At 40.5% G+C, this 144,179-nt stretch overlaps 1 protein-coding gene, 2 long non-coding RNA genes and 1 pseudogene across 4 annotated transcripts; 1 reads left to right on the top strand and 3 right to left on the bottom strand.

The window, feature by feature from the left end:
- Positions 1–18,639: 18,639 nt before the first annotated feature.
- Positions 18,640–20,299, bottom strand: LOC142160445 (uncharacterized). Its single transcript, XR_012693228.1, has 2 exons — positions 20,238–20,299; positions 18,640–19,455 (listed from the first exon to the last, which is right to left on the bottom strand). It is a non-coding gene; the product is annotated as an uncharacterized LOC142160445 (long non-coding RNA).
- Positions 20,300–56,455: 36,156 nt separating this feature from the next.
- MATN4 (matrilin 4) lies at positions 56,456–119,657 on the bottom strand. Its single transcript, XM_075176949.1, has 13 exons — positions 119,592–119,657; positions 89,469–89,571; positions 76,797–77,366; positions 75,738–75,860; positions 73,435–73,557; positions 72,059–72,181; positions 69,222–69,344; positions 67,885–68,007; positions 65,208–65,330; positions 63,575–63,979; positions 61,444–61,596; positions 60,210–60,312; positions 56,456–58,233 (listed from the first exon to the last, which is right to left on the bottom strand). Exons 2-13 carry the CDS (start codon positions 89,539–89,541, stop codon positions 58,173–58,175), a joined length of 2,103 nt encoding a protein of 700 aa, XP_075033050.1. The 5' UTR covers positions 89,542–89,571; positions 119,592–119,657; the 3' UTR covers positions 56,456–58,172.
- LOC142094619 (uncharacterized) lies at positions 61,615–64,639 on the top strand. Of its 2 annotated transcripts, none has more exons than XR_012677686.1 (3): positions 61,615–61,698; positions 61,903–62,043; positions 63,008–64,639. It is a non-coding gene; the product is annotated as an uncharacterized LOC142094619 (long non-coding RNA). The 2 variants fall into 2 exon arrangements; XR_012677685.1 differs by lacking the exon at positions 61,615–61,698 and adding an exon at positions 61,763–61,812.
- Positions 119,658–143,544: 23,887 nt separating the features above from the next.
- On the bottom strand, positions 143,545–143,663 carry LOC142095547 (5S ribosomal RNA; annotated as a pseudogene).
- Positions 143,664–144,179: the final 516 nt, after the last annotated feature.

The following is a 144,179-nucleotide window of genomic DNA, read 5'->3' as shown; positions in this document are numbered from 1 at the left end:
CCCATGACAGTTCTTCGGGTCCATAGCCCTTCCAATGGACCAAGTACTGGGAACGCCCACGCATGTTACAGGTATCCAAAATGTGACCGATTTCCTACTTGTTGCCAGAAGCAGTTAACAGAGGCTGTGGGGAAGTCTTGTGAGAGAACTTACTGAGGATCAGTGGTTTCAGCAGAGACACATGGAAGATATTGTGAATCTTCTGAGAGGGGGGAAGACGCAGCCTGTAGGCTACTGGGTTGATGACTTGTGTCACCGAATATGGCCCAATAAATCGTGAAGCCAGTTTCATCGATGGAACCCGGAGTCTAAGGTTCCATGTGGAGAGCCACACTTTATCACCTGGATGAAGAATGGGGATAAATCTGCGATGACGATCTGTAGCCTGTTTATACCGTTGAGACGCTTTTAACAGGTTTTCTTGAGGTCCAGATAAGAGCAAAATCTCGAACAAGAGAATGAGCGGCTGGAACAGTGGGTGCCAACACAGGAGAGAAATCAGGTAGGATGGGATGGGAGCCAGAGACCATAAAGAAAGGGAAGGATCCAGTAGAATCATGTATGTAATTATTACAGCGAATTCTGCCCAAGGGAGCAAGTTGCATTAGTTATCTTGATTACCAGAGGAAAACCAGCGGAGAAATAATTCAAGATCCTGGTTTACCCGGCCTTTGGTCTGAGGGTGATAGCCCGAGGAAAACTTTAGGTCAACTCCAAGATCCTTACAGAAGGCTCTCCAGAAATGAGATATAAATTGTACCCCATTGTCCGGTATAATCTCCTGTGGACAACCATAAAGCCGGAACACCTGTTTTATAAAAACTTGAACAAGTTTAGGAGCAGATGGAAGGCCCTTTAATGGTACGAAATGGGCCATTTTAGAAAACCTGTCAACAATCACCCAAATAGTATAGAAACCCTCACTGGGGGGCAAATCGGTGATGAAGTCCATGGAAAGGCTTGCCCAAGGATGCTCAGAAACTGGTAAAGGCAGGAGCAACCTAGAGGGAGGGAGCCTAGGAATCTTGTTTTGGGCACATATATCACAAGAATCTATGAACTGTTTAAGATCAATCCGGAGGGTGGGCCACCAATAGCGTCGGGATAAGAGAGAGAAGGATTTTTTTAACCCGGTGTGACCAGCAAAATAAGTAGCATGGGCCCAGCGGAGGGCTTTGAAGCGAAGGTGAGGTTCGAGATAGGAACATCCAACTGCAGGAGTCCTGGCACTGGTCAGAGCAACTATGCTGGAAGGTTCGAGAATGTGAGGAGGTTCAGCTGAGGGTGCCACATCAGATTCGTCAAATGGCCGAGAAAGAGCATCCGCTCGAGAATTCTGAGTACCAGAGCGTAAGGTAAGTTTCAGGTTGAAGCAAGCAAAGATAGAAGACCACCTAGCCTGACTGGAATTTAGGCGGCGAGCGTCCCGAAGATAAATTACATTTTTGTGGTCCGTAAAGATGGTAACCGGGTGCAGGGCTCCATCTTTCTTCTTCAAATCCAGTATTTTTATTGAAATTTTTTAAGATATAAACATACCAAACAACAAAAAGAAAAGAAAAACAATCGCATACATATCAGAATAAAATGACGGAATTTACAAGATTACAATAAAGCATAATAATAATAAATGTGCTATATTCATTCAGGATCATACATCGTAAATGCTTATACATAAGTATGTTACACATGCAGGGTTTATTACATGGACTCAGATACTTATTATAAGAACTGCGGTAGCCATACATTTAAGTAAATAGAGCATCTGTACTAGATGACTGTCACGCTGTAGGCCTATGAAGGCTGAAGAGAAATAGACACTAACCGGTATTAGCGCAACTGGTCCAAGAGGCGCGGAGTCTAACGTGCCCCTGGTGTTCACCAGGGACCCCCGCAAGGAGGTTTGGACTTCGAAGCAGAGAGCACGCAGGTCGCGGTCCTATTAGCCAGTTACCAGTGTAGCGTAGAGAGGTCAGACGGTTCTGGGTCACAGCTATCAGGGATATCAGGTACAAAAGGGAAATCCAGTAGAGTAGTCGCCAAGCCGAAGTCACGGTACAGAATGGGTCACACAGAGGAAGAGGATGGTCGCCAAGCCGGGGTCACAACAGTAAACAGGTAGCAGGATACTCAGGAACAACAAGGGAGTGTGGAAGCCAGGAACACTGGTGGTGAACCTGTTACTTTGGCACCCTAATGGCGCCAGAGACAGGCTAGGGTAAGCTGATTGGCGGGCAGGAGGCGGTATTCATAGGAGCAGCGCCGTCCAACGGAACGGGGAACAGGGCGCATGCGCCCGAAGAACCCGGAAGTGGAGTCCCGGACCGCCGACAGGAAGGTCAGACGTCCGTTCCCCGTCTGACAGGGGATCAGCGGGGATGGCGTCTGACAATGACACAGGATAGAATGGAGACTCTAACCATCTGTACCATATATTCTCAAATTTCTTCAGAGCCTTTCTGCTATTATAAACAAATCTCACGTGCCTTATGGTGGTATTAACCAGTGCCTTCCAATTTTTAACCGTGGGACTCGTCGGGGCCAACCACAGCCTCGCTATACAGACCTTAGCCAACATCAATAACTGTGAAATGTACATTTTTGTCAGTTTATTAACTTTCCCCTTCAATCGGAGCCCAAAGAGACAAGTGGCCGGTCAACTAAGAGACACCTCAATTCCAGTAACCTGAATACATCTCCTGATCCTTCGCCAGAAGATTTGTATACATGAACACTCCCATAGAAGGTGCCAAAAGTTAGCATTGATCGAATTGCATTTCGGACAGTTAGGGGTAACATCCGGGCGAAATTTTGCCAATCAAATAGGGGTAAAGTAGGCCCTGTGTAAGATAAACACCTGTATTTGTTGAAATTTTAAAGATGAAGTATAACCTTTAGTACTGTCTGTAACCATTCCCCACTCCATGTCTGATAAAGGGCCAATATCTATTTCCCACTGATTCCTCAAACCATCCAAATCATCTGCAGTGGATTCATACAGAAGACATGAATACATTTGAGAGATCAGACCTCTATAACCCAAGGCCTGTAATTGTTTCCTCAGTGGATCCACCCCAAACACCAATGTCTCCCCTTTAAATTGTGTGTTTAGGGCGTGTCGTAATTGAAGTTAAGAATAAAACATTGTTCTGGGTACAGAGAATTCCCCAACCAACTGTTCGAAGGATTTAAGTACATTTGTGTCATAAAGTTGACCTACCGACACCACACCCAACCGAGACCACTCCCTGGCCCTTTTCACTGTATTCAACTTCTCAAATTTCTTTGCCCCCCAGTTAGGAGTTCATGGATCAATGTCAGTTTGTTTCATTATTTTATTACAGATTGTCCAAATCTTAACTGCCTGAATCAGGAGCGGAGGAACCCGCATACCAAGCTGCCCCGCCAGCAGTGACTGTAAGGCAGTGTGATTAGAATTAAATTGGTGTACCAACACCCAATGTAGCTCATGGTAATCGGGGTCCGAAACCCATGCCCTAAGGTGGACCAACTAAGAGGCAAAATAATATAGTTTCAAGTTAGGAAGTGCAAATCCACCAGAAGATCTGGATCTATACAGCGAGCTGAGCTTGACCTCAGCCCTTCCCCCTCCCCAAACCAATGAAATCAAATAGCTATCAATGCATCGAAAAATGGAGGGTGGAATATATACAGGTGACTGCTGGAGTATATACAACAACTTTGGCTGCACCATCATCTTAATTACATTTATCCTACCGGAGACAGAAAGTGGGAGCTTCTTCCATACATGAGTTTTTTCTTTAATGTATTTGATCTGGGGCCGCAAACTAAGTTCTACATATTCAGTGGGGGTATTAGAGATCCATATTCCCAAGTATTTGAATTTCGATGCCCATTTTAACTGTAAGCCTTCTAGCAATGTCACGGGACACTCCCATCCCAGAGGGAACACGCTAGATTTATCCCAATTAATTTTTAGGCCGGAAAAAAACCCAAATCCATCAACCACCCGCAACAAATGTTTTAGGGAAGTGTCGTGATCTGAAAGGAACAGCAGCATATCATCTGCATATAATGCCACCTTATCCTTTCTGTGCTCTGATCTAAGTCCCACAATTTCTCTATCATGCCGGATCTTACAGGCCAGCGGCTCTATTGCTAATGCAAACAGGGCCGGAGACAACGGGCATCCCTGACTAGTACCCCGCTCTAATTGAAATTGTTGAGAAAGATGCCCATTGACACAGACCCGCGCCACTGGATGTGAATACAAAAGTTTAACCCATTTTATAAATTCCGGGCCCACTCCAAATCGGGACAGTACCTCCCACAGGTATGGCCACTCCACCGAGTCAAACGCCTCGGCTGTGTCCAAGGACACCACAACTTCGCTCTCAGAAGAGGGTGACCGCACCTGCAGGAGAGTATACAGCCTTCTAAGATTGATAGACGTGGACTTGCCCGACATAAATCCCATCTGATCCGGATGAATTAATTCCAGCACCACTCTACTTAACCTCAAAGCCAGTAATTTTGACAGAATCTAAACATCATTTGACAAAAGTGAAATCAGGCGGTAGGACTCAGGGTACAACAAATCTTTCCCTGACTTAGGCAGCACCACCACTATTGCCTCTGCCATTGAAGGGGAAAGAGCATCAGTCTCACCCAGCTCGCTGAATGTATCCAACAACCTAGACACAAAAAAGGGCCGGTGTTTTTTATATAATTCAATTGGGATTCCATCTACTCCAGGGGCTTTACCATTAGGGAATGACAAAATAGCTATATCAATCTCTTCAAGAGTAAATGGTGAGTCCAAAAACTCCCTACTATCATCGGAGAGGACAGGAAGGGACATACCATTCAAATACCGCTGTAACGTATCCATGTCATATCTGACCTGTGACTTATATGTATTAGTGTAATATTTATGAAATACCTCAACAATATCAGGCATCAGAAACCTCTTAACCCCACTGTCATCACAGATAACCGGTACTGCCGCATCCGTCCTCTCCGCCCTTGTCAGATAAGCCAGGACGCTATCATTTCTATCGCCCTCTGCATATTGTACATGCTTAGAAAACAGAAATTTACGTTTGGATTTCTCAAATACATACTCTACCCACTCTCTCTGGGCCAACTGCCATGTTCCCCTTGCAACCTCAGTTTTGTCCGCAACGTATTGTGCTTCTAAGGATTTACACTTTTTCTCTAATATCTGTTCTTTTTGTCTGGACGACTTTTTAATTTCAGCTATGCCAGCAATTAATGTCCCCCTTAGGAAAGCCTTAAAAGCGTCCCAAACTATAGGTGGCCTTGCTGTTACCAGATTAGCTACAAAGAAGCCTTCCCACTGTGTCACCAATGTCGCTCCTGTACCCATCAAGGAGAGCCAGAAGGGATTTAATTTCCAAAAGGACTGGCCTCTATCAATTGCAAAATCAATAGATAGGCAGAGGGGCGAGTGGTCAGAAATTCCCCTAGCCCTATATTCCACGCTCCTTACCAGCGGTACCAGAGAGTGTGACAGCAGAGCCAGATCAATTCTTGAAAATGCATTATGTGATGTAGAAAAGCAGGAGAATTGGACATCTTCTGAGTGCCTCAAACGCCATACATCTACTAACCCCATTTCCTCAACCAGAGCAGAAAAAGCCGACTTAGAGTTGCCAACTACAGCATTTTTCTCTCGCCATCTGTCCACCTCTACATTTATCACATTATTAAAATCCCCTATACAAATGGCTGGAACCTCTGGGAACAATGCCATGAATTCTCCACATTTCCTTAACACCTCACCATTATACGGTGGGGGTATATATACAGCTAACAGAATCACCGGAACCCAATTAATGACAGCCTTCATCAGTACAAACCTTCCCCCTGCATCCACTTGAATTTTTTCCAAGGAGAAGCAGAGACGTTTATGCACCAATATAGAGACCCTTTGAGAATTAGTCGTGTACGTAGAGTGGTATGCCGTACCTACCCATGCTTTTTTAAGGGCGAGTATTCTATCACCGTGTAAGTGAGTCTCCAATAGACAAATAATATCAGGATCATTTTTTCTAATTTGTCTTAGTACAAGAGAACGTTTCACAGCATTATTTAGGCCCCGCACATTCCAGGAGAGAATTTTCAGCTCCTTATCAGATGTACCAGAATACATATAATAGTAGTCCCTCTTATCCCACTACCCCGCATCCCACACCCCTGCAGAGCATACATTGATATACTTATAAGCACATATAATCCTTGTCTATATATTTGCGATAACATTAAAACTACCCACAACTTAAATAACTTTAATACTAAACCCACACCCCCACCCTGTATACTCCACCCAACTTAAGTATACCTTAAACCCTAACTAAAGTTACCTTAAGATATTCAGCAGGCCAGCACACTACCAAAAGAGGTCACCTGCCAACCCGCAAAATACCAGAAGATAGAGGAAGGAAAAGGAAGGAAGGAAAAGGGGCGAATTGAGACAAGAGAGGAAAAGAACGGCCTTAAAGCCATGGGCTCTCCAGCCCATTATTTTTTTATTTTTTTTTTTACAGTGGACCTTTCAACATTAGTTTGAAAATCACAGACCCCACCTGAGCGAAATACATTTTTTTTGTACCACAGAAGAGAAATTACATTAAGTATAGCAAATACCATGCATAATATCAATGACAAATCAGCAATGTCCAAAAGACTATGAGGAGAGACATAGAAAAGTACTCATCCAGCATCAGTGTCCAGCAGCAGCTAGGCGGTCCAACTAAATTGCAGCCTCTCGGGGAGTATCAAAAAAGGATGTATGGCCCTCCGAAACCACCCTCAACTGGGCAGGGAAGATCATGGCATATGGGATCTGTAAATCTCTCAATCTTCTCTTCACCGGAATGAATTGAGCCCTGTTCTTTTGTACATCCAGAGCGAAGTCAGGATACATTGCTACTCGCTGACCATTGTATTCCACTGAACCTTTCTGCCTAGCCAAGCGTAGAATGGTATCTCGGTCACGTGGGGGGGCTCCAGGAGGGGGTGCTTGAGTTGGAATACGGTGGGCCCGCTCCACCGCGAATTGGGCTGTAAATGAATCTGTACCAAACAGTTGGATTAACCACTTTTCCAGGAAGGATTCTGGGGAGACACCTTCTGCCTTCTCGGGCAATCCAACCAACCGAATGTTGCTGCGACGCAAACGCCCCTCCATATCCGTAAGCTTTTGTTTAAACAGGGAGGCTTACGACTCCAGACTCTCCAACCGGCCCGCAACTGGTGCAGAAGTGTCCTCCAATGTAGACACACGGGTCTCCACTTCACCCACTCTCTCCCTGATTTTTGCACGTCTTGCCGGAGAAAAGAGAGGTCCACCTGCACCTCTCCTATTTTATCCGTAACACGCTTTTCAGATGCCCCAATGGCCTGCAGGACCTGCTGTAATGTAACTTCAGGGTCCGCCAGTGGAGCCGACAAAGGGGGGGTAATGGGATGTGATGCATCTCCTGAACCAGAGGCCGCAGTGGAGGAGCGAGCAAAGCGGTTCAATTTTTCCGCTGCGGTGGACTGGTTATGTTTGCCCATAATTTCACAGGAAAGATGCTATGATATTTATCCTATAAGCTTGTATGCAACCCTGTAGCCTGTATAGCTTTAATTACATATAGGTGTACAGCTCAGATTGTATTGCTAGCAGTGCAGTGCAGCCAGTTATCTTCACAGAGAAAGGTATATCTCCTCCAACACTGATAATGATAATCAAATAAGTCCAGAGCCCAATTCAGTTACTCCTATAAGGATATAAATGTACCTGTATCAGATGGCTATCACAGGCTATGCTCACCTGTACACAGGCCAGTATGTGGTATTGCAGAGGCGCTATGTCCCAGCAGTCATCAACTGCCACAAACTGCCTGTAGTATTCCTCCACCCAGAGGCTCAGCACTTTCTCTCCCAGTCCTGGGTAAAATGGCGTCGGAGCAGATTGGCGGTAAAATGGAGACTATACCCCGCAGGAGACCATCGGGGAGAACAACAGCCACTAAAGGATCACCTCTGCACCAGCCAGACAGGAACCGAGAGCACCAGCTATTCACCTCTCCGCCGACACAGCCTCCCTCGGCTCTCACCTCCGCACCAGTCAGGCCCCGCCGATCACACGGAACTCCTCTCTCTCTCTCTGGAGGACAAGAGCACTATCAAAACAGGTACACTATGTACAGCAACTATTGGGATGCACAATTTTGGGTCCAAACGTTTCTTTATTCCACTATAACTGAGATCAACAGGATATCTTGGATGGAGAGCTTGCAACTGTGCTTGCTACTCCATGCTCGTCCAGGCCACGCCATCTTTCTTTTTAATGAAGAAAAATCCTGCTCTAGCAGGAGAAGAGGATTTTCTGATGAAACCACACTCTAAATTTTCAGTGATGTACTGAGACATAGCTTGATCCTCCAGAAGGGAAAGAGGATAGATCCTACCACTGGAAATGGGCTTACCAGGCTGCAAGTGAATTAGGCAGTCCTACAGACGATACAGGGGAAGAATCTCAGAGGCTGCTTTGGAGAAAACTTCTTGAAAGAAAGAATAGGGAGCAGGGAGCTCCAGGTGAGAGAAGAGCATTAAACAAGATGTGGGAGAAATGTTCTGTTTCTTGGGTTTAACTGTGAGCTGACATTTCTTGAAACATTGAGAACTCCAGGAGGTGACCTGTGCTGAACTCTAATCGAATTAGGGTGCATGTAGTCTGAGCCATGGAAGACCCAGGATGACAGAATTTATGGACTGAGGTAGGACCAAAAATTTGATCCATTCAGAGTGCAATACCCCTACCATCTGCCGAACTGGAGAGGTAACCTTGGAAATGGAACAGTTAACAACACAATTTCCATCCACGGCAGTAAGGAATAATGGCTGAGGTAAGTCTCAGATTGACATTTGGAGTTACCATGCCAAGGTGACAGAGATAACATTTACGGCAGCGCCGGAATCCACAGAGGTCACTAGGGGGCCACTAGGAGTGTCCAGCGAGATGGTCATCAAAAAGTCTGGTTTGGAAGTGGAATAGGGAGTGGAAAGTCTGACTCCTAGAAAGACCTCCCTGTCACTGACTAGGAGGGAGCGTTTCCAGGCCGTTTATGGCAGGAAAGAAACAGATGACCAGCCTCTCCACAGTAGAGACAGAGATTCCGCCTTAGTCTTCTTTCTCTCTCTTCAGGGGACAACTGGGAGCATCCTATCTGGAGGAGCTGGGTTCGGATTCTGAAACAGAGGAGCTAGGCGAGGAACAAAGCGTCTGGCAGAGGATCTCTCTTGAGCAAATTCCCAGAAGCGAAGATCTACCCTATTACATAGGCAAATAAGGAAGTCAAGATCTGCTGGAAGTTCAGGGGAAACCAATTCATCCTTGATGCGATCCAAAAGTCCCTGCCAGAATGTTGCCACAAGTGCCTCATCGTTCCACTTAAGCTTGGAAGCCAGGGTGCAAGAATTGAACCGCATATTGACCAACAGTCTGGGAATCTTAACGTAGAGAAAGGAGGCTTGAAGCTACAGTAGAAACCCTACCTGGTTCGTCAAATATTTTCCGAAATGCTGCTATAAAAGAAGAGACATTCAGAAGGAGGGGATCATCCCGTTCCCACAAAGGTGAGGCCCATGCCAGGGCTTGTCCAGAGAGAAGAGAAATAATGAATGCCACCTTGGAACATTCAGAAGAGAAGGCTCCGGAGTTACATTCGAAATAAAAATGATAATGAATGGAACATTGGTTCAGAAATCCCCGACATCTCTTAGGGTCCCCATCAAATTTCTCTGGTTTCGGCAGCCGCAAGAATTATTACAGACACCAGAGCAGAAATAGGAGGACTGACTCCAGACAAAGTGATGACAGCGGGTTGAGCTGCTGGTAAGGAGGCCTGAAGAGGATCCCGACGGGAGGCAATACCTTGAATACATTGAAGGAGCCTGGCCTGCTCGGCATCGAGTTGTTCAAACTTTTGAGCCAAGTGCAGCAAATCCCAGGTGGAGGGTTCACCTTGGCCTTCAGAGGTCATGGCCAGAGTATACTGTCATGAGCTGTGTTGCTCTGATGGCCTTATCTGCCGGTATTGGCGCTGCTATGTTGGGAGGCACGGAGTCTAAACACACCTCAGGCCTTCACCAGGGATCCCTGCAAACAAAATTGGGTTTAGCTGCAGAGACGTGCAGGTTCCAGCCCTCCGAGGTAGCTACCAGCGAGGTGTGGGTGAACTATCGGAGTCGTACAATTCAAGGTCAAAAATCGAGCGGACAAAAACAGATACCGAAGGATAAGGCAAAAGAATTTTCAGGAGGCCAAACGTCAAATAGTCAGGAGTGCAGGATTCAACAGTGCTGGAGCCTAGAAAACTAGATACTCTGGCACCCAGTGGTGCTAGAGTCTGGTTTAAATACCTACTGACAGGACGGGCACCTGGTGTGTGTGCGAGGACGGTGCCTGACACCAGACAAATTACAAGTTGTTCTAAATCAGGATAATCCAGTCTTAGTGTTTATCAATATGCTTCAACGCGTTTCGTCCCCTTAGAGACTTTATCAGGAGGAAATAAATGTCCCAACTATATTACCGAAACATATAGAATGATTATCTAAATATCAGGCGGAATCATACCATGTGATGCTACTACAGAACCTAGCGGCTGATTGTATTGTCCCCTATGTATTTAAACCCTTTTTTCTCCCACTTGGTTATTTAGTGTGACACAGTGTGTGTAATGGTTTATATTATTCCCTGGCTATAATAACATCCTGTCCATATTTCACAATCTCTCTTGTCGTCAGATGTGACTCCAGGCCCCACCATCTCATTGTATGTTTCTTTGCCACTCCTGGTGCCGGAAATTCATCCAATTACCAAAGACAAAAAATGAAAAGAAAAAAATCTAAGATACCCGCTGATGTAGACATGGGTGCCTAGAACTGCAAGATTCTAGCCAGTGTTTACTGGGCTATAAAGGACCCAGCAGTAAGTCCTGTTATAAGGGTCCACTGACATGTTAGCTGTGATATATTATACGTAACACATGCATTATATACTTTAAATACACACTGGAGCAGATTCAATTTGCGCATCATTGCCTTTACTAATCAGCGATGATATTACCGTAGTAACGGTAATAATGCGCAGCTGTTACTGTAGTAATGTTTATAGTGCGCGGCCCATGGTGCGGGGAATTGAATCTGCCCCACTGTCTACTATACTTTAGGTGATTTTGAAGTTTTTGTCATTTGTCGCATAGTTTTCAGTATCAAGCAAGTTTTTATTACCAATGAATCTACCAGTCAGCTCAATCTAACTCTGTACAATGCTAATAAATGTAAGGAAGCAGCACGTGCAGCTGTAGAAAATACATTGTTAAGACTGCGATTATTTGTAGTTATTCAATGTAGGACATTTATAAATACTATGACCAATAAAATGTTCAAAGACTTCACAGAAGGGGCAAAGTAGGTGAGAATGCACTTTCTTTCCTTTACATCTATTGCAGTCTGATGTAAACGGCCTGGGGTCTTATTTGGGAAATATTTCACTGCACTATTCAGATTTTGTTTAACAAAATAAAACAAGTGCACAAATAACTACTGCTAGTAGCAGAACAGGGAGGGATTTTTAAAGACAAGTATGACAGAATGAAATAAATGGTGAGACAAATTTATAAATGTTCAGCAGTGAGACTGGTCACTTCTGTATACACAGGTTTTGGCGTGTGCTGGATTTTATGAATGTCCCTGTTTATGTGCTATATTATTAATAACGGTTGATTTCAATTTTCCTATTAACCGCAAGCTGTGAAGGGCTGAGCACAGCTAACCTCAGTTTTCTTTCCTACCACCTGGAAATTGGAGGCCTGCAGGGAACTTACAGAAATAAGTCCAGAGATCCATCTAGAATATAAATCAGTGTCTTCTTCCCACCATTCACCCCACAATACAGGCACAGCATCTGGCCCCTTAGTACAGGCAAAGCATACACTAAGACGCCACAATAACATATATGTATTCCAGAACTAGGGACAACATGACCCATTTCTCTGCTATTCAGCTGAAGCCTAATAATGTTTACCTACTATTTACGACAACACACATGTGGATGTAAAAGGATAATCAAAACAAAACCACATGGTTTGCCTAAAAATCACACTAAAAATATATCTCACACTCTTCATTAAACACCCAGTTTTGCTACTACTAAGATCATACTTACCAACTTTAGAAAGTTGGTTTCCGGGAGCCTGCCGGGGCAGGTGGGCGTGATGGGGGCCGGGCTCCAAAATGCGCATCAATGACCCGTCCCCGTGATGTAATGACGCAAACACGTCATTTGAAAGCAGAGGGCGGGGCCAAACACTGCGATTCACCTGGAATCACTGCGTTTGGGACCTAATTCTGCCCACTTCACTAGGAAGAAAGGCACTTCCTAGTGAAGTGGGCAGATCCGGGAGATTGCCACACTCTCCCGGCAGTCCGTGAGACTCTCGCAAAATGCGGGAGTCTCCCGGACATTCCGGGAGAGTTGGCAAGTATGACTAAGATATAATTCAAGAGCGGACACTGGGCCTGATTCATTCAGGAACTTAGGCAAGAAATTGAGTAAGTTTTCTGGACAAAACCATGTTGCAATGCAAGGGGTGCAAATTAGTTTATTATTTTGCACATAAGTTAAATACTGACTGTTTTTTCATGAAGCACACAAATACTTGATAGCTTATTTGTACACTGAAATTTAGAGTTGATATTTGTATGTATGATATTTCTATTTGTCCAGAAAACCTAATTAAGAACGTACTTTCGTATTATGTAAGGCGCTGCGAAAACCCTGTGGCGCCCAACAAATAAATGATAATAATAATAATACTCAATTTCTTGCCTAAGTTTCTTGATGAATCAGGCCCTCTGTTAGGAAATCTTCTGTTACTCTCTAACAGATCCTAAACTGGAATCACAAAATGTAATTTAACAGTGTAACTGTAAACCAAAGAATTCCATCCATAAATATTATATAAAAAAGGCTTATCTAGCAAATGCTTTCTTTAAGAATAGAAAGACAGGTTGTTATTAAATGGAATTTAATATGACAAAAAATCACACTGCTTATTGAATAAAAATGGTGACAGACCAGGGGTCTGGGTGACACTTACAGGAGCCAATGTCCGGTGCTCTCCCTCTGTCCTCCTCCGTGCAGATCTCGGCTCCTTGTACCTGCCTCCTCGTCCTATCACTGCCCCGCTCTACTATAGCATGTGACTACCAACGCCACTAAGCCTACCTATATGAATTATACAGATTATTTAAACCCTGCTCTGTGCACTCTTCAGTATAAGAGATTTAGGCTCCTACCTGTACTCCAGAATTCCAGTGCATATAGTAGCTGTGATATCTGACCCCACACCCTTTCTAACCGTACTTCTGCCAGTTGTTTGGTACTGCTTATATTCCTGATTATTGCTGATCTGGCTTTTTCTAATGCTACTTCTTGTTATCCAGTTTTGACACTCCGCAGTTTGTCTGTGTACCAGTCCTGGCTACATTGACCAGTCCCTTCTTCTGTCCAATACCAGCTTGTTACAACTGGAGACAGGGCAGAGAAAGGATTTGGCATGGTGGGCCAGTATGCAAATCAGTTCTGGACTTTAGCACCTGAACTACAGTGGAATAATGAAGTACTGCATCAAAGGTGCTTTCAAATTTTCTAAATTAGATCAGAGAAGGACCTATAACCTTATTCGCATTAAAGTAGGGAGTGAATGGAAGAATGCTTTTAGCACCAGGGACAGTCACTATGATTACATTTTCATACCATTTGGGTTATGCCATGCACCAGTGGTCTTTCAAAACTTTGTCAATGTCATTTTCAGGGTTGTTTTATACCAGATTGTTGTAGTATACTTAGATGACATGTGAATCTTCTCTCATGACACACAGACACATAGAAGACATGTGTGCATGCGGTCCCCCTGCAATAATGACAAACCAGCTTCAGGATGGATCAGCATAGGGCTGAATTCCCTAGGGAGTTGTGGTCCTCCCAAAAAAAGTACACCCCCCTCCCTAAAAATAATAAAAACCTGATATACTCACCAAAATCTGTGTTCTTCATCTGCAAGTGATCCAATCTTGTAAAAGTTTAATCCAACAGGCTTGTGTCCATAATTAAACCCGAGACATTCCAGGTCATGTAGCTCTCCAAAAAAATTGCATCCAAGGTCCTGGAGTTGTCCATAAAAATTAACTCTCCCCCCCAAAAAAAAATATTCCACTGGTGAAGGAAAAATAAATCTTTTTTTCTTGAAGCTTGAAGAACCCCAAACAATCCACTGGAATCAGCCTGGCAAAAATACAAAAAAACCCCAGCACAGACGAAGAGAACTCAGTTCCTGTATACAGGAAAGCATGCCGCATAATGAAATATGAAAGAGGGCTGATTTGTCATTATGGCAGGGGGACCAAACCCTGTGGGTTCCCCTGCTATAATTGCCAACAGCCCCGGCCGGCTTGCCTAGTGCTGGTTGGAATAAAAGTCTTTTTGCTTTGACCAGCACTAGGCTGACAGCACAAGGGTTAATATTGTTTTTTTCAATTAGGTTATTTAATTTTACACTGTATTGAGCCAGGCTGCTGCAGGAGCTGACAGGCACGTACGTATCCTGCAGCGTCCTGTGTAGTAGAGCAGAGAGGCGTATCAAAATACACCCGTAGTCAGCAAGGAATGTATCTTGAGATTCACTATGCAAACTGGGATAAGTTTAACTCAGCATTAGGAACAGTGATTTCACAGGTTATCTAAAACAACTGATAATTTTAGGGAGGCATCATGACCACATTTCTATCATTGGATATAATCATGACACCTCCTAAGTAAGATTCCATAAGACTAATGTAAAATGTGCAGTAGAGATAACATTCTATTCTCAATGTCAAAGTATAGGATTGTAGGAACTTGTCATGTTTACATATTATTATTATTATATTAGCCAAATTTGTACAAAGCAAAAAGAAGGTGTCACCCATAGCAACCAATACGTTGATTGCTTTACTCTTAATACATTTTCTTACAATGTATATTTCATATTACCAATTCATTCTCCTTTCTATCTCACTCCAATGAAATCAGATATGATTTCCCTCTTCCACAGATGCAAAGCTATAAAGAAGATTTGAAATGAGATGAAATTAGTAATGGACATTAACAAGGGCAAAATGAACTACTGGAAGGTATTTTAAGGGATAGTATTCAGGATTACTTGGTACGCAATAAAATTATTAGTGGGAATCAACATGGATTTGTGAGGGATAGGTCATGTCAAACTAATCTAATTAGTTTTTACGAGGAAGTTAGTGGGAACTTAGACCAGGGCAGCACAGTAGATGTGGTCTACTTAGATTTTGCAAAGGCCTTTGATACAGTGCCACACAAAAAGTTGATTTACAAAATAAGGGAACTGGGTCTAGGAATCAACATTTGTACTTGGATCGAAAACTGGTTAGAGAATAGGGAACAGAGAGTTGTGATAAATGGAACATTTTCAAATTGGTCAAAAGTCTTAAGTGGAGTACCTCAAGGTTCCGTGCTGGGGCCACTCCTTTTTAATATATTTATTAATGACCTTGGTGATGGTTTAGAGAGTAAAGTTTCTATTTAAACTCTGTAAGGTAATAAAATCAGAGCAAGATGTAGCTTCTTTACAGAGGGACTTAAATAAACTGGAGGATTGGGCGGCCAAATGGAATATGAGGTTTAACATAGATATATGTAAGGTTATGCATTTAGGGATCAAAAACAAAAATGCAATCTATAAATTAAATGGAATTAATTTAGGAGAATCTATAATGGAAAAGGATGTGGGAGTGCTCGTAGACAGTAGACTTAGCAATAGTGCTCAATATCAAGCAGCAGCTGCAAGGGCAAACAAAGTAATGGCATGAATAAAAAGGGGCATAGATGCAAGGGAAGACAGTGTAATTTTGCCACCGTATAAATCGTTGGTAAGACCCCATCTTGAATATGCAGTACAGTTCTGGGCACCACTCTATAAAAAAGATAATTTGGAACTAGAAAGGGTCCAGAGAAGGACGACAAAATTGATAAAGGGTATGGAGTCATTAAGTTATAAGGAAAGGTTAGCCAGTTTAGGCATGTTTACTTTAGAAAAGAGGCATCTAAGAGGAGATATGATTACTATGTACAAATACATTAGGGGTCAATACAGAGAACTTTCATGGGAACTTTTTACCCCAAGGACTATACACAGGCAAGCGGTCACCCCCTAAGGTTAGAGGAGAGGAAATTTCACAACCAGCAAAGGAAGGGGTTCTTTACAGTAATAGCAGTCAAGATATGGAATTCATTGCCAGGGAAGGTTGTGATGGCAGATTCAATAGATATGTTTAAGAAAGGGTTAGACAAATTTTTAGCAGAAAAGTGTATCCAGGGATACGGCCGTTAATTAAAATGAAGGATAGTAGTGGATAAAGGGTAAAAATAGGACTGCAATATTGAGTCTGGGGGGATTTTCACAATTGAACCAGATTGGCAGTTGCTTACTCTGGATCAATTTCAAATATAAGTGCAGGATCGCAGGAGATCCACAATAGGTTGAACTTGATGGACTGGTGTCTTTTTTCAACCTCATCAACTATGTTATTATGTTACTAATATGTCCGTGAAGATGGAGTTGATGATATGATATTTATAGTGTCATCACCTTACATATTGTACCTGTTACTATTAATGTCTAACGGCACATTTTGTCTTATGTCTAATGAGACTAACAACATGGCAGCTCCCACTATCATTTATATAAGGTCCATCCTATACAGAAAATGTTTCCTCTTTCACCAGGATATACCTATATTTCATAACAAATACTGGACTTTAGAAAAATAATGAAGGAAGCAATAGATACAAATGTTGATGTTGCATTTTAAAGGCAATGTAACTGATTATAATATAAGAGATTATAATACTGGGTAATGTAAGATAATGAAATCTAACAATATAACTATATTATATCTTAATACTGCATATAATAAAATGTTATTTTGTGTGTAGGGAAATGGTCATTTTAACTTACAGCACGTACAATTTAGGCAGAGCGTAATTACACCCAGGTTTAAATTGAAACACATCTTGAGATGCGCTTGGATTTGAATACGGTTGTCTTCTGTGCTCTTTTTTAAACCGCAACTTGCTTTTCCACATGCACTTAGCGTGAACAAGATAACTATTTTGCCACAGACGGATAATTAAAAGCCGTAGACAGAAGCCATTTGTAAACACATCTAAGCTTAAAAAATAATATTTGTAGATACCTTCAGTGCTCCACTTATAATCTGCAGCCCAAGACTTTTTCTATTGCCTATAAACAAGTCTAATAAACATTCAATATGGATACATACAGTAGGGAAATGGTTGGGCGCTGATATATTACCTCACAAGTTAAAACATCTAATAAATATTCTATTACATCTAAACATATATTAAATGCATATAAAACAACGTTTTATATGCATATATTCTTGTGTATTATTTCACTAAAGAGCACAGATACCACAATACTTGGTAGAGAGGGTTAGAAAGACAGAAACAGAATATGATGGCAGAAAAGAACATACAATTCCATCTAGCCTTATATTGCACACGTATATACATAATATAAGGTCACATCAGAACGCATACAAAAAAAAATGTATATTATAAAATAAATGAACAACTCTGTAATAATTAATAAAAAATATGGTTGGTTAAAATATATATATGTATATATGTGTATATATATATATATATATATATATATATATATATATATATATATATATATATATATATATATATATATTTTACATTAAATAATACATAAATCAAGATGTTCTTAATGCTTATTGTACATACAAGTTTTATAGTTTATCTCACTTGCAAACCATGTTCTGTGCTATCAAGTGGCACGCATACATGTAGTTATCCAGACTATGCTGTGCCAGTCATCACTATCAGTAGGCACTTACACCTGCCCTGTAGCTGTTGCAAATGATACATCTAAAAAAAAAAAAAAAAAAGTAATTAAGAAAAACCATGGGCTTGAATTGGCCCCTTCTGCATCAGCACACCCTTACTGTACATTACCTACCTCCGTCTGTCCCTTTCCACCCTCGTTCTGCCCTTCAAGTCATAGGCAATAGTGTCATTTGCGTACAAACATGAATTGCATGCAATTACGTTCATTGGGGTCAGGTCCATTTCTGAGCATGAGCAGAGGTATTTCACGCCATGCAAATGGATGTGCGTCCAAACATGAATGTGCCTGTTTGATAACCTGGTTGCACAGCTGATCTGGGGCCCGATTCATTAAGGATCTTAAATTAAGAAGTTTCTTATTTCAGTCTCCTGGACAAAACCATGTTACAATGCAAGGGGTGCAAATTAGTTTTCTGTTTTGCACATAAGTTAAATACTGCCTGTTTTTTCATGTAGCACACAAATACTTGATAGTTTATTTGTACACTGAAATGTAAAGTTGATATTTGTGTGCTACATGTTTCCAATCACGTGACATAACGTTTCGAATTAATCTTTTTTTTACAGTCACTGTTAAAAAATAAATAACAATCTTAACAATATTACTAATTAAACATTAATTTAATATTGTGAAAGTTGTGAAATGTAGTCAGACATTTCTACAGGGCCAATCCAAAAAGGCTTGTTGTCATGCTGTAGGGGGGGGAGATTTAAAAATAAATCAAACATGAATCTTGTATATTACAAGGGGTACGAAGGTCCACCATATACAACAGGGATGCCTAGGCCATTCATGTTGTCGATAAGCAACACACTGGGTGGAAAAGACCACATCGGCAAGAGGGAGAAGAGGTTTGTCAGGCTGCAGCAGACATTGTCAGACTGCCAGATAAGGTGGGATGTTATATCCCATGTAAGTTATCATTTGGATTAATGTTTAATATGTGGATTTCCAACAAAACATGTTTAAGTTTTGTGTGAAATTAGCTTTTAAAAGACTATTTCCTGACCACATTTGCCCTCCCCATGCAGTTGAGACATCTTAAGGCAAGGGGTAGATGGGCAATAATTGGCATCCTTTATGGGATCCAGGCATTTTCATCTGTTAGAAGGACAGCAGCGCACAAAACTAATTGCTTATAAACTTCATTTAAAAAAAAGCACAAGGGTGATTATTCCAAGTCCTTAGATGCTGTACTGAATATCCTTGATCAGTACCAGTTAGTGCACGTGATCATAAATCTCATATCATCCACTTTCTTCCTCCCCATTTGTAGCTGTGGAGCACTGTCCTTCTGGTCAGTCTCAGGGGGAACTTGTGAAGCACCAATTTCTGTAGCTTCACCTTTTACTCTGTCATCAGCACATCTCATAATGCTTTCCCCTCTCTGGTTCTTATCCTGATCTTTCTCCATTGTCTGTGAATAAAAAAAAAGCACATCTACAAATTATTAAGGCATAACCACTAATAAAGATATTTCAGTACTTGATAATTATGCAGTCAACTCCGTCCACCTGACATTTCGGTTAGAAGGAACTGTCTATAACAAATACCAAAATACTTTTTCTCAGCTTTATGGTTTAGAACACTGAATTGTCAGATTTGTTTCTTACAGCCTGTCTTATATTAAATGCCGGCTGTATTAATAGAGAGTGGTGTCTCTTTCTTGGATTACGTGTGCTCTATTAACTTACTACCAAGATAAAGGGCAACATGCGGCCGTTTTGAAGGTTAGACAGCCCTTGAAGTGTACCAGGTTGCCCATGACTGCACTATGGAAGCTCAGTTACATAGTGCATGAAGATCCATATGTATCAAGAAGTATGAGAGACACCAGAACTGGATGCTGGTTATACTATTACTAGGCTTTACAGAAAAAATGTTTACAAACAAAGTTGGTATAACTGTATGGAAAGTTTTAGGTATGATACATAGAAGCACACATACTGTATTACTGGTATAGGGGTGTGGGCACATAATCATTTTGTCTTTTGCATTTTTATACTGAAATTTGTATTTTCTGCTGTTTTCCCCTCTGCCAGCTACAGGCTTGTGCAGTGCACTACAGACTTAATACAAGTTGTTGTTGGCGCATTCCTGTAACTTAGGTACAAAAAATGAAAAGAAGCTCTGGTGTGTCCGAGCCCTAAGCCAGAGAATGCCGCATCGTATCTGCGATCATGCCTCGCACTGCATCACCTGCTCTGTAGTGGCCGCTGACTAATGACCTGTTTGTAGTTCTCACCTATATCACGATTACACTTCCTTATCCCGGTGACGTCGCTGCGCCGCCTACATTTAAAGTCCAGGGGGCGTGTACTATGCTGTCATCACTGACACTCTTAAAGCAGTAGTACAAGTTAGGAACTGGGAGAAAAATCAGCTGTACTGCACCAGTCTTTCATCTGCATATCTACCAGTTGTCCCTAAATTCCAGGGGCAGTAGCAATTGTAAAGACTTTCTTCATGGAAATGTTCCTGTTTTTTAGTATTAACCAAGTGCACAATACATTTTTTTTTTTTAGAGTATATACAGTTCCTATCTCATCTTGTTATTCTGAGAAGTAAACCTTTATTGTCAGGGATTGGGGATGGGGATGGAGTAGGTACAAAGTGATTGGGCCTCCAATGGGGCCCTGGTGGCTACAGATTAAGGTGGGGGTGGATGGGAGCCCCTAGTGAGCCACATTAAACACTGAGTAAAGTGACTGCACGGACAGATAGTGTATCATTCTTCCTATTCTACGAGCACAGAATTGACAGCCTCGGGGAGGCCCGGAGAAGCAGCACTACCAACATAATCATTTATTTATATAGTGCCAGCAAATTCCATAGCACTTTACAATTGAGAATAAACACAGCAATAAAACAATAGTGGGTAATACAGACAGACATAAAGGTAAGAGGGCCCTGCCCACAAGTTTACAATCTATTCCATTGTCCATGACGACTCTATTTTATTGTACAGGGGTATCCAAAATTAAAGGAATAGTTATTTTATCATCTTGATATAAAAATCATTGTAAAAAAAAAAATCAAAAAGTATACTTCTATAAAAAGTACATGTTGGGAATTATAGTTCTCCAAGGTTTATTGTGACGGTATCAATTGTAACATTCTTACAAACATCGAATCAGCAGCGATGTGTCCCTGAAAATAAGGGTAAAATGTTGGTAACATTGTATCTACAGATCCTCATTATTATGCTAAGCACGTCCCCAGTGGTGTGATGCAAATTTAACATGAGTACCTAGCCTTGTAGAGTAGAGTTCATGGGTGAGCTGAGTCAAATTTGGAACTGCAAAAGGTCGATACAGACTGAGACAGAGAACCAGGGAGAGAGATAAAACAAGAAGGCAGGGACAGAGCCAACTATGAGTTAAGGATACTGCAGAGTACAGAGTAAATTGATTTGAGTGTGGGTTGGAACGCTGAGAGTGTGAGTGCACACTAAGAGATGTTGCAAGATTGTGACTACCTGCCGTTGATTACAGTTGAACACGGCTTACAAGAGAGTAGGGATCTGTGAGCGTGAGAGTACGCTAATGTGAAGATCATGTACCAGCAAGTAAGGAATCCATGCTGCCTACATCTTTACAATTAGCCAGATTTAGTTCTGGTAAGCATGGTAAGGGGGGAGCAAATATCAGCTATCCTAAAGTCACATTGCAGGAAGAAGTTGAGTATAGAGTGACAGTCCCACAACACATGAGTGTTATCCCTTGAGGCAGGTATTTTATTCTGCAAAAAAACATTACGAGCCAAATGATTTGTGTTGTAATGTGTACGAAAAGCAGACAAGAAAAAAGTGTCTAAAAAACTAGAGCGGGCAATTAATAAAAATAATCTGATACTTCCAACTAGGGAACCAATCATGGACCCTCTGAATAATTAGCTCAATGAAAAGTAGTCTTATATTTATTGGTGTAAATATACTGACAGTCTTTAGAAGAAAGTCAGTAGGTAATAAGAGTGGCCTGGTGTAAACAGATTATGGAACAAAGCCCAGTCACTCACTTAGCCAAGCAGTATTATATCCCAATGTACATAGATCTCATCACTCGTATGCAGATATTCAGTGACAATCAAATACTGAATAAATCCTTGAAATCATTGACATGTTTCTCTGATGGTTTCAACAGAATGACCACAACATACGTACCTAACTAACTGGGCAGTAGCACAAGATTTACAGTACAATATTAGTGCACAGGTCACCTGCCAACATAACCCCTTACAAAATGCATTGCTCCAGAACTTCCAACTTCATATTGTATTGCAAATATGTGGCCTGACTTAATTGATGAGAAAGATATTTTTACAAAATCTATTAAATAATCCAGTGTATAGATAATGTCTGCACACAAGCTCTGTGTAGAAAGTGCTCATGTGACTACTATGTTAGTTTACATGTGACATATACAGTCTTATGCACTAGGTTGTCAAGGTCTCATTCACACCTATCTGCTGTTAATGCACTATTAACTAACACCTGAAAAGTGTATTAATAATAAGATGAATTGTTTCTTAAAAAGGAATGACTAAAATACATATAAAGTTTGTGTTTTTATAGATTTTCCCTTTATTTCACAGAGCACATGTGTGCCTGAGCTCTGAAACACAACTGTTATTAAAGCACTGGCAAAGTCTTGCTCTTTGCCCTATCTTGCAATAATAATTCCAAACAAAAAATAATACAACATTAAGTATATACACTTGTGTGTAAACTTGAATTGGGAATGGGGAGGGGGATGGGAGAGCCCAGTGCTGCTGGATTAGGAAAGAATAGTATGCAAGTTAAACTCCCCTCCATATATACCACTGTTTCTCCCTGTTCAACAGCTCCCAACAACCACCAATAACTACTTTAACAGGCAGGTGTGCCCAAGACCCCTAAAGCTGCTCTTGAACATGGCTTCTACCCTAACAATAAAATGGGAGAAGGGGAAAATAACAAGCAATTTACCAAATTAATGATGCCAACTGGCAGTGTCGGACTGGGGCATGTAGGGCCTACCAGGGGACTGCAAAGATAGGGGCCCACCAGAGTGGTGTCACTTGCTGTCTGGACCCTGGAATGTTGAGGTCCTGTTTCGGAAAAAGGGATAGGTACATTAAATATGGAAAGCCTAGCAACGATGGCACTCTAGCCCCCTTCCCCAACCAGTCTCAATATTAAATCAAAAGCTCCCATGTTTAATAATTAGGCAAACAGCCCTGACATTAAATTAATAGTATTCACATTTACTAAATAAACATATCCCTTACCCAAAACATTAATAGTATTTACATTTAAGAAATACACATACTCCCCCAAAGCAGCCCAGATATTAAATAATTGGCATTTGCATGTAATAAATAAACCTATTATCCTCCTTAAAAAGCCCAAACACTTAATATTACGTATGCTCACTGAACAAACAGACTCCGCTGCAAATTATCCCATAGCACCACCATCAACCCACCAATAACTTAATATATCCTGCACACTATTTATTTAACAGCCCATGCCCCCACCTAAACTACATTGAAATCCACCCCCCTGCTCTCTCCACACTTACCTTCTTTCATTCCGGAGTTGCAGTGTCTTCGGTCTTCTTCTCATGCTGCTTGCACACGTGGGGCAAATCACATGTCCTGTGGTACATGCCTCATGTGTGATGAGGTCAGCAGGGGAGGAACAGATCATTATGATCTGTGGCCACAAGCAATAGGATGGCTGAATATATCATGATACATTTCCTAATTTTTATGGTGTGAACAATAGATGACTTCAGTTTTAACTTGCACGATGATGGGCTTTATAACTGCTTTGTAGCTCTTTACTGGTCATCTTTTCTCCATTATTTGTTCTCTCCAAAACAACCTCCCTCGCCTTTTCATAATTCCATCCCTGGTTCTCTAATTCAAGCCTATTCCCCTGTCCTCTTGATCTATTTATAGAACATACAAAATCTAAAGAAAAATAAAAAAATGGCACTTCTACTTCTCAATGCGTTACCTCCTGTTCATGACGCACAGTAATGGTCTCAAATAGTATTATGCCACACAGTAGTGTCCCCCAAATCGTATTATGCCACACAGTAGTGTGTCCCAAATCATATTATTCCACACAGTAGTACTCCTAAATCGTATTGTGCCACAGAATAGTGCCCCCAAATCGTATTATGCCACACAGTACAGCACCCAAATCGTATTATCATCATCATTTATTTATATAGTGCCAACATATTCCGTACCGCTTTACAATTGGGGACAAACATAGTAAACTAATAAACAAACTGGGTAAAACAGACAAAGAGGTGAGATGCCACATAAGTGCCCCCAAATTGTATTATGCCACACAGTAGTGCCCCCAAATCATATTATGCCACACAGTAGTGCTCTCAAATTGTATTATAGTACACACTAATGGCCCCAGTTCCTATTATGCCACAGAGTAATGCCCCCAAATCATATTATACAACACAATAGTGCCCCCAGCCTGTGACAATGAAAATCATGGGCCTCGTTTGTAAGGAAGAGGATATATAACAGTCAGTAAAGGTTCTAAAAATTGTCTGAAAGTCAAAACTTGCAAGAAAAACCCAAAACAATGCGGTAAACATTTTAAATGTACTTCCGGGTATTTTCACATTCTCAACATAACACTGGGTCTTACTAGCTAATGCTCATCCTCTACTAGAAAATATACAGAACAAAAAGGTAATAGTAATGCAACTGTTGCAAGGTCTCACCAGTAAAGTGTCCCTGCAAAAGCTTTTAAAATGTCACATATTTTTTAACATATAAATATTTATTTCTGTTTGTAAAATGGCAAGTTAGCGTTCTTTATTTCTGTACCCTTATTAAGGGTTATTTTTTAATAGTAATAACCATTTTTACACGGCAAAGGAAAAATGGTGAATGGAAATACCTATTAGGTGCATACATATTAGGTTCATATTTCAAGTGCAGAAAAACCACACTAAAAGATTGTAACCTCATGTTAGTAACCTGACAAGACAAGCATTAGGCTCTGTACTAAGCTGTAAAATGTATATAAGACTTTGTCACTGGGCAGACCGTCCAGTGGACTCTCTGTGGTAGCCTCAGGTGGGAGTCCTCAGGCAATCCCACTTAGTGCACACCGCCAGCAGTGAGGGAGAGAGGGGGAGGTGGGCAGGGCCAATGCAAGGTTGCTTGGCGCCAAAGGCAAAGTTTCATCCTACCGCCCCTCCTCCCCCCCAATACTCACTTCCCAGCCCCTAACACACTTGACATTTGTAAAATAATCATAACTCAACTCCTCCTGACTGGCTGGTAAGGCTGCAGTCCAGATGCTCTGATATCCAGATGTACTGATGTCTGATGCAGAATGCTGTCCAGACTTCACTGCTGCCCAGGAGCAAACGCAGGAGATCTAGAGGGGAGGCTCCAAAAATTAGATTTCAGAATAAAACAAAACAAAAGCTTGACATCACACACCTGTTACATACTGACATGCCCCACAGCCACCACTTTTCTCACACGTCTATCTGCCCACTAGCCATTCTCACATATGCCACCCCTTGCCCATCAGTTTTTGTTGCACATGCTACCCGCATAACACCAGCTCTACTTACATACACCCCTGTCCACCAGCTTATCTCTCACATGCACCCCTGTCCTAGGCACCCTAGCCAGCTTTGTTCATACAGGCCCTCTGCCCACCAGTTTTTTTCTTTAAAATGACCCCCGCCTACCTGGTTTCCAAACTGCTTTCCTCCATCATACCCCCTTGCCAACCAGCTTTTTTCTCACATACCCTTTTGCCCACAAGCTTTTAATAAATACACAGCTTAATGATTGAGCAACCAATTTATTTATTTTTTAGTATTTGCCCACTAGTTGGCTCTACTCTGTTGCTGTCTATTAGCATCATTAATTAATTTTACATCTACAGAATACAGTAACACATGAGAATAAATAAAGGTAATCTGAATGACATAGATAATCTAGATCTTTCTATATTTATTTGCATGTGTTAATGTATTCTGCAGATGTAAAATTAATTATACCAATAGACAGCAACAGACGAAAGCCGAACAACATAAATGGTTGCTTAATTTTGTAGTTCCTATAAATTAACAGGGGTCTGTTTGTTAAAGTGTGAGCAGCCATTAAAATGGAGATAACAGCAGTCTTCTCAGTAAAATAGCCATCGCACAATTTATGAGGGGATTTATGCCGGGAGAAATTAAAGATTTTCTCCATTTCTCCAGCCATATCAGTCCCCATTTTCTGTAGCCTCCTTTCTCACCCACCTCTCTTTTCTGTAGCCTCCTCATATGGCCCGTAATCTGGCCCTGCCTGGGGCCGGGCTAGATGCCAGGGCTCCCAACATTAGGCTTGGAGCCAATTATTGAACACTGCGGGGTTAAAATTATCACTGATCACTTCTAATCAGCAATTTTCACAGCCAAAAGTTGTATTGTAAACTACCGTTCTGGCAATCAGCAATGAGTGCAATAACAAGTCTAACCTGTTACATAAACAATGACACCTTAATTTTTTACCACTAACCCTCATAAATGTTACTATTCTATCTAGTAGCAGAGGCATATTTAAGGATTGAGACCCTCCCCTTCCAGTAAACTTATCAGAAATCATGCAGCCCCAAAGCAGTACAAGTCACACAAACTGCTACTAGACTGGTACCAACAACTGAAGCACTTATTACATGTCCTTTATTTAAAATGTATTCAAATATCATTATACTCTCAACTTTTAACAAGTTAGATGAAAATTAACTTCTACAGGAGAATGCTTGTTGTGTGCATTATCATACTTGACATGTAACAATGGAAGCATACAAGCCAGAATTTGCACTCTCCCAGTTTGCATCTTCTATCTGCATGCTATAACAATCTGGGAATTGCAGTTCAACAACTGCTAGACAATAAAGTGTGTCCAAGACTGTAAAGTTTAAATATAATTTTACATGTGTATTATTTGGTTCATAAAATTTTCTGTATCCTCTTCCCCCCATTTTCTGTGGATTCTTCACCTCCCCCCTTTGTTTTCTGTAGCTCCCCTCCCATTCTTTTCTGTGGCTTCCCCCCCCCCTTTGTTTTCTGTGGCTTCCCCCCCCTTTGTTTTCTGTAGCTTCTTCACTCCCACCCTCCGAGTTCTGTAGCTTCTTCAGCCCTCTCCCTGACTTCTTAGCTTCTTAAAGCCCCCAGAGTTCTGTAGCTTCTTCACCCCCCCCCCACAGTTTTCTCTAGCTTCTTCACTGTCACGGGCACTAGGAGTCTTTACCCAGGGATCACCAGGTGATAGGCTTACCAGAGCAGTATAGGTGGTAATATGGTACTCTGGTAGCAGGGTGATCACGGAACAGGAAATAGCAGATGATGAGATGCTCAGGAAAGTCTATGACTAGCAGCACTGGCAATATGGAGGTAGTAATACACGAGGAACTGTATGGACAAAGGACACGTGAAGGTAGTCAGTGGTCTGCGGTAGCAAGTTGTACCACTGCTATAGTGAGGAGGAATGTCCAACAGAAACGAGGAGGTGATGAGAGTCAGCGGTCTGCGGATAGCAAGTTGTACCGCTGTCTGAGTGAAGGAATGGAATCCAAGTGGAGGTATCCGGGGAGTCAGTGGTCTGCGTTAGCAAGTTGTACCACTGCTATGTGAGAGGATACTGGAACAGGTGAACTGTAAACAGGAGTCAGTGGTCTGCCACTAGCAAGTTGTACCACTGAATATATATGTGAGGAGGTGCACGGGGAGAGACTGCAACACAATATATACACGGGCACCTTGACTTTGATCCACAGTAATATGCACAATATAAATGTATAAATGACTGAACAACACTGCCAATATAGAAAGTCTCTTGAAGTAATCCGGCATGAGATAACACAGTCAATGATGGCAGTAGAGTCAGCAGATAGTACACTCCAGAGGAGAACCAACACAGTCAATGATGGCAATAGACTCAGCGGATAGTACACTCCAGAGGAGAACCAACACAGTCCAGCAAGGTATGCAATACACAGCACAGTCAATGGGAAGTATGCATACCGTGGTTCAGGAGAAGGCAGTCAGACAGGAGTGCAGAGATACCTGAAGGGCAGGAGGCCAGCAGGATACAAGTCCCTGGATGGGTGAAGCGGGGGTCTAGCAGGTGCAGCGCACAGGTAGGTAGACCAGCAGGGAACACAGGAAGGCGTGGAGAGCGGATCAGCAGTAGATGGATGAGTAGCGCTGAGAAGTAACAGCAGCGGGTCTCTGCGGGAACACGGAGGTAACCAATAGCAACCAGCAGGTGCAGTAACGATGGGACACCGGAGCAGAGTTGAACTGGAACAGATGATCACGGAGAGTAGCGGGTAGCAATAGTGGCAGCAGACTCAAGGAAACACGGTAGAGTTGACAAGGACTGAAGACTGAAGCGCACAGAGGCAGCGGATAGGAATCAGCTAAACAGTCACGATCATGAAACACAGACGAGTTGCAGGTTGAAGACTGTAGTGCACGGAGGCAGCGGATAGGAATCAGCCAAACAGTCACGATGATGAAACACAGACGAGTTGCAGGTTGAAGCCTGTAGTGCACGGAGGCAGCGGATAGGAATCAGCTGGCAGTCACAATCATGAACAGGTGAGTGGATGTGGTTGAAGCCTGTAGTGCACGGAGGCAGCGGATAGGCATCAGCTAACAGTCCCAATGATACATGGTAGAGTTGAAGTGATAGAAGACTGTAGTGCACGGAGGCAGCGGATAGGAATCAGCTCACAGTCACGATGATACAGTAGATGGTAGAAGTGGTATGGGAACCACAGTAGTAGAAGTGGTTTGGAAACCACAGAGGTAGAAGTGGTTTGGAAACCACAGGAATCAGCAGGGCTGAATAAACAAGGAAACACAGGAACACCTTCAGAGACTCATGGGAAATGAGACTCCAAGATCAGGCAACGTGGTGTTGACCACAGGTGCTTAATATAGGGAGGTTGCCTGATCTGCCAATTAAGTTAAAGGAACATACACTGGAGGTATAGAAAGGGCTGCGCATGCGCAGTCCCTCAGGATGGAGGACGGCCACGGTTCCTAAATGTCCGGGAAGAAGCACTCACAGTCCGGTGAGTGACAGTACCCCCCCTTTTAAAGGTGGGCACAGAACGCCTGGAACCGGGCTTGTCCGGATTTTGGAATAAAACTTCTTCAGAAGGGCAGGAGCATTAAGATCTTCAGCTTTGATCCATGAACGCTCTTCAGGACCGAAGCCCTTCCAATGAACGAGGAAACGGAGGACTCCTCGCGAAATTTTTGCATCCAATACCTCAGTAATCTCGAAATCCTCCTCCTGATGAACTTGAACTGGCTGCGGTGCTGAGGGAGGAGTCGAGAAACGGTTGATGATGAGAGGTTTGAGCAAGGACACATGGAAGGCATTGGAGATCCGAAGATTCTTAGGAAGAAGAAGTTTAACACATACTGGATTGATAACTTGAATGATCCTATATGGACCAATAAAACGAGGGGCGAATTTCATAGATGGAACCTTCAAACGAATATTTTTGGTGGATAACCAGACACGATCTCCAATTTTTAGTGGTGGAATAGCCCGCCTCTTCTTATCTGCGAAAGACTTATATTTGTTAGATGTCTTCTTTAAACAGGTTTTGACCTGAGACCAGATATTTTTGAAGGTCTGACAAGCAGTCTCCACAGCAGGAACTTGGGTGGGCGGGAGGGCAGGAAATTCCGGAAAAGACGGATGGTGACCGTAGACCACAAAGAATGGAGTTTTGGATGATGACTCATGGTACATGTTGTTATGGGCGAATTCAGCCCAAGGAAGCAATTCTACCCAGTTGTCTTGGTTGGCTGAAGAGAACATCCTAATAAAGGTCTCAAGATCTTGATTGACTCGTTCCGTTTGTCCGTTAGATTGCGGATGGTAAGAAGATGAGAGTGCTAATCGTATGCCCAAGGTTTTACAAAGGGCCCGCCAGAATCTGGAAACGAATTGTACTCCTCTATCCGACACAATCTCAGACGGACATCCATGGATACGGAAGATTTCTTTAATGAAATGTTCAGCCAGAGTAGACGAGGAAGGTAAACCGGACAGAGGGACGAAATGGGCCATCTTCGAAAATCTGTCTACCACTACCCAAATAGTATTGTGATTCTTACTTGGTGGCAAATCAGTAACGAAATCCATACTAATATGGGTCCAAGGCTTGGACGGAATGGGTAGTGGTCGCAGCAACCCTGCTGGAGTTCTGCGGGAGGATTTGAACTGAGAACATAAATCACAGGAAGCAATAAACTCTTTGACGTCTCTCCTCATTGAAGGCCACCAGTAACTACGAGAGAGAATCTCAAAGGTCTTGTGTTCACCGGCGTGTCCAGAAAAACGAGAGGCATGGAACCACGAAAGGATTTTCCTCCTCAGAGTAGGAGGCACAAGGGTCTTCCCAAATGGTAGCATTTTGGTGGATGAAGCAGCCAGAGAAATACATTTGGGGTCTAGAATAGCATGGTTGGGAACCTCTTCTACATCAGAGGACGTCACAAAAGCTCGAGATAGAGCGTCAGCTTTCTTGTTCTTAGCGGCTGGTTTGAAGGTTATAATTAATTCAAAACGGGAAAAGAAAAGAGACCATCTTGCTTGACGAGGGTTCAAGCATTGAGCAGATTGCAAATATGACAAGTTCTTATGATCCGTGAAGATCGTCACCGGATGGCGAGCTCCTTCCAACAAGTATCTCCATTCCTCTAATGCAGCTTTGATGGCCAGCAACTCCTTGTCCCCGATAGTATAGTTTTTCTCTGCGGGCAGAAGACCCCGAGAGTAGAAGGCACAAGGATGTAATTTTTGTTGCTCCGAGCGTTGGGAGAGAATAGCTCCTAAGCCCACATTAGAGGCATCTACTTCTAGGAAGAAGGGGAGTGTCACATCAGGTTGTCGCAGAATGGGAGCAGACGAGAAGGACTCTTTGAGGATTTGAAAGGCTTGGAGAGCCTCAGATGACCATTGCTTAGTATTAGCCCCTTTCCGAGTTAAGGCCACAATGGGAGATGCAATGGATGAAAAGTCTTGAATGAAGCGTCTATAGTAATTGGCAAAACCTAAAAAACGCTGGATGGCACGAAGAGTAGTTGGCTGAGGCCAATGTAGTACAGCATTTACTTTGTCTGGATCCATCTTCAGGCCAACTCCGGAAACTATATACCCCAAGAATGGAATCTGGGGTAACTCGAATGAACATTTTTCCAATTTACAGAACAACGAGTTTTTCCGTAGTCTGGAGAGGACCTCTGCCACATGTTGGTGATGAGAAGGCAGGTCCTGTGAGAAGATCAATATGTCGTCCAGGTAGACAACGACACATACATATAATAAGTCCCGAAAGATCTCATTGATGAAACCCTGGAAAACCGCGGGGGCATTACACAGCCCGAAGGGCATTACTAAATATTCGTAATGCCCATCTCTGGTGTTAAACGCGGTCTTCCATTCGTCACCGGAACGGATTCTAATTAAATTGTAGGCACCACGAAGATCCAACTTAGTAAATATCCGAGCTCCCTTGATGCGATCAAATAGCTCAGTGATCAGCGGAATGGGATACCGATTCTTGATAGTAATGGCGTTGAGTCCACGAAAATCTATACAAGGGCGTAATGATCCATCCTTCTTTTTGACGAAGAAGAACCCAGCTCCAGCGGGAGAGGTGGAAGGTCGAATGAACCCACGCTGGAGGTTCTCCTGTATGTACTCAGATGTGGCTTGAGTTTCAGGTAACGAGAGAGGATAGACCCGACCCCTGGGAGGAGTCTTGCCAGGTAGAAGGTCGATCGGACAATCCCAAGAACGATGAGGAGGAAGACGTTCAGACTGAGCTTTATCAAACACATCGGCAAATGAAGCATACTGAGGAGGGAGTCCCGGGGAGGAAGATGAGATGGAAGATTGCTGTACTTTAAGAGGAATAACTTGAGAGAGACAACGATGGTGACATTCAGACCCCCAAGACGTAACTTGAGGGGTGCGCCAGTCAATCTGGGGAGAGTGACATTGAAGCCATGGAAGGCCTAAGACAATCGGACTTGTCGTAACTGGAAGAATTAAAAACGAAATTTCTTCATGGTGTAGTACACCAATCTGAAGGGTTACTGGAGACGTACTCTGGGTGATGAGACCATTGATGAGACGTGATCCATCTATAGCCGTCACAGTAATGGGTGTTTTTAAAGTGATCACTGGTAGGGACCATTGATTCACTAGTGATTTAGAAATGAAATTTCCTGCTGCTCCGGAATCAATCAATGCCTGTGACTCAAAGGATTTGGTAGCAAAGGAAATCGTAACATCGAAAGCGCAGACTTTAGATTTCATAGACAATGGAGAGGACTCCAGGGACCCTAACTTCACCTCTCCAGAACTAGTTAGGGCCTGGCATTTCCCGATTTCTTAGGGCAAGAACTGAGCATATGTGTGGAATCAGCACAATAGATACAGAGTCTATTCTTTACTCTTCGTTTCCTCTCTTCTAAAGATAATTTGGAACGTCCTATCTCCATGGGAATCACAGAAGGTGAAACTGGACGAAATTGAGGGTTTAAACGAAGAGGTGCTTTAGCAGAAGTTGTTTTCTCAGATTCTCTTTCACGAAATCTCATGTCTACACGATGGCAAAGAGAGATCAAATCTTCTAGTGACGAAGGAAGCTCTTGGGTAGTCAGTGCATCTTTAATTTTATCGGAGAGCCCCTGCCAGAAGGCGGCAACTAATGCTTCAGTGTTCCACTGAAGTTCAGAGGCTAAGATCCTAAATTGAATGACATACTGTCCTACTGTATGGGAGCCTTGTCGCAAACGAAGAATGCTGGAAGCAGCGGAGGTCACACGACCTGGTTCATCGAACACACTTCGGAACGTGGAAATGAATTTGGCGCTATCTTGTAGAATTGGATCGTTTCTTTCCCACAGAGGGGAGGCCCAAGCCAGGGCTTGTCCAGAAAACAATGAGATAAGATAGGCCACTCTGGAACGATGGGTAGAAAAATTTTGAGGTTGGAGTTCAAAATGGACTGAACATTGGTTAAGGAAACCTCTACAAGTTTTGGGGTCCCCGTCATATTTTGACGGAGTAGGCAGGTGAAGCGTAGGAGCTGTAGACACCTGGGATGGCACTGGGGAAACGGAGGAAAGCACAGGAGCTTCAATATTAGCTGTAACAGTCTGTCCAGATGTTCCTTGGGAGGTTAACGATTGGTAACATTGAAGTAACAGCTGTTGGCGAGCATCCTGTTGCTCCACACGGCTGACCAGATGCTGCAGCATCTCTTTAGCAGTAGGTTCCGTATCTGGGTCTGTCATGGCCTGATCTTACTGTCACGGGCACTAGGAGTCTTTACCCAGGGATCACCAGGTGATAGGCTTACCAGAGCAGTATAGGTGGTAATATGGTACTCTGGTAGCAGGGTGATCACGGAACAGGAAATAGCAGATGATGAGATGCTCAGGAAAGTCTATGACTAGCAGCACTGGCAATATGGAGGTAGTAATACACGAGGAACTGTATGGACAAAGGACACGTGAAGGTAGTCAGTGGTCTGCGGTAGCAAGTTGTACCACTGCTATAGTGAGGAGGAATGTCCAACAGAAACGAGGAGGTGATGAGAGTCAGCGGTCTGCGGATAGCAAGTTGTACCGCTGTCTGAGTGAAGGAATGGAATCCAAGTGGAGGTATCCGGGGAGTCAGTGGTCTGCGTTAGCAAGTTGTACCACTGCTATGTGAGAGGATACTGGAACAGGTGAACTGTAAACAGGAGTCAGTGGTCTGCCACTAGCAAGTTGTACCACTGAATATATATGTGAGGAGGTGCACGGGGAGAGACTGCAACACAATATATACACGGGCACCTTGACTTTGATCCACAGTAATATGCACAATATAAATGTATAAATGACTGAACAACACTGCCAATATAGAAAGTCTCTTGAAGTAATCCGGCATGAGATAACACAGTCAATGATGGCAGTAGAGTCAGCAGATAGTACACTCCAGAGGAGAACCAACACAGTCAATGATGGCAATAGACTCAGCGGATAGTACACTCCAGAGGAGAACCAACACAGTCCAGCAAGGTATGCAATACACAGCACAGTCAATGGGAAGTATGCATACCGTGGTTCAGGAGAAGGCAGTCAGACAGGAGTGCAGAGATACCTGAAGGGCAGGAGGCCAGCAGGATACAAGTCCCTGGATGGGTGAAGCGGGGGTCTAGCAGGTGCAGCGCACAGGTAGGTAGACCAGCAGGGAACACAGGAAGGCGTGGAGAGCGGATCAGCAGTAGATGGATGAGTAGCGCTGAGAAGTAACAGCAGCGGGTCTCTGCGGGAACACGGAGGTAACCAATAGCAACCAGCAGGTGCAGTAACGATGGGACACCGGAGCAGAGTTGAACTGGAACAGATGATCACGGAGAGTAGCGGGTAGCAATAGTGGCAGCAGACTCAAGGAAACACGGTAGAGTTGACAAGGACTGAAGACTGAAGCGCACAGAGGCAGCGGATAGGAATCAGCTAAACAGTCACGATCATGAAACACAGACGAGTTGCAGGTTGAAGACTGTAGTGCACGGAGGCAGCGGATAGGAATCAGCCAAACAGTCACGATGATGAAACACAGACGAGTTGCAGGTTGAAGCCTGTAGTGCACGGAGGCAGCGGATAGGAATCAGCTGGCAGTCACAATCATGAACAGGTGAGTGGATGTGGTTGAAGCCTGTAGTGCACGGAGGCAGCGGATAGGCATCAGCTAACAGTCCCAATGATACATGGTAGAGTTGAAGTGATAGAAGACTGTAGTGCACGGAGGCAGCGGATAGGAATCAGCTCACAGTCACGATGATACAGTAGATGGTAGAAGTGGTATGGGAACCACAGTAGTAGAAGTGGTTTGGAAACCACAGAGGTAGAAGTGGTTTGGAAACCACAGGAATCAGCAGGGCTGAATAAACAAGGAAACACAGGAACACCTTCAGAGACTCATGGGAAATGAGACTCCAAGATCAGGCAACGTGGTGTTGACCACAGGTGCTTAATATAGGGAGGTTGCCTGATCTGCCAATTAAGTTAAAGGAACATACACTGGAGGTATAGAAAGGGCTGCGCATGCGCAGTCCCTCAGGATGGAGGACGGCCACGGTTCCTAAATGTCCGGGAAGAAGCACTCACAGTCCGGTGAGTGACATTCACCCTCCCCCCTGAGTTTACTTTAGCTTTTTTACCCCCCTTTGTTTTCTGTAGCCTCTTTACACCCCCTTTGTTTTCTGTAGCTGCATCTTCACCCCCTTTGTTTTCTTTAACTTCCTCACCCCCCTTTGTTTTCTGTAGCCGCTTCAACCCCCGCCCCCCTCCCGAGTTCCTTCAGCCCCATTTTCTATGTATTAATGTACTTACCTTTTCTTCTTTTTCTCTTCTTGTCCACTTCTCTGTTTCTTTCTTCTAACTTCTTTGGCTTCTTTGCCTGGCTACTCTCATTGACTTCATCGTGAGAGCACTGCCAGGAGCCATGAGCCGATCACATGACACATGTTAAAATGTGGTTCTGCCCAGTAGCAGCACCGCAATGCAAACCAGCGGGTCTGCAGGATAGCTAACTAGATAGCGGGCGGACGCTGCACCCTGCGCGATTGCTCCGCCCACATTGAGTTTTCTAAGAAATTATTCATTTTTACTCTGCCAAAGGTGGGGATTAGAGGAGGAGGGACGGGGCTGTTCCACTCCGCCGCACATGTACAAGGGTGGCTGGTTCCTGGGAAGGATACAGTCACCAGGAAGTGTCCATTCCGCACCGTGGCCCCCATTTTCTTTATGCACCCCGGTAGTTCCTGAGTCGGGCGAGTCCTGTCGATTAGTATTCTGCTTTACCTGCAAAATAAACCCTATAGTTTGCTACATTTAGAAATCTTGTCCAAAAAGGGTAGACAATACTTTAAGAGTTAAAAGTTCAGTCCCCTATAAAATTGAGATGCATTTAACAAAAATCATTCTGATTACCTTTTAGGAGACACATCATTTTGTTTTTTTTCAAGCTGCTATTAATAGTTTACAGTTTTCTGTCAGGTGATTAACATAGAAACCAACATCACACAACATTTTCTTCATGCACCCCGGTAGTTCCTGAGTCGGGTGAGTCCTGTGGATAAAACTCTCTGGGCCAGCAGGGCTCCTCCTACAAATAAAAGGGGGTGAGGTCCTAAGGCACCGGGGCCCACCGGAGATTCTTCCGGTATCCCGGTGGCCCAGTCCGACGCTGCCAACTGGAGAACTTCATTTTGACGATATTCATCAAGGACTTCAATAGGGTGTTGGACCTTAAAAAGGATAGATTGCAGCCAAGTCCTTGGGGTAAAAGTATCAAGCTGCAAGTTTCCAGTGGGTTTGAAAAGTGGAGATGGTACCTATAGCAACCAATCAGATTCTAGATTCTATTTATTTAGTACATTCTACAAAATGATAGCTAGAATCTGATTGGTTGCTATAGACAGCATCTCCACATTTCAAATCTGCTGGAAACTCACAGCTTGATACATTTACCCCCTGGTGATACTTTGGCTCTTTGTGAGTGTGCTCAAACTTTCTCCATCGAATCAGAGGAGAGGAAATTTCACAACCAGCAAAGGAAGGGGTTCTTTACAGTAAGGGCAGTCAAGATATGGAATTCATTGCCAGGGAAGGTTGTGATGGCAGATTCAATAAATATGTTTAAGAAAGGGTTAGACAAATTTTTAGCGGAAAGGTGTATCCAGGGATACGACCGTTAATTTAAAATGAAGGATTGTAGTGGATATAGGGTAAAAATAGGACTGCAATATTGGGTCTGGGGGGATATTCACAATTGAAACAGATTGGCGGTTGCTTACTCTGGATAACTTTCAAATATAAGTGCAGGATCGCAGGAGTTCCAAAATAGATTGAACTTGATGGACTGGTGTCTTTTTTCAACCTCATCAACTATGAATGGAAGCACCCTTAGTAATGTAACTTTTCTTGTCATCCAAAATCACATGTAAAGCTGTCAAGAACTGATCTCATATTCACAAATTGTGAATCTTGATCAACCTGTGGCTGAGGAAGAGGAGCACTTGGGCAATGGCCATAGACAAAAGACAAATTGTTCCTCCATAATAATGCCAAAAGGAGCTGCTGTATGAACAGAAGTAGTATACATATATATATATATATATATATATATATATATATATATATATATATATATACATATATATATATATATATATATATATATATACTGGCCACATGCTAGCTGTGCTTTCAAAAAACTTTCTAGTGTATATTGCAGCTTTCCCACATAAAGGACATTCCAGAGAGTTTTTCTCAACCCCTGCCATGATTAATGATGTTTTTTACTTTTTTGGGTCTCTTTACACTTCAGGGTCCAAAATGCCACAAGTAATTTGTGTTAGTGGATACGTTTCAGAGACTACCTGTCTCTGCCCTGAAAAAGGATGAAGGGCGGAAAAGAATATTTCAGCATCCACTTACATTATTTAAGGGACACATCTGATTTTAATTTTCTTATTCAGTTGAGCTATCTAAACATATAGGAATATATCACTTAATTTAAGTATTAATTGCTCCAATGCTAATGAATGAAACATAAAAACAATACCACATATTTTGTCTTTTTGATTACACTGGTGTATTGTACAGGTAAAAGATAAAAAATTGGAAACACCAGAATAAATGAGAGACACTAAGTATATTGAAAACAAGAGCCTCCATTCATATGTGGCGCACGCTTTAATTTAGCAAATAACATCTGACTGCCCTGTTTGCCTGTAATAATGGCCAGCATGTCTGGAGATGAGACCTCATTGACTTTGAAAGGGAGGTCATTGTTGGGGAATGTTTGGTAGTAGTTTTTGTGAACAAGACAGCTCAACTTGCTAATATTTTATCAGCACCAGTGTTTAAGGCAATGTAAGCAGGAACTCTGTGGTGAAAAAATATCAGCAATGGACAACAGTAGGTGAAGGGTGTACTCAAGGATCATGGTTTCCATGAATTAAATTGAAGTGAAAGGCAAAGCAGGTGAGTTTAATAAAAAAAACAAAACCTGCATGTCCGATGAGAAGTCCACAGAGCAGGACATGGGATTGGGCTTGTAATGCACAAACTGCTCTACACCTGCCAATGTTGTTAGTTCAGTAGTGCAAAGAGCATAGGCAGTAGACTACTGAGCACTGGAGGAAGGTGATATGGTCAGATGACAAGCGCATGTGTGACAACAACCTAAATAACTACAGCCGCTCAGTCCAAAAATAAAGGATTCTGATGGATCCCTAATGTTGTGGGGCACATTTTCCTGGTACAGGCTGGGTGCAGTCACTTTCATAGAAGGCAAGTTGAATACTAATTGATACTTAATGGTACTGAATGTTCTTCACCCTATGTTAAAGCTTTATTCCCTGACAGGAGTGATGTCTTCCAGGAAATTAATTTGATTTAAATGTGATTTAGATTTATCCTCTGGTCAGTCACTTTGCATTTTATTAATTGACAAAAATAAAGTATTAACATTTCTATTTTGAAAGCATTCTTACTTTGCAACATTTTTTCCACACCTGCCTAAAACTTTTGCACAGGATTGTGTATGTGTATATATATATATATATATAGACAAAGTCACCAGATTAATGCTAAATAACAAAGGTATTTGTCCCAGGTCCCCTGCCTTGTATGTGCTGGCAGCAGGAAGATTGTTTAGCTCTGTGGGGAAAAGCTTCCAAGAGTATGTTTCACAGCAGACTAATTGAGAGTTGTAAAATCACAAGTGGATGAAAAGATGACGCTATAACATTATGTCCTTATATATCAATGGATACGTTTGTTTATATCATTTATTTTCTCACTGGTTTATAGTGAAGTATTCTTCATAAAGGTTCTTTTTCTTACTGGAAGTGAGAATCCTCATTGTGTAGTTCAACATGTCATATATGAAATAATAGTAAAACAAATTTTTAGCACTCCCAAGTGCTTTTGGGGTGTCCCCCATTCTTTTGCATTAATATTTCTGACTGTCACAAGTCCTGTTTGTCAGCAGTCTGAAAAATAATTTTTAGCACTCTCAAGTGCTTTTGGGGTGTCCCCCATTCTTTTGCATTAATATTTCTGGCTGTCAAAAGTCATATTTGTCAGCAGTATCTAAAACAGTTTGTAGCACTACAAGTGCTTTGGGCTCATAATGGATTCAAACAGTCCACATATGACCATAATCAGCAACCAGGTTCTGTCACCAGTCCTGATGGTGGTGTTCCCAGTAGGTCATCTCGGAAAGGCGATGTCAAAATACACAGTCTTTTGAAATCAGTCAAAAAAACACACACCCCAAAAAATGTTACTGTGTTGAAGCGAAAAAGAAGTGTAACTGAGGAAAAGTTAAGTGCCGAAAAAAAATAAAATTGCCAACATGCCATTCTACACACGCTGTGGCAAAGAGAGAATGAGGCCTTCACCTTTGTCTATTAGTGGCAGATCAAAAAATGTTACAGAGCCTACAAGTGGTGCACAACTACTGTTACGCGTCAAAGCCGAGCTGCAAGATAACAGTAAGGCATTAGAGGATAATGTTTGCTCTGAATCACAAATGACCAATCCCTGTGGAGAGTCCATCCAACAGTGGGATGTCTAATCGTGAGCATTCTGTTAGTGTACCCATAAAGAGGGACCCTTTCAGCAGTTCTGCTGATGTGTGCCTGAACAGCCCGAGTGTAGCCGGTGATACACAAATTGAGGATGCCACTTTGGAAATAGAAGAGGATAAGGGGGGGATTTGTGGAGGTGATGAGGGCGCTAATGAGGATGTTGATGAGGATGAGGTTGTTTGTGTCAGTCCTGCACCAGTGGCAGCAGTTCTGGCATGTGACAAGAAAAAGGCCATTGTCATGCCAGGCCATAAAACCAAAAAATCCACTTCTTATCTGTGGAATTATTTCTACCCCAATCCAGACAACAACTGTATAGCCATTTGTAGTGTATGTCAAGCCACAGTCAGTCGAGGGAGGGACCTTAACCATCTTAGAACCTCATCTATGTTACGCCATTTGATGAGAGTTCATGGCAAAGTGTTGGGAAAAGCTGAAAATTCTTCCCAAAAAATTACAAGCACTCCATCATCAGCTGGGACCCTCGGCTCACCGACATCCCGACGGCTACAAAATGCACCCACCACACCATCCTCATCAATATCCTCAGTAGCGCTCGGAGTTATCCCTGCATCCCACTTATTAAGGCTGGATGACACCTGCACTATTATTAGAGATGGGCGGGTCCGGTTCTCCGAGAACCGAACCCACCCGAACTTTGGGTATCCGAGTACCGAGCTGAGCAGCTCGGTACTCTCCCGCCCATTCCGAATCCAAATCGAGGCCGAACGTCATTGTGACGTCGTCGGATCTCGGGGCTCGGTTCTCGCGATACTTCAACTTTATAAATACACGCCTCCACAGCAATCCTTTTGCCATTTGACAAAGGGAGAGAGCAGGGTGTAGTCATAGGCTAATTAGAGCAGGGACAGAGAATACAATATTGTTCTTGCAATTGCTCTAACCAAAATCGCTAGTGCAGAGAGGAGGATAGAGGTTTATTATTTTTTCTTCATATTTGGCACTCCCCAGCGCTTTTGGGGTGTCCCCCATAATTGTGCATTAATATTTCTGGCTGTCAAAAGTCATATCTGTCAGCAGTATCTACTAAATAATTTTTAGCACTCCTCAGTGCTTTTGGGGTGTCCTCCCTAATTGTGCATTAATATTTCTGGCTGTCAAAAGTCATATCTGTCAGCAGTATCTACTAAATAATTTTTAGCACTCCTCAGTGCTTTTGGGGTGTCCTCCCTAATTGTGCATTAATATTTCTGGCTGTCAAAAGTCATATCTGTCAGCAGTATCTACTAAATAATTTTTAGCACTCCTCAGTGCTTTTGGGGTGTCCTCCCTAATTGTGCATTAATATTTCTGGCTGTCAAAAGTCATATCTGTCAGCAGTATGTACTAAATAATTTTTAGCACTCCTCAGTGCTTTTGGGGTGTCCTCCCTAATTGTGCATTAATATTTCTGGCTGTCAAAAGTCATATCTGTCAGCAGTATCTACTAAATAATTTTTAGCACTCCTCAGTGCTTTTGGGGTGTCCTCCCTAATTGTGCATTAATATTTCTGGCTGTCAAAAGTCATATCTGTCAGCAGTATCTACCAAATAATTTTTAGCACTCCTCAGTGCTTTTGGGATGTCCTCCCTAATTGTGCATTAATATTTCTGGCTGTCAAAAGTCATATCTGTCAGCAGTATCTACTAAATAATTTTTAGCACTCCTCAGTGCTTTTGGGGTGTCCTCCCTAATTGTGCATTAATATTTCTGGCTGTCAAAAGTCATATCTGTCAGCAGTATCTACCAAATAATTTTTAGCACTCCTCAGTGCTTTTGGGGTGTCCTCCCTAATTGTGCATTAATATTTCTGGCTGTCAAAAGTCATATCTGTCAGCAGTATCTACTAAATAATTTTTAGCACTCCTCAGTGCTTTTGGGGTGTCCTCCCTAATTGTGCATTAATATTTCTGGCTGTCAAAAGTCATATCTGTCAGCAGTATCTACCAAATAATTTTTAGCACTCCTCAGTGCTTTTGGGGTGTCCTCCCTAATTGTGCATTAATATTTCTGGCTGTCAAAAGTCATATCTGTCAGCAGTATCTACCAAATAATTTTTAGCACTCCTCGGTGCTTTTGGGGTGTCCTCCCTAATTGTGCATTAATATTTCTGGCTGTCAAAAGTCATATCTGTCAGCAGTATCTACTAAATAATTTTTAGCACTCCTCAGTGCTTTTGGGGTGTCCTCCCTAATTGTGCATTAATATTTCTGGCTGTCAAAAGTCATATCTGTCAGCAGTATCTACTAAATAATTTTTAGCACTCCTCAGTGCTTTTGGGGTGTCCTCCCTAATTGTGCATTAATATTTCTGGCTGTCAAAAGTCATATCTGTCAGCAGTATCTACTAAATAATTTTTAGCACTCCTCAGTGCTTTTGGGGTGTCCTCCCTAATTGTGCATTAATATTTCTGGCTGTCAAAAGTCATAACTGTCAGCAGTATCTACTAAATAATTTTTAGCACTCCCCAGTGGTTTGCGCTCAGAATGGATTCAAAGCAGTCCACATATGATCTGAATGAGCAACCAGGTTCTGTCACCAGTCCTGATGTTAGTGTTCCCAGTACGTCATCTGGCCAAGGCGATGTCAAACAACAGAGTGTTTTCAAATTAGTGCAAAAAACAAAAACCCAAAAAAATTTTACTGTATTGAAGCGAAAAAGAAGTGTAACTGAGCAAAAGTTAAGTGACGATAAAAAAAAAATTGCAAGAATGCCATTCTACACACGCAGTGGCAAAGAGAGAATGAGGCCTTCACCTTTGGCTATTAGTGGCAGATCCAAAAAAGTTACCCAGCCTACAATTGGTGCACAACTACTGTTACGCGTCAAAGCCGAGCTGCAAGATAACAGTGAGGCATTACAGGAGAATATTTGCTCTGATTCACAAATGACAACAATCCCTGTGGAGAGTCCATCCAACAGTGGGATGTCTAATCGTGAGCATTCTGCTGATGTGTGCCTTAATAGCCCGAGTGTAGCCGGTGATACCCAAATTGAGGATGCCACTTTGGAATTAGAAGAGGATGAGGGGGAGATTTGTGTAGGCGACGAGGGCGCTAATGAGGATGTTGATGAGGATGAGGTTGTTTGTGTAAGTCCTGCACCAGTGGCAGCAGTTCTGGCACGTGACAAGAAAAAGGCCATTGTCATGCCTGGGCATAAAACAAAAAAATCCACTTCTTATGTGTGGAATTATTTCTACCCCAATCCAGACAACAATTGTATAGCCATTTGTAGTGTATGTGAAGCCACAGTCAGTCGAGGGAGGGACCTTAACCATCTTGGAACCTCGTCTATGTTACGCCATTTAACGAGAGTTCATGGCAAAGTGTTGGGAAAAGCTGAAAGTTCTTCCTAAAAAAGAATACAAGCACTCCCTCATCAGCTAAGACCCTCCGCTCACCGACATACCGACGGCTACAAAATACACCCACCACACCATCCTCATCAATATCCTCAGTAGCGCTCGGAGTTAGCCCGGCATCCCACTTAAGGCTGGATGACTCCGGCACTAATATTGATTCCTCTGAAGAAAGCGTTAGTCCTGCTGCTGCTGTTGCTGCTGCTGGGGGTGAATCGTCATCCCAGAGGCAGGTTAATAAAATGAGCAGTCCTACATTTCAGCAATTAACTGTGAAACAATCATTTGCGAGGGGAAGCAAATATGACAGCAGTCACCCAGTCGCCAAGCGAATCACAGACGCCATGGCTGCAATGTTAGTGTTAGATCTGCGTCCAATCTCCACAATAAACGCAGCTGGTTTTTCACAGTTAATTGAGGTTTTGTGTCCGCGTTACAGAATTCCATCGCGACACCATTTCTCCCGTAAAGCTATTCCACAACTATACCAAAAAGTGTGTAAAAATGTAGAGATTGCGCTGAAAAATGCCATTCTGCCCACTGTTCACTTAACCACAGATATGTGGACAAGTGGAAGTGGCCAAACCAAAGACTATATGACTGTGACAGCCCACTGGGTTGGTCATTCACCTTCACCAGCAGGAACAGCAGCAGCATGTACACCACTACGTAACATTTGTCACAGGCAGGCCACTCTTTGTATCACCGGCTTCACTAACAGGCATACGGCTGACAATTTGTTACGCAAACTGAGAGATGTGATTGATGCATGGCTTATACCACTCGGACTCTCCCCAGGGTATGTCATTTCAGATAACGCCAACAATATAGTGCGAGCATTACAGCTGGGTGATTTCCAACATATTCCCTGTTTTGCTCACACCATCAACTTGGTGGTGCAGAGCTTCCTACGAAATAACCGTGTGGTGCAGGAGATGCTTTCGGTGGCCCGTAAAATTTCAGGCCATTCCAGGCATTCAGCCACAGCATGTAGGAGATTACAGCAGCTCCAAGAGCAGTTTAACTTGCCCTGCCACCAACTTAAGCAAGAGGTGGTAACTCGGTGGAATTCCACCCTGTACATGCTTCAGAGGATGGAGGAACAGCGCAAAGCCATCCAAGCATATTGCACAAGTCATGACATTGGGAAAGGAGGGGGGATGTATTTCACTCTTGCACAGTGGGGAATCCTTTCAGTGCTGTGCAAGGTGCTGAAACCATTTGAAGTTGTGACATGTGAGGTCAGTGCAGACTCTGCTAGTTTGAGCCAAGTCATTCCTTTAATTAGACTATTGGAAAAGCAGCTTGAGAAAATGAAGGAGGAGCTGAAAGCAAGCAATTCAGCAAAGTATGTTGGCCTTGTCGATCAAGTACTTAATTCGCTTCACAATGATCCTCGAGTTATTAAGATCTTGAACTCGGATCAGTACGTTTTGGCCACTGTGCTTGATCCAAGGTTTAAAACCTACATTGAGTCTTTACTTGTAAATGAGCGAGATGTGAACTTTTGCAAGGAGCTATTGCTCAGCAAGTTGGCCGCTGAACTGGGCCTCGGCTTGACGACGTGTCCTCCTTCACTTTCTCAAGCTGTTGCTCGTAAAAAATTAAATTTCCAAAAAAGAAGCAGGGAAGACACAGGGGGCAGACCAGAACAATTTAACATCTGGGCTGGTTTGAAGGATTTTTCAAAAAAATGTGTCACTTTGCTCATAACTCCATCCAATATGAGTATAAACATGCAAAGGATGGTGGAGGATTACTTTCAAGAGGTAGTTGATATGGAAATGTCAGACAGTCCCTTTCCTTACTGGGAAGAAAAGCAGGCCATTTGGAAACCCATGTACAAACTTGCTTTGCAATACCTAAGCTGCCCACCCTCCAGTGTGTACTCTGAACGAGTGTTCAGCACAGCAGGGAACTTAGTCAGTGATCGCCGTAGAAGGTTACTTCCCAAAAATGTGGAGAAAATGATGTTTATAAAAATGAACTACATCTTCCACGAGGAAGGCCTTCACCATCCAAGACATCCAAGCACTGACTGTTCTCTAATGGCGGATTCAAGCGGCGATGAATTGATAGTCTGTGATGATGACGTACACACTGATGAGGGTGAGGATTAAGCTGAAGATGATGCCGATAACATCTTTTTAAAACTTTCTATGTAAGTGTAGGGTGCAATCTACCCCCAAAGAGGAAAGGGACTTGTGGCATTTCCATATCACATACCATCTTGAAAGGCTGCTGTTAGGGCAATTTATCCTTAAGGGTAGGGTGTCATAGACAGAGTGACCCTAAACTGGCTTTGTCCATTTTTCATAATATTGTACAGTCTATAATGGCTGAATTTTTGGGTATTTTATACAAGTGGAAAGGGGCCTAGAGAGACAGAAACCAAACTGGCTTTTTCCATGTCAATTAATATTGTACAGTCTATAATGGCTGAATTTTTTAGTATTTTATACAAGTGGAGGGGGGCCTAGAGAGACAGAAACCAAACTGGCTTTCTCCATGTCAATTAATATTGTACAGTCTATAATGGCTGAATTTTTTGGTATTTTATACAAGTGGAGGGGGGCCTTGAGAGACAGAAACCAAACTGGCTTTTTCCATTTCTTTACATATTTAACTATAAGTGTAGGGTGTAATATACATTCAAAGACGATGGCTGCATTGCCAATATGCATAGATGGAGAGGAAGACAATCTGTTTTGTGTGTAGAATAGGCCTACCAACGAAGAATTAAACTGTTTTTTTGGATGATTTATTACCTCAACAATTAGATTACTTGTCTCTAAAACAGTTGGAGCACTAAATTGGGTTAATTTAGGCCCAAAAACATGGATTTTAAAAACAAATAGCAAAACAAAACCAAACAAAACCAAAACCAAAACACGCAATGGCGGTTTTGCAAAACCAAAACCAAAACCAAAACACGACGGTAATCCAGATCCAAAACCGAATCCAAAACCAAAACACGGGGGTCAGTGACCATCTCTAACTATTATTGATTCCTCTGAAGAAAGCGTTAGTCCCACTGCTGCTGCTGTTGCTGCTGCTGGGGGTGAATCGTCAGCCCAGAGGAAAGCCAAGAAAAAGACCAGTCCTACATTTCAACAATTAAGTATGAAACAATCATTTGCTAGGGGAAGCAAATATGACAGCAGTCACCCAGTCGCCAAGCGAATCACAGACGCCATGGCTGCTATGTTAGTGTTAGATATGCGTCCAATATCCACAATAAACGCAGCTGGTTTTTCACAGTTAATTGAGGTTTTGTGTCCGCGTTACAGAATTCCATCGCGACACCATTTCTCCCGTAAAGCTATTCCACAACTATACCAAAAAGTATGTACAAATGTAGAGATTGCGCTGGAAAATGCCATTCTGCCCACTGTCCACTTAACCACAGATATGTGGACAAGTGGAAGTGGTCAAACCAAAGACTATATGACTGTGACAGCCCACTGGGTTGGTCACTCACCTTCACCAGCAGGAACAGCAGCAGCATGTACACCACTACGTAACATTTGTCACAGGCAGGCCACTCTTTGTATCACCGGCTTCACTAACAGGCATACAGCTGACAATTTGTTACGCAAACTAAGAGATGTGATTGATACATGGCTTATACCACTTGGACTCTCCCCAGGATATGTCATTTCTGATAACGCCAACAATATAGCGCGAGCATTACAGCTGGGTGATTTCCAGCACATTCCCTGTTTTTTGCTCACACCATCAACGAACTAACCATGAGGTGCAGGAGATGTTTTCGGTGGCCCGTAAGATATCAGGCCATTTCAGGCCACAGCATGTAGGAGATTGCAGCAGCTCCAAGAGCAGTTTAACTTGCCCTGTCACCAACTTAAGTAGGAGGTGGTAACTAGGTGGAATTCCACCCTGTACATGCTGCAGAGGATGGAGGAACAGCGCAAAGCCATCCAAGCGTATTGCACAAGCCATGACATCGGGAAAGGAGGGGGCATGTATTTCAGTCTTGCACAGTGGGGAATCCTTTAAGTGCTGTGCAAGGTGCTGAAACCATTTGAAGTTGTGACGTGTGAAGTGAGTGCAGATTCTGCTAGTTTGAGCCAAGTCATTCCTTTAATTAGACTATTGGAAAAGCAGCTTGAGAAACTGAGGGAGGAGATGAAAGCAAGCAATTCCGCAAAGTATGTTGGCCTTGTCGATCAAGTACTCAATTCGCTTCACAATGATCCACGAGTTATTAAGATCTTGAGCTTGGATCAGTACGTTTTGGCCACTGTGCTTGATCCAAGGTTTAAGACGTACAGTGAAGACGAGATGTGAACTTTTGCAAGGAGCTATTGCTCAGCAAGTTGTCCGCTGAACTGGGCCTTGGCTTGACGACGTGTCCTCCTTCAGTTTCTCAAGCAGCTGCTGCTCGTAAAAAATAGAATTTTTAAAACAGAAGCAGGGAGGACACAGAGGACAGACGAGAATAGTTTAACATCTGGGCTGGTTTGAAGGATTTTTGTAAAAAAATGTGTGACCTTGACCATAACTTCATCCAATATGAGTATTAACATGCAAAGGATGGTGGAAGATTACTTTTAAGAGGTAATTGATATGGAAATGTCAGACAGTCCCTTTCCTTACTGGGAAGAAAAGCAGGCCATTTGGAAACCCATGTACACACTTACTTTGCAATGCTTAAGCTGCCCACCCTCCCGTGTGTACTCTGAACGAGTGTTCAGCACAGTAGGGAACTTAGTCAGTGATCGCCGTAGAAGGTTACTTCCCAAAAATGTGGAGAAAATGATGTTTATAAAAATGAACTACATCTTCCACGAGGAAGGCCTTCACCATCCAAGACATCCAAGCACTGACTGTTCTCTAATGGTGGATTCAAGCAGCGATGAATTGATAGTCTGTGATGATGATGTTCACACTGATGAGGGTGAGGATGAAGCTCCAGATGATGACAATAACATCTTTTTAAAACTTTCTATGTAAGTGTAGGGTGCAATCTACCCCCAAAGAGGAAAGGGACTTGGGGCATTTCCATATCACGTACCGTCTTGAAAGGCTGCTGTTTGGGCAATTTCTCCTTAAGGGTAGGGTGTCATAGACAGAGTGACCCCAAACTGTCTTTGTCCATTTCTCTTAATATTGTACAGTCTATAACGGCTGAATTTTTTTGTATTTTCTACAAGTGGAGGGGGGCCTATAGAGACAGAAACCAAACTGCCTTTGTCCATTTCTATTAATATTGTACAGTGTATAACGGCTGAAGTTTTTTTTATTTTCTACAAGTGGAGGAGGGCCTATAGAGACAGAAACCAAACTGCCTTTGTCCATTTCTATTAATATTGTACAGTCTATAACGGCTGAATTTTTTTGTATTTTCTACAACTGGAGGGGGGCCTAGAGAGACAGAAACCAATCTGCCTTTGTCCATTTCTTTACATATTTAAGTTTATGTGTAGGGTGTAATATACATCCAAAGACGATGGCTGCATTGCCAATATTCATAGATGGAGAGGAAGACAATCTGGTCTGTGTGTAGAATTAACGAAGGCCTACCAGCAATGAAACTGTTTTTTTGGATAATTTATTAGCTTTACAATTACATCACTTATCCAAGAAACAGGTGGAGCACTAAATTTGGTTATTTTAAGCCCAAAAACATTGATTTTTAATCAAAATAGCAAAACAAAACCAAACAAAATCAACACCAAACATGCAATGACGGTTTGGCAAAACCAAACCCAAAACACAACGGTAATCCAGATCCAAAACCAAAACCAAACACGGGGTCAGTGAGCATCTCTATCTGTAACCAATACCCGCACACCCAGTTTACAGCATGGGGCTAAAAAGTTTTGTCAGAAATAGAGGAGCGTTTAGGGATTATAAGTGTCCCACCCAAGGGTTGAAACAAGGGGGGATATGTCCCAGGTCTCCTGCCTTGTATATGTTGGCAGCAGGGAGATTGTTTAGTTCTGTGGAGAAAAGTTTCCCAGAGTATCTTTCACAGCAGACTAATTAAGAGTTGCACCTGTGTGAGGTCTGTAAAATGTTGCTGCCCTGATCACTCTGTCTCTCGGACCTGGGGAGGAGGTTGGCTGCCTCCTGAGAGAACCTGCTAAGGGTGAGCAAATAACCTTTGTTTGGCATTTGAGACTGGGACACAAGGTCTCAGACTTGAGAGAGGGCCTCTAAGGAATGGTTAGTTAGTGCCGGACAGGGGAGGCTTTTTGTTTATGTCTTGTTTATTTGCTCATGTTCAATAAAACTGGCTGATGTCAGTTGTACCAGAAATCCTGCATTGTCATGATTTATTTCTGCTGATAACAAAGCAATCTACCCCAGGTGATGGTACCTATTCCCCCATATATATATATATATATATATATATATATATATATATATATATATATATATAGAGTGAGAGAGAGAGAGAGAGATAATCAGGCAGATTTTATTGACTTTCATTCACTAAATTTTTTTTTGCAGTTGCTGCATTATGCGATTGTTGCTTCCAGCTCCTTCATGCGATATTGTCTCACTTGCTAATTATAATTTAGCACTGGAACCTGCTAAAGTACAGGACAGCTGCTTCTGCCTTTCTGCTATCTTTAATTTTCTTGTCTCAAGAGAGTGATGAGTGCTTCTCAAATTGGAAAAATAGTGTAGGTATGATCAAGAAAAGTGATTGTCAGGACATTCTGAGTGCTCATCACAATGGTGTATTTTCAGCCAGAGATACAGGTCAAATGTTTCACAGTTTATAGTTCACCCCACAACAGCTTCAAAGGAAGGGTCATGTTTCTACTTGTTTCTACTGATCAGTGCACAAGTACCCTTAGTTTATTTAGTATTTTTCATTTGGTGTCGGGGTGCTATAAAAGTTGAGTATTGGATGTCTGATCTTCATTTTCTGTAGACCTTGCAACTCCATAATACTGTATACTGGACGTCAGCATGAATTAGAAGAAGTGGAGATGGTGGCCCTTAATTTGGCTACTGTAACTCTTCCGGCTTTGTCATTCTTTGTACCAAAAGCATGTCTGTTAAAGTGGAAGAACCCTGAGCTTCCCACCCTTGTATGTATGTATGTATGTATATATATATATATATATATATATATATATATATATATATATATATATATATTATTATTATTATATATTTTTTTTAAATTCTTTAAAAACAGTAAACTCAACTATACCGTTACCTTTCTTATTGCCACAGAGACACTTGGGTCAATGACTACTGTGTCTACTATTAGAATGTATGGTATGAGGAAATGTCCTTGTTTTGTAAATACGTGTATTGTTTTATTACAGAACTTTTAATCTATCAAATCCTGTTATACATTATAGGATTGTAATGTTTATTGCTAATTGTGATTATTACATTGTAATAGTCTCTCAAAGAGATCTTAGTGTTCTTAAATGTATGCATTTGTTACTGAATTATAGTGAAAACATATGAGTAGGGCAGATACTTGAGGTCAATTCTGTGCTTGACACATCAAGAAGCATTGTCTTTTGTTGTTTTATAAAATATTGCAAAAAAATATCTGACAAAAAATGATATAGTGACAAAGGGAGGTATTTGCCAAAGGCGCCTAAAAGAGGAGACAGGTATTTAGCCGGCAGTCTGCAGAGAAAGGTTGCAAACAGAGTTACACATTTATGCAGCAGTTCACCTACGTTAAAGAGATACAGGTGGAGGACATGTGTATGACAAAATAATAGTAAAGAGTCTGATTTAACTTACATGTTTTGAAATGGCTTAAAAGACATCTATTTCACAGCAAGTAGCAGGCTGCCAGGGTATGTCTGCAATCAAAACAGAACACCTCCAACAAACTCCCTTTTAAAGTCAAGGTGGGAGTGTCATTTGTCCATCAAGTTAGGGCTGTGGAAGGAGTATAAACTATTTAAACCTGTCTGTTTCATTGCTCAGTTGTGACCGATGCCTGGTAGTGGCCGGTGGCTAGGGAGCTGGGCTCTGTCTATCTAGTGTTAAGGTCACAAGAGAGAGTGTGGAACTCTATTCTGTCAATTTACTTTACTATCCTGGCAATAAAAGCAGAGTAAAAAGCAGGAAGGTGTTTGTGTGTTCATCAACTGAAGTGTGCCCGTGTCACTTTATATATATTTATTCATGCCTTATCTTTTTGTTCTCTGTTGGTAGCAACTCATATATTTTCACCATAATTTGATTACAGTAAATACATACATTATAAATGCTTTACATAAAATTATTATTTCCTTCATTGCTCTTTAGCCCTCTTTTCCCCTTCCCAGGGTACTGAGAACCTTCAGTCTACCAGTCTTACCATAAAAGATGTATTTATTGTGGTCCCTTAAGACTCCATAGCTGTCTGTTCATATTTTACAATGTTACCACATCCCATACAGAGAATGAATTCTTTTATATAAATTTTGGCTGATCCTATGTTTTCTTTCAACTCATGGGTGGAGACTATAAACAAAAGCGTTCTCTATTAATAAGCTGTGTAAGGTTATAGACAGTGAATGACAGCTCATATGCCTGGATAGATCTATCGGCCAAGGCCACGTTCCATGCTGGACCAGGAGGAACACATTTGCTGCTGTGCATAATGCACCCTTTATATTTAAAAAAGTCTAGAGTTGGATTTCCGTATCAGCAAGAGACGAGCCATTTCAAAAGATTTACTTTAGAGTGCCAATTTTTCTGAATACCTCTTGTGCACAATTTTCATATATCTTAATATTTTACAGTAAGGGGTTATTTTTTATACTATATTCTTAGTAGGCCTACTGCTTATAATACTTTAATAAAAGTTTGTGGCAAAGAAATAAAAATAGCATTCATTTTACCATTCACTACTCTGTTATATTAAATTATTACTTGGTTTACTTACAGTACCTTTTTATTTTAAATGTTGAAGGAATATTCTGTGATAGGTCGATGCTTTTTGGCACTGTGTATGGTGGGGTGCAGGGGTGATGTTGAGTATATTGTGCGCACAGAAGCTGCAAGTACTGTTCACACACAGTGGATGTCATTTACGACCTTGCCAAACTGCATTCGCAGAGGATTTTTTTTTTATAGTGTCTGAAGAGAGGAGATCGGCAGATTGAAAGCATTCCTTTGTTTAAATGCAGGATAGGCAGAGCAAAAATTACATTTGCTTTTTGCATTGCAAAATTATTTACATGATATAATGAGGTGATCAGTGTGCAATTATTATGGGTGCACAGCCATTTATTCTTCACACAAATACTTCAATTGAACAGAGTTGGTGGAGATGGTGGTATCATCCTATATTTTAATGGGGCACATTTTGCACCATCTAATTGCATTTCAATGGAGAAGCAGATTTCTGGGTGGAAAACAGAAAAGTTGAAATTAATGAATGGGGCGGCACTAAAATGTGGAGGTTGAACGCTTACACTTATGTGCAGTGCACATCTTCAGATTTTTCTGCCTCCCTATATAGCAAGGCGCACATCTCTTTGGGGAGGCATTCCAAAGCCTGGATATTTGCCATAATTTCATAGAGTACCTTCAACATAGAGCCTTTCCAGCTACTATTTTTAGTAGCAGAAGGTGGGTCACTATGATTTATGGCAATTATCCCTTGAGGAATTCCCCGTGAGGAAGAACAGCGATGGAAGTGGGGGTGTACACGGCCATATCGCCAATTCTCCTACTCCCTTTATTGTAAAGCTATAGAATTCCATTCACTTACATTCCCATTACATTTTTCATACCGCCACATCTAAATTTCCATACTGCCCCTTTTACATTTCCACTTCAAAGAAACACATAGGGTCTACTAAGGAACTGTTATCTGCATATCTGGATTCAAGTCTACACCTGGAAAGTACTCAAACAATTTGGACTTTACATCAGTACTTCAGATAAGCCTATTATATTTTAACTTATGTACATGCACTTTTTATTGTCTTTTAAATATTACTAATTTCACTACTCTATAAGCTGCTGTTTCTGCTTTGTATCTACTGAGCTGCTGACCGTTAAAAGGGATCTATACTGGACGTCTACAGACACAGATGTCATACAGATAAACTCTTATATGTTACTATTATATTTCTTGTGGAGACGTGCCAATCTGCCTTTGCCATTTTTTCGGGTTATAGTTTGCTGGCACTTTATTCACAGACCTATAATCTAGTTTCTCACTCTGTGTGAAAATCTGTTAATATTTAAATTTATAGCGCCAGCATACTCTGCGGCACAATACAATTCTGAACAAACACAGTACTAAAGCAAGACTGGATACTAACAAAGAGGTACTGGCAGAAAACCAAACCTATCTGCACAGTCCTATCTATATGTGTTAAAACAGACCTGGGGGTAAATATGTCAAGTTCCAATTTGTGGAAGTCATCGGGAATCGGCAACTTTGCAGTGGAAATTTAAAGCGGCGATGGCTTGTAAATGCAAACTTGCCTTTTCATATTGTGAAATAAACAAGATATATAGCACTGTACATGGTCAGCTCACCCATGAGTCTAAATTATGTACAAGTAGACTTTTTTTTATCACAGCTACTGAATGCAGTACATGGCTGCACAGTGTTCCAGCGATGGTCCCAGTCTGTATATTTCACTAGACGTAGTTCCACTTGTCACTAGACGTAGTTCCACTTGTCACTAGACGTAGTTCCACTTGTCACTAGACATATGCATTTCTAACAAAAACTGACCAACTGTACAATGCAAAGTTCTTATGCTGTATGCTGGATTTAATTATTAGTATTTGTTTTTATTATATAGACATTAAAATGATACCACAAGAATAAAGTGAATAACATTATTTTAGCAGTACTTATTCTGGTGCTGATTAACAGTTAGGAGCTGTTCCAGCAACTTGAAAATTCAATTTATTCTGTAGGGAAGGGGGTTGTAAAATGTGAAATCTGATTTAAAGTAAAGTGAAAGGAGTGTGGCATAGCCCAGCTCTGAATGCACTGTCAGAATAGAGCTGACCAGTATGTGTATATGTAGTATTTGCCCTGTAAGCAAAACCAGATTGCATTTGCACCCCTTGCAGTGCAACATTGCTGGCTCAGCTGCAAATTCTTCAAATGGGCAAAAATTTGCACCTTAACTCTAAATCAGCCCCTCTATGTTTTTTCAGTTGCTGGTAACTGTTTTAACGGTGCATTACCACTAAACATTACATTTCACTAACTTTTTCCCTACCATAGACGGAGGTTCGGTGCAGGCTGGGCCAGAAACCCAAAGACCATTTTGGGCCGGTGCAGGGACTGGCCCAAGTCTCTAGTACTTGGTGACTGCCCCTTCTCCGGGATCAGCTACCTTCCATCATTGGCAGCGGAACTTATGATCCATCTCCCCTCTCTCCCTCCCTCATTTGTGGGGTGTTGGGTGGAGCAATTTAATTCACTGGTGGGGCTATTTAATTTAATAGTTGTGTTTATTAATTTAAGATGGGGTGATTGGACCTTTAATTTAATGCTGTGGTGGTTTCGGAGCTATTAATTGAATGTGGGATTGTTTGGGGAAATGAGGTCTATTTATTAAATGTGAATATTAATTAATGGCAGTAATGATTGCAGGAAATAGGTATATTTATTAAACTTAAATGATATTCAGTTATTGCCGGAGTAGGGGGGGAGGGTCTCTATTGTAATTTGGGTTGGAGATAGGCTATTAATTTAATGGTGGACTGAGGGTCTGAGCTAATTATTTAATGATGGGTGTTATTAATTTATTTATGGGGTGATGGTGGGGCTATTTAATTTAATGGTGAGGCCTATTCATTTTAGGTGAGGTGACGGAACCTTTAATTTAATGCTGGGGTGGTTTGGGGCTATCAATTGAATATGGGGCTGAGTTTGGAGAGGAGGGCTATTTATTAAATGTGAATATGAATTATTAAATGTCGGAGATGGTTGTAGGAAATGGTTATATTCATTAAACACGAACGCTATTTAATTTTTTGCTGGGGCTGTTTGGAGGAAGGGAAATATGTTTATTTATTAAGTTTGGAATACTATTAATTTAATGTTGGGGCTGGTTGGAGGGAAATAGATCTACATTAGAGGAAGGCCTAAGTTTAAATGTGGGTGTTATTTATTTAACACCGGGTCTGGAGTTTTCTAATTTCATGTACCCATTTTTTTTTTTCAAATAGGGCATCCAACATTCCAGGATCCAGACAAGCAGCAACTGATAAAAAGACACCAGCAGCCACAAGTGGTGAAAGTGAGAAGAACAGGTAGGAGAGAGCAGGACAGTCTTACAACTGTCCTGGATCTGTTGGGCAGTCCCGAATTTGGATGACTGTCTCACTTAGTTAGAATTTGGTGCAACTGCAAGGACATCTGGGAGGTATGTCCCACTTCACACTGTACTGCTTGTGAAGGCAGAGCTGCATGCACCTAACAGTAGTGCACATAGTTTTGCATGAGTATTTGTCTAAAATTTATCTAAAATGATACCCATATTACACCAGAGGGGCACCCTGGACTTAAGTGACCTGGGCCCCCCAGAGCCTTAATCCAGTTCTGGGCCAAGGTGTTAGATTGACACCCAGTGCTCTGCTCAAGCACTTTAAAGAAAAGGGCTTCTTGAACACGCCTCTGTACTCAGTACTGTAATAGAACAATATATTATAATCTATTGCTATAATATGATATAAATATATACCCCATTATAATCAGCCAGGTATGTAAGGAAAAGGGTATTAAAACCACCCTTTAAGTATGGACTGCTACTTATGGGCCAGTGCTGTGTGCTTGCCCCAGGCTAAAGCCTGCCAGCCAGCCACCTTTTTTCCAAGGCACTGTTGGTTCTGTAATACAGAACCAGCAAATCAATGTAAGACTTCACTGCACATGCCCAGGAAAAGTAGAGGGGGGGCACGAGAGGGTAAAACAGCATTGCAGGTCATCTTCAACTCCACGACCCACAGAAGCTGCACCCCCTTGAGTGGCAGTGATACCGCCAGTGCCGCAATTCTCATTAATGTCTATACTATTAACAGGTAACATTATTTATACAGTTTGTTTTTTTGTGTGCATTCTTTAGTGAGTTTATAGCCTACATAGGTTTTATTTACAATAAAATAATAAAGTGTTCTACTGTTTTATGTTGTTATATGTATATATTGGTTTCAATAGTTTTATACCATTTGATAGACTTTGGGAATTGAAACCATTATTATCTATAATATTCATTATTATATATATTGTAAAATTGGCTGAATAGCTATCTATTAATATATAAAATGGACAAAATACTGCATTTCATTCAAAATGGTTTAAATCTTTATTAACCAGCTTGGAATTCAATTACAACAAATCAAGTTATTATAACTAGACTGTTACTACGTCATTGAATGTTTTCATACTATTATTTTTTGCGATTGTACAAAGCCACAATAAAAATATTTTAAGAAAACAAAATCCTACCATGAATTCTGATCCATTTGAGCATATGGATAACATTTTTTTCTTATCCCTGCTCAGTAGCTCCCACTATTGGATTATCATTTGTGGAGATGAAATGGTCTTTGGGGCTAATTTACTAACCAAATGCAAAAGTGCAAGTGTGTAGAAACCAGTTGCAACTTATCAACAATTAGTTTTGATCAAGTTTGTACAAGTTAGATAATGAAAGCAAGTATCTGGTTGCTATAGGTTTTTGCACATTTGCACTAATGCTACTAAATAAATCATAAAGTTTATAATGAAAAAACCCCAAAAACAGACAAACAATAGGCTCTCATGTTTTTATGATCATATACCAATGACAATGAATAGGCTATATTTTCAAATCTCACCAGCACTTTGTACATCGAATTTATGTAGAAGTTATTGTGTGGAGAACCTTTGATCCAGGGTTCTTTAAGAGATGACTTCATGTAAAATTAAATTTTTAAAAAATATTTGATTTTCCTCAAAATCTAAGAATCCTGGTTCCATGCTGGCGGCAGTGCTGTTCTGGATAGCTTACCCCTGTCCAGTCTTTGACCAAAGTTAGATAAGTGGCTCTACCACAATGCTGTTTGATTTTGAAATGGTTGACAGTAGAAAGTGTTGGCAGCGCTGGCCGGCATGGAACCCCCCAAAGATCTGCTTGTTGGGGAAAGAAGTGATGTCGGGTACAAATCACATTTTAGCTGAAATTAACTTTTAAAGTGGATCTCCAACTTTTGGACAACCCCTATGACTTTGGACCACCACATAGAGGACCCTCTGTCTCACTATTGACCACCATGATTACTGGAATTCCGACATGCATTTCAGGCATCCGAAAGCCAGAATTGCTTATCAGTACTGGCCATCCCAAACCATCCAAAGCTCTTCAAAGTAGGATGGGGGTTACAGAATATGTAGCTCCCAATTTATTTGGTTGCGGCTTCTTTCCTATTAAAAGCCACAATTATATTCCGTAGGGGAGTACGAATCTTGTGATCAGTTTTTCAGCTCGGGCTGTCAGTGCAGGTAACAGTGGGAGTCGATGGGAGGAAGTGGTGATATTCATCCGTGGTTGCTAAATAACAGAGATCCTGCAGAGGTAGACAATCTCTGCTAAGCAAAGTAGATAAGGTAGAAAACAGGATGCAGAAATTGCTATTTTCTTTTATATAGAGGGCATAAGAGGGTGCTTGGAAATCAAAAAGGATAATGAATTTGGAAAATATATTCTGAATCCTTAGAATCATTGCCAAAGTAAAAGCAATAGAATGTCTATGCTAAAAATGAATTAAAAAATATACTGTTATAATATATTGTATCTTTTTTTGTTTAATTTTATTAAAAAGAAAAACATTTAAATAAAAATTCGTTCTAACATTCTAGAGTCTAGAACTCTAACATGGATTCCAATTTCTAGGTAAAAACAGTAAATAATAATTAAAATAATAATAAACAACAATCTATTCACATTTATTTATAATATAGATAGTTTTACAACTCTGCAAGGCATGTCGGTGTATGCCTCTGTAAAAGGATTACAAAATAATACCACATGACATAAAAAGCCACATAGATCACTTCAAAGCTTATTTCGGTTTTCCATTGGAGTTCTTCATTTTTTAGCAGCCAGCTGGTTTTCCAGGGATTCAAGTCTTGTGGTCAGCTGAGCTAGTAAATATTGTTAAGGAATATTCATGGGATAATGTACTGTAAATTAAAAGGATGTTGAGAGGCGAAAAGAACTTCTGTGACCATGAAAAGATGTAATAATAATTAATAATAATGATTTGGTTATATAGCACCTTTCTCCAAATAAGACTCAAAGCACATTAGATTGTTGTGGAGGGTGAGGCAGCCATCTTGGGCACGCTCAGCTGCTTTTCTATGTATCACATCAGTTGCTATCCCATTGGAGCTTACAGTCTAAATTCCTAAACACACACAACACACTCACAGACAGGGCTCTGGTGGAAATCAATGCTAACCACTGTGCCACCGTGCTGCCCATTATAACGCTGCAGGTTGACGACTTGAATTCAGTTCATGGAACCCTGCAGCATATATCATGTGATCACCGACAATACATATCAGCTGCCTAGCAACCAGCTGCACCCGGTATGGCACCACGTTAAAAATTAATATCCTACCGAGATTTTTATGTATTTTTAAAGTCCTTCCTATTAACATCCCAACAAGTTTACTTATGAGCCTCCAACAGCAGATTTCAATGATCATCTGTTTGAATGCAAATGTGTATTCTCCAAAGACCAGCGAGAGAGGTTGAGCTGGGAGCACCCTATATAAAGCTTTATAGCATGGCTGCCCACCTGGCACAATATGTACTATGACATGCTCCACCTTAAATTAGAGAGTGGATGGAGATTGAATCAGAGGTGATCAATTATTTCCATTTCCACTTTATCATGGGTTTCTTCCCATAACAGTGCACCATGTTGTTTCCAATTAAAGCATTCTCTCTGCACAATTTCGATATCTGTACGTTTAACTTGCTTTTAGCAAATCTAATGATGTGCCCACTGTGGAACAATTCAGCCTTTCCCCCGAGACAGGAACACCAAGCATTGTCTTTCTGGATTAGTCGGGAAATACAATTCTTATCTGACCTTGCCCCTAGCGCCCACACAACTAAACAAATTTATCCTAATATCTACACTTTGTGCTGGAAACTCTGTGGATGAGAGGGCACATTGTCCCATACATGGTGATATTGTCAGACACTAACACCCTTATGGAAAGAGGCCCATTTATATACAGAATCACCAAATTACACATGCCTGACTTATTCCCTAAACCTGAGCAAAAACTGACCAAGCATCTCTTGAATGCCAAATAGCAATCTGTTGTAAAAAGCCAGATCTGACTTTGATTTCTTAACTAGAATATGGCTTGTGCCTAAATACTACATGCAATATGAACAACTCCCCAGGCAATACGTCTTAGTATGGGCACCATGGCTTTTGCACTTTGGGGATGTACCAGAGACTGGGTGACTCCTCTCCCCTCCATACACCTCTCACACTGTCCCTCTCATTCCCCTTTCTTCCCATCAAGCCCTTATATTGTGCACTCTAACTAACTTGGTCCTCCACTGGATGTATTTATTTAGCTGAGAATTATCATATTAAATTAGTAATAAGTCAATCAATACACAACTGATATTGCTGTGCTGTAATTGAACTTTTGCTACACCTACCAGTCTGCCTTTTTCTCTTCTGTACCCTCATAGGGCAGACTAGGATATTAAGAAATCTCTCAATAAAAAGAGATTTAATAAAAATAAACAGGCTAATTATTACACTTATTTTAGAAGAGGCTGGTCAAATTTTCTTTTTTTGTAATCTGTATTATATACAGTAATTGTTTTACATTTATGGTGGATCTCTTTACTAGGGTGTTATTGCATATTTTGCATACGGTCTAATCAGCTGTTTATTTTATTAATCCATGGAATTTTAATGACTCTCACACACTTACCTTGGTCTTCCTATCGGTAGCCTAATATTAATAAAATGTTAATATGCACTGCCATTTAAATAAAATAATGATATTGTTTCCTACATTCTTCCTTTGTGGTTGTACACATTGAACACCGTGAACAATATACTACCAGTACATAGAAAGGATATGTTTTTCTGCCAGATTCCCCAGTGTTGTTAAGGTGTTCGTCTGGAAACTAACAAGATGCTCACAGTCACAAGGGTTCTGAATCTCCGTCACACCTATTATCTCTTCTGCAAATACAAAATATGATAGTTTCAGATTTTATATCAGTGTCTGTTTTATTCAAATATGTGTGAAAATGTAGAAAAATAATACAAATAAATCAATATAGTGTAAAATAAAAATGTGTTGGTTTGATAAGAGGACACAAACTTTGTGTATTTGTATTGCAAGGTATTATAACAAAGCATTCCCTAGTCACTGACCATCTCTCTTTCTATGTCTTCTGACCTATCCCTAGTGTGGCTACATTTTCTGAACAAATACTGGCCTCCATATTTGTGCTATGCTTCTGCCCTATTAATAACTGGCATGCCAAATCACATTTTTACTGGAAAGGACAGTTAAATGGCCACAAACCTGCAAATGTCTCTGTAAAACTTGTATCACTTCTTCCTACCAAGAAACTCTAATCCTTACTGTCTTTAGTAGCAGCATTTCAATAAAAGTTTGCATACACTCACTACAGCAGGGGTCAGGGAACTTTGTTACCTTTTACCACCAAATATATTTAGATACGCCATCGTTACCCCCTTGATTTGAAAGGAAGGAAATCATATATTAACTGGAATTCAAAATTTTATTGAATCTATTCACAATTTCTTTGAAAGCTTCAACTTCAAAACTTCAGGTTTTGGAGAAATGATGTTGCTTCATTTTTGATATGAGAGCATCAATGTTGGGACACTTTGATGTCAGAGCATTTTGGATACAGTCTTTAGAATCCAAACGGTTTCTCTGCTTTGTTTTTATGTTCGTTAGAGTGAAAAATTCTTATTCGCAAAGGTAGGTTGCTGCAAAAGGCAGCAACTTTTTGACTGTCTCCTCATGTGCAGATTTGAATGCCTTTGCAGGTGTTGACATCCAAAAATATGACAGATCTGCTTTGTTTTCTAATGCAATATGTGCTTCATTATTGCATCGAAGCTCAAGAAGTGCCTCTGCCAACCCTTGAGGCTCTTCTGGTACAACAGCAATTTCACATTTAAAGGAGTCTACAATCCAACTGATAGCAAGTGAATAGGCAGCATTACCCAAAAGAATTTCATTTTTACCCAATTTGGGGTAATTTACCCCTGGTCCCTGACCACTGCTTTACAGGTACATGCACTATATACAGCACGACTGTTAATGCAACATACCTGGACAAATGTTAAGTTTTAAATCTTCTGCGATTAGATTAATTGTGGTAAAATCTGCTGTGTAGAAAGAGTGTTTGTTTACGGGGTCTGATGCAATTTCATTGAGTTCATCTTCAACTGCTTTCCCAACGCCCACAGCGTACATAGTAATACCTGCAATGCAAAGAATAAGGGAGAGTGAGTAACTAGCAACAGTCATCTGGCTCTTTGCCAGTGTGAAATGTAGCAACTCCCTGTGATTCCGGTCTGATGGGTGTAAGTCTCTGTAACATTTGCAGAAAACAAAAAATAATACAAGTCTCCTGTGCTGCTTGTATGCCACATATTACAGACATGCCCTTTGGTTGTGCGTAACACTGCATTTGAAGTGTCATATCTCTCTTCTGCTGTGTAAAGGTATTTAATGTATCTTTACCTCCATAAATGATTATTCATTTTGTTCTGCATTTTCCACTAAAGCTTCATGATCTGGGGTGAGGCATCCTCTAGGCAATGACAGGGTGAGAGGAGGTCAGCGGACCCTCTGGAGTGCCTGAACGAGCGGCAGGCAAGCGCATGATGCCTAGAGACCCTCAGCAGTTCCTGAACGCTGGATCCTAGGTAATTAATCATTGGGGACCAGGGTGCTAAAGGATACTCAGTTTTGAGGGAATTACCACTTAAATTTGTATCCTACCTGAATAACAAAAATTACCATATCTAAGACTGTTATAATAGTATATCGCTTGTCGGGTTTCATTTTATACTTTGATATTTACAGTTCCGTTATCCACCTTCTACCCCCATCTATTATCATTACATGGATTTTATATTTTGTAAAATAAAGGCCTTTTACAATTTGCATTGATTGAGTACTGAATGGCACTTACGTTTCTGTTAATATATATATATTTTTTTCACTTTAACAGAGTAATAGAAGTGCTGCTCCTTTATAAGCAGAGCCAAACAAACAGCAAAACACAAGTAATATCATTCAACTAACAAATTTACAAGTACTGGAATATATCTATCTTAAAATATAGTTTCCAAGTCAGTATTATAGCACCACAGTCAAAGGATATATAAAGCCAGTTTATAAGGTTTCTACACTAAGGTTTGTTATTTTTCAATAACTGTTCAGCATATTACTCCTGATATATTGTTGCCCAGAATATTATTTCTGCATTATTCTACATGGGATTCCAATCACACTTAAAAGTATCCTTTCAAACAGATGTGGTTTTCAAAATAAATATAATTTAATGTGTACAGTAAATTGGAGCATAGTTCCTAGATATTTCTCTTTAGTCTGTTTGTAGTACTTAATGTATAATATTAAAAGTTACATGGCTCGGGCTGTCACCCAGTCCCTGCCAGTTATATATAATTTCACCTATTCTGGCCTATTTTGGTCTTTACTTTGATTGTGTACAATATGTGATGGTACATTATAAATAAAGTTATTAAAAACAATTACATTAGCACCTAAGTAAATATTTTGGTAAAGAAGCCCCTCCCCTAGCTTGACCCTTGAAGGTTACTCTATGTGACTATGTTAACCAGGGATCCTCTGTTTCTCTCAAAGCCCTGGCTGAAAAAAGGGGGATAAGAGATGAAAGTCAGGACCAATCACAAGCTGCTATCAAGGATTGGACCTCCCACTCTCACCCCTCTCAGTGGCCAAAGCTTTTACACAGGTTATGGATAACCCGGATGACCTCTGATATCTGTATTAATTTACAGTAGAGAGTATGTAATTTATTAGGATATATATGTTTTAAAAAAGAAAATGTAAGTGTTGACATCAGAACCCATGGATTATAAGCAATGGTATCAGAACTCCCCATTACACAGATACTATTTACATTGATTTATGCATACATTAACAACAGCGGTGTATTATACAAGTGTTGCATATTTTAATGCTTTGTGTTTTTGTAGCTGTTTAAAATTAAGTTTCATGACCATTTATACTACAAAAATCTTCAGAGGTTCACACAAATGTCCATAAATTTATGAAAAAGTATATCTCATTATAATAAATGATAAATGCCCCACTTTGGCCATTTCAAAAATTTTGTGGCATGGAAAAGTTGGATTGTTTTATAAAGGACCCGAACATTTCTGGCTCAAATTGTTTGAATTTTCTTACCAGCTTCCTTGGCCTTTTTAGCCCATTCTGAGATATCATCTTGAGAGCGACCATCAGTGAAAACCAAACCAATTTTGGGAACATTTGGTCTGGCACCTTCCTGTTGAGAGAAGCTGAGTTCCGCCATATGTTTCAATGCCAGTCCTGTCATAGTGCCTTTCTCCATGTATTCAACATTCTTCACAGCATTTTTGATATCTTTTGCAGTCTTAAACTGATTTAGGGAAAACTCTGTGCGCACGCGGCTGGAATACTGAACTAGACCAACGTGTGTGCCGTGGGCAGAGATATCCAGGGTGTCCACAATCTTTATCACAAATTGCTTCACAAGCTCAAAATTCTGGGGTCTGACACTTTTGGAGCCGTCAATGACGAACACTAAGTCACTGTAACCAGTGGAACATTCTAGGATATAGAAATACACAGCATCATTTTATTCACAGGGCAAATAGAAGATGGGCCAAATAAAAGACATGTTAAGATCAATTTCACACATCTATATTTTAGTCTGCAATGTTTTTAGATTCTATCAAGATTTATATTGGCATTTATATAAATATTTGTATTCTGCCTTAATAATTGCCAATCTTTAAACAGCCCCTCCTCTTTACCTACTGACTTTACCTCCGTCTAGCACTTTATTGGTGTCCCAAGACTGGTCTGGGACCTGACCCTGACCTTAATATGGCTTAACTGCAATGTTTGACAATTGGTAGAGGAGAAGATCTGTCAGTACAGCTAGAGGACTGGGCAGGAGATTTAAAATACCAAGACTAGAGGGTGTGTCCATGTGACCTGATTGGACAGGAGGTTCAGCCACCCAATTAAGTTGCAAATTCACTCCATAAGTCTTGTCCAGACAGACTGCATCCCTGGTGTTGGTTCAGTTTGCTAACACTAACAGCTCTCTCCTTATTGTTGTCAAATGTGAGATTCTGGTGGCTTAGTTTAGGTAACAGTGTGGGTAACGTATGGGGCATCTAATTGACTTCTTTTCAAGAGGGGTAGTTTGTTATATTGACTAATGAGCTCGAGAAAGGCATAATTTGAACTATAATCAGATGTTTGCGAAAAGTTTATTTGATGATGTTTGGTACATTTCTGTAAACTAGGATGTCAGGAGAGTTTATTGAGCATGTGTCTGTATTTACTATCTCCTAGAGATTTGTAAATAGATTTAAGCATTATCTAAAAATATATTTTATTTATATCCAAATGAATGTAAACAGTAGTGAATAGGGTATATGTTTGTATAGACGTTTGTACAACCAGTAAGCATACATTGCATTTATTGGTATGTCAGGACCAAGAGTTGAATGAAATATTCTGAGACAGCAAGTTTTTGTTGTGAAAGAAAGGAAATTACTAAAAATAGTTTTTGGTGCAAAAGCCTAAATTAATGTTGTTTATCTAACTAATAGCTCTAATTTTGCTTACAAATTACAATGATTGTCTTTTTTCACAAAACTTACATGAAAATGTTGCACTGGTAATTTGCATAACGGAAAAGAAAAGCACAGTTTTAATTGTCATACACTTGGTCAGTACTATTATCTCATGAACTATGTATGATAGTGTCTCTGTATAATAATACACAGACAATAATAATAATAATAATAATAATAATACTCACTGTTGCAGGTTTTTCCATTTGCTTCAAGTTCTTGTCCTTCTGGGCAAATGCAGTGGTATGATCCAGGTGTACTGACACACTTAAATTCACATCCATGATCCACAACATTGCACACGTCATTAGCTGAAAGTATATTAAGGACAAGCATTGGAGATACAAAGTAATAAATAATATTTATAAACAAGTAACTATATAGGTGAGTATTTCAGTGGCAGAAAGAACAGTTTCTAAGCTTAAAAAATGTAAAAGAATCACGTACAGTAGCCATGTTACTGCGGAGACTGCACACAGGCGTTACCATGGTAACGGAAGATAGAGCAGATTCTGTTAAATTTCAAATTTCTATTGATTGCATAACTCAAAATGTGGGGTTCTGCATGTCAGTAAATGTGTTGGGCCTGATTCATTAAGGAAAGTAAGGCAAAAAAATTAGTTCCAATGCAAGGGGTGCAAATTAGTTTATTATTTTGCACATAAGTTAAAAATGGCTGTTTTTTCATGTAGCACACAAATACATGATAGCTTATTTGTACACTGAAATTTAAAGTTGATCTAGGATATGCTGTACCCCAACTATACATCTGCCATCACATTTTAAATTTACCTCCCCGCTCCAATGCAACATGATTTTGCCAACGTGCAAAGTTACTATTTTTTTTTGCTCTACTTAATGAATAAGGCCCATGGTGTCCAAGGGATGGGGACACCGCTATTCTCCTAGAAGGGAAGATGGTTTTATGTTCTTCTCCCAAAAATAGAGGAGCTAAAAAAAAAAAATTTAAGAGGACTAAATTATATTCCTTGCCCAAATATTACTCCATTATGATTTTTAGAATTTGCCTTTAAAATGAAAAAATAAATAAATCTGTGGTTAGTCCATTTTAGAGGTAACTAAACAGGAAATTCCATTCATGCAGACCATGCATATTAAAGATGAAATTTATAAACTGGAAAGATGAAAACAGACTCTAAAAAATCATTTGGCATTCTTTGGATTGGTGATTTTCTGTCCCCAGAGCAAGCTGTTCTGTTCATGGACTGTATAATTGTTTGTATCATATCCAGTTTAAAATTAAATATGAAACTTTGTTAATTACTTTTCCTGCCCAAAGGCTCACTTGGCTATAAAACTCACTAACAAAAATGACATAAGGCATTTATTATAACCATAAGGTTTCCTAAATCGAAAGTGATATAATGATAAAGGATGCAAATGTATGTGTAAATCTAGGAGGACTAATATATATCAACTTTAATCGTATCATCAACCTACAGGATGAATTTGGTGGCAGTGAGATTTCTAGTGACCTAAGATCATGATAGAGTACATTTAAGGGACTGATTTGGGTCACAGGAAATCTTATTGTGATTCTGCATAAACTTTAATGAGACATAAACACCCTTATTAAACTGCAATTTCTTTATACACAAGGCAATTATCTGCAGTGATTTATTTTGCTGGAGGAAGCAAAGAGAGATTTGGGAAACACGTTGCAACTTAGTGGAGGAGGAGTATTTTAATCTTTTATCATTTGATTTTTATTTAAAATTTTCATGTCCATTTACTTTTTAATTTGTTATTTCATTTTGTTCATTTAACTATGGTCTTATCAATGGTAACTTTGAGATTATTTTACTATTTAGATTTTTTTTTTACTAGAAATTAATGTTTTTTATGGATAATAAATTGATTTCCAGTAACAAATCTTTGGAGATAATTTATACCCTTTACCCTTTATTGGTATCTAAATTATGAGATTTGTTTATTGGTAACAAAATAATCTCTGCACCTTTTTTTGATGTCATAAAAAGCTAGACATTACCACAAAATGGGTCAGAAGTGTATATTCAGTTTGGATAAAGGGATTCCGTCAATTGTGGACAGAACAGGCCCCACACTGCATTTGCTACTATTTATTATGAATTATTTTTTCATCAAGCCAAAAACACTTGCAGAGCTGCTTAAGGTGAGTGTGACAAACATAAATGACATAAATGACAGCGTACCTTGCGTATTGGTGTCATTTATTGCTTTTTGGGGACTCTTTGGGGAAACCAGACTGATTAAAGACAGAATGGGTTGTGTACCAGTTAGATCATAGCCCGTATCCAGCTTCAATGTACCAACAACATACACCAGTGGACATTGATTTAATATTGCCCACGTTGATTTCACACATTTGAGGTGAGTGTAGTCATACCATAGAAATAATCTCTCTAACACCCAGTGTTCCTTTTTTCTCCTTTTTACTCTCAGTTGCAAATTAAAATTTATGGATTGAGAACTTTTATTGTGATAGGCAGCACGATGGCTTACTGGTTAGCACTTCTGCCTTACAGCACTGCGGTCATGAGTTCAATTCCCGACCATGGCCTTATCTGTGAGGAGTTTGTATGTTCTCCCCATGTTTGCATGGGTTTCCTATGGTGTCTGTGTGTTTGTGTGTGTGTTAGGGAATTTAGACTTTAAGCCCCAATGGTTCAGGGACTGATGTGAGTGAGTTCTCTGTACAGCGCTGCGGAATGAATTAGTGGCGCTATATAAATAAAAGGTGATGATGATGATGATGATGATGATCAACGAGTTTGACATCCCCTGGCATAGACCCTCTATGTACAAATGACTGCCCTGTCTGGGGACACCAGTAACTCATACACCATGTTGGATTCTACTCACCCAGACATGTCTTCCCATCAGTTTGAAGAGTGTAGCCCTCATTACAGCGACAATAATATCCATTCAGGATACCAACACACTTGTGCTGACAGCTGTGATTACCGTACGAGCAATAATCAATCACTACAATCCAGAACGTAGACATTAATAATACAGCATTATGAATTTTGGACCTATCTCAAACAAAAGCCAGACCCAAACCACAGTAGCACAATAATATCTTCATATTATTTGAGGTAATGGTAGACAACTGAATTATTTGACATTTCAGAAAGAAACCTTTGTAGATAAAGGTCAGGTAAATTGGGTTGTATTAGCGAAAATTAGAGCAACATGAAAGTTCATCTAGTTATTGTTTTAATAAACCCGACGTTGGTATCTAGTTCAGACAGATCTTTCATGCAGGATTGAAATAAAAGCTCTTTGTTGACTGTTAGGTTTTCTTTGGCCTCCTGAACAAGAAAGATCATTTTAAACAAGAAAAATGTTGTCTATAAAGACTCACTTGACTATAACATTCCTTTATTAATCAAAAGGTGCAGATAAAAGTGTTCCGACAATAATGAAACGTTTACTGTACATAGCTATGGAAATAGGATTTTGTTAAAGAATAAAATGTTGGCCTTAGGCGAGGTATTAAGATGTGTGTTTTTTCACTGGATGTATTCTGCTGATCAAACACAGGCCAATCCTTCCAGACAAGATTATTTTCCGATTTGGTCACAAATGTGTGTGGCCAAATATAAAGATCAGTACTTCAGCTATAGGCAGATGATGGCATACGTTATTGGTCATCCATTGCCCGGATTTAAGAAAATATTTGGATCAGATCATTCTTGAACTCGAAACAACTTTCAGATATTCGCCCCAACAGCTTTATATTTAATGTTAGAACATAATCACAAAACCACAGTTGCAGTGTTTCACGTCATCAGTGTTCCTTCTAAGAGGTGCATTCTGGGAAATACGAGACTGGCTGTTTTGCTGACCACACATAGTAAGAATTTGGTTAGTCACTTCAATCAAAGCATCTAAATTGACCAGCCATTCTACCATGGTTGGGCTCATCATATCTGATGAAAATGTGATCCATTTGGTAGGACCAGCTACCCTCACTGCTTGATGTATGGAACCATCTTTTGACCCATGCCAGATTTCTGCTGTCTGCCATAGTACCTGAACAGTCAGATCAGTACAGAAAAACTCAGAATAAAATCCTAACCCACAGTATGCTTTTATTTTAATATAGTGTATAAGTCAATACCTGTCACAGAATGCTCCTGTTCTTGTGACAGAAATGACTGTGCACATTATACACAACATACACATGAACTTACTTGTGCAAGTCTTTTTATCATTGTTTAGCTGGAAGCCTGTACGGCAGGCACAGGAATAAGAGCCAAGGGAGCTGACACAGAGTTGCTCACAGCCGTGATTTCCTTGAGCACACAGGTCTATCACTGAAAAACACATTTAATAATATTACAAACAGAAAGCTTTAGATTTTCTGATCCTACAGCATGTTTCCTTGATCAGGTTACAGTATGTATTGGACTTCATTTGTTCTCCCAGAAAGTGTAGGGCTAATGAAAGCCAGCAAACACTGAAAAATCATTGGTAATAACAGAAAACAGGTCACATGGATTTTCAAGAGGCTATATTAATGTATCTGTTTAAAGCAGTTACCATACTTGCCAACTCTCCCTGAATGTCAGGGAGACTCCCTGAAATAGGGGTGATCTCCCTCACTTCCTGAAGAGTCTGGCATTATCCCTGATGCTGAGCTAGTACAAGACGTGGTTGGATTTGCCATCTGTGGCATGATGACACAGTTCAGAAATTGTGTCCTATGTCCATGTATTGATGCCTATGGAGGTGGCCATTTTCATGGAGACTAAGATTTAATCAAAGACTGACAGGTAAGACAACATGACTTCAGTAATGGAGACAGAAATGTAAAAGACACTTCAGTCCCTTAGCTGCTTTTCTTTAATGCATAGTTGCCTACTCTCCTGGAATGTCCAGGAGACTCCCGAATTTCTGGGAAACCTCCCGAGAGAGAGCAGGGCAACCTCCTTAGTTCTCACCCCTGCAATAAATAAGTGGCGAGGGTGGGGCTTAATGACGCAAATATCGCATCATCTTAACCAAAAATGATGCGCTTCTTCAAGCCCCGTCCTCGCACGCCCACCTCCCCCGGGATCTCCCTGAAGCCAATGAGGAAAATTTGGCAACTATGAGTTAATCAGGCTTCAACAGTTAATCAGGTTGCAGATCTGGGGGTAAATGTATCAAGGGGCGATTTTGCAAATCCAGCGATTTTCGCGGGAGAGTTTAAACTTGCAGATGTATGAAGCTGAGATTTCATGTAAAATCACCAGAGGTGTGTTTCTGTCAAAATTGCTATTTCCAAAATCGATAGAGATCAAACTCCCGACTCCTTGCCACTCTAGCTATACAAGTCTCAAATGTATGAAACTGCGATTTAGCAAACTCTCATGAGTTTGCTTGAAAACACGCCAGATACAACACGCTGCTTTCTAGCAGCGTGTTCTGTAAACACCTCACTGTTACACTGTTCTGCTATACAGCCGGAGGTCTGGCAGCTCTCAAAACTGTAAAAAATAGGTCAAAGTTACAAAAAAAAAAAGCGTGGGGTCCCCCCTCTATTCACTATTAACCCTAGTGTTGCCAGACTACTGATGGTTCCGTGAAAATTGGGAAAAAAATTTGAGTGGGGTCCCCCCGATTTTCACGGAACCAGCAGTAGTCTGGCAGCACTAGTGTTAATAGTTAATAGAGGGGGGACCCCACGTTTTTTTTTTTTTACTTTGATCTATTTTTTACAGTTTTGACAGCTGCCGGACCTCCGGCTGTATGGACAGACAGTTTAATATTGATGGGTTTAGTAATCTCGCTGCTACAACACAGGAGAGTTAGCTAAACACGGGAGTGTTTTACATCATAGCAAAACGCCAGAGATGACCAGCGATTTTGAAGATCAGGGTAATAATCGCAGCTGGATAAATTTGAGAAATTTTGGACTAAAATCACGGGTTATCACCCACGATTTGCCGCGATTTTAACACGCTGAAAAAATGGGACCTTGATACATTTACCCCCTGGTCACCAAATAACAACATTGGTGTCCAATTTGCCAAATAATCAGCTCTGAAAACACTGCTGGCTGATGGTTTGACACATAACAATCATGAATGTCCATATGTGCAAACAGGAAAGATTACAAATCTGGTTGTATTTACGCACACAAACACTTATTTTAGCATAGTGTGATCACTTTAATTATCAGGAGCATCAGGCAATGCCTGTCCCAATGAACAAACCCGTTTACTTAATTTTATATACACATATATTAATACTATTATTCCCATTTTTTATATTCTATCACTTTTATTGAAGGTTTAGTAGTTATTTTTCAACTCTTAAGCATCTAATAAATATTAATAATTTGCTGTGATACTGTACATACAAATGGTTGGCAAATTTGTGTTATATGTTTAAAGTTTATAGAATACTCTTATGTTCATTATCAAAATAAAGAAAATTGCTGCCCTCCCAGCTACTTATTGCCCACCACTGCCATAAGCTGTGTGCACTCTACTCTTTTTTACTGTATTTCTACAGGATCCGGCGTTGATAATCACCTGGATTTGTCTTCAATAAGGAGGTTGGTTTATGATAGTAATAATAACACACCTTTTCTCCATTCAACTTGATTGGTTTGGTTTGCATTGAAAGAGTACCTGTCAGCAGGTCTATGTTGTTATTTTACATTTGATTTAATGTATGGTACCTTCTGCTCCTGTTTATCTAGTCTTCCTCCAGCCCACACAGCAGGAGAGCTACATGGTATACAGGAAGTTGGACCAAGAATGGTGCAGTCGGGAAGTGAGTTGGTCTGTCGGAGTAGAGATACCGCTCTGCTAACTGAAAAAGCCTTCCAGGAGAGAGCATGGTGCATAAAAATGCAGCTTCCAAGAGAATGGAACGGGGATAGCCCATTTTTTTGAAGGCTAATTACATAGTGCACAAGGAGGCACTGCATAAAACAAAATAAAATCAAGAGTACCGGGTGCAAAGTCCTCTTCAAAACATTTTCTTTATAATTAGGATAAAATGGTTACTTAAACATATGATAACAATATCAGCTCACATGAACAAGTCTTCTTGTCGTTGTTTAGTTTGTAACCTGTACGACAGGCGCAAGAATATGATCCGGGGGAGCTGACACACATTTGCTCGCAGCCGTGGTTCCCTTGAGCACAAATATCAATCGCTGGAAAAGAGAATTGTATTTAACACACACATACACACCCTAACATTATTTTATATATTTGTAGTGTTATGATTTAACTGGTTCTATGTATTATGTTGTTACTAGTATCATGAATAGTGTCAACCTTGGAATGAAAAGTGCCTTTCTACCAATTACATAATATTAATGTTTTATCAATGTAGTCCTTTTAAACTATTAAGGGGGAACTCCACCCAACTTCATTTCCACCTAAGTCATCCATTGATTTAAGTCATTCCTTTGGGGCTTACAGATCTTTCAATTGCACCATGAACTGCATCCCCCGTAAGTTTCCCATATATGCTCTGACCAAGTGGTTTGGCGTGAGTGCCTAACAAACAGGTCTGCGGCTAATTTAGTCACCCACATGCAGGGAGAGATTGTCTAGATCAGTAGACATACAGGCCCAGGCAATGTGGTCTGCCATCGCCCACATACGTGCTGAGATGGTGAAAGCTCCACACTGCAAAGTTTTGGCAATTTCAGAACAACCAGATTAGTTAGGTAGAATTAATTAGAATTCCACTGCGCAGATTGTTTTTTTGTAGTTAACTCAATTATGCCAAGCTACTTACAGCTAAACTAACCAGAGTTTTGTTACAAGATTCTCCACTGAAGCCTAAGCTGTGGTTTCCCGTTCACTGCAATAAGCTCGGCTCCATCTATACATAGACTTCTTAAAAAAAATATTTTACAATACTAATAACATTTTAATTTACATTAATAAGCAGCATTAATTGTGTTTTTTATGGCACAGCATATAAATAATTAGACTCATTACAAATGCTGAAGATTTCTCCTCCTGACCAGCATAAGGGAAAAATATGTAGCACTTTGTCCATGGAGGTATGACTTTCCAAATTAGGAAGTATAAATATAATCCTGATTGTCCAACCACAAAATTTCTTACAGTATAGCTGCTATTTGCCTTATACTGTCTATATTAACTAGCCACATTTCCTCTAGACTAGAACTGTACACTCTGTGCTCTTATCCAGAATCCAATGTAAACTCTTATGTTCACTGGTGGCTATTATACCTCAATGCTAGGGGCAGATTCAATTCCCTAAATATATGTGCAAGGTGCCTCCGGAACTACAGCGAGACTCCTTGCGCAGATATTTTTTGACAGAAGTAATGCTGATTTGTACTCACGCCCCATAGAGGTGTGAGCAGAACTCAGCATTACTTTTTACTGTAGACAATTAAATCTGCTCCTCAATGTACTAACTTACCTGAGCATGTCTTTTTATCACTGTTTAGTTTGTAACCAGTTCGGCAGGCGCAGGAATAGGATCCAGGTGAACTAACACAGAGCTGTTCACAGCCGTGATTTCCTTGAGCACACAGATCTATCACTAAAAAATAATAAAGTATTTAGTTTAATAGGTAATTCTAACTGGTATAAACTGTGGGTTATACCACAGGATATGGCCAATTTGTTAATAAGACAACAACACAACAGGATAAACACACCAGTAACAATGTAATAGAGAATACCGAGTCTTAGAGCGGTAGAGATTTTTCTACATTGACTTTTTTTTACATGCTTTTATCCACTTAGTTATTAAAACTATGCATCTTCATGAGTACCTATGAGAATCTGAACATCCCAATCACTGACAGAAGCCTGCTCACTGTGCTGTTGAAGAGCTTTCTAAAGCTGGGTACACACTACAGAAATTTCAACCAACTTTTTATGCCAAGCGATTTTACATGCGATCGATGAACCGATCGCTCGGTCCATGGACTGCATACACACTAGCCCTGTTTAGGACGATAAAGGGAAGAGCGGACGACCCTTTAGCGACTTTTTACAGCCATGTTGTCGTGAGCAATGACTGTAATTTCGTACTCACTGTTGTGGATCGGTCGGAAGTTTATACACACTACACAGCGGAAACGAGATTAGAACGAAAATATTAAACGGTACGACCAACCAAATGAGGCGACAATCGTCCATTTGGGCAGACTTTCGACCATCGTGTCACTACACACACTGACCCGACTTTTGAACGAGCGGTCGTATGTCGGCTGTTTGAGCCGATTATTGGACGAAAACAGTGTAGTGTGTACCCAGCTTAAGACATCACCAAACTGTAGGAAGTCTTTCAATTTCAGCACAAGTCTCTGAATGATTACAAGATTAGGGACACAGGATCGTCAGCCCACAAGACAACCCACACCAACAGCTAATTAAAATTTTAGCAATAAGTACACTACAAAGAGGGAGGGGTACTTTTTTATAGGTGATATTCTCAAGAATGGTAAATATCAATAATGGTACATTATAATTAGTTTTTTTTACTCAGTCTGTACTATTAATGTTACATTTTTCAAAACTGTATAATGTTGGGCCTGATTCATTAAGGAAAGGAAAGCAAAAAAAAGGGTAACTTTGCACCTTGGCAAAACCATGTTGCATTGGCGGTGGATGTAAATTTAAAATGTGATGGCAGTTTTATAATTGGGGTAGGGCATGTCCTAGATAAACTTTACATTTCAGTGTACAAATAAAGCTATCAAGTATTTGTGTTCTACATGAAGTAATAGACAGTATTTAACTTATGTGCAAAATAATAAACTAATAATATAATTTAACTAATAATAACTAATAATAATTTAACTTATGTGCAAAATAATAAACAAAATAATTTGCAACCCTTGTATTGTATTGTAATGTGCTTTTGTCCAGGAGAAAACTTTTTTGCTTTCCTTTCCTTAATGAATTAGGCCCATTAAGTAAGCTGAGGGGAATTTGTAGCAACCACTTGAATTGACTAACTTTTCCAACAGATCTGCAAAACAATGGTCTGTTCAATTATGGTGCAATTTAACTTCTGCACAAAGATTAAAGGTCATCTGATGCAAAAAAATTAATAAATATCTGCTGTTTTTATAAGAATGCTTTCAGGTAAATATGGTGTGAACTTCTGTTCCCCCTAGTTTTGCCTTATTTAGCAAATAAAGCAAAGAATATTTTTTATAATTTTGCAGTGAACATGAATTTTGACTTGAATTTGTGAGATTGCAAGACATCATAAAAGACAATAGGGTATATTTACTAAACGGCGGGTTTGAAAAAGTGGAGATGTTGCCTATAACAACCAATCACATTCTAGCTGTCATTTTGTAGAATGTACTAAACAAATGATAACTAGAATCTGATTGGTTGCTATAGGCAACATCTCTTTTTCAAACCTGCAGTTTAGTAAATATACCCCAATGATTTCATACCATCATGGCCACTTGTAAATGAACCATTGCGAAAACCCCCCAAAAAACTTGGAGACAATTATGGAATTGTAATTATGGACAATTTGTATTCACTAGCAGCATTGTCATTTGAAAAGCATTGGAAGCAGTTTTCCTACAAGTAATTACTGCTTGGATTATTGAAACACTTGATTCTTGAAAGGCAGATAATGCATACTATTTAGTTCAGCTTTTTGTACTTTCAATATGCAGTTCTGCGGAATATAGGGGCACTAGAAATAAAACATAATAATAATGAAGATTATATGTGGTCTGTACGTACTAGAGCATGTTTTCCCATCTGCATTAAGTTTGTAACCTGGTTTACAGTCGCAATAGTAGGAGCTGGGGATGCTAACACAGGTATGCTGACATCCATGGTCCATTTCAGTGCACATGTCCACACCTGCAAAAGAAAGGTAATGTAGTTTTTTACACATTGTGATCGACATACTGGGGTTATTTCTGATCAATGGCAGGGGTTAGGCTCACTGAACCACAGCTGCCTCAAGCACAAGGTTTAAAATGACACTATTTCAATTTAGAAGAATAGTTTGTCCAAACACTGACAACATTATGTGATCTCACTTAAAGTATATTATGATTATTGGAAATATGGTAGGAAAATTGCAAGATTATCATCACAGGTAAATCTGTGCTATTTAAGGTGCATTGAAGAAAAAGATGACCTTTATCAACTGTTTTTGTTCTTCAATAAACTAAACCAAAAGGTCCATTTTATTTAGTAACTAGAAGTGCCTGCCTAAATATTTTCGATGGTTAGATGTAAGTAATGTTACATGCAGATGTGGAATCTCCTCATTAGGAGCTGGCTTTGCATTCAGGCCTCTGCACATGCTTGGCCTCGACTACTGCTACCTGATATCAGCATTTGTGAGACTGATTTCAAACCTGCCTACGTTGGACAGATGTCATGGCAGTGAGGGGTGGATGTATGCAAAAGCTTCAGCTGCAGTTAATATAACTTATTCATGGTGCACCTTGTTTGGGTTTCACTGAGACATAACGTGGCAGCAACACAATGCAAAAATACCCTTGTTTACTAAATTACAAAGTAAAATACCTGCAAGTACCTACGCTGGATATTCTAAGACTATTTGTTATTCTCTTGATAACCTGCATGTGGACTTTCACCAGGTTAGCTGTTGGAGGTGTGTTTTCAAGCACAAGATGGGCCTATGAGAGGCACAATAGTGGGCGTCTAATCATGTCCAACCCTGACATCTTTAAAAGCATAGTCAAAACTAAGAAAAAAACCAGTAACACATGTACCAGGAAAAATGTCCAGTTAACCTCTATAACAAACTATATTGCAACTTACCACAGAGTTTGTCCTGGAATTGGATTGCAAAGTGCTGGATGAGATCAAATGATTCTACATAAAAGACATGGTCATCAATAGGAGTTGAGGCCATGGCCCGGAGAGAGTTGACGTCTGCTCTTTGTACACCTACAGCATATATCTCAATTTGAGCTTCCCGAGCCTGTGCAGCCACTTCTGTAACACGATCTTGAGGTCTACCATCAGTTACAATAACGGCAACCCTTGGAATTCTTTTTGATAGTGGTCTAGCTCCTTCCTCAACGGTAAACGCAACATTCATGGCATATTGTATTGCCAGACCAGTCATGGTCCCTTGTGCCAGAGGAATGATATCATTTATGGCCTTATGCATTTCAGTTTTCTTAGAGAATGCCTTAAGAGAAAATACATTTTGCACTTGGCTAGAGTACTGGACCACTCCAACCCTTGTATGACTAGGTCCAATGTCAAGTGAATTAATCATATCGATCATAAACTTTCTCATGCTTTCAAACTCAAATGGTCGAACACTTCTTGAGCTGTCAATTATGAAGACCAAATCCATAGGACCAGTTTTACATTGTTGCACTGAAAAAGAAAGATCAAACTAACATTAGCAAATAATAAATCTATACAACATAGGGTTAACAAAACCATACATTAACATTACACATCTTTTTAGAAGAGAGTCATTATCAGCTATTTATATAGTGCCACTGATTCTGCAGCGCTGTACAGAGAACTCACTCACATCAGTTGAGAGAGAGAGAGGGAGAGTGAGAGCAGCCAATTAACCCGCTAGTATGTTTTTGGAATGTTTGAGGAAACCTAAGCACCCGGAGGAAACCCACGCAAACACGGGAAGAACATACAACTCTAAACAGATAAGGCCATGGCCAGGAATCAAAGCCACTGAGATGCCCATGTAAATGTTATACTCCCAAATCTAAACTTATACTTTTGTCATAATCTCTATTGTTCAGTGTTTGGTTGTATGCCAGGAAATATAAACGATAACGCCAGTCAGAATATAAGCCTTCGTAGAAAATCTCCTCTCTCATAAATAATAATACCACAGGGATCCTTACACTGTAACCTTGCTTGACAACATGTCGCTTCGAGGAGAGAACCGGATGGGCCATAATAGCAGGGGTAGACAGATAGTTAAGAGCGACTGGCATGCTCACCTCCCCCTTTTTCCAGAAGTTCACGCAGAAATCATCCCGCCCAGCACAATGGTAGAGGAGAGGGAGTGGGATGTTGTTAGGTATTTTCATTTGCAAATTGTAGTGTTCATATGTGTTAGATTTCTTTCAAATATTACCTTGCTCATTACTGTTTTCCATAAATCAATTACAAACTCCACCCACTAGTCACAAGGCATACCTCACAACATTTAGAATCCCGAAAGTGGGACAAAATAAGCCCTGTCCCATTCCGACTAAATTCCGCCCACATATTGGAAACATTGGGTAAACATCAATCACTTTTCTGTTAAGCCTCTACCCCTTTTGTGCCCCGTGAATCGGGATGTCCTGCCAAAATCGGCCTAATAAACTTGCCCAGTGGCTTATCCTCTTTAATTTGAGCGTGTGTGTACATTTTTGTAAATAGGTGTTTCTAAACTCAACCCCTGGCGGATCCTGCAAGAACCCACAACTGGAAGTGTGAACCTGACTCTGATGGAGGCACTGTATTGAGAAGAAAAGCCAAAAAAGATGAGACGTGTCTGATTACAAGGTTTAAAACCCCTCTCCCTTCCAGGTGCAGTGTAGTGTTCAGAGGTGCACTGGCTACAATAGTATATAAAATGATTGCCCTTTATGGTGTGATAATATTCAGTTTCTGTAATTCCTAAGATTTATCAAAATTCACTACCACAGACACCCCCACTAGGACGAGTTTGTATGTTTTCATGTTGTGGGAAGAAACTGGAAATACTTAAATGTTGTAAACTAATTTGTGAAATCTGGTGCAATTTGAACATTTGCATCTGATTTCATGCAAATCCATTTGAATTGGGTTTCAGGCATCTCAACTCACATATAATGGGACTTGAGATAAAAACAACAACAGTGTATTTATCTTCACCAGTCCAATTCAGCAAGCTTGCGGGTGGACTGTGGTTAATAAGGTGTAAAGATTGTCAATCAAACATTGCTGTCTCAGAAAAACACTGGGGCAGTGTAACTGCACAATCATTCTCTGGCCTAATACAACATGTGTTAAACATGTTTGAATATATGCGTTATTCTAACATATATAAGTCAGAGGAGATTTTAAAGGAGTTCCTGCAGGATTAACAACCTGGAACCAGTTTCATAATTTACAGATAATTATTTATGAAAAGAGCCACTTCCTTTTCATATAAAAATCCACTGTGTCTGTGTCATGTAGTTAACACTGAAATTAAAACTCACTGGTATTAGCACAACTAAACCGGGAGGCTCAGAGTCTAATGCACCCCTGGTGTTCACCAGGGACCCCTGCAAGGAGGGAAGGACTTTGCTGCGTGAGGTGTGCAGGTTGCGGTTCTCCCAGATAGTCACCAGAGCAGAGGTGAAAGAGAAGAATTGTCAGACAGTCCGGGTCAAGCCATCGGTAGAACAGCACAACGGAGATAACCAGGAGAGTAGTCAGAAACGAGCCAGGGGTCAAACCAGAATGAGCAAAGCAGTACAAAATGGAACCAGGAGCAAACAGAACAAGAGAGGAATGCTGGAGCAGGGTGAACCAATACTCTGGAACCCTAATGGTGCCCGAGTGTGCTTTAAATAGAAGGAAGTGCCTCCCGATGGAGCCTGGCTGAGAGAACAGTGTCCCATTGTCTAGCAATGGGATGCTAGTGTTTCGCACATGCATGCGCTACGAGCCACCCAGAACCTGGAAGAACGACCCATTGCTAGGCAACGGGAAGCGGGCGAGAAGAGGAAGGCGTCTGCCTCCTGCACCTATGGGGGTTGCAGAGGCGGCGCCTGACAGGCTGTAGGAGAAATATAGATGAATTAGTTATTTAACACAATAGGATCACATTGGTATATACACTATATGGACAAAAGTATTCAGATGTTTGACCATTACACCAACAGGGACTGTAATGACATTGTATTCCAATACATACTATAATAATAATATGGAGTTGATCCCCCTTTTGCAGTGATAACAGCTTCCACTCTTCTTGGAAGGTGTCACATACTGGTTACTAGCTGGTATTGGCACAGCCGTGCGAGGAGGCGCGGAGTCTAACGCACCCCCGGTATTCACCAGGGACCCCCGCAAGGGAGTTTGGGCTTCGCTGCAAGGGGGTGCGCAGGTCACGGTTCTTCAGGATGGCCAACAGCGTAGGAACAGAGTGGACTAAACGTAGTCACTCAAACCGGGTCAAAACCAACGGGCAGCGAGATACAAAAGGAGAATCCAAAGAATAGTCAGGAACGGGCCAAATATCTGGGAACCGGAGCTGGAGGCAAGGTACAAGGCAAAATCCAAACAGAAGGTCAGAAGGATGCCGGGTCAGAATAATGTCAAAAACAGAAGCAGGCAATAGCTGGAGCAAGGTGAGACTAAATACACCCTAATCGTGCCAGAGGCTACCTTAAATACCCCTTTGTCTCCCCTGATAGGAGGCAGAGTTGCGGCAGTCAGGGAAGCTGACCGCTGAGCAGAAGTGCTAGATGTCCCTTTTCCTAGCAACGGGACAGCTCACACCAGAGTCAGTGCGGAGGCAGTACCTGACAGAAGGCTTTCCACAAGATGTTGGAGTGTTTCAGTGGGAATTTGTGCCCATTCATTGTGTAGAGCATTTATGAGGCCAGGCACTGATTTTGAACAAGAAAGCCTGACTCGCAATCTCCGTTCCAGTTCATCCCAAAGGTGTTCGATGGGGTTGAGGTCAGGGCTCTGTACGGGTCAGTCAAGTTCTTCTAGACTGAACTCATCAAACCATGTCTTTGTAGTCCTTGCTTAGTGCACAGGATAGAAAAGGGCCTTCCCCAAACTGTTGCCACAAAGTTGGAAGCATAGTATTGTCCAAAATGATTTGGTATGCTGAAACATTAAGATTGCCCCTCACTGGAGATAATGGGCATAGCCCAAACCCTGAAAAACAGCCCCATACCATTATCCCTCCTCCACCAAACTTCACAGTTGGCATAATGCAGTCAGGCAGGTAACATTCTCCTGGCATCTGCAAAACCCGGACTCACCCATCTGGCTGGCAAATAGAGAAGCGTTATTCGTTACTCCATAGAACATGTTTCCACTGCTCCACAATCCAGTATCAGTGTGCTTTACACCACTCTATTCGATGTTTGACATTGGCATTGGTGACGTGGGGCTTGCATGCAGCTGATCAGCCATGGAAACCCATTCCATTAAGCTCCCACCGCACAGATTTTGTTCTTACATTAATGCTCATGGAAGTTCGGAACTCCTCAGCTATGGTATCAGCAGAGTGTTGGCAACTTTTACTTACCATGCGTCTAAGAAGTCGTTGACCCCTCTCTGTGACTTTACGTGGCCTTCCATTTCGTGGCCGAGTTGCTGTTGTTCATAAACGGTTCCACTTTCTAATAATATCACTTACAGTTGACCACATAATATTCAACAGGGATAAAATTTCACGAACCATCTTATTGCAAAGGTGGCATCCTATCACAGTACTAAGCTTGAAGTCACTGAGCTCTTCAGAACGACCTATTTTGTATCACAAAATGGGTCGTTCTTAAGAACTCATGTTTGCAAATAGAGACTGCATGACTAGGTGCTTGATTTTGTACACCTTCGGCAACAGGTCTGATTGAAACACCTCAATTCAATAATTAACAGGTGTGCGCAAATACTTTTGTCCATATAGTATATAGAAGTTTAATTGGGTTTGCTAAACTAATAAATGTTAAAGTGAGGATTATGCCTTGCATATGGCTGCTGCAGGAATATGTGAGTTTTACGTCGAGACATATTTCAAAATAAAGAAATGACTGAAACCTTTTTCAATGGGTTGCACAATGTATTACTAATGCATACACTCAGAATTTCCGGCAGTGAAATAGGAGTGGCATTACCATTGTTTGAGTAGATTGGAGGGTGTGGCCTAATTTGTCCAGATTTTTAAATCATGAATGCTGGGAGATATGCTTTTGGATGGGTTGGCCATACAGAATTTGATCTTTATTGATCATTTGTTACCAACATACAAATAAATCACATGCAGCCAGGTAAAGCAACACCAATTATATTAAATGAATGGAGCTACTATATACTTGACTAACTTTTATTTGGAATTATTGACAGTAACACATGTTGCAATCATTTGCTAATCCATATTGGCATCTGTTGAAACATAAATGAAACCTTTTCCAAGTCAACCTTTTTTGTACCCCCCTTATTCATATCACATCTAGGTAAATGTGAATCAAATATTGAGACAGACACCACAAATATGAGACTGGCACCAGCAACTAAATAGCAGATAAATGGCATATTTGTGGCTTTATACTTGCATGAGGTCTACAGGGAAATATTTGGATTACCAGCTAGCTGTGGGAAAGAGTTTTTATAGATTTAAGGGCAAACAAGGCTTAGCTGTGTGTATTAACCTGATTATAAAAAACGAGAACAGAACAGTCTAAAGGGAAACCATGCCATTATTGTTTTAGTGAATTGGCATCTTAAAAACAAAGGAGTCCAAACGTTAAGTTAAAATAATTCACTGCAGCAAATTCTACCCCATCTCTAAGACTGTGAGACTATTAAGCAGTATAAAGCATCCAAAATATGTTTTACTCGGCAAGAGAACATCTATGAGACATACATACTGTATATTAAGCCATTATACTATAATAATCCAGTAAAGCATTTAAAGCATTCATTTCTCAATAGGTTATTGATTTAACAACTCTCACCTTTCTACAGAATACACATTATTTCCTCCCCTAATGGAACCGTTCTGGATAACTTATCTTAGTTCGAACATAAAAATGTAACCGCATCAGGAAAGGAAGTTGAATTTATTTCATTGACACAAACTTGGCCTCCTCCTATGTTTGCTTTCAGCTTAAGTGTGGCATCTACCAACAAAAACGCTCACTATAAATAAGTTTGAGGTTGCAGACTTTCCCTGCCGGGTCTCACATGGTACAGTGAATGACGTTTCATAAGCCTGGATAGATCTATCAGCTGTTACTGTGCCTAGACCACCTTCCATGCTGGATCAAGAGGATTTTATTTGCTGCCACACAAAATGCATATTTTATTTTATAAATATCTGGAGTTATATTTGGGCATAATATACTAACATGGAGGCAAAATTGCATACATACCCCACAGCACTCAATTATATATTTACTTTAATGATCTAACTAGCACTAGATCAATAAAAGCTAACTACTAATTGTAATCTATGGGTTACTGCCTGTTTGCACTACTAAGTAAATCGCCATGGGGCTGTTTTAATAAAGGAGCGAAAATGTAATTTGTCCCGGGCTTACCGTGACAGAGGGCTCACCTGTTGATCACTTAGTATTATCTAATTTCCTAGCATTCCTAGTGAGGAAAAAAAGTGTAATTGTTTCAAAAAGAGAAATTTCCTTTATCAACCGAGTTGTTGTTGGATCAAAAAGATCCTAAGGTCTCTGTCAAATAAAAAACTTATAATGGAACTATCCTTAAATGTAACTTAATAGTAGTATTAATAGTATTAACCCCAAACATCGCATCTCCCAAACAATAGCTCAATTCCTTACTCTAAACCAACCACACGCATTAACCAGTTAACTAACATTAGCCCATTGTAAGCATAAGCCTAAGTCAAGCTTTAACACTAATCTGTTTCTGATTGTGCACCCCCAAATTGCATAATTTATACCTACAGAATTTTTTTACTTGCACTGCTCTCTTTGAAATTTGATATATTATCTATCTATCTATCTATCTATCTATCTATCTATCTATCTATCTATCTATCTATCTACTCTCTCTTCCCCATTATATTTGCTTTCATTTTTCATAATTTACACAATATAATTTATTGAGCATGGTCCTTGTACTGACAGCTGGCTACAGATTGGAGAAGCAAGTTAAGGCAAGACAGAGGTCTTCCTGGATAAAATTTAAACATAGCAAAAAACATAGCAAAAAGATGAATGATGAGTGTAGTTCTTTGGGTTATCCCGTGTTGGCTGGGTTGGTGAGCCAAACAGAACTCATCGCCCAGCCATTTCAATTTTGGCAACACGGTGAGCCAATGGATTGTTATCTGCGTGCAAGCGGCTATTTAAGCTGCGTGCTGCCATCTTTTCAGTTCGACGGTGGAGCAGGAAGAGGAAGAGAGAGGACGTTGTGGGATGTCCGGCGCCAGAAGATGAAGAAGAAACCGGGAAAGAAGCAAGAAGACGCCGCAGAGCAGAGAGAAAAGCAAAAAGATGCGACGCAAGAGAAAGAGAAGACAGAAGACACCGTGCAAGAGAAAGAGAATGTAGAAGACGCCACGGAAAATGCCGGAGGCAGAGAGCCCATGTCAGGGCTGAGAGCTATTCTGCCCGCAGCAGCAGCCGCCAGGATCAAGCCGAGAAGACGGGGGATTGCTCTGAAGAGCCTGATGACAAGAAGAAACCCATGGCTGAGCAGTGAGGATGGTGGCGGTAAGGCGAACCATTGGAGAAGACCACTAAAGATGCTGAAATCAGGTAGGGACCCTGTGGCAGCACCTCTTCTGGCCCATATCTCTTTCCCTCTCCTTTTCTCAACAGTGGGCACAAGGTCCGAGCCATGTACTGGGCATAAGGCCCGAACAACAGGTAGCGTTACCTGAGGATTCGGCACTAGGCCGTTGTAGTGCCCGGGCATTAGTCCCTTGTAGTGGCTGGGCACTAGGCCCTTGAGTGGCTGGGCACTAAGGCCCTTGATTGCGTGTGTATGCAGACTGGGACCCTTGAGTGCATGTGTGAGGACACACTAGAACCCTGCTAAGCGGGCACTAGGCCCTTAAGTGTTAGAGCATAAGGCCCTTGAACAGGTTCGGAAAGGGCAAAAAATCCTGAGTCCCCAAAGTGACAGGCTTAGAGGCCTGACGTTCTACGCAGCAGACGGAGGCCTAAGGTACAGTTAGGTTCAGGCTGATACTGGTGACCTAAGGCAAGATAGGAAGTAGGATCCGATCCTAGCTGGAGCAGGTAGACGGTATGGGGGCAGGAATTGCACCGATCAAAGACTGGGACCTGTCTGTTCTCCAGAACAGTAGGAAGTGATCATTTGTGTGGTGGTCACTTTACTAATTTAATTAGCATTAATTGGGCCCCTGGAACTGCTCCCCTTTAACTGTAGTCCAGTATAAGCCCTAGAGCCTTGAAGTGTTCACTGCTCACCGTGAGTAGACGGCCGGGTCACATAGTTGGCAGTGCCGCACAGCTCTCATTTGAGTTCCAGCAGTCTAGGCTCATGGTTCCAAGTTGAGGTGCACAGATTTGAGTTCCAGTAAGTATGGTTGGTGGTTCCATTTCCGTGCCGTGTGTTCCATAGACTGTGGGGCGGCTTGCCCTGAGTTCCGGCACTGGTCACTGATGGTTCCAGACGGGCTTCCCCCACTTAGTGTAGTGCTGTTTAAGTCTGGTCCTGGAGGTGAACACTCCCTAGTCAGTGGAGAACTAGTCTCATCTGTAAGTCCCAGGGTTGGGTTATTGAGTGGTACACAAGGAGGAAGAAAGAGAGAAACTTCGGTAGCATAACCCGGAAATTTCCCTTCAAGGGCCAGGACTCAGGCCCCCATTAAATCAGGCTCCTAGTATAGCCTCACTCATCCATGCATACAGTTTTATTGTTTTGGAACTATCTGGGGTAGTCAGGGCAGTACACGACACATAGAACTAGCGAGTTGTAAGTTGTGCAGTACCTGGTCACATAGACTTTCGATAGGATCAGGGACTGACTGTTGTGTTATAGCTAGTGTAGGTGCGGGTGGTACATACCAGCCAGAAGGTAGAGTTGTGGGTGGGCTGCCTTTTTATCGCCCTGTTCAAATAGGCACTAATAGATGGAGTGTGGACGAGTGCCAAGAGCCGACAGTACACTTTGTTATTTTGCTGTGAGTATCTCTGCCTTCCAGTGATGGGTTTGCTTTTCCACCTCGGCCATGATTGGTGTGGTCTTGGGTACTAGAGAGGCGGTGATCAACAGGGGACTTCCGCATGGTAAGGTAACAATATCGGGGTGAGTTTGTCATCTCCCACAGGTGTCACAGTACCTTAATTTTGCCTAAAAATGTCACTGTTGCAACTGATGTCTAAGGGAAGCATCTGAAAACACAAAAATTGCCAGTAGACAGGGGCACTGAGTAGGAGAAGGATGGGTACAAAGTACATGGGCCTCCCTAGGGGGCCCAGCGGTGGTAATGATGGTGTCCCCATCTGAGGCAGATTGTGGACGAGGGAAAATGACTGCCTGCATGATTACACATCATCACATCCCTTCTGAGTCCCGTACTAGCCTTTGACAAAGCTGCATGCAGTCTTGTAGCTGAGTGGCAAGAAGCTGCACACTCAGTCATGTAACATGGAGGTTTTGGAGCTCAGTGGGTTATGCCCTGGTCCACTCTCATGAGGATAATCATCCAATAATCATCCAAAATGTGAAACCACAGAGCTGCATTATATCAGTTAATGACAAGAGAGGCCCTAAAGTTTCTCTTGTCTTAAACTTATTTAGTTTGTGCATCTTATGCTCAAGCCATTTACCATCAAGTTAAGTTAAGTTTCCCTGGCAGTCCTCTTCGGCCAATAGGATCCAGGGGGAGGTTTTCCAAGCTGCCATATAAAACTCCCCAATGCTGCATGTTCTGCCTCTTTTGTCGGATCAGTTTCCCTCCCTCCCTTTCATAAGTGATTTACTGTTGTGCTGTTTTTTCGCTTGTTTAACCTTTTATTCCCTTTACAGAGCAGGCACACTTGGTAGAAAAGCACTGCGATAAGCGACTAATACCTACAGGGCTATCGCTGATTGGCCACAGGTCACTAACCCCCTTTGAGGTAAAGGTGGCTCTTGGTCCCTTTGAGTGGGTGATCCCTTGTCCGACTTTGAGGGGGTCTGGCATTTGTGAGTCTTGAGGGGGTGTAGTCACTCTGATGCCAGATTTAGAGCCGGCCATTCGATAAGGGAAATATCATTGCTCAGTGGAAGCAGGGCCATTTCGGCCAGCCACTCGTTTGGTTTCAGTATTTGGTTGTCTTAGCTCTCTTGCAGGTTGCTATCTCTGCCACCAATTTATTTAATAAACTGTGACCTATTTTGCCAAAATACACTGGTGTTGTGTCTTTATTATATTTTACAGTAACTGAGTTTAATGTATCAAAGGCGTGTTGTGCAGAGGAAAGAGGCATCAACAATGCAATTTATTAGCCAAAATAAGGCACAATTATTATGCAGGACCTCAAAATGCACTATATTGTACTGTTTTGACGTTCTGCATATCAAATATTGATAACAGTAAGCCTAGACACATAGTCGCTCAGCTATCATAAGGATAATATATTCATAAACCACTGTGATAAATATTTTATACTTATTGCTGCGATAACAGGATTCTTCTAGATAGATAGGACCCTAAGGGCTAGATTTACTAAGCTGCGGGTTTGAAAAAGTAGGGATGTTGCCAATAGCAACCAATCAGATTCTAGCTTTCATTTATTTAGTACCTTCTACAAAATGAAAGCTAGAATCTGATTGGTTGCTATAGGCAACATCCCCACTTTTTCAAACCCGCAGCTTAGTAAATCTAGCTCTAAGAGATGAAGATTCAACGAGAAAAGAAAGTGAGCTGCAACACCAAAGCAGCAGAGAATTTCAGATATATTTATTATGGTGCAACGATAACATCGAAAATTTACAGGCTGAATTGGCCGCTTTTCCAGGCCATGGGCCATGGGTTGCTAAGTGGTTAGCACTTCTGCTTTACAGCACTGGGATCATGAGTTCAATTCCTAACCCTGGCCTTATCTGTGAGGAGTTTGTATGTTCTCCCCGTGTTTGTGTGGGTTTCCTCCGGGTGCTCCGGTTTCCTCCCACACTCCAAAAACATACTGGTAGGTTATTTGGCTGATAACAAATTGACCCTAGTCTGTGTGTGTGTGTTAGGGAATTTAGACTGTAAGCTACAATGGGGCAGGTACTGATGTGAGTGAGTTCTCTGTACAGCGCTGTGGAATTAGTGGCGCTATATAAATAAATGGTGATGATGATGATAATTATGGGGGTATATGCGAATGCCCAGACTTGGATTTCACCCAAAAAATAAAATATATATAAAAAATGAAATGTAAAAAACTATTTCAAAAATAATAAAAAAAAGTAAAAGTTATCCTGTCACTAGAATTAAAAAAAAAGCTTTTTAAAACTAAACTAATACGTTTTTCTATCAAAAACCTGTGCTATCGCTAATCAATACTCCTCTTATAGAGATAGATAAACAGTGCAGAAGAGTACAGAGCAGAGAGAGACATGGCAAACAAAGACTGAAACATAATGTGCCTGATGCTGAGTTAGCAAAGCAAAAAATGGAGCAAATTTGCACCTGGACAAACCATGATACAATGCAAGGGGTACAAATTGATTTCTTATTTTGCACACAAGGAACATCCTGGCTGTTTTTCATGTAGCGCACAAATACTTTATAATTTTATTATTACACTGAAATTAAAGTTGATCTATGACATGCCGCATCCCAAATATAAATCTGTCCCTACATTTTAAATTTACCCCCCTCCTCCAATGCAACATGGTTTGCCAAGGTGCAAATTTGCTCCTTTTCTTTGTTCCTAACTCAGCATCAGGTCTAATGTGTCTTTCTCAAAAAGCCACTGACAAGACAACTGGTGGCAGCCCTGCACCCTGTTATTAAAGCTGCTTTTAATAGACAAAGGGGTCATTTATTAAGACCCCTCCAATAACTAGATTTACTTTTGCTGCGTATCTTAGACCAAATTCTAAAAATATAAGAGATTTCACACTTCCACACTAAGATAGCTGGAAAATTACTAACATAATTTCCTTATAGAACTTCCCATTGATTTAAAATACTTTTCAATTTGTCATTGATACTTACTTATGTGGATATCATATGAATATTGATTTGTTTTACATATCTGTTCTGCAACAAGCGACACAGTGTTAAATTGTTATGTACGTTGGGTTTGACTCTATCTGTCTGTGCCAGTGGTTGAAGTGGGGGTGTATATGGTGGTATGCCATACCGCCACTTCTCCTACATGCAATATAAAAGCATATAATATATAAAGCTGAAAATGCAGTCATTTGAGTTACTGTGACATCACTGGCCCTGCCCTTGTGTATAAATCCACCAATGCACTCAGTGGATTTCTGCAGAGCAAGTCTTCCAAGCTGTCACTCACTTTCTGCCACCTCAGTTAAAGAAGCACCTCCATCCTTATATGAGTGAAGGAGAAGATGATGGGTAAGTAAACTGATTCTAATAATTTCCTGAATATTATTCAGCTCAACAATACACAATTATTTATATATATTAAGTTAAAATAGTGGATTTAATTGCTGTTTAACCTTCTGACATTTTTTAAGTATTAAGGAAGATTCCACATAGTAGTATGGTCCTTTTTCGATTACATGTTTATACAGAGCAGAAATGCTTACAATATACTGCATATTATTTTATGATATTGTCCCTACCTTCAGCTGACGGTCTTGCTTCCAGTTGTGGCAAGAGGAAGAGAAGTAGTGTTGAGAAATACAGCAGCTTCATCTTGCAATTTGGAGATACCTTTACGGTTTACTGCAGGGGATAGAAATACAAGACACTATTAACATTCAATTTGAAACAAAACAAACAAGTGGTGTGCATTATGTGCTAACATCTTTGTATTTGCTTTTCAACGTCATGGTTTTAATACATTTTTTCCACCTAAAGGTATCTTGTTTTAAACCCCTATCATACCCTACTGCCACTTTCGAGGGAAGTGGTGGGTCCCCTGGGACTCCATGTAGTTTTCTGAATTCAGCAGTATCTTAGAAATTACAATTGCCAGACTCTGTAATAATATCTGAGCCCCAGAAGAGGGAAGCATCTGAGACCGGGCTGAAAGTGACAGCAAACTCCTTATTAGAAAGGCCCCACAGGGGTCCAATCAGAAGTCAGCTTATATACAGAGGTGGATCTCCTACTGAAGTACTGAGACAAGACTAGACACACCAAGAAGTTGAACGACCTCTTAAATACACCGTCTTTCAAGAAGGTAGCAGATTGCATGACCTTAATGAAATGATATGCAACATTTTAGTGAAACAGTCTCCTATTACCCAAATATCTGTGAACACTGATCAGGTTCATCAAAGACCCTCTGAAAATCAGCAATGAAGTTATAAGCAGCGTTGGAAATGGAATTGTTCCATGGCTTCCCAGGATTTAACACTGATTTAGGAAACCCCCAAAGGAGGATCACTATTGTAAAGAGATTGACTGAATTGGATAGTGAATTTGAAAGTTGGAGTTAACATATAAGTGGAATAATTAGAAATAGAAAACATTTTTCCATAGATTTAAATGGATGGAACAACATTTTGATGAATGACATACTGAAATATGGGTGTTCAAGCAGCAAAATAGGGATATCAAACAGATTGGAAGTGAAAAAATAAATAAAACTACTACTACAAATAAAAATACAGATAATAATATTAGGATATGATTGTTGGCGCTAGGTGGCGGAACGCATTGAGCATGATATCCAAACAGCAGACTACTACAACTAAAGTTTGCATACCTAAGTTTGTTGTTATTCTTCTTATTTTAAATATAATTATTATTTATTGCTGATTTATAAGCTCTGTTATAATAATATTAATATCTATAGTTTCTTTTATGTTTTCAGAATTGCAATTATTTTCATATCTGCATTCACATTTTGTTTATCCTCCTTCTTCCAACAGTCCAAACACCAAGATCATGTGTCGGTAAAGGAGAGACACACAATTAGACAGCAGGGAAAGGTAAAGAGGAAACCAAATAAGCCGCAGCAGGAACGTATGCTAAGGCACAAACCAGGGCCGTAATTAGGGCTTTGCGATAGGGGCGACAGCCCAGGGCGCAACTCTGAAGGGGGGCGCAGTTTAGGAATGTTTTAGGTTCGTTTGGTTAAAATTGCGGGCTAGGGGGGCGGCATTTGTCTTTCTCGCCCCAGGCGCTAGAATTCTAAGTTACGGCTCTGGCACAAACACCTGTTTCTCATGCCTTGAGCTAACCTTTTAAAGCCTGACTTCATCAGCTGTGTCTCCCAACCTTCACCACACAAGAAAAATTAGGGATTGTGGTTGTATTTGAAAGCAGTTTATTGGTGTACACAGTTTGAGTTGCATCTGTCTATCTCTACAGTAAAGCCCAAAATATAATTTCTTATATTGTATAATAATAATATTATGGGCCTATTTAAAATAATAACGATAATTTTCTATTGCAGCGATAGAAAATCTGTTATCATGCCATTTATCAATAAAGTATCCGCATCGCAGATGAGTGATACTCCGCTGCCTCAGCGATAATGGTCGGGAATGTTAAGGCTCAACTTTCTCCTTAACCGGGATAGTCTAGGCGGATAGGCGCATACGTGACCTAACTAGACAGTTCAAGCATGCACAGTGGGACAGAAAGCCCAGACATTAATAAAATAAATTATAATCATAAAATAAATAGTTTAAAAATAGGTACAAATATTGAAAAAATATTGTTAAACTATTCACGATTGAAAAAGCATTATTTAATTCATTGTTTTCTGTCATCGTCACCCTAAGATGGCAATAACAGAACAAGGATTGTACCGCAATCGCTGGCAAAACCTGGGCAAATATTATTGCTGGTGGGGTTTGTGCTATTGCCAGCGGTAACCACTTGATAGATGGGTCACAGGGCTTTTTGCACTTTGATAATTAGACAGTAAGTAAAACTTGCCAAAAAAGTCAATGGTAGCCGAACATGAAACAACAATCTCAATCTTCATCTGTAAAAGAAATTAAGTTTTGAAAGAGGGCGGAATACATATTTAAAGTACAACTGTCATGCAGTTATGACATATAGAACATTAATAGAACAGACTTTGTAAAAGTCTGATTACAATGTACATTGTACAATATATTTATATATTAATACACAAATCATTCTTGATAAATGATGCTATAAAATGGCACCCTCTCACTTTGCTTTGTACTTCCTGATATAATGCCTTAGGCATTATACAAATTAGCTGTTGGTGTGGAATGAAGATGCAGTGACACTGATCTCAAGGGATCCTTCAGAGCCAATGTGCTGAAAGCTGGCAGACTTCTTTCCGTTCGATGTCCAGGATGTTTCTCAGGAGCACACTGAGCATGCTCCTGCCAGTTCATGGAATAACCACATTTTCTAATAATTGCTCATGGAAATTTAGACCTGCCAGCTCCATGCAAACATATGAAAAAATAAATTAGGAAGGCTCTATACCGCTGTAAAGGTAACCTATTTTTATTTACCTATTGTCTGTGCAGATATCTATTTTAATGTATATCAGTGTGTAGGTGACAGGTCCTATTTAATATTTTGTTATATATGCTTTCATACATTACAACAATTCCAACCTCTGGAAAAGTACAGAGAATTTTTGTTATTTATATACATACTATTATGGGAGCAGTCTTTGATTAAAAATGCTTTCCTAAAACTCAGAAGCAAAATTAAGATCGCTACTGGCATTTGTACCTGTGTGATATCCTGCTCTCAGTAGTGCAGGGCCGCGCTAGACCCTGTTCTTTGTTGCTGCATAGGCGTTAGTCTGAGCTTTTTCTCCTTTCTTCTGCCAGTCCTGACCTTTGGCTTGTCTCCAGTCATGATTATGCCTAGCCCTCATTTTTCAGGTCCATCCTGTGTTGGCTGCTGCCTGGCAGTGCAAACCTAGGGTCAGAATCTTATGGCTGTCTCACCATGAATCCCATTACTTCCTTAAATGGGTTCCTGGTGAGGACCAGACCTCAGTTAGACTCCTTATCAACTGCTAGAAGCACAGAAGAGTCTGCAGTCTATGATAGCTTACTTAGACCATAACCTCTGCTGGTGTCCCACTTCTAACGCTATTATGGAACTCTGTGAGCAAGTGAAGAAGCAGGAGGTGATAGAGAACTATATCATTCAGTTTCATAACTCACATAGACTCGTTTCAGGATTCACTTGCTATGGGTACTGTAGTTCAAAATGTCAGTTCATTTCCTGTTCCTTCCATTCCAGCACTTGTTCTTTTCCCTTTTCTTGTCACCTTATTATAGTAGGGTAGGGAGCCTCAGGCCTGTAGGGTTTTCCTCAACCAGTGTGTATTCCAGCTGAGCTTCTGTCTGGGAACGTCTTGTCAAAGTGGCATATGACTTTTGCATAGTATTTGGTAAAGCACTTGTCAGACCTATGTTGGAAAAGGAATGATTCTAGGCTTGAAGGAATGGAGGCATGTTTTTCTTTTGGGGGGTGGGGGTTTCATCCAATCACCAATTACACACATGATAAAAATCTCCAGCATCTGCAATTCACTTAATGTTTGTATCCTTGACAGGCCTGATATGCACTCTTATTCTCCCTGTTCAATTTCATACTCACCTACAGTCCTAGTTTCAAAAAAGTGTCTGACCTGAATCTCTCTTAATAATTTGACTCTTTGGACAAAGAAGACTCAAGTCTCTTCCCATGACATCTTAAGTTATAGTGGCTACATCAATCACTTTGGAGATTCCCCCTGCAAAACTCCTCACCAAATCATTACAAACACCAAGTTAACTGTAACAACCCTAAATCACTTTTCATTGATTCTCTACAGGAGATCAAAGTAAGGCAAATGTCAGCTGTCACATGGGAAATGTTTTATTTAGCTGAAGAAAGTTTCTAAGTCAGATCTTCCAATGTACATTCCCCAATTTGGTTAAGATATACCATCTATATTTTCCACCTGGTAGGAGATGTCTGCAGACCAACTATAAACTAGCTGCTCTCAGCGGCATTACTTACAGGGATGAATTCACTCACAGCTTATGCTCCTGAATTGGCATGCATGTGCCTTCTCTCCCCTCTATTGCATTTGGACATGCAGCTGTACATGGGAGTCTTGCATGCTGGCATCAGGGATTTAAAATGATTGCTCAGTGCATACTGTGGTGGCTTGTGCTCTGTGTTTTGTAATATTATCTATTAGTATATTGATACCTATTACTGACCTTGATTTTTCTTGGCTAGGCCCTTGCCTGCTTATCTTGCATTACAGGCATGGTCTGTCTATGACCATCCCTTAATGTTTGTAATCCTGACCTTCAGGCCTTCTGATATCACATCTGTGCCGTACCTTCCAACTTTTAAAATTGGGGAATCGGGACAATTGGTGTGCGCATGATAAGGGGGCTTTATCACATTTCAGATGTACTGGGCCACCTCCAGCCCCCTTCCACTCACATAAAAACACCCCTTGAATTCTGTACTCATGGCACCAGTTCACCGCTGCTCTACTATGTACAGCAGCAGTGAACAAGACACACCCCCCACTGTCCAGCTCAAGGGAAAAAGCTGTCCCGATCAGGATAGCCAGAAATTGTTCTCATAACAAGACTGTCTTGCCTAAATTGGGAAAGTTGGGAGGTATGCGGTGCTACCTGCATTCTGACCTCTGGTCAGTTACTGAACACAATTGTGCTACATCCTTGGTCTTTAGATCTATTTTGAGTCGGCTGCCTAGTGGGAGGAACCAGGGCCCACAAACATGGGTGCCTCCCCATAAAGCGACACCCAATAGAATCTGCGCTTTCTGCAAGATAGTGTCAACCACTACCTGTACACCCACAGTTAGTAACAAACTTTCTTTAGTATAAAATTTATATAAAATATAGTCCATTATTAACCCACACCCATTGCCCAAGGATGTTATAGTAGCCCTAGTACAATCAGCACATGGCTAATTATTCCTAGGAAGGGGGAGGGTTGCTTGTTTTTTGCACACCTGATCCCCCTAGAGAATTCAGCCCCGTGCTTAAGACTGGTTGGTACTATGGCGGGTGCCACTAGCCCTGGCTGGCATAGCCTAGTGCTGGTTTTTGTAATTTTGGGGGGCATCCACACTTTTACCCTCAATATTGCTGATACAAGCCTGCGCTGGCAGCACTAGAGCTGGCCTTGCATTTGGGGGGGGGGGGGGGGTTTGATCCCATGATTTTTTAAATGTATTTATTTTAATTCAATATAACAAGATAAAGTTAAAGCGTATCATATGTATGATATGTTTTAAGCATATCTTCCTGAAATTTTGCGTACTGTTCAGAAATACACGTAGCTCTGCATACTATGTAAATTACATTGTTAAAATGGATGTATTTTACGGAGATACTACGTTTTGCATGTCTTTAATGTCTTAATCTGAATAAAGGAAAACATAAAAATAAATATGAACTTATTGGCTTCTTAATATAATCAACACTTTGCAAATATTTCTATTTAATTAAAATTGTAATGTTGAATTATAAATTTTAAACTAAGTTAAAGAAGTTTTCCAATTTTGGGAAGGAATTTACACAATCCTCCTTCTCCCAGAAGAGTACATTGGTCGAGGTCCCTCTCCTAGGGGGTAAATTTATCAAGCTGTGGGATTTGAAAAAGGGGGAGGTGTTATATATATATATATAATTCCCCAATTTTAAAAGTATAGTAGATGAATAATATCTGGCGCTTGAATCCCTCCAGCAATGTCAGAAAGTTCTAAGAAGAACCACTTCCTTTTTAAAAGTCGTTACTTAAATCAATAGTCTCTATCTATAAAAAGCACTCTCTTAAATCTGTTTGGCTGCTGTCCTTTAGTGCCCTGTTTGTTTATACAGAAAAATGAGAAAGCTATATAAAAGAAAATTGGATGGTCTAATCAGTCCCCCCTTTTCTCTTGGAGGTTAACGCCGAACTTTTGGATACCCTTTATTTTGACAGAAGATCGAACCTTCAGAATATTGAGAAAGGGGTACACAAATTTTATGCTGAATGGGCCCCATATATAGAATCCATACATGGGGACTATTATGAAAAACACCATCCTTAAGTTGTTCAACAATACCACTTGGTTCCTGTATAGGTCCCTGAGGAATGATAGATTGCTCTTTGGCTGTGTAATTGGATGAACTGTAGGAAAACTACTAACTATTAGATTAGGCACTTTAGTTTAGTTCTACGAATTATAACCTCTGACCTTTTCTGTACTTCCAGCTGTTGAACCAGCTGATTATATGCAATAACCACTTTCATCTCTCAACAACCTGATCTCCTGCTTGTACATTGCATGTAATCACTACGTATCTATAATTCATATGTTGTTATGATGGTCCTAGCTGGATTTATGTACTCTGTTTTTGGAAAATTTCAATAAAATAGTGGTTAAAAAAAAGAAAAAGAAAAATGGAAGAAGGTGCCTCCTAGTGCAGTAATGTATACCTCCCAAATGCCCCTATTTGGTGGGACATCCCGATTAGCGGCCCACAAAGGGGTGTGGCTTAATGGGAAAGTGGGTCTTTTTTTAAATTAATAATTTGTGGGTGGAGTTTGGACTTAATTGGGCACATTTCGCTCATGGCAGGGGTGTGGCTTATTTTATCCCGCTTTCGGCATTCTGAATGTTGGGAACTATGGTATCGATAACAAATAATCTACCACACAAGTGTATAAAATGCGTACCACATAAAAGAAGAGAACAGTTTATCTGTACACTCTTGAATCTTGGACAACCTTCAAACAAGCTCTCAGCTCCATATGTGCAGACATAGCAAAACAAAAAAAGAACAATAGTGCAACATTGTCACATAGTGTACACCCGTGTGCACACACATTGAAGAAACTGCCTCCGTACCAAAAGAGTTTCCTTTTCAGCAGCGGATACTTATTAGTCAATGTTCAAGTGATGCTCCACAATGATAGCTACAATGAAAGGCGATTCCAAAAACACTGTAGTGTATAACCAAACATCAATGACATTTTAGAAAAAGTGCCTATGTATCAACAATTATATATTGAACAGCTTATTGCAATGTTAAATATACTGTATATTCTCCTCATCTTCATGGTTCTAATACCAGCTTACACACTCTCTCCTGTCTCCGCATCTCCCTGGCTGGTTTCCTCCTTGTGAAGTCATACTGAGCATGCTATATGTATATACAAATTAGTCAGCTCCATTTTTCTCTCATCAGAACCTAACCCTGTGTGAGAGATAGAGGAGCTATTTGTGTTCAAAAAATAATAATTAACAATTATTTGTTAATTTTGCTCCTAATATTGTGTTAAATCTTTTATAGTAAGTCTTGAATGTCTATCTGTTTGTTGTTGGTTTTTTTTGTGGGGAAGGGGGGTGGGGTGGACAATTTTATATGTGATATTCAGGGTTTTTGATGGTAAGATATTGGTTATTTAAATTCCTGGTTATATTTTATTTAGTTCAGTATATTTAAAAACTTAGATTTTAGTGTGTCCATTAAGATTTTAGCAATATAAACTGCCAATTTATTGCAATTTTGCTATACTCCCTTAATCCCTGGACACTAGATGTGCCCACAGGTGGAGCTAAACACATCCATGGGGGCGGAACCAGATGCGCCTTCTCCCTGAAATGATTTCAAAACTTGGTAAGCATCTATTGGAGCGAGACTGGAACTTTTAAGGCCAAATTGTGTTGTTGAAACGTAAAATATTTAACAAATGTGATAGTAAATGAATATTTCACAGAACAGTTTAGAAAATGTCTCTAGTTTTCAGTAGCTCTCCTCTGAGAACCGGGATTTAGGACTATAAAGGAGGAAGTGGTTACTGTCAGCATGGAACACCTTGTTTCTTGTACTTTCATTAAATCAAATTCACAATGGCCTTTCTCTTGTAAATATAATCTACTGCCATGCAGCATGGTTCTCAGTAGTCCTAGTCTGACACATCTGAATGAACTGTGCTAAGGTTAACTTGCAGCAGAGACTAAACACTGAAAAATGAGCCCCATGTGTCCCACAAATAGAAATAAAGAACACATTTGCAGCTCAGATAGTTTATGTAAGGTGAATTGAATGGTCCGGTCGACACATATTTTATTATATGGGATGACAGACAATATTATTCAGTGTAAAATATACAAAACAATGTAGTACTATTGAGGTTTCATTTTTCGTCTTAATCTCAGACACAAAAAATAACAGTTATAAAACCTCAGGCTCTGAAGAGACTGTGTATGGAGAAACAGAGCTGATGAACATATGTAGGGAGAGGGTAACATATACTGTTGTGAGACCCCTCTGTTACAGGTGTTAACACTTACTTGGGGTAGCCTGGTGTTGCTCAGTACCCCACTTGCTGTCGCCCTCCTCTACATCTCTAGCTGTGGTGTGGGTATGGCGTCCACCACCAGGGGGTCCCCTGAATACTCAGGGATTTACATAAAAAGTTATAGCAACAAGAAAATTTCGATGACTATGAAAGCAACAAGGAGAAAATATAGACTTACTATATAATAGACATACCACATTCTCCACCAGCTGTAAGGGCGGCACATGTGAATTGCCACTTTGTAAAATCTCTCCAGTCAGAATGACGTCCCTTCCACTGGACAAAGTGAGATTGTCAGGTTTAAGGCGGAAATGCACCGACGTGCCGTTTGTATAATGTAATCTAGGCGACGGGTCCAACCATTTCCGCTTCAAAACCGTAAATCTCACTCTGTCCATTGGAAGTGACGTCATTCTGACTGGAGAGATTTTAAAAAGTCACAATTTACATGTGACGGACATAAAGCCTGTGGGGAATGTGGTATATCTATTATGGGACATGGGGCACAAGTGTACACAAGCCCTAAATTTAAAAAAATTCAACAGATAGCACATACTTGCCCACTTTACATTTCTCCTTTCCAGGAGATTCCAGAGGGGAGGTGAATTGCAAGAGAGGGGGTTTGGCAGGGCACCATGAATCTCGAATTTATTTGCTAAAATTACACAATTCCACGATTTGACACTCAAATATGAAGAAGGTAGGATGCAGGAGAATGGCTTGCTATGGGAGAACTACCCAGAACTTGGGAGTCTCCGGACATTTCAGGAAAGTGGTAAAATATAGGACAGCATGTAATGACAGAAGTGTCCTTTATAGAGAACATTTTGGATATCGCCATCCAGGGGAGAGCTTCCCTTTGCATGGCCTGAGTGCCAAATACAAATGCAAGCCAGCCCTGTATGATTAAATTTACAATGTAACTAAAACGACTTTTGATTATTCTGACTGTTGTAAAGGAGAGCACACAATTTCTGTATGACCTGTCATGTTACATAGTTGAGTTTAGAATTTTAAATTATTGTTATTGTGAATAGGTGCCAAGAAAAGATATACAACTGTCTTGCCCCCATGTTTAATATTGGTCATGACAGTCTTCTCTGCATGAGCCTTACCATACTAGCTCATTTGTCTTCTATTGCTTTGAGATTGCAGAAATATTTATCATGCAGTGATAGCTCCCACTGAGAGAGGAAATATAATTTATCACATTCACATGCTGGAAAATTGTCAGATTTTTTACATTCATTATATTTAGAATTTGTCTTTTTTGTTGGGATTTTAATGTTAATAAAAAAAAAGTAGTGAAGTAGTTCACAAGTCAAAGCTTCAGAATACATTCTTTATGTGACTAGTCTTAGCAACACTGTGTTTACTAAGCGACCATCCCTCCCGGTCCAAAGCTCTCTCATTATCAGATTCCCATGCCGCTTCAAAGGGTTCCAACGGTTGATCCGTTGGTGATAAAATGGAATGATACATGAGGGAGACAAGTCCCTGTCTGCCAACCAGCTACATACACTGTCTTTCAAACATGTTGGTCTATGTAGCTTAATAGATTTAAGCTGGGTCTGAATAAAACCTTTTATTTGTAAATATTGGAAGTGAAAGGAATGGGAGAGTCAGGTTCTCTCACTTAAATCAAGAATCAAAGGGGTGTGTTAGGGGGATTCACCTAAAATGTGTGAAAATTGTGTGATACCCGCATGTTTCCAGGGTAAGGCAAGTTTGAGGGAGTTTCCCACAGGGAAAAGGGGATTTTGCCAAATTGGAGTAAGAGGGGAAAGATATTCAGTGAGTTTATAAACCTTGAGTAATCTGTCCCATAAGTCGAGGGTGAACCGTGTGGTGAGAAAATGATAGACTGTGGCTGGTCTATGTATCCCGGGAACCATGTAATTTCAAAGCGTGTGTCTGGGTGAGAGCGTTTTCAATATCTACCGAACGTTTATCACCAGGGATAGACTGCCATGAAATAATGTGGCTAAGTTGGACCATGTGATAATATTGCGTACAAATAGGTAGGCCAATCCTGCCAGACTTAGCGGATCTATCAAGGCAAGATCGCTTGATTCTAGATTTCTTGCCATTCCAAATAAATTTGCCACAGAGTTTCTGGAAAGTGCCAAGAAAGGATCCCAGGACCATCACGGTATGGTTTCACACAAGTACAGTATTCTGTGTAGGACACTCATTTTAATAACTCTAATCTGACCAAACCAGGATATATAAAGGTCCCAAGTTGCAATATCACATTTAATTGAATATAGGAGTGGGGAGTAGTTTGAGTGGAATAATTGCTTACAGTCCTTTGTGATCTGGATACCAAGGTATCTGAGAGACAGTGGTCATCATTGGAACTTAAAATTCAACTCAAGGGTCTTAGCAGCAGGGCCAGGAAACTTGTGGGCCAGGGCTTCAGACTTTGAGTTGTTAATTTTGTAGTCTGACAATAAACTGTAGGCTGCAAGATCTTTAAAACGGCTAGGAAGGGGATTGGAAAGAGTCAACAAAATGTCATCATCAAACAATGACAATTTGTATTGAGAGGGGCCAAGTAAAGCATTTTTTAATATATGGGAATGCCTGCAAAATAATAATATTTTTTTAAGAATATGTTCTAAATATTTTTTTTCCCTTTTAGTTCCACTGTGCCTGTGTGAACCGACAAGCTGGGTCACGTATGCACATATACATCTAAGATTGGCTGACGAAGAGTTAAGACTACACTTAACACTTCAGCCAGTTCACCGGGAAGCTGGGTATAACTCAGCTACTCCAGTCATATTTTATAAATAAATTAAGTCAATATCTGCTTTTCTTTTGCTGCGAGAAGTGGGGATAGAAAAATCTGTGCTATTGTTGCATTATTGTTTGACTCTGTGTAGCCCTGTCACCAAAAACTAAATTGCAAGATCGATTGGGCAGGGATACTGTGCCTTTCAAAATTTGTGTGTGCTATAAAATTGCATGTGCTGTACATAAACAAGTAAATAATATATTGTAACACATTCCTCTTCTGCAGATAACAACAAAAGTAATTTCTCTAAATGGATCGCCCCTGTAAATGTACCCTCTCAGCGTCGGACAGGCCCACCGGGGTATCAGGGAAATCCCTGGTGGACCCCACTGCCTGAGGGGGCAGGGCTTAGACTCTGCACTGCTCCCTGCACCCTGAATACTAATGCAGCAGCCCTACTTATTTAGCTCTCCCGCCAGGCCTCTTCTGCCAAGCCCTATACTGACTGGCTCCCTCTCCGCTTCAGAATCCTCTTCAGACTCCTCACCATTACCTATAATGCCCTTTCTAACTCCACTGCTCCATATCTCTCCAACCTCATCTCCACTCATACTCCGTCTCCCAACGACTGGCGTCTCACCTCCCATCTAGTCACCACCCCTCATTCATGCATTTCAGACTTCTCCTGCGCTGCCCCCCTTCTCTGGAAGGGGGGCACCTAGCCTGTCACCTAGCCTGTCATCTAGCCTGTCAAATGTTAAATGCTCCCTCAAAACTCATCTGTTCAGGCTAGCCTACCCTTCCTCCGCCTAAAACTGCCCTCTTATAACCATCTTCTCTATCTTTGTATACTAACCTCTCTATACCTCGCCCCCTCTTCTCTTACTCTTGTGCTTCCTTCCCTTCAGTGTTCCTGTCCCTCATCCCCTTTTGCCTCTCTGTGTCTCCTGTCAGTCTCCCTCACTTTAAGATTGTAAGTTCCCTTGAGCAGGGCCCTCTTTCCTTGTGTCCTCTTCCTCCTGTTTACCTTTAGCCCTTCGCCTCTTCTCTCCATTTCGTCATTTGACTCTTGCCCCATCTTTTTACTCTTCTCTAGTGCCTCATCTTTTTTATCTCTGCCATGATCCTGTAAGTGGTGCCCCACTCTACTGGACACTGACATAACCCCTTTTTCACTCCCCACCTGCCTCCTTCACATCCTTTTCTACCTGTACACTGGAATTTACTTCTACTTCTTAGGCCTGTGCTCCTTTCTCAGCTCACTTGGTATTTATTTCAACTTATTGCACTTTGTTTATGCTTTTTGCACTTTAACTTGGGTAGAAAACCGCACTAGGGAAAATAACTTAAGCACTTGTTATAATAATTGCTTTAATAACCCGAAGAGAAACTCTAATCGGGGGGGTGCACCCAACACTGTTGCAATTAGGTATAAAGAGGGAAGAGAGAAAGAAAAGACAGTGTAATTTGAGGCACTCCGTAGGTGCTAGATAAAATGTAACTTTTATTAGGTATGATTAAAATGGAAAGTAGATGAGCGAAATAATAAAAATATTGTGAACTGTGGTTTAAAATTGCAAAAATAGGGGGGGGGGAAATTTTTGCAAGGTCTCACCAGTATCCTAATATAAATACAGTAATAAGCTGATATAGCGCTAATAAACTAGGGAGCATAATATCCTTATGTTATTATCAGTACATAGTGCCCTCTTAATCTCAGGTAACAGAATTATCTAACATTTAACATCTGACAGATATAATTATTAGCGCTATATCAGCTTTTTGCACTTTGTTTTTACTGCACTTTGCTTCTGCACTATCCTGTATCCCTGTACTGTTTTCCCATGATCTATGCATGGCGCTGGGGACCCTTTGTGGCGCCTCATAAATAAAAGATAATAATTGTAGTGCAAGCTATCCTATTGTATTCTACTAATACTGATGAATTAATCCATCAGAAATTAATGATAAATCATCATCATCATCACCATTTATTTATTTAGCGTCACTGATTCCGCAGCGCTGTACAGAGAACTCATTCACATCAGTCCCTGCCCCATTGAAGCTTACAGTCTAAATTCTCTAACATACACACACAAACAGACAGACAGAGAGACTAGGGTCAATTTTGATAGCAGCCAATTAACCTACTAGTATGTTTTTGGAGTGTGGGAGGAAACCGGAGCACCAAGAGGAAACCCACAAAAAAACACTGGGAGAACATAGAAACTCCACACAGATAAGGCCATGGTCGGGAATTGAACTCATGACCCCAGCGCTGTGAGGCAGAAGTGCTAACCACTTAGCCACCGTGCTGCTGCATACAGACAATCAGGGGCGGCACTGATGGGATCTGTGGGCATAAAACCATTCAAAGTGATAGTTTAATAGAAGGAGGTTAGTTTGTTAGATAGTGCACCTGACTTACTGAACTGCATTCATTCTGTTTGAATATAGTGTGTTATTACCTATATAAATCTACATTTTGGGAAGCACAGCAAAAAAATCATATTTCAGCTGCCTCCAAAAAGGCTGTCATTAAAACTTACTTCCTGTCTGTCCCGATTTTGATGGGACATCCCGATTGGCATCCAACGATAGGGATGGGGCTTAATAGGAAGTGGGTGGAGTTTTGTCGAAATATATGCATTTGTGGGCGGAGTTTTACAATCTCCCTGAAAGATTGTGACCCTTGGTGAAATTCCTATTTTTCCTATCAACCGAGCATGGTTCCACATTGCTTCTTCAGTGTGCTAGATGTATTTTTTTTATGTATGTGCTGTACATATGGAGTGCTCAGTATCAATTGCCTAATTGCCTTGTTCTGAATCCTGGGCATAAATCTCAAAGTTTAAACAGTAGATGAACTGTATTATATGCCCAGACTGTGTATGGGTTGAGAGAACCAGCGTGGGGGTGGGTAGTGATGAATGTATACGTGTGGAGGGAAGAAGGGCTCTTTATGTAATATGGCTGGGGCTTGGGCTATTAATTAAATGTGAGGGCTAGTCCTTAGACAGTATGAGATATTACTATATTGGTGGGGTGATAGTGGGGACTATTTAATTTAATAGGGGGGCTAATTATAGTACCTATTGGCAATGACGATTCTGCCCAAAACACTTGGCAGTGCATCCTAACCCATGCAGAGCAGCTGTGAATAGGAGATACCTCCCAACTTCCTGACCCAAAGCTGAACCCATTGGGTTAACAGACAGAGCCCTCAAATCTTGAATGTCCCTTCTAAATTGGAACAGTTTGCTGGAAAAAAATTTTAATTGAGCCAAGCCAGTGATTAGGGTTGTGGAAGATACTGAAGTGTCAGCTACTTTCTAAGTAAATAGAACAAGACAGTACAGTTCAGTTTCCCCATCTCAACAAAACACAAAATACAGTGGCCTATTTATTATGCAGGGGTGATAATCTAAATGATCTATCACTGCTTTTTGCGATTTATGAACAAAATGTCAGTGAGGTAGTTAAGCGGTGCTCAACTCCCCGATGATACAAGCTGGCAGCGGTAAGAGTACTCTTACTGCTTTGCCAGCCAATCCAGGAATCTCTGTCATTGCCAATTCACACATGCGCAGTGGAACTGGAAGCCCAACTTGAGCTTTCAGTTTTACTTTAGGTAAAAAACTAAAATAATACAAAAATTGTAAATGAAGTAAGTAAAAAATAAAAAAATATATTTATGTTTATATTAAAAAAGAGAAAAATGCTTTATTTAACTAATACATTTTTTTCTCTTGTGCAACGAAACTTCTATCCTAAGATGATGAAAGCAGGATAGTGGCAGTATTGGTAATGCTGCTGTCCTTGTTAAATAGTGCCCCTTCCCTCCCACACGAAAGCCTATCACCGACAATACCCGGCTATAGCTTCTGCCATCGTTAACCTTTATTAATTAATGAGAAGCCCTATCTCTGGCAAAAACAACCATTTTCAACAGATTTAGAGTTTTTCTATGTTTCATAAATAGACCCCATAATATTTTAGAATCAGAGACTCTCATTGTAAATCAACAGTTTCCAGCAACACTTTGCTTCTCAGTTAGTGCAGTTATGCACATCATATACATTATTGGAGCTCCTATTAGGTCATTTATAATTCATTTGTTTATAAATACTTCTCAAAATAGTTACATATAAACCCTAGATTATAAGAATAAGTGACAATAATTGCATCAAACATAGAAAAAGTAGGAATTTGATTGTGCAGTTGGTCAATATTTAAAAATAGAGGAAAAAATCTTTAAAACCTGGGACTGTCCATTAAAATTAGGGACAAGTGGCAACATTGGTCTAAAATAAGATTTGTAAATATAATTGTGGTGTCTCAAACTATAAAAGCATCTTTACACTTTAACTACACCACTGGTTTAGGTATAAATCACTGTTCGTTCCTTTCATTTCCAGCACCTTGTTGCTAACAAATACACTATTATCACAGACCATTACACAGCACAAATAAGGCAACTGTCAGGACGAAAGCTCTGCAGGCATGCAGAGTAGTAAAACATTGCTCTCTGTTTGCCTTGCTATATCTCACTGAGAAATAACTATATTTTATAAGTCACACCTCACCAGCCATGCATTTCCCTACAAACCTGTCTTCCTGTCTGCAGTGCACAATGCAATCCTTTACTACTGGAATGCACGCTAATATATATAAGTACTGTGAATTTTAATGTGCAATAATCTCAAAGCCAGGAACACTGTGGAGTAAGAACGACGGGAGTTATGTAGTTTATTTTACATGGCACAATGATGAAAAATGTTACATGACACTTAAAAGCTATGTCTGTTCTTGCCATCAAAACAAAGATCCAATTCTTTTAAATGAAGACATTGGCCACAAAGGCATGCTAACGTCTACTTGTAATGAATAAACTGATTTCTTAAGGCAATACAATTAAAGTCTGAGAGAGTTTGTTTGCTGTCTGTTGAACTTTGTTAGTTTAGGAACAAAGTGATAAAAAGCAGTAAATACGATTATTTCCAACACTCTGCCTCCTACTTATGATTTTGCGGCAATAACACAGATTTTCAATCACCACGTATTGCTACAGTTTATGATTAAATACTGACGGGCAGCGGTAACTTTTAGCTTTTTTCCAGGGCCATTCTTGGTGCATCTGTACTTGTCGCCAGTTAACGTATGAGCAGTGAAACTGGAAGCCCTGACTTGGGCATCCAGATCCACTTGTCAATAAAGACGTAAATAAATGAAATGGTAAAAGTATATAGTGGCAGAAGCTCCCGCGCATGCGCAGTGCGCGGTCGCGGATGTTCCGCGCATGCGCGATAGTGGCCGCGCACTGCGCATGCGTGGGAGCTTCTGAGCACTGCGCATGCGCAAAATGGCCACCGTATACAGTACATAAACAAGCCCTGAACAGGGACATTCATCTTTCCTCCTGAAGAAGTCTATTTACGACGAAACGCGTTGAGGCCCCTATATTCTCTGTATTTACTGACTTAGGCCACTCTACTATCCTGGACACTTAGTGTATATACCCTGATACTCCTGTGCGGAGATCATTGGTAATACCTGTAAAATCTTCCAGGGATCCATACTGGTACAAGCTGACCTACTGCATATTACAGATAAGCTTATTATAACTTTGTACAATGTGAGTTTGCATTTTATACTATTGCTGAATAAATTCTTCGTACATAAATTACTACACTATATGGCTCTTTTATCTTCACTATTTCGGTTGATTGGAGTTTATAACGGTGTTTGCATGGGGACGGCTGCCCGAGACCAAGAACTACTGCATACTGCACTTGCTGGTTTACCTGTTCCTGACACACTAGATGGAGCCGTGATTCCCTCCTGGAGACCCTGATATAGATAAGCTGGTTTATATCACCTTTTGGTACGCTTCCACCTATTATATTGATATCTGGTGAACTGTCCATCATTGCATATCTCTATTCATCCCTGTCCCTTGTTGTTTTACAATTGGAGAGCTTGTAGGCTGGGTTGTACTGATCCAGCCAGCTCCGTCTGAGCAATAACTGCATATATATATATATATATATTTATTTTGATTGTGACATTGCAGTTAACTCTCTACACACCAGAGTCTGATACGGTTGTTCACTCTGTCTAGCATTTGGATTTAAGAACTGTATTTAGTGCATATATTGTTGGACACCAACCCAGAGACTTGCATTTTATCCTCATGCCTATTTATCTCTTCCCACCTTGTTTAGCATAATCTGCTAACATCACCAGTGTGCCATCCATCTGTTGTACCTATCACTTTTATTTCCGGCCTTAACAACCAGAGCTTTGTAGGAAGGCTGCCTCCTCACGTGGAAGAGGTGTATATGTGGGTTTGAACTATATTACTTTATATACAATACTGCATTGAGCGCCAGTGTTTACATCTTGTTATCTATATATATATATATATATATATATATATATATCTATAATATAAATGTCTAGTGGCGTGTGTTAGTCTGTCTGTGTGTGTGTGGAAAAAATAAAACCAAGCTGCAGAGCCACCTGCTGGGCGGAGTTATACACTGACCTACTAAATTCTTAGTGTGTGTGAAAAAAAAAAATCAGAAAGGGCTGAAATTTGGTATACTAAGATGTTTTTAATTTGTTAATTTAATTTGTTAATTGTTAAAAGTGTTTATAAAGATTTAAAAAAAATATATATATATTTCTTGAAGGAGAAGTGACAGTTGGGAGTGGTTGGTGGTTGCCGGGGGTGACAGTGGGGAGTGGTTGGTGGTTGAGGCCTGGGCTATGGCCCAAATGCATGACAAGAACCTTTTTAACACCTTAAGTAGCTTGATTTGACTAGAATGCATAAGTATCATGCACGGGTTAACTTGTATATATATATATATATATTGTCACACACCGGTCCCATAGTCAGGTACCAACACTGTTACCTTCCCCTTGTAAGCGGTGATCAAGTTACTAAACTTCAATTTTGAGACATCACTGGTAGTTTCTTCTGCGCATGTGCTACCTGTTACCTGTGCTTATGACCTACCTGTTTCCATTGGTTCTAAGAATTTCGGAGCACTATTTAAACCTCCCATGGTTTCCTGTCCTTAGCCTGTTCTTCGAGTTACCCACTCTTAGTAAGATTTGGCTTCCTGTGGTCTGTCTCACCTGTTGTCCGTTGTAATGTCTGGAGTCAGCTATTCTCCTCGCTGCTGCTGCTGCCGTCTATGAGCTGATTCTTCACCTGGACTCAGCACTCCTGTTTGAAATCATCACCTCTCGTCCAGCTATCTCAAACGCCTCCATTACCTTGTCATTGGGACCGCTGCTGTTCTACTCTTTGCTTGAATCACCATGCACAGATTAGCTAAGTTCTACTCCTTCGTTACCTCCACACATTGAACAATTATTAACGAACTGCTTGTTACACCTGTACTCATCACTGCTACTCAGAGTCACCATCTGTGGATCAACGAGTTCAACGCCTTTGCTTTACATTGGAACTGCCGCTATGCCAGTAATTCACCTGCTATTCTGAATCACCATTCACGGATCAGCTAAGTTCAATTTCTTCGTTACCTGTATCATCGAACTGCCGCTGTACCAGTAACTCATCTGTTGCTTTGAATCATCATCTGCGGATCAGCTAAGTTCCATGTTATTATTACCATTGTTTGAACTGTCGCTGTGCCAATGATTCTATTGCTATGTTTGAGTTATTACCTACGGATCAGCCAAGTTCTAAGTTACTACTGCCTCTGTCTGAACTGCCGCTGTACCAGTGATTCGTCTATTGTGCTTTGAGTTACCATTGAACTGTTGCTCTATATATTCCTTTCAATCTCCATGAGTTACCAAGTGTGGAAGTAGCGTGTTGTGATTCATCACTTCTATTTTATCAGTTGCCGTGTTAGGATTGTCTGCCGTTGCCCTGAGTTACTTCTTTTATTCAACTGCACCAGTGTCTATTGCAATTATCCTGACTCATCACCTATACTGTTGCTATTACACTTTAGCATTTCTATTTCGTGTGTTACCACTGAGCCAAGAACTATTTGCTCCAGTATCCAGAATTCTCTCTGACCACCTGTATCCATCTATTGTGTTTAAAGCTCCACTATTACTCTTCCAGCACTCATTTGGGAGACCGCAACCTGAGGGATAGGAGCAGCAAAATCCATACCCTCTTGCGGGGGTCACTGGCGAAAACCTCCTGCCCGTTAGACTCCGCACTCCTGAGTGAGTTCTATCTTGGCAGAGACCAGAGATCCACTAAAATATTATTCAGAGTCGTGACATATATATAAATATATATATATATATATATATATATATATATATGCACGGTGGCTTAAGTGGTTAGCACTTCGTGGGTTTCCTCCGGGTGCTCCGGTTTCCTCCCACACTCCAAAAAAAACATACTAGTAGGTTAATTGGCTGTTATCAAAATTGACCCTAGTCCAGTGGTTCCCAAACTTTTGCAGTTCGCGGCACCCTTAGAGTCTCCAAATTTTTTCAAGGCACCCCTCCAAAATAATTATTGAGAAGTCCTGTTTTAGAAGTAGTTGGGTCAAAAAATTGTAATAAGTATTTAGGTCAGGACAGAAATACTTATTTAGTTGTATGTAAAAATGCCCACTCTGCCCTCAGGCACTCTGCCCCCTCTGCATCCAGACACACTGCCCCCTCTGCATCCAGACACACTGCCCTCTGTCACGCTGTCCCCTCTCCTCTGCCCTCTCTCACAATGTCCCCCTCCTCTGCCCTCTCACACGCTGTCCCCTCCTCTGCCCTCTCACACGCTGTCCCCTCCTCTGCCCTCTCACGCTGTGTCCCCCTCCACTGCCCCTCTCACGCTGTGTCCCCCTCCTCTGCTCTCTGTCCCCCTCCTCTGCCCCCTGTCCCCCTCCTCTGCCCCCTGTCCCCATCCTCTGCTCTCTGTCCCCATCCTCTGCTCTCTGTCCCCATCCTCTGCCCCGCTGTCCCCATCCTCTGCTCTCTGTCCCCATCCTCTGCTCTCTGTCCCCATCCTCTGCCCCGTTGTCCCCATCCTCTGCCCCACTGTCACCATCCTCTGCTCTCTGTCCCCCTCCTCTGTCCCGCTGTCACCATCCTCTGCTCTCTGTCCCCATCCTCTGCTCTCTGTCCCCCTCCTCTGCCCGCGGTCCGCCTCCTCTGCCCCGCTGTCACCATCCTCTGCCCTGCTGTCACCATCCTCTGCCCCGCTGTCACCATCCACTGCTCTCCTCCTCTGCCCCGCTGTCACCATCCTCTGTCCCCTCCTCTGTCCCGCTGTCACCATCCTCTGTCCCGCTGTCACCATCCTGTCCCCCTGTCCCCCTCCTCTGTCCCGCTGTCACCATCCTCTGTCCCCCTGTCCCGCTGTCACCATCCTCTGTCCCCCTCCTCTGTCCCGCTGTCACCATCCTCTGCTCTCCTCCTCTGCCCCGCTGTCACCATCCTCTGTCCCGCTGTCACCATCCTCTGTCCTCCTCCTCTGTCCCGCTGTCACCATCCTCTGCTCTCCTCCTCTGTCCCGCTGTCACCATCCTCTGTCCCACTCCTCTGTCCCACTGTCACCATCCTCTGTCCCTCTGTCCCGCTGTCACCATCCTCTGTCCCCCTGTCCCGCTGTCACCATCCTCTGTCCCGCTGTCACCATCCTGTCCCCCTGTCCCCCTCCTCTGTCCCGCTGTCACCATCCTCTGTCCCCCTGTCCCGCTGTCACCATCCTCTGTCCCCCTCCTCTGTCCCGCTGTCACCATCCTCTGCTCTCCTCCTCTGCCCCGCTGTCACCATCCTCTGTCCCGCTGTCACCATCCTCTGTCCTCCTCCTCTGTCCCGCTGTCACCATCCTCTGCTCTCCTCCTCTGTCCCGCTGTCACCATCCTCTGTCCCACTCCTCTGTCCCACTGTCACCATCCTCTGTCCCTCTGTCCCGCTGTCACCATCCTCTGTCCCCCTGTCCCGCTGTCACCATCCTCTGTCCCCCTCCTCTGCCCCGCTGTCACCATCCTCTGTCCCACTCCTCTGTCCCACTGTCACCATCCTCTGTCCCGCTGTCACCATCCTCTGTCCCCCTGTCCCGCTGTCACCATCCTCTGTCCCCCTCCTTTGTCCCGCTGTCACCATCCTCTGTCCCCCTCCTCTGTCCCACTGTCACCATCCTCTGCCCCCCTCCTCTGTCCCGCTGTCACCACTCTCTGTCCCCCTCCTCTGTCCCGCTGTCACCATCCTCTGTCCCCCTCCTCTGTCCCGCTGTCACCATCCTCTGCTCTCCTCCTCTGTCCCGCTGTCACCATCCTCTGTCCTACTCCTCTGTCCCACTGTCACCATCCTCTGTCCCCCTCCTCTGTCCCACTGTCACCATCCTCTGTCCCCCTGTCCCGCTGTCACCATCCTCTGTCCCCCTGTCCCGCTGTCACCATCCTCTGTCCCCCTCCTCTGCCCCACTGTCACCATCCTCTGTCCCACTCCTCTGTCCCGCTGTCACCATCCTCTGTCCCCCTGTCCCGCTGTCACCATCCTCTGTCCCCCTCCTCTGTCCCGCTGTCACCATCCTCTGTCCCCCTCCTCTGTCCCACTGTCACCATCCTCTGTCCCCCTCCTCTGTCCCGCTGTCACCACTCTCTGTCCCCCTCCTCTGTCCCGCTGTCACCATCCTCTGTCCCCCTCCTCTGTCCCGCTGTCATCATCCTCTGTCCCCCTCCTCTGTCCCGCTGTCACCATCCTCTGTCCCCCTCCTCTGTCCCGCTGTCACCATCCTCTGTCCCCCTCCTCTGTCCCGCTGTCACCATCCTCTGTCCCCCTCTCACCATCCTCTGTCCCCCTCCTCTGTCCCACTGTCACCATCCTCTGTCCCCCTCCTCTGCCACGATCCCTCTCACTCTGCCCTGCGCCAGGCGCCAGCCATAAGAAAACAAAAAACACAGAAACTTACCAATCCGTCGGGCCCCGGGACCCAGCAGCCTCCTCTCTCCTGCAGCTTGTTACTGACGTCGATATTCAGTGACAGCTGCGGGAGAGAGAAGGCTGCTGGGTCCCGGCGCCCGATGAATTGGTAAGTTTCTGTGTTTTGGTTTTTTTTATGGCTGGCCCGGCCCGCGGCACCCCAGTGACAGCGCCGCGGCACCCCTGGGAGCCGCGGCGCACAGTTTGGGAATCGCCGCCCTAGTCTCTTTCTTTCTGTCTGTCTGTGTGTGTTAGGGAATTTAGACTTTAGGCTCCAATGGGGCAGGGACTGATGTGAATGAGTTCTCTGTACAGCGCTGCGGAATCAGTGGCACTATATAAATAAATGATGATGATGATATATACACACACATAACCATTATAGATAGATAGATAGATATATTCAGTATATATATATTTATATATATTCAGTATATATATATATATATATATATATATATATATATATAGTGTAATTACCAAGAAGAAAAGAATGTGTACTGATGAGAGATCGCATCTAAATATTATTTTGATCTGCGCATGTTAAGTTCCTTTTCTTTCTTTGATTGTTTCAGGCTATAAAAGTACTATAAAGCATTTTAAATAAACTATGGAGTGCAGGTCAAAGGACCTCTGTAAGAGGAAAATCACACAAGTACCAGTAACAGAAGAAGCTCTGTGACATATCTTGCAATGCACAGCCATCTACTGAATACCTGCATTCAAGCATCTGCTCTCAGAGTAAAATAGGTTTTCAGCACCAACATTCCAATCCTATCAAACAATCACCCTTTCTAACCATAGTCACATTGATGACTATTTTTAACACAGACCATAAAATCCAACTGTTCACTAAATCTCACTCAGTCCTTATGAGAAAATACCTCAGTCCATGTAAGAACCACCTGAATAAATATATTAGGTGTCTCTTTGTGTTTGCTATTGTGACTAATTTAAAAATATATATTTTTACATTTAAAAAAATATTTGAAATCTACTCATATATAATTATCAATTTATCATATATTAATTAATTATCGAGATATACAGTTAATTTGCTTTAACTTTGTTTCTCTCATTAAATTGAGGACACCATGAGCTATTTAAACTTTGTTTCTTTATCTGTCATGTTTGCTTCATGTGAAGTAATAAAGTTTTTTTTACAAGTTGGATACTGTACAATTAGTTTGTAAAGGCAATCTGAAGTGCAGCAATATTTAAAACAAACATTTGGTTGAACATTATGAGGACATGTATTTCATTATTCACTAGAACAGTTCCATCCCTGAAGCATTAAAAAAAAAAATATTTATTTTATCTAAGAAGTTTGGTGTGTAGAGGTCTGTACTGGATAATATTATGGATGAGCTAAATTTCAAAAACAGTTCTCCGAAACATTAGCCTCATTCCGCATCTGGCTGCGGAATTTCGCACGTTTCTCTGGCGGAATTTGGCCTTAAGTGTTCTGTTCCGAATTTTTTCTACGATTTTTCTTCTGCCTTTGATTCAAACCAGTATCAAGGTTGAGGGATAAGCGCCAGGAGCAACATCTAAGGAAGTCACAATATATAAAATACAAGAAGATTTTAGATCAATAAAATCATCAATAAAATATGTCTATTTAAATTGTAATAAGTCCAGCAGTCTTTGGACACTTCGGCCCTCGACCCGGCCTTTGTGGGTAACTGGCCCCCCTGTCCTAGATGCGGGATTCTTGCACGGGCCAATGATAAATTAATTAGGAAACACTATATTATAGATGAAAAATACAAATCTATAACATTCGCAGATATATGTGTAAAACTATACATTTTTTGATAGAACATGAGATGTTTGGCAATATAAGTACATAAACTATGTATGCTAAGTACAAACTGTTGTTCTATGTTATCAACTGCCTATGTAATTCAATACTGATAGAGACAGATAGTCTGGTGTGCACAGGATACAATCTGCCCAAAAAGTTTACCTCAAGTATTCTCAATTCTGATCAGCTCATAAAACTTTATCATAGTGATATATAGCTCAATAATCTTCATGTAACTATAGTACTATTCCCATTTAAAGTAACAGAATGGCCAAAGGATATGGACTTTAAGGCAAAATACACACTACAGCTTTTTAAGCGCTTGAGGTATGTTCAGTTCGAGCTCTGGGCATTGCCAAAAACATTGGTTCTATTGTAAATGGTATGTAAATACACACTGACAATCTCCTGAACCGTTGATGGACGATGAATGAGACACGCAGCTTATTGTGCTAACATTCTGCTTACCATAGATATCAATGATCTCTATTTGCACTGCTGTTCAAACTGAGCGTGCCACGGGTGCATAACAAGAGCCCAATATGTATTTGCCCTAGGACACTGCGAACACTAGCTGGGTCAAAGTGAATATAAAATATACCATCAGCCATGTGACATTTTGCTTATAATGCTGGATTCTTCATTCATATTTATTTATTAACATATTACGCAGCTCTTTACAGACAATATACAATCATTCACATCAGTCCCTGCCCTCTGGCTTCTTTTGGGAAGAGTAATGTGAGAGTGCTAGGTTAATGTCCAGCCTTTATTTCACCTGTGAAATTAAGGGTCATGTGAGGCCCCTATGACGGTAGAAGGGCTGCACATGCTGTTCTAGAGAAATTCAGACGCAACTTTTTGTCACTTTGGGCTGGGTCACTGGGCTTCCCGCATTTTTTTCTCCTTTATAATGTTCCTAATAGCCTGCTGTGCTGAGTCTTGTTCCCTGGGCTAAAATTTGCTTGCCAGCTTGTGCACATCACAAAACAAAGGAAATGCCATTTGCTCTATGTTAGCAATGCAGCATGTCATTGCATAGAATTCTCTAATCCAAGGTCATCTTAATCTACCTCTTTTGCTCTCTGCCCAAACTGTTGGATCTCATGAGGGGAATGTGTCATGTTATTTTGTCATCAGGTAAAATAAGGGTGTTCTGAACATCACCAGAGCACAGCTAGATAATCTCTTAGCACATTTTTTATTTGGAACCTCAGACAAACTCTGGCAGTCATTTCTGTCCTATTCATATTTAAAAAATGTTGAACAATGAAGCTATAGATGAGCCTAGGATGAAGCATACAAGAACCCTAGGTTCTTAAAGTAATTCTGAACTTTATCACACATTTAATGTTGTAGCTATAAGGCTAATGCAACACCGAAATTGACTTCCCAAATGTTTGTGAAAGCAGTGGGAAATACAGATTAGTACGAAGGATTGTCTTTACACCAAATGAAGATCTACTGGAATGCCCTCAATCTCAATTCAGCTGCTGGACCCATTGAGTTCAACTGTCATTACTGTTGCCATCTATTCTCCTCCTCTCATCACGTCTGTGGCCTGCTTGGTCACTTTGTTTCCAGCAGCGAGCATGATACTAAAGAAACACACTATGCACACAGCTGCCGATAGCCACAGGAGTGCAGTACAAGCGAAAGGCCTTTCCAGAGCCAGAAGAAGGATGTTCAGTTAAGATAAATGGTGAAGGGCAATTATGGTTACCAGCAGCTAACTATCTTAATATACTTACAATGACTAGTTCATCTTGGATGTTGCTATCTCCCACTGTCTCTTCTCATTCCAAACATACCACACTACCAGTGGCTGCATAGAAATGCCGATCCCCCATGGTTGCTTTATTATTAGCGGCTGATAATGCTTCTTCTGCCTTACAGTAACCACAGACACTTCCTCCCAACAGCTACAATTGTTATTCCGCTACCTTATGTATCAATTGTTCCTCACACCTTTTGGATTGAAAATTCATTGGGGTAGGACCATCTTTTCCTTCTGTTTCATGTCATATTATGTTTTATTTGCATGTAATATGTTGGTGCTTTAGAAATAAACGATGCTTACTATTGCACTCTAAATGAACATATTAACCTTGTTGCATGCAAAAGTGCACAGCAATAATTTTGCCTCTCAGTGTGTAGTAACTTGTTCCCGACAATCTCACTGGAAAAAACTATTTCGCTTAGCAGATCTGTATATACTGTTTATTACAGCTGTTTAGTCTGTTCTCTATTCACTTTTTTACATGCCATCTTCTGGGCAGATATTTATGAGAACTAATTAGAGTATGAACAACCCATCTTCTGGCAGGAATATTCACAGTATGCTCTTGAGAAGCTTCATGTGACCTCATAAGCTGCCAGCTTTCAGTACATTGGCACTGGATGATCACATGGGCTTAGTGTCAACACCAAAACTAATTAAATTTCACCTAAGGATTTATGGCACAGAAAGAGAGGGTAACAGTTTTATAGCTCATATTTTATCAATTCTGGCATGTGTGTTAGCACTGTACATTGCAATTATGTTAAATGCATAACAGGTATGCTTTAAAGATTGACTGACTGTAAAAATGGATACTGTCTTGGGAACACCAGGACACAGGACACATGGGAACCTACATATAGACAATCATTGTTGCGTTCTTTTGAGCTTTGAGGATCAGGTGTGGAGGATGAAATGATGCAAACACATGATCATGGCATTGCAAGGGGGCGTGGCTATGATGACGAATCGCATCATCTTGGTCACTTTCTGTCCACTTCAATAAGGAAGTTGACTGTATCCAGGGGGGTGTTATGCTCTCCCAGGAGAACTCCCAGAAATTTTGGAGAGTAGGCACGTATAGGTAATACGGTGGATCATTGTAAGAACACTTAAAACACAATGTAAAACAAGGACAGTAATCTTTGTCATCTCTGGATCTTCATAAACACAAAAGACCAATCTTACACATGCCTTCCGAACTGAGGTAATTGCTATAGCCACCCTTCAATGTATACATTTACATCACTACTTAGGGCTAGATTTACTAAGCTGCGGGTTTGAAAAAGTGGGGATGTTGCCTATAGCAACCAATCAGATTCTAGCTTTCATTTATTTAGTACATTCTACAAAATGACAGCTAGAATCTGATTGGTTGCTATTGGCAACATCCCCACTTTTTCAAACCCGCAGCTTAGTAAATCTAGCCCTTAGTCTCTTATTCATTTTATAGCTAAGAAGCCTAAAAACATATACTGCAGTCATATTAAAATAAAAGCAGTTGTGGGTGCACAATGCAATTTCTCGCAGTCAGAATTTTAATAACAAGGGGGCTAATAATGGAGCTGCGCTATACGCGGTGGCACTGTAGTGATAATCAAGACACTGAATGAGTGTATTACTCATTCAGTGTTTTAGGCGCCCCCCTACACTGCGGCACCCAAGGCAACTGTCCTGGTTTGCATAGTGGTAGCAATGGCACTGAATGTGGGTGAGAGTCCAAGGGCAAGAGATCTCCACCTACCTCTCCATGGGGTGTTGGGCTTGCTTAATAGAGACTTATATGGACAGGATTACTTCTTTAAGAGCTCTACAAGTACATACACTATTTTCTTTATAAAATGTGTAAAAATGTGTATGTACTGTTAGGGCTATTAATACATGCACTTATGTGTGAGTGCATGTGTGTGTGTGTGTGTGTGTGTGAGTGTGTGTGTGTATGTATGTGTATAAAATATATATATATATATATATATATATATATATATTTATTTTTATATATATATATATATATATATATATATATATATATATATATATATATATATATAGTTCTACCACAAGTTTCCCAATGTTGCCTGTAAATTATTTCAGTCTTAACTAGCTATTTGCAGACACCTACTGTTAAAAGCTCCCATTCAAACCTCTGCAGATAAATCACTCGTTTAGTTGGACTGTCTGTATACCCAAGTAGGAGACAGCTGGGGGTGTTAAAACTGTCTGTAAAACTGGCTAGTATAGCTGAGGGGTTCAAAATACCAAACATAGTAAGTGGAAACCTCTGAGAAGTTCTGAACAAAACAAACAATATGCAATGCAATATGTAGGGGATTTATGGCAGAATATAATATAATGTCTCTTTATATGCCTGCTAGACATAAACAACGGCATATAATATAAATAAAAAAAACACCCAAATATTCTTTACAGTGCATACCTTGAGAGCAATGTGCATACAAATAGATGGATGGCTTGTATATAGAAAACATAAGGAAACAATTACTACCTTCTCTTATGTCCCCTTGACCATGGAAAGTCAGCTGTCACTTTAGATTATCCTAAGGCTTTACGTTATAATGTATCAAAGCTGTATTTAATTCTAGAGTAAATAGAGAATTTGTGTAGTAGACACTGATCATTAATAATAATAATACAACAATGTTGCCAGTGTACAGAGGACTGTTTATCTTATTTGCTTACCAGTGGTTAGTTTCTTATAATACATTCTATATGTGGTCATTTAAGATTAAGTAAGCAATGGCATTAGACAGGAAGCCAGTGACTCTAGATATACAATCAACATCAAATTGGATAGTAGGCCCTGCAGGATTCAGTGGCAGAATTCATAAAGTAATAATGTATGTTTAAGATTTAGATGACACTAGCTACTACATGCACCATATATGTTTGAAAAGGTGTAACTCATTCACTACTATGTGCCTCTCCATTTAAAGATTAGCTACAGCCCACATCATGTTCTGGCTGGTAAAGCATGATGGGAGTTGTGCTTCATTACCACCTGCAAAGTTATTTTAGTGGATGTGCTCTTAGGATCTTATGTATCAAATGTAATTCAATTCTAATACTGGATAAGCAGCCTGCACAAGATCATTTATTATAGTAATATAAATTAACTAGAGATCATGATTGGAGAGTATAACACTGTGGATTGTGAGCTCTTGGGACAACTGTTTTGTAATAGTATTTGATTTTCTTTGTCTTAACATACTTATTAACATATAAACAATGCAATATTATACTGCACAACAAAAAATTCAAGTGTAGCAATATATTGGTAATAATATAAGTGTATGAAATTATGCGTTTTATATATTGAATAATTGTTTCCTGTAATACATGGTGCATGGTGGCATTCCCTGTATAAATGCAATTCAATCTGTGGCTCTTTAACATTTGTGAAAATGTAAGCCTCAGCTTGTCTGCTGGGACTTGTAGTTCAGTAACAGCTGAAGAGCTACAGGTTGTCTATTTCTGATACATATAGACCCAATTACAGGTATATTCTGGATTTGCAGAAGTCACAGCTGGCAGAGTATGCTGGGAATTATTGTTCAACAAAATATAGGTAGCCATAGGTTTCCAAAGTCCCACAATTCAAATTCCTGATTTTTACTTTGCATTAATAAAAGATAACAATGACTTGTACATATTACAGTTGCAAGCATATATAAAATCTACCCAATGTAGAAGGTAAGCAGTAATACAATGAAAACAGTCAAAATTGCAAATTAGCACAGACTGTCTGCCAAGAATGGATGATCAAAGCAGCTTTAATTAAGTAATGTTTCCAAAGTGTCTACATGTGTTTAAATGCTTCCTGAGCCCTTCTTATGCCTTGTCCAATGAAAGTTTAGCCAGAGTAGTTGCATCCTGCTGGGGCAGACTGCACATTGTGTACCCCCATCTCCAAATTACAACTTATCTCCAATGCAATTGATTATACAATTACAATATGTACTTTTTTTTCTTAAAATATGACTTGCATTTCTTTATTAAAATATAACATCAACTCTCAAACAGAATTCCAACATGCTTTAAAAATAATTAAAAATATATCATTTTAAATGTTTGAAACCACCAGTAACCCACATATTCTACACCAGTTTTATACATAAAAATGTAAAATCACATATTCTTAGCTGTTAAAGTTGTCAGTAACATAAGTGTAAATAGAAGTTGCTTACTGTAAACCTGTTCTCCTTCTCTTTTCTATCCCTGGTTTGGAGAGTACTGAGAACTGTGCAGATTTTTAATTCAGGGAGGTAAAAAAGAGCCCCTCCCATCTTGAAATTGGAACTGCTGCAGTAAGCCTAAAGAACAACACAGATTAGCACTAAAGTTGTCACAGTCCAGTTGTACAGAAGTTTTTTTGCTTGGAAATAGCAAGCTTGCTGTTACACTGTAGAGGGAGACTGTTAGTGCCCCTAACAATGTGTTGATAGTGGCTGTCTGATACAAGTTAAAAAACAGTAGTTAATATTGGTTGCCTATAAAGGGTTGTAAATTTGAAATTGTGCTTTTGTTATTAGAGATGAGAGAAATGGGATTGTTAAATATTTTGACCTGTATTTCTGTGAATTGTTTTTTATGACTATTTGAAAAACAAAATGTTTCTTGAAAAGAACAGTTTATAATGTACATTTTTCCATTTTGTTATTTGGACTTCAAAAACACAATTTTACACTAAAAATTTATAATCGAATATTCTCATAAACTTCTTGTGAGGTGGTCCATAAATTGATTCATAACCACTAACCATTCAGTGAATACCAAAACCTTGTCAATTAACAAATGCATTCACTTTGCAGTTGTGAATATGATGCATATGGTTGACCAAGCATCTATCACATATCCAAATTTCAAGATTACCAATTTAAACCAGGTTGCCATACTTAATTATTGTTAAAAAAAAAAATATTATTGAATTTTAAAAATCGCAGGTCATAAACTCATAGATTTCAATATATTATAAACTGCAAACATTTAGTACTGTATTTTACACATATACTTAGACATTATGTCAATTATTCAATGTTTTAGGTATCCCCTAAACCTTGGCACATAGGTTCATCTACTGTTAGCTATAGCCATGTATGTGTGTATTTAAATCAAATTGGTGTACACCAGTATATGCCTAATCAGCTTTTGAATAGGATGCGGAGTGTCCGGAATGGGCCTTGGTAGGAGGGAACAGAGTGGGGTATCTGGCCTCTGGACATCTGTTACACATTTAATGAGGTTATGGATTTTCTCCTAGCAACATTTTATTTTCAGACAGGACCACCAATTATGCAAGAAGGTACTCTATTGCCTGCATCACCTCCAACATGGATCAAAAGTGTTCAAGAATATTGCACGGGTAGGGGCCCAGTACCATCAGTAGAAAAGTTTGAATTAGTTTTCTTTGATTCTCACGGAAAGTTGTGGCCAAATTAACTGTCATTCTGGTCCACTCTTTGGGGTCCAAGACCTCCTCCATGTCCTTTTCCCATGTCAGTTCATGTGGATCTTTTTGAGGTTGGTTATGGAGCAAAATAAGATGGTAGAATATTGAGAGTAAACCTCTAGACAAGGGAGTTTTGAAACAGAGAGTTTCTAGTGAAGAACAATGATCAGTGGGTAATGGGGCGCTAAGCTACTGATAAAAATATCTAAATTGAACGCATTGATAGAATACGCAGTGATGGAACAGAAATCTAGTGCTTAACTCTGAGAATCCGCAAAAGAAGCGAGGTGCAGGGCAAAAAGAATATTATGTCTAGTCCAAAAATGGAAGTCTTTGTGGGTCCGCCCTAGCAGAAATTCTGTGTTGTTCCACAAAGGGACCAAAAGGGAGTAATGAGAGCGCAGCTGATACAATTGGGTGGTATGATCCCATATGGATAACGAAAATTCTGCCGTAGGGCTTAAGGTTCAATTCTTTAGTCCACTGATGAGGCTCAATCCATAACAAGGAGTGTGGGGAATACAATTTCAACAGGTCCGCTTCTACGTGGGTCCACACCCTCTGATGTGGCCAGAGAATGCACTGAACTAAATGCACTGCCTGATAATATTTAATAATATTAGGGACTCCCAGGCCACCATGATCTTGCTTTTTAAATAAGATACGCATTTGATCTTCCCATATAAATTTAGAGAGGGATTGCTGAGTATATGAGTTGGGATATGACCAGGAAGTGTTTGCCAGATGTATTAAAAGGACATTCATTTATAGGCAATGCACCCAAACAAGAGAGGATGAGCTTGTTCCACTGCGCCATATCAGATTTTACAGATTCAATGAGTCTGGGAAAGGTGCCCACATATAATTGAGAATATGTTTTGGTTATGTTTACCCCAAAATTTTGACTTTGCCAGTGAAAATTGTAATTCAGTTTCAAGGTTTGAATCAGGGTGTATATTCAAGTCAAGAATCTTGGATTTATCTCTATTCATTTTATAATTAAAGAGAATGCTATAGTCATGAATTTCTTTAAGAAGGTTGGGAAGGATAATGTGGGGTTTAGTGATGGCTAGATGGTTCATCAGCATACAAAGCTATTTTGTGGTCACGAGAGCCTATGGGAGCACCAGATATATCAGCAATGTTATGAATGCGGGCAGCAAGAGGTTCCATAACTAGCGCAAATATCAAGGGGGATAGTGTGGAAAGGAGTGGTAGCCAAGCCATTAGCCAGAACCTAGAATAAACGCCTGGAATTCCCATGGTTACACGTCAGATTTTGAGCCTTTGCGCAAGGTGGGTGTCAGCTCCATTACCCTTCTCATAATATCTTTGCTGAACTCACAACATGGACTTAGCTGCTTTTTTTGAGTAATTGACTTACTTGACCATTCAAAGACAGGATCTTAAGGTATATGCGCTTTTTTTGGGAAAGCTCTGGTGTTGGATGGGTAGGGTAGATAATTACGACAGAGCAAATGTTGACACTTAACCTGCCGTCATGAAAATGTCGGCAGGCTAAATGCCGACACTTAAATAGTGCAGACGAGTTGACAATGTCGTCAGTGTGATTGGCCACATTAAGTCGACATTAAAAGAGTAATGCCACAGGGCCTGGGATATAGTCGGGACACTGGTATTGAATTTGCTTCTAAGAGACTTCCTATATTTAAAGTTGTGATGTTCATAACTAATTAAATCATCACCATTCTTGATTCATTACATATTTGTGGTGATTTAAGTTATTTATTTGTAGTACTATTACGGTATAATTTGATTTTCGAGTCATTCCAAGAATCCATGTCAAGATTTTGGTTTTGCATATTTTTTACTGTTATTATGAAATGTAATAATATTAGTAGTAATCATTCACAGGTACCATCTTTTTATTGTATTATTATTAATCTTATTTTTTGTAAGTTTTTTTTTTTGACATTATTATACACCAGACCTTTTAGGGCTGTTTCATTTTTCTTGATTTTATGTCAATGCTACTTGGTGTTGTTGACCACAGCTTTGCACTTCAGCTGGTACAATTTATCAAATATATTTTCCTTCTGCTAGAGTGTGATTCCCTTTTGTAATGCTACAGCTGCCATCATTGAATGTCACAGTATTGCCTTTCTTTGGTTCTTAGATTGCTTTGATGACTAAAGGGTAAATTTATCAAGCTACGGGTTTGTTAAAAGTGGAGATGTTGCTTATAGTAACCGATCAGATTTTAGCTGTTATTTTATAGAATGCCCTAAATAAATGATAACTAGACTCTGGATGCTATAGGCAACATCTCCACTTTTTCAAACCCGCAGCTTGAAAAATGTATCCCTAAGTGTTCACTGGTATATTTCTGGGTAGTATAGTGAAGGCTGGGTAATGAAGGTAACCTTCCTTGTGAGGTCATATACTGTCCATCAGCTATACAGACATGGCCAAAAGTTTTGAGAATGACAGATATATTATTTTTCACAAAGTCTGCTGCCTCAGTTTTTATGATGGCAATTTGCATATACTCTAGAATGTCACGAAGAGTGATCAGATGAATTGCAATTAATTTCAAAGTCCCTCTTTGCCACGACAATGAACTATATCCTAAAAACAACACTTCCACTGTACTTTAGCCCTGCCACAAAAGGACCAGCTGACATCAGGTCAGTGATTCTCTCGTTAACACAGGTGAGATTGTTGACGTGGACAAGGCTGGATTTCACTCTGTCATGCTGATTGAGAATAGATAGAATAACAGACTGAAAGCTTTAAAAGGAGGGTGGTGCTTGAAATAATTGTTCTTCTTTTGTTAACCATGGTTACCTGCAAGGAAACACATGCAGTCATTATTGTTTTGCACAAAACAATGATGACTGCACGTGCGCGATATCATTTCAGTGATGACTGCACAATGTGATTTTACTCCAGTATACCATAGCAACATCTGACAAAAAGGTCTAAAAATGCTAAAGCAGCAAACTTTGTTTTAATACACCATGCATGTTTTGATAGTATACCCACACAGGTGTTATAGGCAGCCCAATGCTTCTTTAGCTGATAAATTCTAGCTTTCCAAGCTCAGCAAGTAACATTTAGATGTTTGTGTTTCACTTTTCTCACTATAGTTCTTACCACATTAAGTCTTTCATTTTGATTCTGCTCTGGTCACATTGTGATTGCTTGCACTCTATTGAATTCACTTGCATTCATGAATGTTTGCTTTTGACATATGCGAGTGCATTGTCTTGTCAAGCTTCAAGTGTGGTCACAAGCCCTTCAGAAGTGTCTGGGAGACTCATGAGTAGCAATGCCGCTACATGGAAGGCAGTCTATGATTTCTAAAGTGCCATTGCCAAAGTACTCCCTATGTAGCCCTGCATATGCTGACCCTTAATCAGCTTAATTCAATACCACTCTCTGATATTTGCTCTTTCATGGATTTTCTTTGGCTCTTTGCTGTTACAGTTTTTATTTAAGCTTCTGAAATTCACTGTTGTGCTGGTCCTGTTAGCAGCAGATAATTCAGACCATTGTAAAAGGCATGTTGAAGTTAAAGAAGATGTTTTTGTTATAGAGCAAATCTTACAAGTGACTTCTTACTCTGCAGCAATTCATAGCCCAGCCAATTAGCAGTTTATAGCTTCCTGTCTTCAATGCATCTTTTAAACTTTATTAACAACCAAACAAAACACAAACAGTACATTAGTTGTTGCAATAAGCATACAAATAAATTTTATTCTAACAATCAGGCTGTTTAGAATCAATTGTGTCATTAAATGTGGAAGGAGGGCATAGATTGAACACCCTGTGTTACAGGGCTGCAGGGCTGACATTTTCCAGACGTGATGAAAAAGGAAGTGCATAAAAAAAATATCACAGAGAAACAGGACACTTCAGGAAGATTATTCAGCCACTGGAAACCAGCATCTAAGTACATAGTTTATGTACACATTTGGGTATTAAAACGTTGTGATCCCAGAAACTCCCTCAAACCTTGTGGTCAGTCATTTTGAGTCTATGGACCTGAGTCATTAAGGAGAGCAAGGCAAAAAAAGGAGTAAATGTTCTCCCGGACAAACCATGTTACAATACAAGGGGTGCAAATTAGTTTATTATTTTGCACATAAGGAAAATACTTGTTTTTTGTCATGTAGTGTCATGCAGTGTAGTTTTTACACTGAAATTTTAATACTGAAATGTAAATTTGATCTAGAACATGCCTTGCATCAATTATAAATCTGTCCCCATATTTTAAATTTACTTCCCCCTCCAATGCAACATGGTTTTGCTAAGGTGCAAAGTTACTCCTTTTTGTGCTTTATTCTCCTTAATGACTCAGGCCCTATATATTCATCTTTATTCCAGTTTCAGTAGCCTGTTTTATTGATCTCCTGCATGATGTAGTGATGGAACATGGTCAATTACTATAGACTTCAGATTGGGCAAAGAGTGCCCCTATTCTGTACAAAGTGCCTTGAAAGAAGCATGTCCATGTTACCTTGACTGACAAATATGCAATAATGAGTAAGCTGGTACTGTAAATTGCCTTCTCCACATAATCCAAGCCACAACAGCACATTATAATGTAAATAACATACTAAATGGTATATGTCAGCTCTTATAGAATGCAAATTTGTTCATTAGTATGAGGGCGACACAAAGCAGATCCTGTCAGCATGGGAACACAAGTTGTATATACTACACTGGAAACAGTCTTTTTTAGTGCTCTGTACCTATGTCTATGGAGGGAAATAGGATTCTATGGAATATGTGTTAACCAGATAATGTCTTAAGCTATATTGCTTGTGATTCCCCATTATTGGTGCTAGGGGTTTGTAGCATGGTGATGAATTTGTTTTAGTACCCTGTAGCTAGTTAGCATACTGATTCTAAAAATTATTTCTTCCTTAGATGTTTGTGTCATCATAAACTTAAGACAACCATTTGTCAATACATTTTAATACATTTTTCATTAAAGAAATTCCAATTCTTCATGTGCCATCTCTAAATCAGTATTGTTGCATTTGTGTCTGAAAGCAACTAGATACTTGTAGGTAGCAACTAGATACATGGAGGATAGAGTATTGATTTTTCAGTCCCCAGAATAGAAGATGCAGTGTTGGCCTGCTGACAATTCATACTTAATAGGACATTGCATTGAAACTGAAAACCCAGTTCTCCATGTCACCTATGTATGACAGCCACAACAAGTGTGCTTCGTAGATATGGAATGCTTGAAACAGAATATCAGAATAGTGAATTATCTTGGTACATAAACATATTAGCATATGAAGGGGGCAAACATCCCATTGCAGAGCCAGATGCTTGCAAATATTATGTGTTCTCAAGGTCATTAACAAGAGTTCATACAAAAATGTAATTGGCGGTCTTTGGTCTCCTGTGTGTTCAAATAAGTTACATTCAAATGGATTGCTTCTACTATGCTATTTGTGATAACTGTATCATTAATCAGCAACCCTGGGGATTTAATAATTTAGGATTTGTAATTTCTCAAAGCAATGGTGTCCTTAAGGTAAGTACTTGTATCTTTCATCTAATGGGAAATAGTCAAAATGGGATAAAGTTGGGTAATTGCAAACAGAATTGGTCTGCTGGGTGAGCTGGTGGGCCTTTAGGAATAATGGATAATGTATAGAATTTTGGGCATTCTGGGTAGTTAAATATGCATGTACCTTGTTTGAAATGCAAAAATCAGTTCTGACCAGAGTTAGGTATCGCTCAAGCTCTGTTTGTCCATTTGTAGAATTGCCCAAAAATGTATAGATAGTTTAGAATGGATTTGATGATAGTTTTGAATGGATTTAATAACTACAATCGTTTGTCCATGTCAATAATCTCCATTGCTTCCCTTATCCATTGGGTAAATAAGACTGGAAGACTTTCTAGCCTAAGATTTTGTGGCTGTGTGTTCTTTCTTTATGGGATTCGGATAAATGAGTGTACCCCCAGATTTATGGCAGGTCCAAGTGGCCCATCAACTAAACGTCTTAATTGATGGGGATATGTTTAGGCATTTAACAGTTTGTTCCTTGCAAAGCAGATTGTCAATGGTACTAGTATTGTCTATATAGTTTCTTCACTTTTAAATTGCATTCAAAGTGAAATAGGTCAAGCTCTATGTCGGAAGGGCACAATGTGACAAATTTTATTTATAAGAAGGAATTTCAAGGGCTAACAAAACTGTATTTCATCGATACATTAATTTGGCCCTCATTCTCCTGTCCCATCTTCCTATAGTCTCCAAATCTGATGTCCTTTTGCTTCTGGAAGCAAATTTATACAATTTTAGTTCTATATTGTTTGTTTAATTAAGTAAAATCTTAATTGGTAGTTACCATCCAGTATTGAACCAATTGCTTGGTTAGTAGCAGTTTACAGCATATATAACCGGTGCTTGATCAGAAGTGAAGTTGAGAAAGATAGATCACTCTTTTAAGGTAGGACCTTCTGGAAATCACATCTTTCTACACATAAATTCGCAACTGGTGAAACATTGGCTTTGAAGTGCAGCTGAGAATGGACTGACAAAAATATTTGTGTTGTTTCCTATTCAATGTTATTTAAAAAGTAGAAGGATCAGATTTTAATCTTTTTTAAGTAATGAAACAATTAAGATTAGTGTAAGTTGTAGGTGTGTTTTACTAGTGATCTATTCAAATTAGTTTAAAATTATTACTTTATATTTGGTGTTGTTTCAGAATGTTTTAATTAGTGAGGAGGAAAATTGGCAAATTTGGAGTCTCAATAGTACTTTGTGGAAAGCAAATCATTTTTAGAATATGGGCCCTGAAAAAGATTCAGAATGTCTAAGAAAGTTTAAATGTTTGTTTTGGTTGGATTATCACTTAACTTCAACATTTATCATCTACATGTAGCTGTTCAAAAATTTAGTTTTTAATAGCACATCTGCTAAAAAGAATAAAATTCCAAAAATTGTGTATACCTTTTTAATGTATTTTTATTCAACTGTTTAAAATCATCAACTAAAGGAGTAGATGTGCCGACCGACATGAGTGAGTATGTCAAAAACTGCATGGCATCCAAGAGGTTCTACTTATAGGGGTTGGAGGCATGATGGGTGAGTAGCACACAGCATATACAGTATGTGTATATATTTATATTTACAAAAAAAGGCGCTGGTCCATACAAACTGGGGTGCAGGTGGGGGTTATCCAACATTATTTAAACAAAAAACATTGATACTCTGCACTCACCAAATACACAAGTAATGTTGTTTTAACTACTGTTCTATATTAAAGCCAGAGAATGTCAGCTCCATATGTTGCAATATATGTTAAGCTGACAGCTTATGCCAAAATCTTTCCATTCTGGCCAGTCCTAACATGACTGCTTCTTAAATTAATGAAATGTGTACCAGCGAATAAAATAATTTGAGATGGCATCAAGGGCAAATAAGACCAATGTGCAAGTGCAAATAAATGAATAATGTTGTCGGTACTCAGAAGCAAAAAATATACAAAATCACTATGTGTCAGCATATACTTAAAGGAAAATGTTGTGCACAATATAGCTATATTGGGGTTAAGCTCACCTGCCAGCATCAAGGCATCTCCTGTAGGTGAGAATATATATATATATATATATATATATATATATATATATATATATATATATATATATATGATTTTGGCATCCAATAATCTTTACTTTTGATTTTTGTTAGATTTTTTACTATATTTCAATTATACTTAGTAATCTTATTGGAGAAGTGCTGTATTGCTACCTGCTCCTACAAGATCAAATGATATACATGGAGGTGAACTGAGGCCTATTTCTTTCTGCCTCAATTGAAATACAGTTATTGTATTCAAATGTAAGGCTTAAGATACACACATATTTTTAACCATCGACAATTTAAATTCTCTGTATACGGAAAATAACGTGTAAAACCTCAATATATACAGGTATGCAAGCTGGAAGAACTGCTACACAGGTTAGGAGGGAAATGTCATATATACAGGCACGATCACAATGACTACAGGAGGAGTCCTGTAGTCATTGTGAGGAGCACTACTAGACAAGGTAATGACGAGAGTGATGTTATACATACAGGCACAATCACTGAGCTCCTCCTCATGTAGTCATTGCATTGTGAGGAGCACTACTAGACAAGGTAATGACGAGAGTGATGTTATACATACAGGCACAATCACTGAGCTCCTCCTCATGTAGTCATTGCATTGTGAGGAGCACTACTAGACAAGGTAATGACGAGAGTGATGTTATACATACAGGCACAATCACTGAGCTCCTCCTCATGTAGTCATTGCATTGTGAGGAGCACTACTAGACAAGGTAATGACGAGAGTGATGTTATACATACAGGCACAATCACTGAGCTCCTCCTCATGTAGTCATTGCATTGTGAGGAGCACTACTATACAAGGTAGTGACGAGAGTGATGTCATATGTACAGGCACGATCACGGAGCTGCTCCTCCTGTAGTCATTGTGAGGAGCACTACTATACAAGGTAGTGAGGAGAGGAGTATTGGGTGCAGTGTTGGGAAAGACAGCGTTGACACTAGATTTTTTTTCATGGTGCTCCAAATGACGATTAAGCATTATACAGAAAAGCCTAAGTCACAAATATTTTGAATAAATGCTATATAGCCACCTGCTTACCTTAGGAAAAGTATTTTTGCCAACTTTATCCTTCCTGATGTCCTCTAGGAAAATAAGTGCTGTCGTATGTCTCTTTACGAAATTGTCCTGTTGCTATGTAGAGGAAATATGCTAAACATTCCATAAGCAACTATTAAGGACATCTTGTAAGGGAAAGTTCATGAAATGTTTTAAGAAAGTTTTCATTAGACTCCCCAAGCACTGTGTATGCTAGATAGTGCCATTATGTCATCTTTGAGGTCAAGACTCCAGCAGCCATCAATTTTTTGATAGCAGGTTCTGTTTTGCATCTGATACCTACACAGTTAATAGCTGCAGTGCTTGGTATAGAAATATTTATATAGTCTTATTCCCACATGTGTTGTCAGATAAAGGGAATTCTTACAGTTTCACAGTTTGAACAGCTGGAGAACCACAGGTAGCTTCACAAGGTTTGTTCAGAAGTAAATATATGCCTTTTTTTTGCCTTACTTTCCTTAATGGATCAGGCCCATATAGTCTAACAACCTTAATATTGTGTAAAATAATCAATAATAGATGTTCATTCCAATTTGCTACATTCATTCAGATTGGCAATGTTCCTGGTTTCTCTAAATCTTGATGTGTGGGAGACTCCTCCGGATGGTTCCTGTGTCTTTCACAATCTTGTCAGGGTATTATAACTGTGTCAGGGAAAAGAAGAGATAACAAAATATGATAAAGTACGTCAAACTTAAAATCTGGTAAAACCAGAAATGAACACTCACATGAAGTGGTTGTTAGATTAGAATGTAAATAAATCCATATGTTGCTCCTCCCGTTCTGTTGCGGGACCCTTCTAGAGTGTAGTTCATTAAATGTCCGTTCTCCTCAAACCCCTTCCCCATAGTCAATATGGAAATAATGTTTGAGACAGGATCTGGCAGCAACTCCATTTTTAGTCTTATCTATCCATCCAAACCTTGCTCCATGAGTGTTGGTGTACTGTGTCTTTGAAACAACGGCCACACTAGACTCACTCATGGGCCTGTTACACACAAGACAATACAGATTAGAGAAAACCACAGAAATATATAAAGATGTATGCCAATCTTTCCAATTATTGAAGAGGTGGGACATCTATATACGTGAGTGGTATCTTTAACAAAGAATCGTAACCAAAGATCCCAGGATACACAAGAACAAACTCAAAATTTGTGGACTTACAAACGTACAATCAACACAATCAATCATTCATTCACAAATGACCAGAGGTTATAGACAAGTGCTCACATGGGTTTAATTATATCTGAACATCAACATACACTTAGAAATATGTGGAAATCAAGACCATTGGTGAGAACCTAGCACCATTCAAGAGCTAACTAGATTATGTGTCATTAGGAACACTGATCAAGAACAGATTGGAGATTGGTGAATACTCGATAATATCTTGGAAGAGATCAAAGCCATTAAGGGACAAATTCATAATATAAAAGACTCCCAAGCATAACACAAAAGAAACATTTAAAAAGGTACCGTGGACCAAACATCAATTAGCAACATATATCAGAGCAAAGCAATATGTACAGGTTCAATTACGAACACAATCTACTATATAAATGCCTAGTGGCGTGTGTGAAAAAAAACAAAACAAGCTGCAGCGCCACCTGCTGGGCAGAGTTATACACTGACCTATATATTTCTTAATGGAGAAGTGACATTTGGGAGTGGTTGGTGGTTGCCGGGGGTGACAGTGGGGAGTTTTTAACACCTTAAGTAGCTTGATGAAGGATGTGGCGATGAAGAGGAAGGATGAGGTGATGGAGAAAAATGATGAGGTGGTGACATGTGGACAAAACCACGTTAAAAAAGGGCACTTGTATCTGGAAGTAACGCTCTTCCCCTGAGGAGGCCTGGGCTAGGCCCAAATACATGACAAGAACCTTTTTAACACCTTAAGTAGCTTGATTTGACTAGAATGCATGAGTATCATGCACGGGTTAACTTGTAATATATATAGAAGAATACGTGAAAAAACTTCATAATACCTCCCACATCAAAGATAAACCAAGGGCTGTAGCAAGCCAGAAACACATAGATAGCATTAATTTATAATTTGCATTTCTCTCTGAACCAGAGATAGACCTTTCCCTATCCATATATGACACAGATACATATTATGGAGAATATACCACTAAGGTTATAGAATCATTCAAACAGGACTGGCTAGATTTAGATCTAACCACTATTCAGCCAATATAGATAATTAATGATCATCCAAAAGGGTGAAATACACATTCTCTCAAATGGCACAGATTAATGGATAAACACAAACACAGATCTACATAATATTTCAACAGACAGACACCATCAACATGAAGACAATTCACCTTTTTTTTTGCCCACAATTATGAATTCATCCCCTATATTTAAATCCAAAGAAATGAATGTCCCACCAATACCTTGATAAACTTTAGAAAAAAATGAGAGAGAGATCTTCACCTATAGTAAGCCGCCTTTCCGATAGAGAGAGATATTCTCACAGGTACTCAGATGCCCGTAGGGCTTAAACTCAAAGTTTATCGCAGGTACCAGATAGTGAAGATTTAGGGGTCTATGCATTAACAATATGTGGTACCAGCAAACATGCATTGCTGCAAATCGTAGTGATACATATTTAAGTACCGCTTCAAAGCATCATGCCGGGGCTACTCTGGGAGCCCCAGTGAACAGACCCTAGTGCTGCAATTAGATTTTCCTATTTACCGGCAGCTTAGCGCTGCCAGCGATAGGAGAAAGTGCTGTGCGCATATATTTGACATTTCTTTGTTTCTTAATAAACACCTGTTCATAATGTTATAGCTATTAAAAAGCCCTTGAAAGAATTTTTACATTGTTTTAGTTATATACCTTGTTTAAGGGAAATTAGTTCCTGCAAATAATTTCTTATAGGAACTCTGTTTCGGTACTCTCGTGCTTAAGTAAACCAGTGGGTAATTGTAATATTATTTGAATAAACAACAGGCACACGTGTCACAATCAACATGAAATCAGTGTGGAACTCCTGAAGAAGTGCTCATTAAAATAAGCTGGGAAAATGTACTTTCTAAAATAACTTTTTTTTTTTACCTCTTTGGGATGTAATATTGCTCTGATAATTTATAATTAACCATACAGAAGCATATCTTCTGTATCCAGACTGCACAGGCACTTTCTGTAATCTGTAACCAGTTGAACCCATATTTAATTTTGTAAATGTATTCAGTTTAGGTTACACTTTGTTTTGAGGGATGTGACTATGACTCCAGGTTATTTACCCTATTCTTATGATCAGTCTCGCCAGTGACCTACACTATGCGTATATACATTCCAGCCTCCATCTGCTTTTCATAACATGTAAGATTAAGGCTTTACTGTGATTTTTCAAAGATTTTTTTTCCATACTCAAGTTGCCATATCATTCCATCTTCTCTCAGCTTAACCCCTTTTTAAAAGTATCTTTATTTATTTTTACATGGTCATAGATATAAGGTTATTATGCCATTTATTTGTCAAATGTATATCTTTATAAGGATTGTTCTAGCAAGGTTCATGAATTTTTGGTTAAATAAGGATGGCAATACTGTTTTACAAATATTTTATAATGAAATAAAACAGAAATGATTATATCGCAGAGAGAAAAGCTATTTGCACAGTTGAATTTAAGGTACAATTATATATTTATACTAATTTTGATACAAATATTTTCACTTAGTCTGGGAATTGTGAATATGAATCTGATAATGTGATTGCTCTATGGAATGCCACTCACCCCTTTTTTCCATGCTCATGGAAAGAAAGGGTTTGTCAAGGGGAAGCTGCAGACCTATAAGTATTTTAGTGCACCTAGCTTTACTATCAACTTTAGAGGTCAGACAATGAAACAGAACAAGATTGAAATCACAGCAATATATTATGAATTTAATTTTGTAATTTCTGAAAGTTTTATTATTATTATTATCATTATTATTATTATTATTATTATTATTATTATTATTATTATTATTATATAAAGAGTAGAAGAAAAGGAAGCAAACTTTTTTTTAAAAAAAAATCTATCTATCTATCTATCTATCTATCTATCTATCTATTAATCAGGGACTGGGTGAGAGGAGGAGCATGGGTCATGTGCCCCCTGGGTTGGCCACATAGTGGGCTATCTTGGACTTGGTCACAGGGCTTCCTGCATTTTGTTCAATTCCAGGTTTAGTAGTATTGTATTTTATGCTACATCACTGATAAGTCATTGGGGAGAATTAGAGAAATCTAAAAAAAACAATAGCGTCTTGTAGAGAGAAAAGATTTTCAGAGGAAGACAGAGAGTCAGTCTTCAAATAGATTTAAAGTGACACGTAGATAAATGTTTTTAGATTTGTTAAATGCTGTAGTGGGCAAGAGAGAGAGATGGAATTGCTACAACTGAACAGATCAAGAGATGGAAGTGACTGAGAGAATAGGCAAAGTTGCCAGGGGAGCCACCCAAGAAAGTGTCGACTAGTGATGTGGAAGATTACTTCCCTGTAACACCCACAGCCCCACCTCAATCATCTAAACCTGGCCCTTACACTGCTCTCAGTATAAAAGGTATAAGGTTTAGCAAAGACATATGATACTGGGAGGGGGTGGGAAGTTCCCAAATAAATACTGAAAGCAAGGCAGATCCCAGCAGCAGCTACTGACATTCAATATTTGTTTGATAAAGCTAAGGGATCAACGTTCCTATGTGACAGTGGCGATTAATTGGCCAGGCAACACGACCATACAGAACTACAGCATTACTAGATAGTGGTTCAGAAGTATCACTGTTTCACTTTCCAGGGACACAACATACACAACAGGCACACTGGGTAGCTGAGGAAGGGTTGGTGGGGACAGCAGACACAGACAGCCAAGATTCACTGCAGACTTCGAATCGGCACAGTTCAATATTCAAAGTACAGGCGTTAGTATCTGAGCTTCCAGACAACATATTTGGTATGAATAGTTTGCGTGGTGAAACCATACACACTTAAAAGTGAAACTTATGTGTTTGGATGTTCTTTAGGATCCTACATGGTGTCTGCAGTGAAGCCTATTGAAAGAGGTATGACTAAATGGTTCCCAGTGTAATACTGGATACAAGGTGGTCTGAAAGAAATTTCAGAGATTGTGAATTCTTTACCAGAAGCTGGAGTTTTCAGACCCATAGTCAGTGTTTTTAACTCTCCTGTTGAACCATTTAAAAAACAAGATGGATCCTATCATTTGACAATCAATTACAGGGGATTGCACAAAGTAGCCGTTAGCAGCAGCTGTTCCGGATGTTACTGTGGAAGAAAAGATTACCAAAGCAGCTGGAGAGTGACATGTGATGGTGGATTTGGCAAATGCATTCGTTTCCATTACTATAGCATGTGAGAGTCAGGATCAATTTGCTGTCATTTGGGATGGACAGCAATATATTTTTACAGTAGTTTCGTAGGGCTATTTACATTCACCCACCATTTGTCTTGGTCTGGTGGCAAGAGATCTATAAATGCTGAAAGACTTGACATGTACTCCGCACCATTATATCGATGATATTATGATTTCAGGAGCAGCAGAGGAACAAGTACAAAAAAATTAAAAATATTGACTGATCGCATGACTTCAAGAGAATTAATCCCTCAAAAGTTCAAGGTCCAGTGCAAACAGTGAAATTCTTAGCAGTAATATGGACTGTTCCACAGCGAGTGATACCCCAACCAATGCAATGGATGCAATTGCTAACGTTAGTTTTTCAACAATCGCTAAGGAAGCACAGAAGGTCTTGGAAGTTTTCGGATTTTGGAGGGCTTTTCTGCCCCACCTAGGCTTGATTTGTCTATCTACAATGTGACTAAGAAGAAGACTGAGTTCTCATGGACGGATGAGCAAGGAAAGGCTTTGCAGGCTGCAAAACAGGCAGTTAGGACTCAAAATACCCTTGGTCCCTTGCAACCAGATCAACCATTTTATCTGGACAGCAACTGAGCATGGGATGTTTTGGGGCTTGTGGCAGAAATCTCCACATATTGGAACAAGATAGATTACAACTGGATTCTGGGCAAAACAATTCTCTCCTGCCTAAAGAAGATATTACCCATTGGAAAAACAATTGTTACCTGCCTATACAGCCTTACAACATGTTGCAGCAACTACAAAGCAGCAATCAGTGACTGTCAGAACAGACTTACCAATAGTCGGAGGGGTTCGACAAGAGGACATAGGTGCACGTATTGCAGTAGCTCAGAAACAAATGCTACAGAAATGGACGTGGAATTTGAGTGAAAGAGGTGGAGTGTGATCTCAAGAGCCTGCTAATATCAGTACACAGCTAGCTGGTTTGGTCATCTTTCAATCAGATGAACTTAAACAATTCACTCTCCAGATAGGGGCCAGCCCAGAGGCAGAGGTTAAACCATGGGCCCAACTGATAATTGAAGAGCCTGGTTCTCCGATGGCTCAGCACAGCTAATATATAATCGAGGAGTATAGACAGCCGCTGCCTACCAACCAGTAACAGAAAACAAAAGTCATGAAACAGATGATGGTGGGTACAATTAATATGCAGAATTACAGGCTGTGAGCATGGTGTTTCGTGAAACAGAGGGAGATGTCATTATATCTACAGACAGTTGGGCAATGTATAAGGGATTTTTAACATGGATGCCTACATGGAAACAAAATCACTGACAACTACATAGAAAAGAAATATGCAGAGATCCTGTAGTATGGGAGCCTATCTGGACTCCAACCAATGTTTTGTGTCAATTGGACATTTAAATGCATACACTAATTTTCCTCATAATAATGTAGCAAATCAACTAGCACAAGTCAGTGATTGTTCCCTGACAGAGACAGAAGAAGATGAAGAACTGAAAAGATTGGGAGTGATTCCATATCCAGTCGGGACACAGGGGTGCGCAAGGCATTAGAGATTGGGCCAACCAAAAGGAAATACCATTGACATACTTGATGGCCAGAGACATTATTGCTAAGTGTCACAAAGTAAACTACAGAAAACATTTGATGGGAGATGTAGGTTCTATACATCAAGAAAAAGCTGCTGGACAAGTGTGGAAAATGGGTTTTATAGGACCACTACCTACAAGAAGAGGTGGACTCAAATATTGCGCTACAGCCATTGGTACATACTCAGGAGTTCTTATAATGCATCCTTATAAGCATGCGACATAAGAGACATTGCTTAAATTTTTACAAGCCATACAGAGACATTATGGTACTCCTATGGAAGTCCAAACAGACAATGGAACTCATTTCACTGGCCAATAAATCAGAAAACGGAGCACATTGTGTGTATCATATGCCTTACTATTCTCAGGCTGTCATGCTCATAGACAGCGCTTTACAATTGGGAACAAACAGAAATAAAACAATACTGGGTAATACATACATATGTAGAGGTAAGAAGGCCCTGCTCGCATGCTTATAATCTATGCGACAATGGTTTGATACACAAAGGTAAGTGCTACATCATATTGAATATTTGTCCAGCTAGAATGCAAAGGTTACAAAGTATTTAGTGGGCTGTATGCTCAGTCACACAACTATGTTGGTCAGAGGGTTGTTGTCTTGTGTTACCTGTGTAGAGGGTGTTAATAGGGTAACCTAGGGAGATTAAGAGGGGGTAGAGGAATACTATAAGCTTGTCTGAAGAGGTGGGTTTTCAGATAATGCTTGAAGGCTTGAAGACTAGAGGAAAGTCTTGTGGTGCAAGGGAGTGAATTCCATAAAGTGGGTGCAGCCCAAAAAAAGTCCTGTAGCTGAGAATGGGAGGAAGAGATGAGAGTAGAAGAGAGGCGTAAATCTTGTGCAGAACAGAGGTGTGGCGTTGGGAGATTTATTGAGACAACTGAGGAGATGTATATTGGTGTAATTTTCTTGATGGCCTTGTATGTTAGTAGAGGAATTTTATATTGGATTAGTTGAAAAACAGGCAACCAATGTAGAGACTGACAGAGTGACTCAGCAGATGTAAAACGATTTGCAAGGAAAATAAATCTAGCCGCTGCATGCAAAATAGATTGTAGGGGCTCGAGTCTGATTTTGGGCAGATTGGTAAGGAGGGTATTACAATAGTCGATGCGGGAGATGATGAGTGCATGAATTAAGGTTTTTGCGGTGTCTTGTGTGAGATATGTACGTATTCTGGAAATGTTTTTTAGATGTAAGCAGCATGATGTAAATATAGAGTCGATGTGGGGAACAAAGGATAGTTGTGAGACAAGGATTACACCTAGGCAGCGAGCTTGCGGGGTGGGATTTATGGTCATGCTGTCAACAGAAATAGAAATGTCAGGCAGTAAGCTTCTATTGTTGGGTGGGAATATTATTAATTCTGTTTTTGAAAGATTGAGTTTGAGTTGGCGAGAGGACATCCAAGATGAAATGGCAGAAAGACAGTCAGTACCGCAAGACAACACAGATGGTGAGAGATCAGGAGAGGATAGATAAATTTGTGCATTAATGATACTAAAATCCAAAGGAGCTTATTAGTTTTCCTAGAGAAGTGGTGTAGATAGAGAATAGCAGAGGACCTAGGACTGAGCCTTATGGAACTCAAACTGATAAAGGAAGCGGAGTGGAGGTTCTTCCAGAGAAATTAACACTGAAAGAGCGAGTAGATAGGTAGGATGAGAACCAGGATAGGACAGTGTCTTGAAGACCTAGAGATTGTAGTGCCTGTATGAGGAGAGAGTGGTCAACAGTGTTGAATGCAGCTAAGAGATCCAGGAGAATTAGAAGAGAGTAATCACTTTTATTTTTAGCTGTGATCAGATCATTGACAACCTTGGTCAGTCTCTGTGGAGTGTTGAGAGCGAAAGTCTGATTGAAGAGGATCCAACAGGTTGTTTGCAGAAAGGAAACGTGTGAGGCGAGTATAGGCAATTCGCTCGAGAAGCTTGGAGGGGCATGGAAGCTGAGAGATGGGGCGGTAATTTGAGAGAGTTTGAGTCAGAATTTAGTTTTTTATAATAGGAGTAATCACTGCCTGCTTGAATAGTGATGGAAAGATACCAATAGAGAGAGGTAGATTACAGATTTAGTTAGAGGTGGAATGAGCATATGAGACAGGGACCTACCAATTTGAGGGTATGGGATCAAGAGGACAGTAGGTACAGTAGAAAGATAAGAAGAGAGTAGAAACTTCCTCTTCATTTGTGGGAACAAATGAAGAGAGGGTGTCAGAGGATGGGATAGAGTGATAAGATAGGCATTGCAGAAAGTTAGCCAAAAGGATAATAGGAGATCAAACTTCTTTTCAGTGAATGATGACTGGCCCTGTGATACCCCACCCTCTTCTACAATAATTTTCAGCAAGAAACAACTGAAAGTACAGAAACATAAGATTGAGGTAGTGGCCCATGAAGAACAGGAGTTCAAAGACCTTCATGGGTGATAGGCTCATATAGAGACACTACAGACCTTGGGCCTGAGTCATTAAGGAAAGTAAAGGAAAAAAATGGAGTGATTTTTCTCCAAACCATGTTAGAATGCAAGGGGTGCAAATTAGTTCATTATTTTGCACGTAAGGAAAACACTGGCTGCTTTTTCAAGTAGCATGCAAATACTTGATAGCACTATTTTTACATTGAAATTTAAAGCTGATTTAGGACATGCCCTACTCCAAGTATAAATCTGTTCCCACATTTTAAATGTACCTCCCCCTCCAATACAACATGGTTGTGCCAAGGTGCAAAGTTACTCCTTTTTTGCTTTACCTTCCTTAATGACTCAGGCCCTCCATGTGCAAAGTACCAACATAAATAACAAGTTTAGAAACTAAACCTTCACAGTATTTTATACTACTAGAGGTGATAAAACATTGCTCATAGGAAAGATTACCTACATTGGTTGAATTGGGGGTATATTATGTCACTTTGATCCCTAATCAATGTTATGTCAAGAAGGGACAAATATTAGGACATTTGATAGTGGTACCTGATTCAACTTATGTAATAATGACAACTAGTGACCATCAGACTTGATGCAAGGTATGAGTGACACTGGTAGGGATAGAAAAGAAGAAGTAGTTAGGAGAAATGGTAGCTCAAGGTCTAGGTGATATATGTATTTAGTGTTACTTGAAGGAACAGATACTCCTGTCTATTTCTCTTTCAGCAGGTTGATTCCTATTGCTGAATGATGGCCTTGTATTGGATTGTGTGTCCTTTTCTGGGGATCCTGTGGTTTGGGTGTTGACAAATATGGACCAGGGTAAAGAGCAAGCTACAAACATTTTCATGGTGACTGGCATTATGCTCTTATTGACATGCATTATCGGCTTGCCGAGCTACGGAATTATTTCAACTGATGGATTTGTTGTACCCATTCTTCAATTTCAGATGGAACAATTCCATATGAACTTTTATTGCAAGACACTGAACAATGGATAGTTAGATTAACTGAAAAATATTTTTAGAATACAAAATTGTTAAATCAACATGCTTTGGTATTAAATTATCTAAGTGCAGCACAAGGGGGCATCTGTCAAATTGAAGTTGAGGCTTTACTTTTAAGGGTAAGTAACCAATGGCTTACATAAGTCAAAGACTGGAATGTGATGGAAAGGGTTAACAGAACTGACTAAGCCCTCTGTTTTGTAGATAACACATAAACTGATCACTCTTATGCAGTACAAAAAGTATGTGTTAGTAAAGAACTGTTTTTTACTTATCTCAGAGGAGAGAAAGGGGGTTGGACTCAGGCATTTAACAGGCATATGGGTATGTTGGGTATGCCTGTTATATGTGGGCATATACGGCAATATCGACATATTGAATATGACCATATAACCTCACATGCTATTGTCAGCAAGCCATGTATTCACTTTAAGGCTTTAATAAATACTTTTTTTCTGCAAACTAGGTTCATACATTTTGTTGTATTTTGCAATGCATATTTCATTTGTGCTTTAATGTGAAATTTAATTCCACAATTTAGAATTATCTACCACTGCTTGTTCCATGTTCTGGCAGTGTTCAATGTCTCGTCCATGCTTTCACACTGTAACAGTTGCCACTGGCCAAATACGTAGTCCTCTTTGTGGAGTTGAAGCTGTAGTGCAACCGCAGACATACATCTCTGTAATTTATTGGGGCAAGCATTTTTTTTCTTTGCCCAAAATAAATAATTTGGAACTCCACAATAGAAATCATGTGTTTGCCCTGATTGCTCCAATCTCAGTCTGCATTGTATCCGCTCTCTTTTTTAATCTCACCAGTGATAGTGTGGGCGAGTGTCAAGGAGTTCCACTAAGTTTAAATGGGCATGGGAAGAAGTATGAAGGGCTTGCATGGGGTGAGGTCTGATGGGCATGTAAAGGACATGTGTGGAGGTCTGATGGGCATGTAAAGGACATGTGGGGAAATCTGATGGCATGTAAGGGGTATTTAACAGTCTAATTTGCAGGATGTCCAGCTTAGAGGGAAAAGTGCTTACTATTTAAGTGAAGAAAAATGTGTCCTTGAGCAAAACAAAGTGAGAGGGGTTGGGTTGGGATGGTTTATTTGTACTCGACCCACCATTTCTGATGGCCATCACCCCACAAACAAAATAGCACCCATTAGTTAGCCACCACCTACCACACACACACACACATTACCACAAGCCCGCTGTGCCATTACGTACACATTACTGTGCCCCTTCATCACCATGCTGTGCCCCCTTATGATCTCACTTTTAATGGCCCCCCTTTATCACACTGTGCCATGCTGCTTTTGCCCCCCTTTACACTCTGCCATGCTGCCTTTGTCCCCCTTCTTCCTCTGCCATGCTGCCTTTGCCCCTCTTCACAGTCTGCCATGCTGCCTTTGCCCCTCTTCACAGTCTGCCATGCTGCCTTTGCCCCTCTTCACAGTCTGCCATGCTGCCTTTGCCCCCTTCACAGTCTGTCATGTTGCCTTTGCTCTCCCTTCACAGTCTGCCATGCTGCCTCTGCTCCCCCTTGCTTCCGTTCCTTCACTTACCTTTTCTATCGTCTTCTTTTTTCCTGTCTTCTGTCTTCTTGCTGACTCCTCTCTGCGCCGCTCCTTACTGAACATGGATGTCGGGCGTGATGATGTCACGCCCGACATCCAGTGCGAACGGAGCAATGAGCAATAACTTTTTTAAGTTACCCGCTCCCCCCACCAACGGAGAGGGGAGCCATCAGGGTCGGGGCTTACCACGGCGGGCCAGTTCAACCCTGTTAACAGAGGTGACAACGCAAATGCTGAAAGCAATAATCTGCCAAATTGATTTTCAGATATACATTAAAATGAGCCAATCAATTTATATGGGATAATTCTTGGACATGCTAATTGTTATGGAGCCCCACATGTACCTATGTTGGGCCAGTCCTGGCATTGGAACCATTAGGTGCATGTCTGGTGGCCAGCTTAAATAAGCATGTACTATAAGTTCAGGAGTGATTTTCACATAGTAGGCCTCAATTGTTGGCCATATTTCTTTGATTATAGATCTATTGGCTATGTAGAATCTGAACACCAGACAGTTTATGCACTGTATATTACATGATATTGTTCTCATACAAAGTAATGTAATTATTTGAAAAATATAAAGTTTTGTATATCTTTGTGCTTAGTGCAGATCCTTATTTTTCTGCGTGACACATTTTGTGTGATACTGGTTAATTTAATCAATAAATGTACTGTATGCTGAATTACATGAGGAATAAGCAGTGTCTCATTGGCAGGATGGCATTCATCCAGCACAGTGGTTTGTCTGACATCATCATAAACCACAAGGCAAACCAGGAGTCTTTATAAGTGCCTGAGTCATGAGATGAGATTACCACTTGTTAAATATGTCCCTACCTAACTAATTATTTGTGTTAAAGACAGATCGGCAGTGTTAATGCTCAGTGTTCTGCTGGAAAGAATCTGGTCATTCAATGGATAAAGGTGATTCTCAGATATATGTCTCTGCTAACGTGTAATTATGACCAGATTCTGTTTATTGAAAAAGAAGAGAAGGTGCTGTAACCACTAACAGCTCTCACCACAGCAGACAGGATTGTCACTTTGATCGGAGAGGATTTGCTACATCCACCATACAGATTTTCCTTAATAAAATCTTGAGTAATGCAGCAATAAATACAACCTCATTCATATGTCTGTGTACTTAGGACCATTTTTATAGTTCATACCTCCATAGACCAATATGAATATAAATCGATAGATGTGCACAATCATGGTTGTATCTACCATATTGGCTTTAGAGTCTACCTGACCTTTGCAGTCTGATGCTGAATAGAGCTCAATATGGGGATTGATGGATGGTCCATACATAGATCTTAGACATGGGGGTCTATTTATTACCCTTCGTTTTTTTCAGTAGAAACTTTTCAATCCTCATCGCATAGATGCGGATTGAAAAGTTACTCATATGTATTAAAAAATCAACACAGGAACAGCCGTTCCAAAAAACGTCTGTTCCTATGAAGAGTATCACTTACCTTTCACTTGAGTCTGCTCTTCTCCTTCCTGTGCGATGCTGCTCACCCCTCTTTCAATCCCAGTGTGCATGCGCCGACCGGTAAACTCCGGCATGCGCATAGAGATCCCCGAATGAAGGATCCTGAGGCATGTGACATGGAGGGATCATTGTTAAAATCGGGATGGCGGTTTGTAAAGTGGTGGTTTTGAAAAATTTCATTTCTGGCCGTTTTGAAGGCGGTTTGGGCTTTAGTAAATCCGGCGTTTTCAAAACCGCTGAAAACTAGCTGAAAACTGGCGGTTTGAGCAAACCGCCCTTTAGCAAATCTAGCCCTTAATCTGTGCTGTATAACAACTTATAACTCATGGACAAAACGATAGCTTCCAATAATTGTGGATCTATGAGTCCATCCTACAGCTGTATGCGTGAGCTGACCATCCGGAATTAACAGTCCACAGATTGTTATTACTATTTAGGATTATACTCACTAAGACAGCCGTCTTATTACCCAGCTCTGTGGGTGATGTATCTTCCGAGCTCACCTTCAAGGGAGACAGCGGTTAGCTGTATTCTTTCTTCGATCTACAGCACCTGGTATTCCCAGGTGGTGTCCCATCCAAGTACTAACTAGGCCCAACCCTGCTTAGCTTCCAAGATCAGACAAGATATGGCTTGCTCAGGGTGGTGTGGCTGTAGGTAGTAATTAAGGGTATATGGTGAAAGCCTCAGTCAGATGTCCATAGCATAAGTAGTTGATCTTGATAGGGCACAACAATCAAGTTTAAATAGCTGGATCAAAACTTATCTATCTTATTCCATGAAAAAAAGACAATGAGCACAGGCGCGCTTGTACCTCCGAAATCCTCAAAAATAGCTGACGCATTTCTCCACAGTAACTTGTGGTTTCCTCAGAGATATCTCTCTAAAAATATCCCACACTCCTCTCTACCTTCCAGACACATTTTCTATAAACAAATATATGCTTAAATGATTGTAAACATGCCATTTTAATAGATGGGATAATGTATTATGTATTGCTTACATTATAAGAATATTAAAAGTCAACACGGATTGCCATGGCTTATATAAATGCTCTTTACATGGCCTTGTACCTTTATATGATGACTGATCTTACCATTGACTTTTATTATCCTTTTAATCTTCAGTACTATATTCCCTATCTAACCTTGTACCATATAGTATACCTTGTAATT

This window comes from Mixophyes fleayi, chromosome 6, assembly GCF_038048845.1.
Source record: "Mixophyes fleayi isolate aMixFle1 chromosome 6, aMixFle1.hap1, whole genome shotgun sequence".
Lineage (NCBI taxonomy): Eukaryota > Metazoa > Chordata > Amphibia > Anura > Limnodynastidae > Mixophyes > Mixophyes fleayi.
The sequence above is the reverse complement of the archived record's forward strand: the minus strand, read 5'-3'. Positions and strand labels throughout refer to the sequence as shown.

Coding starts and splice junctions, on each gene's coding strand:
- MATN4 (XM_075176949.1), bottom strand. CDS start 89,541: ATGAAGCTGCTGTATTTCTCAACACTACTTCTCTTCCTCTTGCCACAA. Junction 72,182..73,434: donor TGATAAAAAGACATGCTCAG/GTAAGTTAGTAC, acceptor TCTCTTTTCCAG/CGATTGATATTTGTGCTCAA. Junction 63,980..65,207: donor AAATGGAAAAACCTGCAACA/GTGAGTATTATT, acceptor TCTATATCCTAG/AATGTTCCACTGGTTACAGT.